Source organism: Coregonus clupeaformis, unplaced genomic scaffold, assembly GCF_020615455.1.
Source record: "Coregonus clupeaformis isolate EN_2021a unplaced genomic scaffold, ASM2061545v1 scaf1598, whole genome shotgun sequence".
NCBI classification, from domain to species: domain Eukaryota; kingdom Metazoa; phylum Chordata; class Actinopteri; order Salmoniformes; family Salmonidae; genus Coregonus; species Coregonus clupeaformis.
The window spans coordinates 1-124,997 of record NW_025535052.1 but is presented as its reverse complement, the minus strand read 5'-3'; the positions used below and the strand labels follow the sequence as shown (position 1 = coordinate 124,997).

The following is a 124,997-nucleotide window of genomic DNA, read 5'->3' as shown; positions in this document are numbered from 1 at the left end:
GTGGATCAATCAATCAATCAATTTTTATTTTATATAGCCCATACGTTCCATCAGCTAATATCTCGAAGTGCTGGGTACAGAAACCCAGCCTAAAACCCCAAACAGCTAGTAATCTAGGTGGAAGCACGGTGGCTAGAAAACTCCCTAGAAAGGCCAAAACCTGGAAGAAACCTGGGAGAGAACCAGGCTATGAGGGTGGCCAGTCCTCTTCTGGCTGGGTGCCGGGTGGAGATTATAACAAACCATGCCAGATGTTCAAAATGTTCTGGTGATAAGCATGGTCAAATAATAATCAGGAATAAATCTCAGTTGGCTTTTCATTAGCTTGATCATTAAGAGTTGAAAACAGCGGAGGTCCTGGGGACAGGTAGGGGTTCCATAACACGCAGGCAAGAAGTTGAAACTGGAATACTTGTAAGGCCAGGCGGACTCAGGGACCAGCAAGGAGTCACCACGGCCGGTAGTCCCGACGTATGGTCCTAGGGCTCAGGTCTCTCAGTTGGCTTTTCAGGCCGATCATTAAGGTGTTGAAAACAGCAGGTCTGGGACAGGTAGGGGTTTAATCCCGCAGGCAAACAGTTGGAAACTGGAATAGCACAACGGCCAGGCGGGACTGGGGACAGCAAGGTGTCAGCATGCCCGGTAGTCCTGACGATGGTCCAGGACTCAGGTTCTCAGAGAGAAAGAGAGACCGAGAGAACATGAGAGGAGCTACTTAATTCGCACAGGACACTGGATAAGACAGAGAAGTACTCCAGATAACTAACCCCCCAGCGCCTCGACTGCCGAGCAAAACTACTGCAGCATAATACTGGAGGCTGAGACGGAGCGGTCGGAGACACTGTGGCCCCATCGTATGAAACCCCGGACAGGGCCGCCAAACAGGAAAGGATACTAACTTACCCACTTTTGCCAAAGCACCCAGCCCCCTTTCCACCAGAGGGATATCCTCAACTCACCAACTTACAGGTCCTGGACAAGGGCCGAGTGGTTATAGCCCACAGAGGTCTCCACCACACACTGCCCAAGGGGGCGCCAACCCAGACAGGAAGATCAGCGTCCAGTAACTCAACCCACTCAAGTGACGCACCCCTCCTAGGGACCCGGCTGAAAGAGCACCAGCAAAGCCAGTGACTCAGCCCTGTGGCAATAGGTTAGAGGCAGAACCCCAGTGGAGAGAGGGGAACCGGCCAGGAGACAGCAAGGGCTGTTCGTTGCTTCAGGCCTTCCGTTTTCACCGCACACTCCTGGGCCAGACTACACTCAATCATATGACCTACTGAAGAGATAAGTCTTCAGTGAAGACTTTAAGGGTGAGACCGAGTCTCATCTCTCTCAGCATGGGTAGGCAGACTGTTCCATAAAAATGGAGATCTATAGGAGAAAGCCCTGCCTCCCGCTGTTTTGTAGAAATTCTAGGGACAATTAGGAGGCCTCGTCTTGTGACCGTAAGCAATGCACTTATTGGTAATGTCTGTGAGGATCAACTCGGAAAGATAGTAGGAGCAAGCCCATGTGGCAACGTTTTATAGGTTAACAGTAGAAACCTTGAAATCAGCCCTTGCCTTAACAGGGAAGCCAGTGTAGGGAAGCTAGCACTGGAGTCAATATCAGTCAAATTCTTGGTTCTAGTCAGGATTCTCAGCGAGCCGTATTTAGCACTTTAACTGAGTTTATTTGAGTCTTTATCCGGCAGTGGCGAAAGTAGAGCATTTGCAGTAGTCTAACTTTCGAAGTGACAAATGCATGGATTAATTTTTTCTGCATCATTTTTGGAGAAAATTTCTGATTTTTGCAATGTTCAATTAGATGGCAAAGCTTGTCCTTGAAACAGTCTTGTTATATTCGTCAAAAAGAGAGACTCAAGGTCAAGAGTTACGGCGAGGTCCTTCACAGTTTTATTTGAGACAACTTTTTTATACAACCATCCAAGATGAATTTGTCCAGATTCCAACAAGAAAGATCTCTTCGTTTCTTGGGACCTAGGAACAAGCATCTCTTTGTTTATCCGAGTTAAAGCAGTGAAAGTTTTCAGCCATCCACTTATGTCTGAAACACAGGCTTCTAAGGAGGTGATTTTCGGTGCTTCACCATGTTTCATTGAAATGTACAAAGCAATATCGTCCGTATAGCAGTGAAAGTTAACATTATGTTTTCGAATAACATCCCCAAGAGTTAAAATACATATAGTGAAAACAATAGTGAGGTCCTGAAAACGGAACCTTGAGGAACACTTGAAATGTACAGTTGATTTGTCGGATGACAGACCATTCACAGAGACAAACTGATATCTTTCCGACCAGGTAAGATCTAAACCAGCCAGAACTCTGTCCGTGTAGATCAATTTGGGTTTCCAGTCTCTCCGGGCAAGAATGTGGTGATCGATGGTGTCAAGGCAGCACTAAGTTCTAGTAGCACTTGAGGACAGATGCGAGCCCTGGTCTGACGCCATTAAAGGTCATTTACCACCTTCACAAGTGCAGTCTCAGTGCTATGATGGGGTCCTAAAAAACCAGACTGAAGCGATTTCATAATCATTGTTTGTCTTCGAAAGGCTGAGTTGCTTTCTTGCCAAACAGCTTTTTCTAAAATTTTTAGTGAGAATGGAAAAGATTGATATGGGCCGATAGTTTTTTATATTTTCCGGGGTCAGGTTTGGCTTGGGAATGGCAAGGAGACAATGGGCCTCAGGATCTTGTCAGTACCCTCTCTGTGCAATCAAAGCTGCCATCGATAAATGCACTTGTGTTAGTTATCTGTAGCATGGCATCCCCTTCTACCATAACCCCATGATACCATGAAGCACTCTGTTCAACAAACACATCCAGTAACCGCACGACCACACGCCATACCGGTGGTCGGGCAGTTGTGAGGCTGGATGGGCATACTGCAAGATTCTCCTGGAGGCAGCTAATGGTAGAGAAATTAACCTAACATTCTCTGGCAACAGCTCTGGTGGATATTCCTGCAGTCGCATACAATTGCATGCTCCCTCCAAACTGGACATCTTTTTGGTTTGTTTTGTGTGGAAAACTACACATTTTAGAGTGGCATTTTTGTATTTGTTAGGGATCCCCATTAGATGCTGCATAGCACCTACTCAGCTACTCTTGTCTCCGACACAAGGTGCACTTGTAATGATAATCATGCTGGTTTAATCAGCTTCTTTCAAATCAAATTTCAAATCAAATCAAATTTTATTGGTCACATGCGCCGAATACAACAAGTGCACATTACAGTGAAATCACTACTTACAGCCCTTAACCAACTAGATGCGTTTATTTTAAACAAAAGTAAGAATAAAACAACAACAAAAAAGTGTTGAGAAAAAACAAGAGCAGAAGTAAAATAGTGACAGTAGGGAGCTATATATACAGGGGGTACCGGTCTGCAGAGTCTAGTAATGTAGCGGGGCACCGGCAATATTTGAGGTAGTTGAGGTAATATGTGCCGTGGGTACAGTTAAAGTGACTGATGCATAAATACGTAACAGAGTAGCAGCCGCGGATGGGGTGGGGCAGTGCCAAATAGTCCGGGTAGCCATGATTAGCTGTTCAGGAGTCTTGCATGCTGGGTAGCTGTTGAGAAGTCTTTTGGACCTAGACTTGGCACTCCGATCCGCTTCCAGCGGTAGCAGAGAGAACAGTCTCTATGACTAGGGTGGCTGGAGTCTTTGGCAATTCTTTGAGGGCCTTCCTCTGACACCGCTTCGTATAGAGGTCTTGGATGGCGGGGCTTTGCCCACATGATGTACTGGGCCGTACGCACTCGCCACCCTCCTGCTAGTGCCTTGCGGTCGAGGCCAAGCAGATTGCCATACCATAGGCGGTGATGCAACCAGTCAGGATGCTCTCGATGGTGCAGCTGTAGAATTTTTTGAGGATCTGAGGACTCATGCCAAATCTTTTAGTCTCCTGAGGGGGAATAGGCTTTGTGTGCCTCTTCACGACTGTCTTGGTGTGCTTGGACCATGATAGTTCGTTGTTGATGAACACCAAGGAACAAGCTCTCAACCTGTTCCCTCCCAGCCCCAAGTCGATGAGAATGGGGCGTGCTCTGTCTCTTTTTTTTCTGTAGTCCACAATCATCCTTTGTCTTGGTACGTGAGGGAGAGGTTGTTGTCCTGGCACCACTACTGGCCAGATCTCTGACCTCCTCTAGGCTGTCTCTGTATCGTTGTCGGTGTCAGGCCTACCACTGTTGTGTCGTCTCGGCAAACGCAGCGATGGTGTTGGAGCTCGAGCCTTTGCAGTCATGGGGTGAAACAGATCGGAGGGGGATGAGCATCGCACCCCTGAGGTGACCCCGTGTGAGGATCAGTGTGGCAGATGTGTTTGACCTTACCCTTACCACCTGGGGGGTCGGGCCGGGAAGTCCAGGATCCAGTTGCAGAGGGAGGTAAGTTTAGTCCCAGGATCCTTGGGGCTTAGTGATGAGCTTAGAGGACACTGCAATGTTTGAATGCTGTGAGCTGTAGTCAATGAATAGCATTCTCACGTGGAGGTGTTCCTCTTGGTCCAGGTAAAGGGCAGTATGGAGTGCTGGAGATTGCATCATCTGTGGATCTGTTGGGGCGATATGCAAATTCGGAGTGGGTCTAGGGTTTCAGGTTGTGCTGTTGATGCCGCCTTGTAACCAGTCTTTCAAAAACACTTCGCTAACAAGACGTCATGCTCACGGTCAGTGTCATTTAGGCAGGTTATCTTAGAGTTCTTGGGCAAGATTCATGGTGGTCTGCTTGAAACATGTTGGTTATTATACAGACCTCGGGCTGTGGATACACATATTGAAAATGTCAGTGAACCTTACCGTTGGTCACACATAGCTACTTTCGGAGTACACATCCCTGGTAATCCGATCTAAGTGGTGGCACTTGTGAATGTTGACTTGCGTAGTCTACCTCACCTCGGCTACGGAGAGCGTGGATCACATGGTCGTCCGAACAGCTGGTGCTCTCATGCATGCTTCAGTGTTGCTTGCCTCAAGGCGGCATAGAAGTGGTTTAGCTCGTCTGGTAAGCTTGTGTGTCCCTGGGCAGCTACGTGGCTGTGCTTCCCTTTGTAGTCTGTAATAGTTTTCCAAACCCCTCCAAGCACATCCGGACGAAGGTCAGAGTCAGTCTAGTATGATTCAATCTTAGACCTGTATTGACTCTTTGCCTGTTTGATGGTTCAAATCTCAGGGCGGGATTTCTTATAAGCTTCGGTGCGGAAGTCCCGTTCAAGCGAAGCAGCTCTGCCCTTTAGCTCATTGCGGATGTTGCCTGTAATCCATGGCTTCTGGTTCGGGTATGACGTACGTGTCACTGTGGGGACGACATCATCGTGCACTTATTGGTTGGCCAGTGACTGATGTGGTGTACTCCTCAATGCTGTCTGAAGAATCCCCCAGAACATGTTCCAATTGCTAGCAGCAAAACAGTCCTGTAGCTTGGCATCTGCGTCATCTGACCACTTTTTATTAACCGTCACTGGTAGCTTTGCTTCAGTTTTTGCTTATAAGCAGGAATCAGGAGGATAGAGTTATGGTCAGATTTGCCAAATGGAGGGCGAGGAGAGCTTTGTATGGCGTCTCTGTGTGTGGATAAGGTGGTCTAGAGTTTTTTCCCTCTGGTTCGCACATTTTGACATGCTGGTAGAAATTAGGTAGAACCGATTTAAGTTTCCCTGCATTAAAGTCCCCAGACACTAGGAGCGCTGCACCTGGATGAAGCTGTTTTCCTGTTGATGAATGGCCTTGTACAACTCATTCAGTTACCCAATCTTAATGCCAGCATTGGTTTGTGGTGGTAAATAGACAGCTATGAAAAATATAGCTGAAAACTCTTTGGTAAATAGTGTGGTCTCGTCTTATCTTAAGATACTCTACCTCAGGCGAGCAAAACCTCGAGACTTCCTTAGTATTTGATTTTGTACCCAGCTGTTGTTTACAAATATACAGAGACCGCCTACCCTTTGTCTTCCGGAGCCAGCCCGTTCTGTCCTGCCGATGTAGCGTGTAGCCTGCTAGCTGAATGGTATCATTGTTTATTCGTTCAGCCACGACTCCGTGAAACTATAAAGATATTACAGTTTTTAATGTGTCCGTTGGTAGGCTAACCGTAATCTTAAATCGTCCAATTTTATTCTCAAAAAGATTGAACGCTTGGCTAATAGTATTGATGGGGAGAGGCAGTTTACTCGCTGCTCTTGCCGGATCTACAAGAGCACCCCCGACCTAAGTCCCGATATCTCCGTCTCTTCCTCAAGTGCGAATGACGGGATGCAAGCTATGCCCGAGGGTGTCTGTAGAATATCCGGTCCGATTCGTTGAAGAAAAAGTCTTCGTTCAATGCGAGGTGAGTAATCGCTGTCCTGATATCCAGAAGCTCTTTTTGGTTATAAGAGACGATGGCATAAACATTATGTACAAAAATAAATTACAAATAACAGCGGAAAAACACACATAATAGTACAATTGGTTAGAGCTTAAAACGGCCATCTTCTCCGGCGCTGTTTTTGAAGGCCACACCTGTCAGGTGGATGGATTATCTTGGCAAAGGAGAAATGCTCACTAACTGGGATGTAAACAAATTTTTGCCCACAACATTTTAGATATAAGTTTGTGTCTGGAACATTTCTCAGGATCTTTTTAATTCACCTCATGAAACATGGGACCAACACTTTACATGTTGCATTTATATGTTTTGTTCAGTGTATACAGTATTCCAAAAAAATCACTACAAACTATCAATAACGAATTTAAATTGAACTAAATCAGCCTGCTTTTCTGTTCTAATCAGGTCCCTACACAGGCTCAGAAGAGGATCCTGTGAGGCCGGAACATTTTCTGGCAACAGAATCCTTGCAGGGCTTCTGCCGTGAAGTCTTGGAGGCCCAAAAACGTCTCAGCTGCAGAGATATAATGATGTCTAGCTTCTTGGACTTGTGCAGTACAATTAATAACTGTGGCTATAAATACTAAAAAAATCCACCTTCAAAATAAGTGTATCCAGATCACTTGATTGACGTTTATACAACATTTGCAACTGGTTGCAGTGCATCCACCGCATATCTCTTCAAACGTTGTGGCCTCTTGCTACTATAACTCTCTTCACCGCCCTATCACATAGGAGATTGGCTGTACAGCCCTGATCCCAGGACCTCAACCTCTTTCCTTTACAGGGGCACTCTGGGAATTCAGAAATGACCCCCACCACAGTTAACAACATTTTAAATTCACATGCTCTTCAATAACATATTCCTTCCGTCTGCAAACACTATGACATGTGGCCAAATTTTTAATTTCTTGCATTGCATCAGGTTTTACACAAACTCTCCTTATGGGGTATATTATATATCCCAGCTTTACATAGGGTGGTAGATACTCTTCATCCAACACTCAATAATAAAGATAAACTTTGCTCCTTTTTCACATTCTCCATACGGGTCAAGCGACTGTGCGATTTGCATCACTCATTAACTTCTTTGGGATTTGGTTGGTGGAGTGCATCCAACTTTTAGGAGCAACATCTGCCGCCACCTACTGTTGTGGTGTGTAGGCCATTCACAGACTACATACATTAAATTCATTGATACGTTAATTAATACAAAATTGCCCTGCCAAGTATTAGCCCACTCTAAAAAATGTGAGGGGAAAATGTTATTGGTTTGAGCAGGTGACTTGACCTTCCAGACCAATTACGAGTACGCCCAGAACATTGTTCTGGGAACCAAAAGGGGATATCTCAGTTTCAAGGTCTCAGCTTGGAGAGAAGAAGCCTTGTGAGGTATTGGTCGGTCACATGCAGGAACCAAATGTTAATGATGAATTAATTATTAAAAAGCTAAAATCATGCAAATATAACTTGTCTGTGCAAGCAGTATATAGGACAACTAACGGGACTGCCCCGACAGAGCTCCCGACCGACGTGTACTATGGTAGCTTTTAAGTTTGTTGGAACCTCTCCAGCTTGCTGCTAAAAATTATTATTCATTTAAGTTTGACTTTTTCAGTCCTCTTCTGTGGCGATTTTCCACGACAAAACCGACCACCCCATTCCACTATTTAACCCCAAATCTAGTCCTCGCCAGACCACTACCATCAACACCCCCTGCAGCTGTTCTGCTGTAAATCCGCAATCCCAAGTAGTTCTCTGCCGCTGCCACCACTGCCTCTATTTTCTGTGACTTTAGATCGATTTCTGCAGTACAATTGACAACCATTGCTATAAATGCTAAAAACTTCCCACCTTACTGGAAAGCACACATATTCTTCCCATCACTCTCTCTTGGTCTCTGCCTACTCACAGGAATCCTCTCAAGATCCCTCACCCTGTACCCATCTTCCCTCTACCACTCTCTTCACTGCATCCATACAACACTTTCTGTAATACTGTAACCCTGGCAACCTCAATCTGCGCCTCTTTCACCTGATACCTCAGATCTCCAGCCCGTTAGCACCCCCACAACTACACACAGAACTTTCTCCACCGATACCACATTTCTCTTCATCTCTGTCCTCCTGCAGACTTGTCACATCTAGGCATCTCAAGCCTACACACTGCTGCAACAGGCCCATAAACTTCACACCTAAAACACAGTATTTACAGAACAGAATCGCTCACGGGATAACGACACTTCCTACCATTACCTTATCTGGCAGAGACTATGTCAGAATCCAGCATGACAGATAATGTACTTCTCTGTTTCCCCACGCTCTACACGGGATCTACGTCTCACCAAACGTGAAGGCCACAGACTCCTGAATCTTCCACTTGAACTGCACATCCTAAACACTTAAACCTAACCCCCGTTATCACTCCTTTCAATGCCACCCTGTTCCGGAGAGCAATTCAAGTCAGATTCCTGTCTCTAATCACGTAATCCGTGCGCCCCTCCCACTGGGCCGAGAATCATCCTTATCATCCTTGGAAACGAGGCCCGAACTTCCGAGTTCCTCACCGCAGGAATGTCATCCCTCACTCACCAGGTTCCATCTCTGAGTTACGGAGGACGTCATCCTCTCTTTTTTGGCATTTGAGATAATCTTCCTCCCCTCACCACACTGCTTCCCTCAACACTCAGCTCCTTCTCAGTGGTCATCCTGCACCTGCCACCACAGTTAATTCATCCTCACTCCGTCACGTTCACTTTCCTCCTGTAGCCTCTTCTAAAAAGTTCTCAGGTGTGATCTTCCATTCCATATTCACTCAAAACATATTCCACTTTTCTCCCCTTTTCCTTGTCCACCATCTTCCTCCTTCATCAGATCTTCCAGAAGGTTTGTTGCATCCCCCACTGCAATCCCCCATTCCACTTTTTTTTTTGTCCGCCATCTTACCACGTGTCTCAGCTCATCCACACCCCCACTAGCTTCGGTAGCTGCACACCAATCATTTTTCCCATAGGGGATTTTAGAAACACTTAAAAGGAAGGGCTGTGTTTCGGTGTAGGCTTACCCTGGTGTTGGCGTTTTGATAACCGTGGAATCTCTCTAGGACAAGGTGACTTTTTATCAATATATTGGCCTGTAATTTTACCCCCTACAAAAATGAAATGGTAATTAGCTGCTAATGTAGCTATCATAAAAAGAACTACAAATGCCATGATGATCTGGACAAAATTGCCGAATCGAGTCAAAGGTAAGGATCTCTGGGTTAACTATCTAATGTTAGCTAAATTTAGTAATGAATAAATAGGATACATTTATTTAAATGGTCAATTCTGTGAACTGTCTTGCTGTAAGTTTTAAATTGACACAATACCTGTTAGCAAAAGGTGTCAGCTAGAGATGACGTGCAGGAGCTTGCAGTGATTTGTTGTTTTGGATGATGTCTACTTTGACGATAATTAGAGTTTTATAATCTGGAGAGGAAATAGAGCCAAATATATTGATAAAGTCACTAGGTAAGCCTACACGAAAACACAGCCCCTTATTTTAAGTGTTTCTAAAATGAATAAAAAAGGAACAATTATTGGAACGAAACATTTCCTGTTTGACCGCTAGGTTTTATAACACCTAAGGACAAACTTCTAGGTCCACTTTTTGGATATGTACAGTGCATTCGAAAAATATTCAGACCCCTTGACTGTTCCCACAATTTGTTACGCGCTTACAGACTTACTCTGAAATGGATTAAAGAAAAAAAAATCCTCATCAATCTACACACAATACCCCATAATGACAAAGTGAAAACAGGTCCTTAGAGATTTTCGCAAATGTATTAAAAATGAAACCGCTAGAAATATCTCTTGTTTACATAAGTATTCACACCCATTTGCTATGAGACTTTCGAAATTGAGCTCAGGTGGATCCTGTCCATTGATCATCCTTGAGATGTTTCTAAAACTTAAGTGGTCCAACTGTGGTAAATTAAATTGATTGGAGATGATTTGTAAAGTCACACAACTGTCTATATAGGTGACCAAGAACACTGATGGTCACTCTGACAGATCTCCAGAGTTCCTCTATGGAAATGTGAGAACCTTCCAGAAGGACAACCATCTCTGCATCACTCCGACCAATCGGGCCTTTATGGTAGAGTGGCCAGACGGAAGCCACTCCTCAGCAAAAGGCACATGACAGCCCGCGAGTTTGCCAAAAGGCACCTAAAGGACTCGGACCATGAGAAACAAGATTCTCTGGTCTGGATGAAACCAAGATTGAACTTCTTGGCCTGAAGACAAGCATTACGTCTGGAGGAAACCTGGCACCATCCTTATGGTGGTAAGCATGGTGGGGAAGCATTATGCTGCAAAGATGTTGTTCAGCAGCAGGGACTGGGAGCCTAGTCAGGATCAAGGGAAAGATGATTGGAGCAAAAGTACAGAGAGATCCTTGATGAAAACCTGCTCCAGTGCATTCAGGACCTCAAAACCGGGTCGAATGTTCACCTTCCAACAGGACAACGACCCTAAGCACACAGCCAAGACAACGCAGGAGTGGCTTCGGGACAAGTCTCTGAATCTCCTTGAGTGGCCCAGCCAGAGCCGGGACTTAAACCCAATCGAACATCTCGGAGACCTGAAAATAGCTGTGCAGCGACGCGCCCTTCATCCAACCTGACAGAGCTTGAGTGGATCTGCAGAGAGGAATGGGAGAAACTCTCTAAATACAGGTGTGCCAAGGTTATAGCCGTCATACACATTAAGACTTTGGCTGTAATCACTACAAAAGTTGCTTAAACAAAGTACTGAGTAAAGGGGTCTGAATACTTATGTAAATGTGGATTGTTCAGTTGTTGTTGTTTTTGCAACAACTGTCTATAAACAAAAACTGACAAAGTCAAAACTGGTTTTGTGTGTAGATTGATGAGGAAAAAAACAATTTAATCAATTTTACAACAAGGCTGTAAAGTAACAGAAATGTCGAAAAAGTCAAGGGGGTCTGAATACTTTTCGAATGCACTGTATATAGACAGGTGTGTGCTTTTCCAAATCATGTCCAACAAACTTAGTTAGATAGAACCTACTCTTCACAGTGAGAAACAGATTTCCCAATCTTCTTCTCCTCTTCTTCATCTTCAATGTTGACATTTAGCTCCAGTGTTTGACTGCAGTCTTCCAGCTTCACTGATGCCATCTCTGGATCCTGCAGTAAACTGGGCTCCACTGTAACAATCCAGGACCCAGTGACTGAGTTTTGGACTCAGTGTGGAAGGAGAGAGGCAGGCTGGGTTTGGCTCCTCACCTGTTGATGTTACCGACCTCAGACTTACCTGAATCGGCCAGTAGTAATAAAGAGAGAAACGGACACAAGTTATTGTCTTGACACAGTTCTGGCACTTTCTTTATTCTCTAAAAATAAAAAAGTATTGTTCAATTATCTAATTCAGTGCTTGTCTTGGACTGAAATAGGTGCTCGTTATGATGAGTTTCTCGGGTGTTCAAAGAATCAAGGATGCAAGGCTATACTGAGACACTTTGCTTAGAAAGTTAATACAATTATTTAATGATCGGTACCGGGTTCGAAGACAGCAATGACCAGAGCTTTGCCCTTGATGCTATGAACTAACTAACAAAGAAGACAATTACCTTATATAGCCTTCATTACCCTTCTGCTGGCATACATCTGGCAAGTCTCCATGGGAACTCCCTGTCTTTGATGTTCATCACTTTTACCCCAAGTCACTATCCGCCCATCACTCATGCTATTCTAAACATCTCTAATCTGCACCTTGACATAAGGAATGTAGACTTTATGGCCCCAAACCACTCATCTCTTAACTCTTTCCCTGTCCTCACAATCCCATGACATGACACATGCTACCGTGCTAATACTCATTTTGGGTGCTTAACTGTTTATATTAAGGTTCAGGAGCTCCACAATACTTTTGCGCTAATACCTAACCTATAGTAGATAAACGCATAAATGACTCCAAAAACCATTCTTAGTACAAAGGTTACAAGATTGTTTTAGACAGCACTATGTGCTAATTTCCTGAATAACCTTGTCTTCACTGGGTATTACTTCAATCAAAAACCAATTGTATTTCCTGTTCAACACCATAGTAACATTTATTGATAAAGACAGAAAAAAAACAGAATGTGTCTGAATATTAGTACACATGTAGAAAACTGATAATCATTACACATTCAGCTTCAAAACAGTAGTGCGACCGTGAAATGTCTCGATGCACCCGCACTGTCCGCACTGAAGTCCGTTGACGCTGACCGGAGAGGCGCCGCCATTTTATCAACTTGGGAATTTTACACAAAACCAATAACATGCAAAACGAACTCAAAATCTCAAATAAATTCATTATTTATTAAACTAACATGAGAAAATTATGTACATCCACTCAGACAAACCCAACAATCTCTAGCTATGTGACTTGTAAAATAGTTTTTATCACGATCTTTCACTCACTCGGTTTGACACAAAAAATAACACATCAAACCTTTAACTAAACGTGATAATACCTTAACGGATTTGTTACCTAGCATGGTATGTTCTTTCGACATAAGAAAGTTTAAACGTGCATACATACCTCTAGTAATAAATAGAAACGGACACAAAGGTTATCTTCTTGACTGCACAGTTCAGACGCTTTCTTTATTGTGAAGAATGGTGCGCCTGCCCGGAACCTGTTCCCCCACTACTAACGGTCCGTGCATTCCGAGATCAGATTACAACATTTCATTAAATTACTAAAAAAGTGTAAACTGTAGCAATTTATTTCCCTTTATATTTTATTAGCCTAAGCATGACCTTCATCCATCATTTCTCTCGTAGATTGGAACCGGTTCAGGAAAGAACCGGAAAAAGTGTTCTATACTTTTAGGAACAGCACGTTATTTTATAAAGCATGTAATCCAGGTAATAACCTTATTTTCCTTTCCGGGTATTTTTTCTCCAGTCCCACAAAATCGCAACAAAGCTCACTCTAGAAACGTACTCCAGTTTCTGCCTGCCAGCTGGAATGGAAATCCTTGCCAGTGGGTGTGCGTGTGGAAACTACCTGCTCCTCCCCTCTGAAGCATAGGTTACTGTATCCTACTGACAACGTTACAAGCATGATTCAGAAATTAGGGAGATATGTTTAATTTGAGAACAATGGATGAACTTTTTCCAATGCTAGTTAAGGATACTATAGTCACCACGTTTCACATTGGATTTATTAACGACAAAAAGGTACGACCTCTTTTTAATTATAGTGCTGCACTGCACTTTACAAACAAGGTTGTTAGCTAGCTAGCTAACATTAGCTCTGTTCCAACGTTAAACCAACTCTGTAGTTCCGATAAGCCGACAGAGAAGCAGACGGCCTGACCGATAAGCCGACAAGAGAAGCAGACGGCCTGACCGATAAGCCGACAAGAGAAGCAGACGGCCTGACCGTTAAGCTGACAGAGAAGCAGACGGCCTGACCGATAAGCCGACAGAGAAGCAGACGGCCTGACCGTTAAGCTGACAGAGAAGCAGACGGCCTGACAGATAAGCCGACAGAGAAGCAGACGGCCTGACCGTTAAGCTGACAGAGAAGCAGACGGCCTGACAGATAAGCCGACAAGAGAAGCAGACGGCCTGACCGTTAAGCTGACAGAGAAGCAGACGGCCTGACAGATAAGCCGACAGAGAAGCAGACGGCCTGACAGATAAGCAGACAGAGAAGCAGACGGCCTGACTGATAAGCAGACAGAGAAGCAGACAGAGGCAGACAGAGAAGCAGACAGAGAAGCAGACGGCCTGACTGATAAGCAGACCGATAGGCAGACAGAGAAGCAGACAGAGAAGCAGACACTCCATGTAGGAGACTTTATGTAAAACGCATAGGGCGACAGAAAGACAAGTCACACAGCATGATGTTAAAGTAGAAGCAGCCCATTCACTCAGACATAAAACCCCCTACCAATCATAAGAATACAATACAATGTTTCACACAAGTTATATGTGCCTATATGTTACAAACATGTTGCTTCTCTTGTATTGTCAACATCAATTCCAAATTGTTTGGCTGTCAGCAGATACATGGTTATCAATACTACTAATATATATGAAGGGTGGATATTTTGATCGAGGTATTTCACATGGCCTTGATCCATGTCCTGCCTGGTACTCATGGCTTGTATTGTCACACTACTTGCAGCAAAACTGTTGAGTCTTTTATTATTTTGCAGATCTTCCAAGCAGTGGAGATGAGGATAATTGGTGAAACTGGGAGATGATCCGTACAGAGTTCAGGACTGCTCTGAACCAAGTTATGGAGGCCATAGAGGATAATGGTGGAACTGGAGATGATCCGTACAGAGTTCAGGACTGCTCTGAACCAAGTTATGGAGGCCATAGAGGATAATGGTGGAACTGGAGATGATCCGTACAGAGTTCAGGACTGCTCTGAACCAAGTTATGGAGGCCATAGAGGATAATGGTGGAACTGGAGATGATCCGTACAGAGTTCAGGACTGCTCTGAACCAAGTTATGGAGGCCATAGAGGATAATGGTGGAACTGGAGATGATCCGTACAGAGTTCAGGACTGCTCTGAACCAAGTTATGGAGGCCATAGAGGATAATGGTGAAACTGGAGATGATCCGTACAGAGTTCAGGACTGCTCTGAACCAAGTTATGGAGGCCATAGAGGATAATGGTGGAACTGGAGATGATCCGTACAGAGTTCAGGACTGCTCTGAACCAAGTTATGGAGGCCATAGAGGATAATGGCCTTTTTACTTCACTTTAATCCAGTCGGTCAATATAGCTAAATGATTGTGCTAGTAAAAGGAATGTAGTAGGGGAGTCGACGTTAAACCGGCATTTTGATCATTTGTTTAAGGAGAAATAATGACCAGTTTGTGTTATTTTGACTTCCAGGAGCGGGTCGAGGGAAGAGACTGTGGATGAGGATGGAGCAGCAGCACCTGAATAAACATAACATAGTTATTCACTTTTAGCTTTAAGCAGTTTTACAGTTCTTGATTGGAGTGCAGTGTTCATGTTTTTACTGACTTGTTATTTTGTGAGCTTATTGCTGTGATTTTGTTTACGAATCTATTGTGATACAGTCTATGTAAAAAAAGTAATTTTTTTGTGGCATTTTGCATATTTCGTCAGTGGACACCTACCGACAGGACACTGTGTATATGTTCAGGGTAGATTAAATGACGTGTCTTAAGGGTCCTCCCGAGTGGCACAGTGGTCTAAGACACTGCATCGCAGCTGCGTTGCTACAGATGCTGGTTCGATACCTGTCTGTGTCGCAGCCAGCCACGACCGGGAGACCCATGAGGTGATGCACAATTGTCCGGGTTAGGGGAGGGTTTGGCCAGCCGGAATGTCCTTGTCCCCATCACACTGTTACGTACGAAAGTTACGTTCCCAGTGGTTACCAGAAACTACATTTTCTGGGGTTCTCAACGTACTTTTTGACGTTTAGCAACATTATGAGGTTGACTTAAAAATACACATATTTAACGGTTTAAAATTCCCCACATTTATACGTCCTGAAAAGACTTGGGACATAAGCGGACACCACAGCTACGTAGAAGGAACATTTCACAATAACGTTATCATGACTTATGTAGGGACTAAAATAACTTTGGTGACATCCTGGAATGTAATTTTGTTAGCTGGGAAAGCTCACTCTAGAAACGTATTCCAGTTTCTGCCTTCCAGCTGGAATGGAAATCTTTGCCAGTGGGTGTGCGTGTGGAAACTACCTGCTCCTCCCCTCTGAAGCATAGGTTACTGTATCCTACTGACAACGTTACAAGCATGATTCAGACATTAGGGAGATATGTTTAATTTGAGAAGAATGGATGAACTTTTTCAATGCTAGTTAAGGATACTATAGTCACCACGTTTCACATTGAATTTATTAACAACAAATAGTTACGACCTGTTTTTAATTCTAGTGCTGCACTGCACAAACAAGGTTGTTAGCTAGCTAGCTAACATCTGCTCTGTTCCAACGTTAAACCAACTCTGAAGTTCAAAGACATTCAAAGTACCTCCATAGAAGCCGCTCCTCCGTAGGTATAATTCTGTGGGCCTAATTCAGATAATGCAGGTCATAACACGATGCCCAGCTCTTCAATGCAAGCTTTCTCTATCCTCTAACGAGCTCTCCACACCCGCAAAATGTCGCACCTTACACTGTGATTGGCAGCACAGTGTGCTCTGAATTATTTCATATACAGATACTCTGTGGTGTGCTAGTGTATTTATTCTCCCACTTGGATGTCACTTCCACAAGCTTTAAATTGAGGGCCAGGTTGTCAGGATGGGTAATGTACAGTACACATTAATTACAAGTACTCCTAAAGATACACTTCATTTTAACTAGCTAAATCCTGTGTAACAACTAGTAATTACATTGTACTTGGCTAACATTACATGTACTATGCTTTGAAATAGTGTCTTATTCTTCATCTGGGATTTGGATTTGTAAAATGTATTATAAAATGTATTTAATATATGTCTGATCAGGCTCAGGTAGCATCAGGTTTGTATTTTCATGCTGATCAAAGCTCTAATCAAATCCAGACATTTATAAGCATTATAATGCTTTTGAATGACAATTCCGGTTTTGGCGGAAAATACCGGGTTACCCGGGAGAAGAGTGATTTATTCTCGGGATGGAACATTTGTAAAACACCGGGGAAATATTAAACCCTGACCAGTTGATTCACAAGACACCAACTAAGTAACTTACATATACGGTATCTTCATTAGGCCTAATGGCATTTCATGTCCATGATAGGAAGTTTGTTGTAGTGACTCAGTAAGGCTAATTGTAAAAGTAACCCTCTAAAGTGCCATGTTTGTACAGTTTATTATGTGGAGGAAACATTTAGGCAGCCAGGACCATACACCAGGACCGCTCCGTAGGCCGCACTGTAGGCCTAGCTCTTACTGCAGTCCAGTGCCATGGACATCTTTGAAGTTTGGCCTCTAGTAATTTAGGACGGCAACTTTATGAAGGCCTCTTCACCCTGGTCTTATAGTACAAGGCTCTACAGACATGTAAAATAAAAACAGGCTATTTTTATTGTTCATATTATTTGCGTTGATGATGTATGGAAGTCAAGTGGTTCAACATTCAAATGCGATGGTCAGTGGAACACTTGCGCCACCAAGTGGACAATTGCTCAGTTCCCTTGTGGCATCAACGCTACCAGAGATATTTGATATAAGATCAAATGTTATGTCAATATTATTATCTCCAAATTGATTCCCCCACCCGTATTTCATATATTATTATTCCGATTTAGCTGTTAATCTGGATTTAATTTATAAACGCTTTCTGTCATTTCCGATTGGAGGGCAGATGACCACGTGACTTACGAACCTACAAATGTGTTACTTTGTAACAGTCAAAAGTGGTTATTCCCAACGTTGATAAACTCCCAATCTATGCCAAGATTTTTTTAAAGCATTATCTTTAAAGCATTATCACTGTACCATTTACACCCTGTATCCTGTGCATGTGACGAATAAACATTGATTTGATTACAGGGGCGGTGTGTTCATTAGGGCGATATGGGCGACGCACTGCCAAACGGGAAAAGGAAGGGATTTTTTTTCTAATCAATTATATCACGGCAACAGTAGTTATCAGTGTTCTAATCTAGACGTCTGATCTGCCACTAAATGTCCAATCAGGCTAAAGTCGTGCTTCAAATGTCCCCGCCCGTTTTGGGGCGATTTCAGTCAGGTTGAAAATCGCCCAGAAGTCTCTCATAGCCTCTAATGTAAAATAAATTTTTTTCAAATATCAGAGCTTTCAATACAATCTCTATGGGTTTCTGAGGGCTTGCACTTACGCGCTTTCGTCATACGTAACATAACCATGAACGTAACTAAGAAAAGAGCGGGTAGCCTCATCAATCAATTCACTACTACTGTCAAAATGGCTAGCCTTCAGTGCAACTCGATTGTCTCTTTGAAAGAAGTTCCTTTTTGTCGGCGAACAAATCAAGATAAATTGGCAACGAAACAATTAGGACCTCCCAGACCAAATTTAATAATTCAACAGGTTTCTACTAAGCAGAATCGTGAACACTGTCTACGAGAATCGAGACGACCTCATAGAATGTTTTGAAGCCATTCGGACGGGTTCATTGGGTTTATTTGACCAGCCCACCGTGAGAGAGGCATCTGGCTACGTGAGGATGCTACATGATGAAGATTTTATTTTTTTCCTGCGGCTTTTTCACAAAATCATGCCCCACGTCGACATTCTGTACCAGAAGCTACAGAAGAAGGACATCGATGCTGTCTTTATCAAACGTGCCCTCGACAGCTTCACAAGCAGTGTGCAGGCCATAAGGTAAGATTAAACAATATCATTCGAATATCATTTGAAAATGTGCATGAAAGGAGACTGCATTTGTGTTTGAAATTACATTATTGTCATTATATATGGCCAGTGGTGTAATCTAGCTTATTTTATATACTATGTGTACTGTACAGTGGTGCTCATAAGTGTATGAACACATTAAAGTTGACTAAAAGAGGAATAAAAAAATAAAAAATCATCTTTTGAAATTGATCTTAATGACTTAATTAAAAAAGTTGGAAAATCCAACCTTTAAGGACACCAATTTTATTTTATTTTTATTCCTCTTTTTAGTCAACTTTAGCATGGGATCATAAGCTATGAGCACCACTGTATACTGTGCTGAACATCCAGGCTATGTGAGACACAAAGGCTAACTTAAACACTAAAGACTTTATGCATCCCTGCCCATTTTAAGTGGAACTGAAGTATTTGTACTATACATGGATACATTGCATATACCTGTGCATCACATAGACAACAATACTGTACAAAGCCAACAAACACATTGGTCTGTTTGCCTTCAGGGACTCCTCTCAACAGCAGCTGCAAGAAGCAACAGGAGCCAAAAGACCCAGAACAGCTTTGAGAGAAGAGGAGAAGCAGAGGCTGTCTGAAGAGGTCTGCAACACCATCCTGGATCACACCAAAGAAAGGTTCTCTTTCTCTGGCCACCTTGTGAGTGCTACCTTACTGCAAGCAGACATGTTTGAAAAGGTACTGCCATTCATTTCCTGGATGAGGCTCTGAATGCCACTGTGAATGCATACCCCATGCTGAGCAAGGCAAAGCTCAAGACAGAACTATCTCTGATCTATGAGAATCCTGAATTCAAGGGATGCTGTGGTGCACTGGCACTGTACCAGGTTCTCATGAGCTACAACCTCCAGGAGACGTTCTCTGAGACTGTGACTCTGTTGAACATCCTCACAACTACTCCCATGACAACAGCTGAAGCTGAGAGATGTTTCTCAACTTTGACACGAGTTAAGACATTCCTGCGAAATTCAATGGGCCAGGAACGTCTGAATGCACTGGCCATGCTTTCCATGGAGAGGGAACTAGTCCTCAGCATGCCTGATTTCAATGAGAAAGTCATTGAACGCTTTGCTGTATTGAAACAGAGAAGAGAACAGTTTCAGTACAAGTAATGTAGCCTCTCTCTCTCTTTGTCCCTCCCTGTCTGTCTCTTTAACACACACACGCCCAAATCAGTTCACAGTTGATGTTGTTTAAAATAGTTATTTTTCATTAAAAAAAATAAAAAAAAATCTGTTCATGTTCATTTTTACAAATCTATACAATTGGCCAGAATATGGTTGTTCATATTTACAAATCTATACAATTGGCCAGAATATGGTTGTTAATTTTTACAAAGCCATACAGATAGCTGTGTTTACCTTTTCTAGAAATTACTTTCAAATTCTGTTTTCAGGCAAAATGTCTATCACTGTTCATTTTCACAAATCTATACAAGAGGGCAGAATATGGAAGTCTATAAAAATGTCTTATTACCAATAACTTGCATCAATGTTTTCAGTAGCCTCTATCAAAAGCTCCTGCTTGCTTGTTGTGAATTATGCTCAGGTGCACATATTTCCAATTCAACCATGAGGCAAAAATGTGGTAAAAGCTCTTGTTGATCCTGCAATCTGAACAAATACCAAGATGCTGTATTTTCAGCTGATATTTCATTTGTTTATGGAAATGCATATTGTTTATGCAGTGTTGAGGAATGTGAAAGAACACCCTTGATTATTTTTACTGTGATAACTTATTTTGATTTTGTAAGCCAACACTTTTGAGATCAGTCAATAAATGCTTCTGGTATTGACTTATATGCTGCCCCTGTCTTCATGTTGTTGCTGGACATATCTTTTTAAAAATGTGTGTAGGTCACCTAAATCATCAGAAAAATTGCCACCCCTGAGAATTTTTTCAGGAGCCGCCACTGTTTGATTAGATGATTAACGCACCATTCACATCAGCTATCATAGTCAATATAACAGTGACTGACTTGACCATCACTTTCTAGCCATCATTGACATTGAGATGAAGATGGTCAAACGTGAAAATATAAAATACATCGTGATCCTAATGGAATATAACAAAGCAATTCTGTTGTCTTTGCCTGCTTTATCTTTACAATGACAGGGGGTGCACCGTTCCTGGAGGTACTGCAATACCAGGTCGATGCGTGGAGTGGACGGAGCAAGCCCCTATTCCATCTCCCTGTTCCAAAAATCAATTTAATATATGGTCCCCAGATAGGGGACGTATCAGATATTAAACTGATAAGAACAGATTTTTTTTTTTTTTTTTTTTTGTGGAAAAATAATGTTTATTTTCATTTCACATTCAAATACAAGTACAAATTCAGTGCATAACGTTGTACATAACATGGATTTACAAAAACAGTACCTTAACCGTATAAAAATAGCAAAACTCCTAAAAAAAGTGCTGTTCTGAGGAACCTGACCAGCTAAAAGGCCTACATTCAAGAGAAGCATGTAAACAATTGCCTCTAACAATCTCCCAAAGCTGATCTTTCAAAGGAATAAAAACTATTATAGAAATAAAATCATACACATATACCAAAGGGAACTCTGAATAAACCTCAGTGTATATCAAATATTTACAAAGGCTTAGCCTACATTTCAATTTACATGACAGAATACAGTTATACATAGGCCTATATATAGGCTATAAAAAACGTTTACAAAGAAGGGTATATCCCTTTCCATCTATGTTTAACAGATGTGATGCCCCACTTATCTATTTCGAATTGTATTTTTTCCAAATTTCTTGTTTTATAAATTTAACCAATCCCGTCGGTGACCACTTGAGGGTGTCATTGACCGCACCACATCTGGCCTCCCAAAGTTTAGTCTTGATAAGGGACACCAGAGTCACTAATTTAATAATTGCACCTTTTCCACATTTTTAGTTCAAATTTGGCTACCCCTTCATAATCAATGTTTTTTTTAATATTAAAATCTATTTTAATTTTCTTCCAAACTATTTGGGCAAAAGAGCATTCCCATAAAACATGGGGAATTGTTTCAATTGCGAAACAGTTGTCCCTGGGACAAAATTTATTCAGGGTCAAATTATGATCATATAATGTTGAACGGACCGGAAGACGTCTGTGTAAAACAAGCCAATTAAAATCTTTCAGTCTGTTGTCTAAACCTTTTAATTGTGCCCGTTGCCAGGTGGAAGGTGATATTGGTAATCGGTCTCTAGGACGACAATTTTCTATCAATTTCACATATAGCAGTCTGTGGTTGATTACATTTTCTTTTACTTTGCAGACAGGGTTTTTCCTTGCCCATTCAACTATTTTCTTAAAATGTAATGGGATAATTTCAGCTTTTGGCTTACTGTTATCCCACTCCACCATAAACCTTAACGGTATGGACAGCCAGAATTTGATTAATATATTACATTTGTGTACAGAAGACGACAAAAGACAACAAACGTTTGAGTAGAACAACGCATCTAGTTTGAGAGGAATATGAGGGAAATCCCTTCCACCAGCCTCTATAGGCTGGTACATCCGATCTCTTCGGATGTACTCATATCCCCCCCAAAAGAAATTAAACAGTACACGTATGAACATTTTCCTTAGAGACACCGGCATGGGAAACACATATGCAAGGTGGAGTAATGAAGGCAGAATGTCCGCCTTCAGCACTAACACCTTGCCACTAAAAGATAGTCGCCTCACTTTCCACAGTCCCAATCTTTTATTAAGCGAAAGTAGTTTTTCTTTCCAATTAACCATGTCATCTTTAATTTGATTTCCGAAAGATATCCCGAGCACTACCATTGGTCCTGTGCACACAGTCAAACCACATAACTGATCAGATCTCCATTTCCACTGTCCCATATATTTTATTTCTGTTTTATTCTTGTTAATCCTAGACCCGGAGGCAACAGAGAACTCATCAATGACTTTGATAACCTCTTTCAAGCTCAGGTCGTCTTGTAAATATAAAATGGTGTCGTCTGCGTATTGTGAAATTTTTTAGAATATCCCCTCCAGGTAATATAATGCCTTTGATGTTGTAATTTGTCCTAATTGCACATGCGAAAGGTTCAATATATAAAACATACAATAGCGCAGAGAGAGGGTCCCCCTGTCTGACACCTCGTAATTGCTTGATTACATTTCCAATATTCCCATTAATATTTACTCTGCTTCCACATTACTATAAAGAATTTTTACCCATTTCATAAAATTATTTCCAAAACCACATTTTTTCAGAACTCTAAACAAAAACTCATGGTTTACCATGTCAAAGGCTTTTTCCTGGTCCAAATTTACAGTAATAGCTGGCAGGTGCCTTTCCTCTAAATATGCTTGAACGTCTCTGTGCAATTGCAAGTTCCAGGTTAACTTTCTCCCTACCACACCACATGTTTGGTCTAAAACCAACAACATATGCCATGGCAGAAGACAGACGATTAGTTATGGCTTTTACTTAATACTTTATAGTCTACACACAACATTGTTAAAGGTCTCCAATTTGCTAGTGTCTTGGGGTCTCCCTTTTTTGTAAAGTAGCGAGATTACCCCCTCGCACATTGAACCTCCCATATGCTCCAAACCAAAAATAACTCTAAATACTTCCAAAAGATGACATCCAATTAAATCCCAAAAAACTATGTAAAACTCTTTAGAGAGCCCATCCACTCCTGGTACTTTGTTATCTTTCATGCTCTTCAGTGCCATATATATTTCATCTAAATTCAATTCCCCTTCTAATTGGTCTCTAATATCTAAAGGTATCTGCACATCCACACATTTTAAAAAAGTAGTCCCCTTCTCATAATTAATTGTTTGCTTTTGGAATAGCTGAGAAAAGTGCTGGGTAGCGACACCAAGCATGCCATCTCCATCCTCAACCGTCTCCCCGTCTTGATTCAATAAAGCCGAAATGGTCCTCCCTCTTTCCCCGTGACTTAATTTGTTTGAAAAAATATGCAGAGCACTTCTCATCATTATCCCATTTATCTTGTTGACTTTTAAACATGAAATCTCGAGCTTTCTTTTCAAAAAAGGCCTGCTGCTTTTTCTGCAGGTTACACAATGTGTCTTTATCTAAACCACCACCATTCAAATTACCTTGGATGTGCAGATCTTCTAGTTTGTTCTGCAACTTATAAAAATCTTTGTATTTATTACGTGCTTTATCTTTGCAATAATTCTGAATAAAAATCTTGATTCGTAATTTTGTGCTCTCCCACCAGTCTATGACAGTAGAATAAAATGATTTCATGGTTACACAGCCCTGGAAAAATACCTAAATCTAGTCTCAAATGTTTTGTCATGTAAAATACCATTATTAATTTTCCAATATCCTTTTCCAAATTCAATTGTTTTTAATTCTACTGTTACAGACAGGCAACTGTGGTCAGAATAAAAAACCGGAGTGACGCGTGCAGAGGACACACCGAGTCCACGCGGAACAAACACATAATCTATGCGGCTCCTCGCGCCCCTGCTGTTTCCCCAGGTGAAACCGGGATCATTTGCATGCGCCTACTCTATAAGTATCCACCAAATTATATTTCTCTATTAGATTTTTTTACAAGATGCCCTCCCAGATTACCCCGGTCATATGATACATTAAAATCTCCCCCCCATAATAACCTGTCTGTTTGTCATAAAAATAGCGTCTAGGTTGTTCAGCATTTCCCTCCTTTCCTTGGGTGTCGATGGTGCATATACATTAATTAACCGAAGACATTTGCCCCTCCAATCAATATCTACTATTAAAACCCTCCCGTGTACTGCCGAAAAACTTCCCACTATTTTTAAATCCCTATTTCCACATAGAACACCAACCCCTGTAGAATGCACCCCGCCAACACTCCACCTTGACTCTCCCTGAACCCATTCCCTCGTAAATCTCTCCACATCATTTTGATCTTTTAAATGTACTTCTTGTAAAAAACACACAGAGAAGCAAATGGAGGACAAATGGGAAAAAACAGTCGCCCTTTTAACGGGGTTCCTAAGCCCTCTAGCGTTTATGCTAGCTATGTTCAAAAGGGACGACATGGGGAAAGGAGGGAAGCAGACAACTATCTAAATATGACATGAATTTCCAGACTCACTTTAAGTACAGTTCCTCGTTAGGAGGCCTGTCTGGGAAACGGTGGTCCCCAGGGGAGGACTGTCCACAAAGATAGGGGTCGGGAAAACACTTTCCTCCTCAGTCAGTGTGGGTGCTGGAACACCGCTGGGTGCGAGACCGCTGCTGTCGGTTGAGCTCGCGCCTGACAGGGAAAGCAGAGTCTCCTCTGCGCTGCCCGGGTTTCCCGCGCTTTTCTCCTCAGACTCCCCGCTTGCAAAACAACTGAAACGATTTCCCCCCAGGGCGGACTCCTCCGTCGCCTCCATGCGGATGAGTGGGGAAACAGGGCTCATCTGCTTCCTCTTGACAGAGCACTTCCTCCTCTCTCCCACCGTGGTCCAGCTCTCCGGAGCAGAGGGCGCGGTGGGCTCTCCCGTAGCCTCCTCCATTTGCTTGCTCCAGCTCCTGTCTCCCCGCTCCGCTCTCCTCATGAGGTGATGATGGCGCCTCACTCCCGCTCTCCTCAGACTCTCGCAGTTCTCTCTCCATCACTAGCTCCTTCACGACCTCCTCAATAGTGCGTAGCTCTATAACTTTTCCCTCATCTGCTCTTTTCCCGCTCACCGCTCTGGCGTAGGAGGGGGCTGCCTTTGGGCAGTGACGGAACAGGTGCTCCTCTGAGCTGCACAGACTGCAGCGCTTAGGCACGGTGCAATCCCTCATTACATGGCCGAGGGCCCCACAGTTTCTGCACCTTGTCTGGGTGCAGGCATCAGCGAGGTGCCCGTACGTGCTGCACTTCCTGCAAAAACGAGGCTGCCCAGCATACATGAGGTAACCCCTGTCTGCACCGATAGAAAAGACGCGGGAGGATGGAGGTAGCCATCATGGCCGCTCTCGTCTTCCTTTAGCAGCACGCGAAACTGCCTCTTCCCTGTCCAGATGCCTAGGGCGTCCTTAATATCTCTCACTCCTGGCAAGATGGTCACATACCGGCTGAGGTAGCACACTAGCGTTTCTTCTGTGACCCAGGGGTTGAACATGTGCACCGTTAGCACCCTCAGATTGTGCCTGCACAGGGACTCAACTGAAAGCTACTGAGGGCGGGTGCTGTCGAGTTCGCTCGGAAGAGCCCTCTCACCTCCTCCAGCCTGGTGATGGTGTAGAACGACACATCATAAAACTTCTCCGGTGTGTTTTGTTGCAGACAGTGCACATCGTCTGCTGTCAGGCGTAGAGGTCCAAAAAGAACGTCCTTTCCAAAATTAACTCTTTCCATCAACTTTTCTTTTCCAGTCCATTGAAAACGCAGCGTGTTCTTCAGTCCGGCGGCTGCCGACTGTGACGTGGACGATGACGACATCGCTCCACCTTCAGGATCTCCTTGGTACTGCAACTTGATCTTGATCTTAGCCAAAAGGCCGAGAAGCGATACCGCAATGCTTTCGGGAGGAAGGTGCCGTTCTCGGGCACGTCATATTCGATGACGTTTACACAAAACGTAGCTCTGTAAACTGTCCGCCAAATATCAAAGATAATGATTTAAAGAAAATCGTGTCATAGATTGGGGAGTTGATCAACGTTGGGAATAACCACTTTTGACTGTTACAAAGTAACAAATTGGTAGGATCGAAGTCACGTGGTCATCTGACCTCCAATCGGAAATGACAGAAAGTGTTTATAAATTAAATCCAGATTAACAGCTAAATCGGAATAATAATATATGAAATACGGGTGGGGGAATCAATTTAGAGATAATAATATTGACATAACATTTGATCTTATATCACATATCTCTGGTAGCGTTGATGCCACAAGGGGAACTGAAGCAATTGTCCACTTAGTGGCGCAAGTGTTCCACCGACCGTCGCGTTTTCCAAGCAGTCCTGTGTGGTCCATCCAACTACATTTGAATGTTGAACCACTTGACTTCAATACATCATCAACGCAAATAATATGAACAATAAAAATAGCCTGTCTTTATTTTATATGTCGGTAGAGCCTTGTACGATAAGACCACGGTGAAGAGGCCTTCATAAAGTTGCCCTCCTAAATTACTAGAGGCCAAACTTCAAAGATGTCCATGGCACTGGACTGCAGTAAGAGCTATGCCTACAGTGCGGCCTACGGAGCGGTCCTGGTGTATGGTCCTGGCTGCCTAAATGTTTCCTCCACATAATAAACTGTACAAACATGGCACTTTAGAGGGTTACTTTTACAATTAGCCTTACTGAGTCACTATATCCATAGAAGGTACCCTTAATAGATTAGTCTAAGAGCGTCTCATAAGGTACGTCGAGACTGGTAACTCGCAACAAATTGAAAAAACTCAACAAACTTCCTATCATGGACATGAAATGCCATTAGGCCTAATGAAGATACCGTATAGGTAAGTTACTTAGTTGGTGTCTTGTGAATCAACTGGTATGCGCAATAGGGTTTCATATTTCCCCTGTGTTTTACAAATGTTCCATCCCGAGAATAAATCACTTTTCTCCTGCTGTGTGAGACTGCTGTCTCCTGGCTATCAGCCCTGTCTCTGTGTTTGACCAAAACTGGCTCTCCTTCAGCGCCATGGAGTGCACAGGTATTACGGTTGCTGTCCTTTCAGCACAACAAGCCTTTCACATCTGATGTGACACTGTTGTTGTCTCTATTGGTGATAGTGTGATAGTGGTGCTGGCTACCATTAGCTGTGCAAACAGTGCATTATGTTCAAATCAAATTGTATTGGTCAAATATACATATTTAGCAGATGCTATTGCGGGTGTAGCGAAATGCTTGTGTTTCTAGCACCAACAGTGAAGTAGTATCTAACAATTCACAACAATACACACAATACACTCAAATCTAAAAGTAAAAGAATGGATTGAAGAAATATATAAATATTAGGATGAGCAACGTCGGAGTGGCATAAAATAAAATACAGTAGAATAGAATACAGTATATACATATGAGATGAGTAAAGCAAAAATATGTAAACATTATTAAAGTGACTAGTGTTTCATTATTAAAGTGGCCATTGATTCCAAGTCTATATATGTAGGGCAGTAGCCTCTAAGCTGCAGGGTTGCGTAACCGGGTGGAAGCCGGCTAGTGATGGCAGGTGAGTTCCTGCCGCTCTGATATCCCTAAGTTATTTCCGGCTGTAATGTCATAACACCAAAAAAATTCTGGCCAAATAATGTAAGAAATACTGCAAAGTTGCTTAGGAGCTAGAAGCAGAGCTGCCATATCTGTCGGCGCCATCTTCAAAATTCTATGTGTCATGTTGTGTCCATGCGGGTTCTGTCTGTGTGCGCGGCAGCCCGAAGCGCGGCCTGTTTGATTCATTCATAATGTCATCAAAAAGCATTGCTCCTCCTTCACTAGAACGTTCCGACTACAGAATATATAATGTCTGGCGTATTAAGTGATGCTATGTTTTCTGTTATTTTCATTATATATTTTTTGATACAACTTATTGTTAGAATTTTGATCCCTCTGAAGGCCTAGGTCCTATAGTCACAGTTCGCTACTGGATCTAAGTGAAGGCTTAAATTAAACCTGGCCAGAGGCAGGTTTAACTTCAGATGAATGGATGTTGGCCCCCAGGTTGACCTTGGCAATGAGAGAAAATGGATTACCTGGACTATTTCAATGATCTCAGAACAACTAGTGTTTTATCTGCTATCTACTTCTTTTGATTATTTCTCAAGTGGATGTAAATTCTGGTGTAGGCAATCATTTGGAAAGGTGGAATTATTTAATATGATGTTATATTAGTAATACAAATAATAACAATGTATCAAAAGGAACAATGTATTTATACCTCTAGATTTTATATTTTATTATGAATTCGTTTTACTAGCCATTTACCAAACTTATTACTGTGTTGATAATTTATTTTAAATATTGATAATGCTTTTAATATATATACAGTACCAGTCAAAAGTTTGGACACACCTACTAATTCCAGGGTATACAGAAGATAGCCTTATTTGGTAAAAGACCAAGTCCATATTATGGCAAGAACAGCTCAAATAATCAAAGAGAAACAACAGTCCATCATTACTTTAAGACATGAAGGTCAGTCAACCCTGAAAATATGAAGAACTTTGAAAGTTTCTTCAAGTGCAGTCGCAAAAACCATCAAGCGATATGTTGAAACTGGCTCTCATGAGTACCGCCACAGGAAAGGAAGACCCAGAGTTACCTCTGCTGCAGAGGATAACTTCATTAGAGTTCCCAGCCTCAGAAATTGCAGCCCCAATAAGTGCTTCACAGAGTTCAAGTAACAGACACATCTCAACATCAACTGTGCAGAGGAGAGTGCGTGAATCAGGCTGAGGAAGCTATTGCAGTGGATGCCCCTCAGCCTGTTGAGACACAACATGTTGTTCGCTATTTTAGGGATACTGATCCACTGATTGTAAAGAAGGTGGATTTTGTGACATTTATTGCGCAAGATAGTATTTGTACTGCCCAAACGAACAAGAAGTCTAAGAAACTGGACATACTGTAATTGTATGTGCGGCTGAATGTTTTTTTGAGTCTTCAGGAATTAACAGCCGAAGCGTTGCAGGGAATCCTGCCTGAAGATGTTACCCCCTCCCAGGCCCCTGAGTCGGGATGTGATTTGGATTGGACTGGGACTGAAGGAGTCAGTTGTTTTTTTGTTGATCTGTTTTTGTATTTTGTGTTTTTGATGACGTGAGTCCCCCCTTGTATTTTTTCTCCAGTTTACTAACCATACAGTAGGTTGTGGCAGACAGATGATGAATGATAAGAGGCCGTATGAGCTCTTATAAGGTCCATACTACTGAATAGTGTCAGTTCACATTACATTTGTGTGAACGTCATTATACCAGAGAATAATAATTAATTAGTTCATCAGTCCCAATAGATGTTGCTGTGGTTACAGGTGCAAAGCTTATGGGCATGTGGCAGCAGTGTGTTGGAGGGATATTCGTCCGTGTAGCTCAGTTGGTAGAGCATTTGCAACGCCAGGGTTGTGGGTTCGATTCCCACGGGGGACCAGTATGAAAAAACATATGCACTCACTAACTAAGTCGTTCTGGATAAGAGCGTCTGCTAAAATGACTTAAATGTAAATATTCCTAGGTGTGAGAAGTGTGCAGAAGGGGCATGAGACAAATAACTGTGTCGTTTAGTAGTATCAGGAGAATAAGTGTTTTATTTGTACGGGTGCCCATGGTGGTCTCCAGGTTCCCTTGGAGAGTTCATCAATGAGCTTGACAAGTTCCTTTCCTGAGGATGGCTCACCCTCACAGTTCTGGGGGATTTCAACCTCCCCTACGTCTACATTTGACTCATTTCTCTCTGCCTCCTTCTTTCCACTCCTCTCCTCTTTTGACCTCACCCTCTCACCGTCCCCCTACTCACAAGGCAGGCAATACGCTTGACCTCATCTTTACTAGATGCTGTTCTTCTACTAATCTCACTGCAACTCCCTCCAAGTCTCCGACCACTACTTTGTATCCTTTTCTCTCTCCCTCTCCTCCAACACTACTCACTCTGCCCCTACACAGATGGTAATGCGCCGTCGCAACCTTCGCTCTCTCTCTCCCGCTACTCTCTCCTCTTCCATCCTATCATCTCTTCCCTCTGCTCAATCCTTCTCCCTCCAATCTCCTGATTCTGCCTCCTCAACCCTCCTCTCCTCCCCTTTCTGCATCCTTTGACTCTCTATGTCCCCTATCCTCCCAGCCGGCTCGGGTCCTCCCCTCCAGCTCCGTGGCTTGATGACTCATTGCGAGCTCACAGAACAGAGCTCCGGGCAGCTGAGCGGAAATGGAAGAAAACTAGACTCCCTGCAGACCTGGCATCTTTTCACTCCCTCCTCTCTAAATTTTCTTCATCTGTTTCTGCTGCTAAGGCCACTTTCTACCACTCTAAATTCCAAGCATCCGCCTCTAACCCTAGGAAGCTCTTTTGCCACATTCTCCTCCCTGCTGAATCCCCCTCCTCCCTCTCTGTGGATGACTTCGTCAACCATTTTGAAAAGAAGGTTGACGACATCCGATCCTCGTTTGTTAAGTCAAATGACACTGCTGGTCCTGCTCACACTGCCCTACCCTATGCTTTGACTTCTTTCTCCCCTCTCTCTCCAGATAAAATCTTGCGACTTGTGACGGCAGGCCGCCCAACAACCTGCCCGCTTGACCCTATCCCCTCCTCTCTTCTCCAGACCATCTCCGGTGACCTTCTCCCTTACCTCACCTCGCTGATCAACTCATCCTTGACCGCTGGCTATGTCCCTTCCGTCTTCAAGAGAGCGAGAGTTGCACCCCTTCTCAAAAACCAACACTGATCCCTCTGATGTCAACAACTACAGACCAGTTTCCCTTCTTTCTTTCTCTCCAAAACTATTGAGCGTACCGTCTTTAGCCAACTCTCTTGCTATCTCTCTCAGAATGACCTTCTTGATCCAAACCAGTCAGGTTTCAAGACTGGTCATTCAACTGAGACTGCTCTTCTCTGTGTCACAGGAGGCTCTCCGCACTGCTAAAGCTAACTCTCTCCCTCTGCTATTGTCCTTCTAGACCTGTTTGCTGCCTTTGATACTGTGAACCATCAGATCCTCCTCTCCACCCTCTCCGAGCTGGGCATCTCCGGCGCGGCTCACTCTTGGATTGCGTCCTACCTGACCGGTCGCTCCTACCAAGTGGCGTGGCGAGAAGCTGTCTCCGCACCACGTGCTCCTCACCACTGTGTCCCCAGGGCTCAGTTCTAGGCCCTCTCCTATTCTCGCTATACACCAAGTCACTTGGCTCTGTCATATCCTCACATGGCCTCTCCTATCATTGCTACGCTGACGACACACAACTAATCTTCTCCTTTTCCCCCTTCTGATAACCAGGTGGCGAATCGCATCTCTGCATGTCTGGCAGACATATCAGTATGGATGACGGATCACCACCTCAAGCTGAACCTCGCAAGACGGAGCTGCTCTTCCTCCCGGGAAGGACTGCCCGTTCCATGATCTCGCCATCACGGTTGACAACTCCGTTGTGTCCTCCTCCCAGAGTGCGAAGAGCCTTGGCGTGACCCTGGACAACACCCTGTCGTTCTCCGCTAACATCAAGGCGGTGACCCGATCCTGTAGGTTCATGCTCTACAACATTCGGAGAGTACGACCCTGCCTTACACAGGAAGCGGCACAGGTCCTAATCCAGGCACTTGTCATCTCCCGTCTGGATTACTGCAACTCGCTGTTGGCTGGGCTCCCTGCCTGTGCCATTAAACCCCTACAACTCATCCAGAATGCCGCAGCCCGTCTGGTGTTCAACCTTCCCAAGTTCTCTCACGTCACCCCGCTCCTCCGCACACTCCACTGGCTTCCAGTTGAAGCTCAAATCTGCTATTTACAGAAAAATAAGTCCTGGATGCTTAGACAGGAAATCCACAGGGGGCGACCAATTGGATCCCTGTCTGCTTACATGTGCAGCGCCCATCATTGTTGGCTCAATAACCCACATGTTTTATTTAACATTGTTATCAGGAAATATTCAAAAAGTATGGAAATCAGCTAGTAGTGATCTCAATATTTATCGCCCCAGTTCAAAGGCTTCCTTGTCTAGATAAGATGATTGAATCCTTGGTAAATGTACAACTTTTTTTTCTTTCTGAGAAATGCATTTTGAATTTAAACCAATCAGGGCCTGGGCATAGCAATATTAAAGCAACCACTTTAGTTGTTAATGATCTTGTCAATGCTTTAGACACAAATTAAATGTGCTGCTTTGTTTGTGGACCTGTCAAAAGCTTTCGATACTGTTGATCATGCTATTTTGTTGAATAAATTGTCCTCGATAGGCCTGAGCTCTGACGCCTGCTCATGGTTTCCTGATTGTCTTAGTGACAGAACTCAGGCCATCGAGATTGATGGGGTTAAGTTATTTTCTTGAAGTACCACAGCGATCGATTTCGGGACCTGTTCTCGTCACTCTTTATATAAACACCATTGGTCAATCTGTAAAAAAAAAGTTAACTTCATCTATACTACTATGTATGTTATCGCCCCAACTGTTGATCTGGCTGTATCCAAACTACAGTCAGATTTTATAGCTCTGCAGGAATCCCTTGAGGATTTAAAACTTGTGCTTAATATTGAATTTACCACAGCTCCAACAAGTTGTAGAAACATCAAGGATGATCAATGGAAACAGGATGCACCTGAGCTCAATTTCAAGTCTCATAGCAAAGGGTCTGAATACTTATGTAAATAAGGTATGTTTTTTTTATTTTTAAGCAATTTCCAAAAATGTCTAAAAACCTGTTTTCTCTTTGTCATTATGGGCAGATTGATGAGGGGGAAATTTAAAAAAAAATCAATTTTAGAGTAAGGCTGTAACGTAACAAAATGTGCAAAAAGTGAAGTGGTCTGAAAACTTTCCGAATGAACTGTAGTATTTTAATGAAAGGAAGTCAGGCTAGCGAGCAAGCATTTTAGCCAGGTAGCCTAGGACAACAAAAACTAAAACCCTCATAGACCGTTTAGGCAACATGAAAGAGGAGGATGGCCTTGGCGTTTCTCTACCAGTAGGGGGAGACATGATTGTTCTACTTGCACGCATCCACACACAAACAGAAATCAGTGCCATGGACAGCCACATCATATTTAGCTTATGTTGATTGCACTAAATAGTTGTTGGTATCTTTTAGTTGTCGCTGTATTAGACCAAGCATAGATTATTAGATGATGTTATTGAAATGGGGCTGGAATAGTGGAGGCAGCTCCTGTTTTCTTTGTGACTTGTACTAACTCTCCATGGTTCTAAATCAATAGTTGTTTAGTAGTCTGAAAATGTGGGAAACATGACCTTGCTTGACCCCTGCTGTAGGTCATGGAACTGTTTGTTACATGTAATATGCTTTGTAGACTTCACCTGACAGATGTTGCTCTCCGGTTTGGTAATGAAACAAATGTGTGGTTGAATTGATTCTGCCACTGTGTCTTCTTATTGTCTCGGCCTTCAGCCTATATCCCGGTGGCAAGGCATATGAACTAACAGGTTATAGCTCAAACAACCCAATTATCACAACACATAGGTTGTAATATGTTTTGGCTTCCCCAGTGATGTTACCCATGCACCGCTACTGGTAAGAGGTATTTATATTCCCGGGACCACCCATACGTTAAAAAATTAAATAATAATGTATGCACGCATCACTGTAAGTCCCTTTGGATAAAAGCGTCTGCTAAATGGCATACTTACATCTTTCAAAAAGACAAACCCCAAATCTCTAGCTATGTGACTTGTAAAATATTTGTTCGCGTTCTTCAATCACTCGGTTTGACACAAAAACAACACATAGCACCTTTATCAAACGTGTTATCTTGACCGGATTTTTAACCCTAGCACGTTATGACATGTTCTTTCGATATTATAAAGTGTAAACGTGCTATTACATACCTCTAGTAATAAATACAAACAGACACAAAGGTTATCCTCTTGACAGCACAGTTCTGGCGCTTTCTACATTCTGAAGAATGGTGTGCGCCTGCCCGGAACTACTTCTTCTTCTCCTTTGGAGTTTAACTGCGGTTGGCATCAAATATGTTGCATTACCGCCCCCAGCTGGACTATAATATAAATCAATTATACTTTGTAATACAAAATGAAAAAAATGACTACACAAAAATGAAAATATACACCCATCCCCCAAAAAAAAAAAAATACTTTCCAACTAACTCTACACTAATTAAAAACCCACTAACCCATTCCACTACTTTGACCCTATCTGCTCCTGTACCATGCCAACGGAATGGGAAGGCGGGACACCACCCCTCAACACACCCTGTAGCTCTTCTGAAATCAGATCTCGTATACCCAAATACTTCTCTGCAGCTGCCACCACAACATTTATATTCTGTGATTTACGTTCCATCTCTGCAGTACAGTTGATAACCATTGCTATGAACGTTAAGAAGCCAACCTCATCACTCGTTGGCCTATCCCTCTGTGCTGGCACAGACCTCACACGAGATCCTCTCAGGATCCCTCCCCTTGACCCGTCCTCCTCTACTTTCTTCACTGTTTCAGCATACTACACCCCCTGCACTCCTCTAACCCTAACCTGCCTCTACCATGGGCACCCGTACAAATAAAACACTTATTCTCCTGATACTACACAGTTATTTGTCTCATGCCCCTTCTGCACACTTCTCACACCTAGGAATATTTACATTTAAGTCATTTAGCAGACGCTCTTATCCAGGGCGACTTAGTTAGTGAGTGCATATATTTTTTCATACTGGTCCCCCGTGGGAATCGAACCCACAACCCTGGCGTTGCAAGCGCCATGCTCTACCAACTGAGCTACACGGGACGAATATCCCTCCAACACACTGCTGCCACACGCCCATAAGCTTTGCACCTGTAACCATAGCAACACCTATTGGGACTGATTAACTAATTAATTATTATTCTCTGGTATAATGACGTTCACACAAATGTCATGTGAACTGACACTATTCAGTAGTAAGGACCTTATAAGAGCTCATACGGTCATTAATCATTCATCATCTGTCTGCCACAACCTACTGTATGGTTAGTTAACTGGAGAAAAAATACAAGGGGGGGATTCACGTCATCACACAAAATACAAAAACAGATCAACAAAAAAACAACCGACTCCTTCAGTCCCAGTCCAATCCAAATCACATCCCGACTCAGGGGCCTGGGAGGGGGAACATCTTCAGTCAGGATTCCCTGCAACGCTTCGGCTGTTAATTCCTGAAGACTCAAAAAAAACATTCAGCCGCACATACAATTACAGTATGTCCAGTTTCTTAGACTTCTTGTTCGTTTGGGCAGTATAAATACTCACTTGCGCAATAAATGTCACAAAATCCACCTTCTTTACAATCAGTGGATCAGTATCCCTAAAATAGCGAACAACATTTTGTATCTCAACAGGCTGAGGGGCATCCACTGCAATAGCTTCCTCAGCCTGGATTCACGCACCTCTCCTCTGAACAGTTGATGTTGAGGTGTGTCTGTTACTTGAACTCTGTGAAGCACTTATTTGGGCTGCAATTTCTGAGGCTGGGAACTCTAATGAACTTATCCTCTGCAGCAGAGGTAACTCTGGGTCTTCCCTTTCCTGTGGCGGTACTCATGAGGAGCCAGTTTCAACATATCGCTTGATGGTTTTTCGACTGCACTTGAAGAAACTTTCAAAGTTCTTCATATTTTCAGGATTGACTGACCTTCATGTCTTAAAGTAATGATGGACTGTCGTTTCTCTTTGATTATTTGAGCTGTTCTTGCCATAATATGGACTTGGTCTTTTACCAAATAAGGCTATCTTCTGTATACCCTGGAATTAGTAGGTGTGTCCATACTTTTGACTGGTACTGTATATATATTAAAAGCATTATCAATATTTAAAATAAATTATCAACACAGTAATACGTTTGGTAAATGGCTAGTAAAACGAATTCATAATAAAATATAAAATCTAGAGGTATAAATACATTGTTCCTTTTGATACATTGTTATTATTTGTATTACTAATATAACATAATATTAAATAATTCCACCTTTCCAAATGATTGCCTACACCAGAATTTACATCCACTTGAGAAATAATCAAAAGAAGTAGATAGCAGATAAAACACTAATTGTTCTGAGATCATTGAAATAGTCCAGGTAATCCATTTTCTCTCATTGCCAAGGTCAACCTGGGGGCCAACATCCATTAATCTGAAGTTAAACCTGCCTCTGGCCAGGTTTAATTTAAGCCTTCACTTAGATCCAGTGGCGAACCGTGACTATAGGACCAAGGCCTTCAGAGGGACCAAAAATCTACCAATACGTTGAATCAAAAAAAATGTCATGAAAATAACAGAAAACATAGCATCACTTAATACGCCAGACATTATATATTCTGTAGTCGGGACATTCTAGTTCTCGTGAAGGAGGAGCAATGCTTTTTGATGACATTATGAATGAATGAAACAGGTCGCGCTTCGGGCTGCCGCGGACACAGACAGAACCCGCATGGGACACAACATGACACATAGAATTTTGAAGATGGCGCCGACAGATATGGCAGCTCTGCTTCTAGCTCCTAAGCAACTTTGCAGTATTTTGTTTTTTTTGTGTTATTTCTTACATTATTTGGCCTGAATTTTTTGTGTGTTATGACATACAGCCGGAAATAACTTTTGGATATCAGAGCGGCGTGTAACTCACCTGCCATCACTAGCCGGCTTCCACCCGGTTACGCAACCCCTGCAGCTTAGAGGCTACTGCCCTACATATATAGACTTGGAATCAATGGCCACTTTAATAATGAAACACTAGTCACTTTAATAATGTTTACATATTTTTGCTTTACTCATCTCATATGTATATATACTGTATTCCTATTCTACTGTATTTTATTTTATGCCACTCCGACCTTGCTCATCCTAATATTTATATATTTCTTCAATCCATTCTTTTACTTTTAGATTTGAGTGTATTGTGTGTATTGTTGTGAATTGTTAGATACTACTGCACTGTTGGTGCTAGAAACACAAGCATTTCGCTACACCCGCAATAGCATCTGCTAAATATGTATATGTGACCAATACAATTTGATTTGAATTGAACATATTGCACTGTTTGCACAGCTTATGGTAGCCAGCACCACTATCACACTATCACCAATAGAGACAACAACAGTGTCACATCAGATGTGAAAGGCTTGTGGTGCTGAAAGGACAGCAACCGTAATACCTGTGCACTCCATGGCGCTGAAGGAGAGCCAGTTTTGGTCAAACACAGAGACAGGGCTGATAGCCAGAGACAGCAGACTCACACAGCATCAAATAATGTTAGAGAATAAGCAGCCCATTCACTCCAGTAGGCCCCATGAAGTCAGAACAATACAATAGCACAACCATTTCATTTCCAAAATGAAATTAACAAACCAGCTATTACTTCCCATTGCAAATATATTTTATCACGTTCATCACACTAACTGGTGATACAAAGTTTAAATGCAACAATGTTTTCCAGTCATTGTAAGTGAGGACCTGGTGGACCTATTGGGAAACCACACAATCATTTGGCCTTTTTTTGGGGCTTGGGCTCATTAAATGTTGTTAATGTAGGGCTCATAAAATGCATTTAATATATGTCTGATCAGGCTCAGGTAGCATCAGGTTTGTATTTTCATGCTGATCAAAGCTCTAATTAAATCCAGACATTTATAAGCGTTATAATGCTTTTGAATGACACTTCCGGTTTTGGCGGAAAATACCGGGTTACCCGGGAGAAGAGTGATTTATTCTCGGGATGGAACATTTGTAAAACACCGGGAAATATTAAACCCTATTGGCATACCAGTTGATTCACAAGACACCCACTAAGTAACTTACATATCGGCATTATTAATAAAGACAGGCTATTTTTATTGTTCATATTATTTTGCGTTGATGATGTATTGAAGTCAAGTGGTTCAACATTCAAATGTAGTTGGATGGACCACACAGGACTGCTTGGAAAACGCGACGGTCGTTGGAACACTTGCGCCACCAAGTGGACAATTGCTTCAGTTCCCCTTGTGGCATCAACGCTACCAGAGATATGTGATATAAGATCAAATGTTATGCTCAATATTATTATCTCTAAATTGATTCCCCCACCCGTATTTCATATATTATTATTCCGATTTAGCTGTTAATCTGGATTTAATTTATAAACACTTTCTGTCATTTCCGATTGGAGGTCAGATGACCACTTGACTTCCGATCCTACCAATTTGTTACTTTGTAACAGTCAAAAGTGGTTATTCCCAACGTTGATCAACTCCCAATCTATGACACGATTTTCTTTAAATCATTATCAAGATCAAGTTGCAGTACCAAGGAGATCCTGAAGGTGGAGCGATGTCGTCATCGTCCACGTCACAGTCGGCAGCCGCCGGACTGAAGAACACGCTGCGTTTTCAATGGACTGGAAAAGAAAAGTTGATGGAAAGAGTTAATTTTGGAAAGGACGTTCTTTTTGGACCTCTACGCCTGACAGCAGATGATGTGCACTGTCTGCAACAAAACACACCGGAGAAATGTTATGATGTGTCGTTCTACACCATCACCAGGCTGGAGGAGGTGAGAGGGCTCTTCCGAGCGAACTCGACAGCACCCGCCCTCAGTAGCTTTCAAGTTGAGTCCCTGTGCAGGCACAATCTGAGGGTGCTAACGGTGCACATGTTCAACCCCTGGGTCACTGAAGAAACGCTAGTGTGCTACCTCAGCCGGTATGTGACCATCTTGCCAGGAGTGAGAGACATTAAGGACGCCTAGGCATCTGGACAGGGAAGAGGCAGTTTCGCGTGCTGCTAAAGGAAGACGAGAGCGGCCATGATGGCTACCTCCATCCTCCCGCGTCTTTTTCTATCGGTGCAGACAGGGGTTACCTCATGTATGCTGGGCAGCCTCGTTTTTGCAGGAAGTGCAGCACGTACGGGCACCTCGCTGATGCCTGCACCCAGACAAGGTGCAGAAACTGTGGGGCCCTCGGCCATGTAATGAGGGATTGCACCGTGCCTAAGCGCTGCAGTCTGTGCAGCTCAGAGGAGCACCTGTTCCGTCACTTCCCAAAGGCAGCCCCCTCCTACGCCAGAGCGGTGAGCGGGAAAAGAGCAAATGAGGGAAAAGTTAAGAGCTACGCGCTACTGAGGAGGTCGTGAAGGAGCTAGTGATGGAGAGAGAATTGCGAGTGTCTGAGGAGAGCGGGAGTGAGGCGCCATCATCACCTCATGAGGAGAGAGCCGGAGCGGGGGACAGGAGCTGGAGCAAGCAAATGGAGGAGGCTACGGGAGAGCCCACCGCGCCCTCTGCTCCGGAGAGCTGGACCACGGTGGGAGAGAGGAGGAAGTGCTCTGTCAAGAGGAAGCAGATGAGCCCTGTTTCCCCACTCATCCGCATGGAGGCGACGGAGGAGTCCGCCCTGGGGGGGAATCGTTTCAGTTGTTTTGCAAGCGGGGAGTCTGAGGAGAAAAGCGCGGGAAACCCGGGCAGCGCAGAGGAGACTCTGCTTTCCCTGTCAGGCGCGAGCTCTACCGACAGCAGCGGTCTCGCACCCAGCGGTGTTCCAGCACCCACACTGACTGAGGAGGAAAGGGTTTTCCCGACCCCTATCTTTGTGGACAGTCCTCCCCCGGGGACCACCGTTTCCCAGACAGGCCTCCTAACGAGGAACTGTACTTAAAGTGAGTCTGGAAATTCATGTCATATTTAGATAGTTGTCTGCTTCCCTCCTTTCCCCATGTCGTCCCTTTTTAACATAGCTAGCATAAACGCTAGAGGGCTTAGGAACCCCATTAAAAGGCCACTGTTTTTTCCCATTTGTCTCCATTTGCTTCTCTGTGTGTTTTTTACAAGAAGTACATTTAAAAGATCAAAATGATGTGGAGAGATTTACGAGGGAATGGGTTCAGGGAGAGTCAAGGTGGAGTGTTGGCGGGGTGCATTCTACAGGGGTTGGTGTTCTATGTGGAAATAGGGATTTAAAAATAGTGGGAAGTTTTTCGGCAGTACACGGGAGGGTTTTAATAGTAGATATTGATTGGAGGGGTAAATGTCTTCGGTTAATTAATGTATGCACCATCGACACCCAAGGAAAGGAGGGAAATGCTGAACAACCTAGACGCTATTTTTATGACAAACAGACAGGTTTTATGGGGGGAGATTTTAATGTATCATATGACCGAGGTAATCTGGGGAGGGCATCTTGTAAAAAACCTAATAGAGAAATATAATTTGGTTGATACTTATAGAGTGGCGCATGCAAATGATCCCGGTTTCACCTGGGGAAACAGCAGGGGCGCGAGGAGCCGCATAGATTATGTGTTTGTTCCGCGTGGACTCGGTGTGTCCTCTGCACGCGTCACTCCGGTTTTTTTATTCTGACCACAGTTGCCTGTCTGTGACAGTAGAATTAAAAACAATTGAATTTGGAAAAGGATATTGGAAAATTAATAATGGTATTTTACATGACAAAACATTTGAGACTAGATTTAGGTATTTTTTTCCAGGGCTGTGTAACCATGAAATCATTTTATTCTACTGTCATAGACTGGTGGGAGAGCACAAAATTACGAATCAAGATTTTTATTCAGAATTATTGCAAAGATAAAGCACATAATAAATACAAAGATTTTTATGAGTTGCAGAACGAACTAGAAGATCTGCACATCCAAGGTAATTTGAATGGTTGTGGTTTAGATAAAGACACATTGTGTAACCTGCAGAAAAAGCAGCAGGCCTTTTTTGAAAAGAAAGCTCGAGATTTCATGTTTAAAAGTTAACAAGATAAATGGGATAATGATGAGAAGTGCTCTGCATATTTTTTCAAACAAATTAAGTCACGGGGAAAGAGGAGGACCATTTCGGCTTTATTGAATCAAGACGGGGAGACGGTTGAGGATGGAGATGGCATGCTTGGTGTCGCTACCCAGCACTTTTCTCAGCTATTCCAAAAGCAAACAATTAATTATGAGAAGGGGACTACTTTTTTTTAAAATGTGTGGATGTGCAGATACCTTTAGATATTAGAGACCAATTAGAAGGGGAATTGAATTTAGATGAAATATATATGGCACTGAAGAGCATGAAAGATAACAAAGTACCAAGAGTGGATGGGCTCTCTAAAGAGTTTTACATAGTTTTTTGGGATTTAATTGGATGTCATCTTTTGGAAGTATTTAGAGTTATTTTTGGTTTGGAGCATATGGGAGGTTCAATGTGCGAGGGGGTAATCTCGCTACTTTACAAAAAGGGAGACCCCAAGACACTAGCAAATTGGAGACCTTTAACAATGTTGTGTGTAGACTATAAATTATTAAGTAAAGCCATAACTAATCGTCTGTCTTCTGCCATGGCATATGTTGTTGGTTTAGACCAAACATGTGGTGTGGTAGGGAGAAAGTTAACCTGGAACTTGCAATTGCACAGAGACGTTCAAGCATATTTAGAGGAAAGGCACCTGCCAGCTATTACTGTAAATTTGGACCAGGAAAAAGCCTTTGACATGGTAAACCATGAGTTTTTGTTTAGAGTTCTGAAAAAATGTGGTTTTGGAAATAATTTTTATGAAATGGGTAAAAATTCTTTATAGTAATGTGGGAAGCAGAGTAAATATTAATGGGAATATTGGAAATGTAATCAAGCAATTACGAGGTGTCAGACAGGGGACCCTCTCTCTGCGCTATTGTATGTTTTATATATTGAACCTTTCGCATGTGCAATTAGGACAAATTACAACATCAAAGGCATTATATTACCTGGAGGGGATATTCTAAAAATTTCACAATACGCGGACGACACCATTTTATATTTACAAGACGACCTGAGCTTGAAAGAGGTTATCAAAGTCATTGATGAGTTCTCTGTTGCCTCCGGGTCTAGGATTAACAAGAATAAAACAGAAATAAAATATATGGGACAGTGGAAATGGAGATCTGATCAGTTATGTGGTTTGACTGTGTGCACAGGACCAATGGTAGTACTCGGGATATCTTTCGAAATGAAATTAAAGATGACATGGTTAATTGGAAAGAAAAACTACTTTCGCTTAATAAAAGATTGGGACTGTGGAAAGTGAGGCGACTATCTTTTAGTGGCAAGGTGTTAGTGCTGAAGGCGGACATTCTGCCTTCATTACTCCACCTTGCATATGTGTTTCCCATGCCGGTGTCTCTAAGGAAAATGTTCATCGTGTACTGTTTAATTTCTTTTGGGGGATATGAGTACATCCGGAGAGATCGGATGTACCAGCCTATAGAGGCTGGTGGAAGGGATTTCCCTCATATTCCTCTCAAACTAGATGCGTTGTTCTACTCAAACGTTTGTTGTCTTTTGTCGTCTTCTGTACACAAATGTAATATATTAATCAAATTCTGGTTGTCCATACCGTTAAGGTTTATGGTGGAGTGGGATAATAGTAAGCCAAAAGCTGAAATTATCCCATTACATTTTAAGAAAATAGTTGAATGGGCAAGGAAAAACCCTGTCTGCAAAGTAAAAGAAAATGTAATCAACCACAGACTGCTATATGTGAAATTGATAGAAAATTGTTGTCCTAGAGACCGATTACCTATATCACCTTCCACCTGGCTACGGGCACAATTAAAAGGTTTAGACAACAGACTGAAAGATTTTAATTGGCTTGTTTTACACAGACGTCTTCCGGTCCGTTCAACATTATATGATCATAATTTGACCCTGAATAAATTTTGTCCCAGGGACAACTGTTTCGTAATTGAAACAATTCCCCATGTTTTATGGGAATGCTCTTTGCCCAAATAGTTTGGAAGAAAATTAAAATGGATTTTAATATTTTAAAAAACATTGATTATGAAGGGGTAGCCAAATTTGAACTAAAACATGTGGAAAAGGTGCAATTATTAGAATTAGTGACTCTGGTGTCCCTTATCAAGACCAAACTTTGGGAGGCCAGATGTGGTGCGGTCAATGACACCCTCAAGTGGTCACCGACGGGATTGGTTAAATTTATAAAACAAGAAATTTGGAAAAAATACAATTCGAAATAGATAAGTGGGGCATCACATCTGTTAAACATAGATGGAAAGGGATATACCCTTCTTTGTAAACGTTTTTTATAGCCTATAGGCCTATGTATAACTGTATTCTGTCATGTAAATTGAAATGTAGGCTTTGTAAATATTCGATATACACTGAGGTTTATTCAGAGTTCCCTTTGGTATATGTGTATGATTTTATTTCTATAATAGTTTTTATTCCTTTGAAAGATCAGCTTTGGGAGATTGTTAGAGGCAATTGTTTACATGCTTCTCTTGAATGTAGGCCTTTTAGCTGGTCAGGTTCCTCAGAACAGCACTTTTTTTAGGAGTTTTGCTATTTTTATACGGTTAAGGTACTGTTTTGTAAATCCATGTTATGTACAACGTTATGCACTGAATTTGTGCTTGTATTTGAATGTGAAATGAAAATAAACATTATTTTTCCAAAAAAAAAAAAAAAAATTCTGTTCTTATCAGTTTAATATCTGATACGTCCCCTATCTGGGGACCATATATTAAATTGATTTTGGAATAGGGGAGATGGAATAGGGCTTGCTCCGTCCACTCCACGCATCGACCTGGTATTGCAGTATCTCCAGGAACGGTGCACCCCCTCTCATTGTGAAAATAAATCATGCAGAGTTAACGCAGTTGCTTAGTTTTAATTAGTTAGGATCGTGATGTATATTGTATTTGAGCAGTGGCGGCTGGCCGATAGAGGGCGCTAGGGCGCCGCCCCCTTAAATAAAATTATTTTTTTTAAAAAATAAAAAAATAAAAATAATAATAATAATAATAAAAACATCAGTATGTCAATATTTGTGTGTTTGAAATATGGAATGCACACAGTAATATGTGTAAGATATGATAGAAAATCATATTCGCAACCTTTCCTCTGCCTGTCAAACGCCTCGTCAGCTCTGGGCGATACAGAAAGTGCCCCGAGGAGGCGGGTCTACGTAGCAGTTAAGCCAATTGCTAATTTAAGATATGAATGTATGACATAAAATGTAGCTAATCAGCGATTTTAATTCGAATCCAAGGAGGGCGATTATTTTATCGCCCCAAGCTCGCCCCTGATAAAATAAGGACCGGGCTCCAGTGGCGCCATTTTTACTAGGCGACAATGGCGACGCAAACGTTACTCCTCCAAGACCCAACCCTAACTCGGTGAAATCTCTCCTCCAAGATCCGTTTGAGAGGAGAACTTTGTCAGAGAAAGTTCGGGTGAAAGAGCTGGGCCCAGATCAACCTGACCTCTCAATCAGACAGCAGGCTAGCGAGAAAGGGAAGAAGTATATGCGCGCCTTCTCCGTAGCTGGTACACCAGGAAGGCTTGGCTAGCTGGGTGCACTGATGCTAATGCTTTATTTTGCTTTCCGTGCTTGCTTTTAAAACGACGGGGTCAGATTCAGCATGGACAGGTACCGGAGTGAGGGATATGAAGCACCTGTCAGAGAAGGTAAAGAAACATGAGAACACCAGGGCACACATGGACAACTCTGTAAAGCTAGCTGTATTAGGAAGGGTGAACATTGCTACGCAGCTGGATGACGGCCACAGGATTGCGGTGAGGAAACACAATGAGGAGGTGGATAAAAACAGGCACATTCTATCCAAAATTATCGATTGTGTGAAGTTCTGTGGGGCTTTTGAGTTGGCCTTGCGTGGGCACGAGGAGACTCCCAGAGCCTCTACAACACGGTGGAACTTCCACAGTCGCGCTGTAAACACTGTGTACGAGTACAGGGATGACCTCCTAACGTGTTTCCAGACCATCAGAGACTCTGGGAACTTTGATGCCCGACTGTCAGAGAGGCGGGGGGCTTTGTGAGGATGCTCGAAGACGAGGCTTTCTGTTTTTTCCTGGCACTGTTCCACAAGATCATGCCAAATGTGGACATGCTTTTCAGCCAGCTGCAGAAGAGGAACATCGACCCTGTCTTCATTAAAGCACTTGTCCAGAGGTTCACAGAAAGCATGCTAACAATCAGGTAAATAACTATATTTACTATTGGCTGATAAAGATGCTGTTAGAAAGATGAATAGTTCACTTACAACAGTTTAAAAGCCTAAATGTGTCTGGTCATCAAAGTGAGTGATTATCATAGAGCCGTCACAATTATATTTGTTTTAGTATTTTAAAAGGAAAGAGAAGACATTTACATTACATTTTAGTCATTTAGCAGACGCTCTTATCCAGAGCGACTTACAGTTAAGAGTGCATACATTTTCTCATACTGGCCCCCGTGGGAAACGAACCCACAACCCTGGCGTTGCAAGCGCCATGCTCTACCAACTGAGCTACACGGGACCACATTAGTTTTGGCAAGATCTGAAAAAGAAGTTGGTGGAGTGCAACCTCAAACATTGAAGAATTACAGCAGTTTGCTGCTGAAGAATGGGCCAAATTGCCAGCAGAAAAGGTGCAGCAAGCTCATTGATGTCTACAATAAGCATATGTTGGCAGCTATCTTGGCCAAAAGCTGTGCAACCAAGTACTAGCTCCAGGGTGCCAATAATTTAGTCCATGACATTTGTCTATATTTTCTAAATTACAATTGTAAACTTAAGTTTACAGAAATATAATTAAAGGTGTGGAGACCCATTTTTCCTCTCAAATTTCAACTGATTTTAGAAGAAATAGGAATTATTTAAGAAAAGCCCAAGGGTGCCAATATATTTGGACACAACTGTATGCCTTCAGTCTAATTGGAATGTATGGCAGTAGAGTTGTTTGTATTTCTCCTAACCAAAATGGCTGCCATTAGGATACCATTCAGGATTTTTTTTCACCTGTGTTACCCACGACAATCACGCCAAATGAGCATTGCATTTGTGTGCTCCTTCAGTGTGAATGCGCAAATTTGATATGGGTCACATGTAAAACTGATACATAATTGATACAGATTTACTGTATGTTGCCTATATATTACTATATACCGGTATTGATGCACAGACCAGTTTGGGTTTTTACTTTACCTTCTATAACGGTATTTCAATGTTTGGTTTGTTAAATGTGGTAATGCCACTCCGCCATATGTAACGTCCGTTTTTCTAGTTTACTCCCGCAATTTGGGTCGTCTCTCTCTCCTCTCTCACCAAGTACCACCCCGTCACTCAAGGAGCGCAGTTGTTGTTACTCGACCACGAGAACAAGTGTTTGTCCAAAAAGACACAATCAGACGTTGATAATAATGCAGGAAAGTACTACACAGTTTGTAATAATTATTCAGGTGTCCACCAGGTCAATTTCTAGAAGAGGCCTAGTTGTTATTGAAGATTAACTTTATTGCTAAGTGCACAGCAGAACAAAATTATGTTGCATCCCTCTCACAAATGTAATAGAAAAAGGCTTTAAAACGTAATAACATCAGTTAATTATGTACATCACAGGTTAAAAGCAGTTACTAGACATAGTTTGTGTGTATATGCACACTATCTGTCTGTCTGTCTGTCTGTCTGTCTGTCTGTCTGTCTGTCTGTCTGTCTGTCTGTCTGTCTGTCTATATATATATATATATATATATATATATATATATATATATATATATATATATATATATATATATAAGTCACTGGTTGTGTGTTGAGGGGGAATTACAGTGAGCTAAGAAGTCTGATTGCAAGTTATCAAATTAAACTTTATTTTTTTGACCCAGGGCCTCAATTCCCTCTTTGTGTGGGGACAGCGCATCTGACGAGCAGCAACAGCCCATCAAGCGACGGAGGATGCTGGGACCAGGAGAACAACAGAGGTTGGCTATAGAGGTAAGTTGTGATGTAATTGTCAGTGTTTCCCCATATAACTTTTTTTCAGGCCTGGTAGTATGTAGCCAAAACCCTGAACAATCAGCACCTTGGTAATCATATACTTGAGTTGGACATAGGCATGTGTCAGTCAGGATCACTTGCATCAAAATAGCTTAATTGCAAATTAAAGCTGATGATGTATCTTTTACAGGTATGTGATACCATCCTGAGTCATGCCAAAGAGAGGTTCTCCCTTCACCCAGCACCTCATCAGCGCAACACTATTGCACGGAGAGTTGTTCCCACAACACAGTGTGAAGTTCCCCGATACAGCGCTTGAAACAACCGTGGAGGCGTACCCCATGTTGAACAAGGCCAAGCTCAAAACCGAACTGTCCCTCATCTATGAGAACAGTGAGTTCAAGGCTTGTAGTGGTGCAGTGCCCCTGTACCAGTTCTTCATGGAGAACAACCTTCAGAGCACTTTCACAGAGACTGCCAGCCTCCTCAAGATCCTCATCACCACACCCATGACAACTGCTGAGTCAGAAAGGTGCTTCTCTACACTGAAAAGGATCAAGACCTTCCTGAGAAACAGCATGACACAGGATCGCCTGAACGCTCTGGCCATGCTCTCCATGGAGAAGAAACTTGTCAGGGACATTCCTGACTTTAATCAAAGGGTCATTGAGAGGTTTGCCACTCAGAAGGACAGACGGGCAAAATTCCTGTACAAATAAGATGACAGACACACACACACAGAGCAGCTCTGGCCGCATGTTTCTTTGTATATAGTTGACCTTAGCATAAAAATCCAGTTATATATGGTACTCTAGAAAGTCTTAATAGTGTCTTTGCTAATATTACTGTATATATGTTGTTTTGTATCAATTAATTGTTGCAGTTCTGGGAGCACATTAACAATTAGTCACATTTAGTATGATCATAAAATACTGTATGCTATTCTTCCAGTCAAAGGTTTGAGTTCATCCACTTGATATCCATTTCTATATTATACATCCTTTTATACAGTGTAAGATTTCCTATAAACTTTATAATAATTTCATGTTATTGTCCACTTTCCACTCTGTTCTGACAGCATGCCTGTTGCGTTGCCTGTTTACTACCAATGGTAAAAAGTTCACTTTAAATGCAAATGAAAGGCTTGGGTTTGTGTAATATGTTTTTGTGTAAGAATGCCTCAACTTTTTAATATTGGCATTAAATAATTACTGAATGTTTCACTGAGCACTGCTGTCCTGCAGTTTGTGTTAAAATATATCGCGATGGTTACAGGAAAAAAAAAGTATGGCACAGCCCCACCGAGAATATTTTTCACCAGCCGCCACTGTATTTGAGCAAGTTCATCTCAATGTCAATGATGGCTAGAGAGTGCTGGTCAGGTCAGTCACCGTTATCTTGACTATGATAGCTGATATCAATGGTGCATTAATCTTCTAATCAAAGTTTATTCGTCACCTCCACAGGATACAGGGTGTAAATGGTACAGTGAAATGCTTACTTGCAAGCTCTCCTCAACAGTGCAATACACATGATCAAAAATATACTCAAATAGCTAAGTAATAAAGTAGTTTAACAAAAAGAAGACAATTGTTATGATTGGAAATATTTACACTGGATGACTATACAGTATAAACTATTAAATGTGCTAAAGTCATGTACTGGTAACATGAACTGCCTCACATACCGGTAACGTTATCTGATGTATTTGTCTGAAGTCATTATTTGATAGGCCTGCTATTTCACAAGACTCAAATATATGCAGTTGACATGTACAGTGGGGAGAACAAGTATTTGATACACTGCCGATTTTGCAGGTTTTCCTACTTACAAAGCATGTAGAGGTCTGTAATTTATATCATAGTTACACTTCAACTGTGAGGACGGAATCTAAAACAAAATTGTGGTGATGGCACCAGAGCCTCTCGCATAGACTATCTGTGGTCAATAAAACTTGTACTCCAGATACTTCATTGATCTTAGCCAAGAAGCGAAACCGCAATGCTTTCGGGAGATAGGTGCCATTCTCGGACACGTCAAATTCGATGACGGTTACACAAAACGTAGCTCTGTAAACTGTCCGCCAAATATCAAAGATAATGCTTTTAAAAAATCTTGCCATAGATTGGGAGTTGATCAACGTTGGGAATAACCACTTTTGACTGTTACAAAGTAACACATTGGTAGGTTCGGAAGTCACGTGGTTATCTGACCTCCAATCGGAAATGACAGAAAGCGTTTATAAATTAAATCCAGATGAACAGCTAAATCTGAATAATAATATATGAAATACGGGTGGCGGAATCAATTTAGAGATAATAATATTGACATAACATTTGATCTTATATCACATATCTCTGGTAGCGTTGATGCCACAAGAGAACTGAGGCAATTGTCCACTTGGTGGCGGAAGTGTTCCACCGACCGTCGCATTTTCCAAGCAGTCCTGTGTGATCCATCCAACTATATTTTAATGTTGAACCACTTGACTTCAATACATATTCAACGCAAATAACGTGAACAATAAAAATTGCCTGTCTTTATTTTACGTCTGTAGAGCCTTGTACTATAAGACCAGGGTGAGGAGGCCTTCATAAAGTTGCCCTCCTAAATTACTAGAGGCCAAACTTCAAAGATGTCCATGGCACTGGACTGCAGTAAGAGCTAGGCCTACAGTGCGGCCTATGGAGCGGTCCTGGTGTATGGTCCTGGCTGCCTAAATGTTTCCTCCACATAATAAACTGTACAAACATGGCACTTTAGAGGGTTACTTTTACAATTAGCCTTACTGAGTCACTACAACAAACTTCCTATCATGGACATGAAATGCCATTAGGCCTAATGAAGATACCGTATATGTAAGTTACTTAGTTGGTGTCTTGTGAATCAACTGGTTTGCGCATCAGGGTTTAATATTTCCTCGGAATTATACAAATGTTCCATCCCGAGAATAAATCACTCTTCTCCCGGGTAACCCGGTATTTTCCGCCAAAAACCGGTGTCATCTCAAAAGCATTATAACGCTTATAAATGTCCGGATTTGATTAGAGCTTTGATCAGCATGAAAATACAAACCTGATGCTACCTGAGCCTGATCAGACATATATTAAATACGTTTTATAATACATTTTACAAATCCAAATCCCAGATGAAGAATAAGACACTATTTCAAAGCATAGTACATGTCATGTTAGCCAAGTACAATGTAATTACTAGTTGTTACACAGGATTTAGCTAGTTAAAATGAAGTGTATCTTTAGGAGTACTTGTAATTAATGTGTACAGTACATTACCCATCCTGACAACCTGGCCCTCAATTTAAAGCTTGTGGAAGTGACATCCAAGTGGGAGAATTAATACACTAGCACACCACAGAGTATCTGTATAAGAAAATCATTCAGAGCACACTGTGCTGCCAATCACAGTGTAAGGTGCGACATTTTGCGGGTGTGGAGAGCTCGTTAGAGGATAGAGAAAGCTTGTATTGAAGAGCTGGGCATCGTGTTATGACCTGCATTATCTGAATTAGGCCACAGAATTATACCTACAGAGGAGCGGCTTATGGAGGAACTTTGAATGTCTTTGAACTTCAGAGTTGGTTTAACGTTGGAACAGAGCAGATGTTCGCTAGCTAGCTAACAACCTTGTTTGTGCAGCGCAGTGTAGCACTAGAATTAAAAACAGGTCTTACCTTTTTGTCGTTAATAAATCCAATGTGAAACGTGCTGACTATAGTATCCTTAACTAGCATTGAAAAAGTTCATCCATTCTTCTCAAATTAAACATATCTCCCTAATTTCTGAATCATGCTTGTAACGTTGTCAGTAGGATACAGTAACCTATGCTTCAGAGGGAGGAGCAGGTAGTTTCCACACGCACACCCACTGGCAAAGGTTTCCATTCCAGCTGGAAGGCAGAAACTGGAATACGTTTCTAGAGTGAGCTTTCCCAGCTAACAAAATTACATTCCAGGACGTGACCAAAGTTATTTTAGTCCCTACATAAGTCATGATAACGTTATTGTGAAACGTTCCTTCTACGTAGCTGTGGTGTCCGCTGACAAAACTTACGTCCCAAGTCTTTTCAGGACGTAGAAATGTGGGGGATTTTAAACCGTTAAATATGTGTATTTTTTAAGTCAACCTCATAACGTTGCTAAACGTCAGAAAGTACGTTGAGAGCCCCATAAAATGCAGTTTCTGGTAACGTAACTTTCTTCAGTGGGTACCTATAGTACCAATAAGGCACGTAACAGTGTGATGGGGACAAGGACATTCCGGCTGGCCAAACCCTCCACTAACCTGGACGACGCTGGGCCAATTGGGCATCACCTCATGGGTCTCCCGGTCGTGGCTGGCTGCGACACAGACAGGTATCGAACCAGCATCTGTAGCAACGCAGCTGCGATGCAGTGTCTTAGACCACTGTGCCACTCGGGAGGACCCTTAAGACACGTCATTTAATCTACCCTGAACATATACACAGTGTCCTGTCGGTAGGTGTCCACTGACGAAATATGCAAAATGCCAGAAAATAAGTGTTTTTTTTACTTAAACTGTATCACAATAGATTCATAAACAAAATCACAGCAATAAGCTCACAAAATAACAAGTCAGTAAAAACATGAACACTGCACTCCAATCAAGAACTGTAAAACTGCTTAAAGCTAAAAGTGAATAACTATGTTATGTTTATTCAGGTGCTGCTGCTCCATCCTCATCCACAGTCTCTTCCTCAAAATAACACAAACTGGTCATTATTTTCCGTAAACAAATGATCAAAAAACCGGTTTAACGTCGACTCCCTACTACATTCCTTTTTTACTAGCACAGTCATTTAGCTATATTGACCGACTGGATTAAAGTGAAGTAAAAAAAATCTAAACAATCATAAAGTGTTATTTTTAATCATACCTTTCTCTTACTCTTGAGACGAGCTGGTGCATGTTTGAGAGCGTCTGCTATTTTGTCATCTACCTCTTGGTAGGTAGCCTTGGGGTGTGCTTTCAGGGAGGCTCCTATGTTGTGAAAAAGAATTGTAAATGGTACATTCCATGTCATATCATTCCTTTTCCACCTATAATGGCTGAGACAGAGATTGGGTATTGTCCCTCTCGTCCCCCATAGGCAGTTTTGGCCATGAGACCTCTCTCCTTCACCTTTCCTTTGTCCTCTCTCTCCGATCTTAACAGGTGGTAGGATTTCACATTCATTTGTAACTGCCTTGTTACTGATTTAATTCATTTGAAATGTTAATAAAACACATTTGACTTACCATCACTTGACCACTAATACTATCTACTAAATAATAATAAATAAGGATCTAAACTTGTGCATTTACTTACTTGTGACAGCATCATAGATTGATAGCTCATTAAAGGCCCTCTTCCCCTTCCTGCCCTTCAAGGAGTAGCCTGTCCACAGCTCCTCTGTTCTAATTTTTCTCATCATTCGTCTGATTCCTGAGCCCAGGTCCAGGCCACAGCAGAGGGTCAGGTATCGGATCTGATAAAAAAATAAAATAAATCCCACTAATTTGTGTGTTCCTCAGCTAAAACAGCTGGCCATACAGTTCTGATTGATAGTAATGAGAAATCATTTTTGTAGTGTATCATGTAATCATGGGCTAAAACTTGTGTAAACAGGCAGAGGGCTGATCGTTTCTTCTTAAGATAAGTTAAGTGTTAATTGGGAAATCAATCCAAACACTAAATAGGCATATGGCATATATGACAACTGCATTTCGTTGACATTAAGATATTTGGATTCAATAATATTGCAGGTTGCAATTTTCTCTCAAATCTGGACGCATTCAAGGGGCTCTTGATAAACAGCTAACTTATTTTTGTCAATTGCTTTCAAAATACTTGATATAGATTTCCCATTTTTTACAAACAGATACATTTTAAATGTCCATCCCTACCATTTCCCTTCGATAGTGGGAGTCTTTAAGTGTTTCACAGATATCCTTTAGTTCCTCATTTGTTTCTGCAGGGTTTTGCAGCATTTCAAGTTGCCCCAAGGACTCTGACTCCTTTGGCTGACGGGCCTCTATGGCCTCCATAACTTGGTTCAGAGCAGTCCTGAACTCTGTATGGATCATCTCCAGTTTCACCATTATCCTCTATGGCCTCCATAACTTGGTTCAGAGCAGTCCTGAACTCTGTACGGATCATATCCAGTTTCACCATTATCCTCTATGGCCTCCATAACTTGGTTCAGAGCAGTCCTGAACTCTGTACGGATCATCTCCAGTTCCACCATTATCCTCATCTCCACTGCTTGAAGATCTGCAAAATAATAAAGAATCAACCGTTTTGCTGCAAGTAGCGTGACAATACAAGCCATGAGTACCAGGCAGGACATGGATCAAGGCCATGTGAAATACCTCGATCAAAATATCCACCCTTCATATATATTAGTAGTATTGATAACCATGTATCTGCTGACAGGCAAACAATTTGGAATTGATGTTGACAATACAAGAGAAGCAACATGTTGTAACATATAGGCTAGCATAATATACCTTTAATGTATCCAGCAGGCATCTCAGAAGCCACAGGCTCATCAAGCAGGGATGGCAGCTCTTGGTCTAAAATATAAGAACAAATCATGCTGTTATTTAAACTTTCTACATTTACGATTTCGAGATCAATATCTTGATGGCTAAAGAAACCTGGTTCTGATGATCTGTCTTGGCCAGCTTCTTCCTGGCTGCCACTTGGACTAACTGAGAAAACAGAAGGAAAAACATGAAGACATACTTTGCTTTTGAAACTGGCACAGAACCAAACGTGAAGGGATGTCAGTCAGGAGCTCAGTGGGAAGGTTAATGAATCCCAACAAAAATAAATGCTAAGCATATTTTATTTATTTATTATGCTTTTAGTTTGATGGCAAATACATAGATATTTACAAACATGGCATCACACTTGTGTTTTACCCCAGAAGAATAGGGTGATTTCACTACTGTTGTAAATACAAGCTTCACCCATACACAGCACCACAACTATTTGGAAAGTTCTAACAGTATGCACAAAGTAGTAATATGACTTTAAATAACCTAATATGCAAAAATATGATGGTAATTGTATTCTATTGAGTGGCTTTGAAAGGTTTGTAAAGCTATAATACTTCATACAATTCAATTGTTTACCTTAAAACTAATTGTTTACCCTAAAACTACAACCAGACACTTACTGTCGCTCTGGCTTGAGGTGGCACATGGCCTCAAGTCCTCTGCATCTGCAACTTCAGAGAATATCACAGATGTCAAACTGTTACCACATTTATAGTACACACTTAACAGATTTTCCTGTTCATCCCATACAGTTGGTAGGAACAGAACTTTGAGAAAGTAGGCTTGTTTATCAGACTTCAAACATGATGTACCTTGTTGTAGGGTCTTTTCAAAGACACTGGCTCTTGAAGTTACTAAAAAAATAAAAAATAAAGAACTGTTACTCTTTTGGTCACTAAATAATCAAGTGTGTCAAGATCAGATGGGTGTGGTTATTTCTTGTCATATCAACTGTCATTAGGTCATGATTTCATCCCGTCTCAATTTAAGACTAGTACTTGCATTAACTGTAAGCTTTTCTTCACCCACATACTTGAATGTGTGTAAAACTTACCATCAACTTGCTGATTATACATTCAATGACCTAGTAGCCTAATGCAGGATCTTACCACTAGGGGCTGGTGGAAGCTGTGGCACTGTACGCTGGGCTTGTCTGGGTTCATTTGTCTTTTTCTGGAGTGCTTCACTTCCATCATCATCTTACGAAGGACAATACAAAAAAAATACTAATTTATTTCATCTACTTCCTGATGCATGTAATACACACAATGGAATAAGAGCAGTTAAGAAATCCTCACCAGGTGGCTCTACACGGAATCTCGATTGGTTTAGTCACCGCCCTCTTCGCTGGTTCCTCGTCAGATTCAACATTGGAGTGTCAATCCCCCCGTTTGGCTCGTTGCTCTGCCACAGAGTAATTGTCTGTACGTGCAATAAACATTGTCATAAATAGTTTCCTATTAACACTGGCAAACCGGCTATTGAGTATTTGTAATTCACATAGTAATACTTTCAGCCAATACATATAGTACTTAAGAGGGGGAAGTTCCTGACTCTACTGACCAGGAGTGGGTTGCACCAGTTAGACGATAAGGTGGAAGAGATAAGTTGGACCTACCTACGCCCGACGTAATGATTTAGAAAATTCAACAAGATGCGACATGACTAGTCATGAAACACTTACCTTGGAAACTAGTTATAGATATATACTATACGTGTACCCCACATTACACTTAGTTTTTACACCCTGGCGTAGCAAAAGCTATTACTTCCAACCAGGTGGTGACACAGGTTTACGCCTGGCTTAGAACATATTCTACGTTGGAACTAGCCTTACGTGTAGGAGTATGTTCAACTGATGCAACCTGCTCCAGAGCCACACAACCAAGCATACATGGCAATATAAACGGGAGTGGATGGACAGTCAAATATTATTTTACCAGTTGATGAAAAGATGGAAATTCTGTACTACTCCCATAATATTTTGTCAGGCCGGTCTCCTCTATTAATGGCATTTCTTGGCCAGTAGCAACACAGGACCTGCAAGATATGAGACACTTTTTAAAGTGAACTATTTATCCATCTCTTTGCCTAAAAAGGGTAAACCATTTAACTGATCAACTCACCCCATCTCTCTTCTCCACCCACTGCTCTGGTACAACTTCAACATTGTTCTCTTTGACAAAATGTACAACATAATAATGCTGTATGCCCTGTGAAGAAAAACTAAACACCAATTCCACACTGTTCAGTCTCTTGATTTACCAGCCAAGATAGTTTGCATAACTAATACAGCTTGTGAACTTGGCTGTAGCTAAATGGGGCTTGCTACAGGCTGTGCAAGATGGTAAGCACAACACGAGTGCACCTGTCACAGCCATAGTAGCCAGAATACATCATTATGCATTTTACCATGGCTTTTGCAGGGGCATCACGTTACAGAACAAACTTTCACTTGCAGTGTTGTGTCTCCCCACTTCAAGCCAGTCTGCATCAACTCTTTAAGCTCCAGCAAAGTGTCATTGAGGAATTCCAGGGAGCTTTGTTTCCATGATGCCATTGCAAGTGACAGAGGAAACACTGTGGGTGGTGATAGATTGATAGAGCACAAAAGTGGCCATAACGACATATTGGTACTTTTGAACAAAGGGAGACCATCCAGATTAAGGGATATTTCTAAAAGATTCAAATCTCCAACCCCAGATTTAGGATAGATGCTTAGATGTTTCACTAACTCCACCTTCACTTTAAATCTGACAAACTCCACATTAGACTTGACTTCAACAAAAACATTGGTGGTTTCTAGGAGTGTTCTAGCAGTGGAAGGCAAATCTGGGTGACCATTAGACTGCAGCATCTTCAGAAGTGCATCAACAGCATTGTGTTTCACTTGGAAATCACTTATCCAGGTTGCCAGGTCCTCTCTGAAGGTAGAATCTTTTTCAACATCATCATTGTCAGAGTCAGTTCTCTCCTGAATTGCACAACCAGCATTGGCTTCAGTCTCTGAATCTATGTCACTGTGTGATGGCAGTCTTGGCTTAGTACCACCTACTGTCTGGAGATCACCATCTGACTCTTCCTCAGCGTGTGTTGGCAGTCTTGGAGGAGTACCACCTACTGTCTGGAGTTCACCATCTGACTCTTCCTCAGCGTGTGTTGGCAGTCTTGGAGGAGTACCTTCCACTGCCTCAACTTCACTGTCTGACTCAATTTTGCTGTCAGATTCAGTAGAACTGGTATCTTCACTCTTGGTGTCAGACTGGCTGATGAGACTAGATCCACTTTCATTGTCATTGACTTCCTTCTCTACCCTTTTTTTCTTAAGGTTGGTTTTCTCCAGTGATAAAGCTGCGTATATTGAAAAAGCTTGTTAGTGCATAGGTCAAATGTATCTTTGTGATGCTCATTTCAAGTCTTTTTTCCAGCTTCAAACACTAAATATTTCACTTAAAACATTGTTTTGTTGTATTTAATGATAGAGAAGAGAAGAGTTTGACCAACACAGATTCATGTCCAATCTTTGAGGACGTGTCTACATTGTTAGAGTGGTCACATGCCAATCTGTTCCATATAATAGACAGTCTTTGGAACAGTGGAAAGCTGCATGGCCCCTTGGTTGTTGCTAAGCATGCATTCTTCTTCTTCTATGGTGTTTATTGGTGGTGTTCAGACCAACGTTAAAGGTGCATCACTGCCACCTTCTGGGCTGGAGTGTGATAGAGACGTGTGGATCTGTCCTGGTGAGATCACAGGGTCAAAGAAAACTTGGTATGACTGTAGTCACTCCAGGCACTCAGCCCATAAGAACCATTAATACGTCATTATGTTCCCTGTCAGATCTAATATGGAAGAACTGAATACAACCATAAGAAATCTCTGTCAGATCTAATATGAAAACTTACAACCATAAGAACCATTCATACTGTCAGATCTAATATGGAAGAACTGAATACAACCAAGAACCATTCATACTGTCAGATCTAATATGGAACACCTTATATTGTCTCTAAGAAGAACTGAATACAAAAGAGAAGGAGAGGTTGACCAGTACATGTTCATGTACAAACGTTATTTTTCATTGGCAGATCAATGCAGTTTTCCAAACATATTCATCATAGTTTTTTTGTAAGATTTTAACTAACTGAACAAAAATATAAACACAACATTCAACAATTTTACTAGGGTACAGTTCATATAAGGAAATCAGTCAATTGAAATACATTCATTAGGCCCTAATCTATGGATTTCACATGAATGGGCAGGGGAGCAGCCATGGGTGGGCCTGGGAAGGCATAGGCCCAACCATTTGGGAGCCAGGCCCACCCATCAGCCAATAAGAACGATTTCCCCCACTAAAGGGCTTTATTACAGATAGAAATACTCCTCAGTTTCATCAGCTGTCCGGGTGGCTGATCTCAGATGATCCTGCAGGTGAAGAAGCCAGATGTGGAGGTCCTGGGCTTGCACGGTTACACGTGGTCTGTGGCTGTGAAGCCAGTTGGACGTTCTGCCAAATTCTCACTAGAGAAATTTACATTACATTCTCTGGCAACAGCTCTGGTGAACATTCCTGCAGTCAGCATGCCAATTACGCACTCCCTCAAAATGTAGACATCTGTGGCATTGTGTTGTGTGACAAAACTTCTCATTTCAGAGTGGCCTTTTATTGTACAAGGTGCACCTGTGTAATGATCATGCTGTTTAATCAGCTTCTTGATATGCCACACCTGTCAGGTGGATGGATTATCTTGGCAAAGGGGAAATCCTCACTAACAGAAATGGAAAAAAATGTGTGCACAACATTTGAGATTATTAAGCTTTTTATGCATTTGGAAATTTTCTGGGATCTTTTATTTCAGCTCATGAAACATGGGACCAACACTTCACATGTCAAGGTTATATTTTTGTTTAGAAGACAATTTACTAAACACGTAGTCATTTCATTTTAATTGTCACATGCTTGGTAAACAACAGGTGTAGACTAACAGTGAAATGTTGACCAACAATGGAGAACACAATACAACAATTATAATAATAGGAAAAAGATTGTAGCACGAGGAATTAATACACGATGAGCAATGGTAGCTTGGCTATATACATGGGGTGCCAATACCTAGTCAATGGTAGGTTGGCTATATACATGGGGCTGCCAATACCTAGTCAATGATAGCTTGGCTATATATAGATGGGGTGCCAATACCTAGTCAATGATAGCTTGGCTATGCCTTCTGAAAGTATTCAGACCCCTTGACTTTTTCCACATTTTATTACGTTACAGCCATATTCTAAAATTGATTTAACCGTTTTTTCCCCTCATCAACCTACATACAGTACCCCATAATGTCAAAGCAAAAGACAGGTTTTTAGTTGTTTTTCCTAATTTATTAATAAAAAACGGAAATATCAAATTTACATAAGTATTCGGACCCTTTACTCAGTACTTTCTTGAAGCACCTTTGGCAGTGATTATAGCATCGAGTCGTCTTGGGTATGACGCTACAAGCTTGGCACACCTGTATTTGGGGAGTTTCTTCAATTCTTCTCTGCAGATCCTCTCAAGCTCTGTCAGGTTGGATGGGGAGCGTTGCTGCACAGCTCTTTTCTGGTCTCTCCAGAGATATTAAATTGTGTTCAAGTCTGGGCTCTGGCTGGGCCAGGTGAACCTTCGTCCCAGTCTGAAGTCCTGAGCGCTCTCGAGTAGGTTTTCATCAAGGATCTCTCTGTACTTTGCTCCGTTCATTATTCCCTCGATCCTGACTAGTCTCCCTGCCTCTGAAAAACATCTGCACAGCATGATACTGCCACGATCATGCTTCACCGTAGGCATGGTGCCTGGTTTCCTCCAGACGTGACGCTTGACATTCAGGCCAAAGAGTTCAATCTTGGTAACATCAGACCAGAGAATCTTGTTTGTCATGGTCAGAGTCCTTTAGGTGCCTCTTGGCAAACTCCAAGCGGGCTGAACTCTGGAGCTCTGTCAAAGTGATCATCGGGTTCTTGGTCACCTTCCTGACCAAGGCCCTTCTCCCCCGATTGCTCAGGTTGGCCGGGCGGACAGCTCTAGGAAGAGTCTTGGTGGTTCCAAACTTCTTCCATTTAAGAATTATGGAGGCCACGGTTCTCTTGGGGACCTTCAATGCTGCAGAAATGTTTTGGTACCCTTCCCCAGATCTGTGCCTCGATACAATCCTGTCTCTGAGATTTACGGTCAATTCCTTCGACCTCATGGCTTGGTTTTTGCTCTGACATGCACTGTCAACTGTGGGATGTTATATAGACAGGTGTGTGCCTTTTCAAACCATGTCCAATCAATTGAATTTATCTCAGGTGGACTCCAATCAAGTTGTAGAAACATCTAAAGGAAGATGAATGGAAACAGGATGCACCTGAGCTAAATTTTGAGATTCATTTATTTCTAATAAATTTGCAAAAATGTCTAAACCTGTTTTCGCTTTGTCATTATGGGGTATTGTGTGTAGATTAATGAGGGATTTTTTTTTTTTTTTAATCAATTTTACAATAAGGCTGTAACGTATTTTCTTGTTGAAAAAGTCAAGGGGTCTGAATACTTTCAGAATGCACTGTATAGACACTAACTATTTCACTTTAAACAGTTTGTTATATTTATGCACAAGAGAAGAAGAGGTTGCCCAGCACAAACTCATGTACAAACATGAATTTTCATTACATATTTGTAATTTAGCAGATGCTCTTATCCAGAGCGACTTATAGGACCAATTGGGGTTAATTGCCTTGCACAAGGCCACAATGACAGATTTTGGACCTAATTGGCACGGGATTCAAACCAGGGACCTTTTAGTTACTGGCCCAACACTCTTAACCGCTAGGCTACCTCCAGCCAGATCAATTAACTTCTATACAGTTATTCAAATATATTCATCATCAATTACTAAAATAATTAATCTGGTATTAAAAGACAATTTCATAAACACAAGTAGTCGATTCATAGCCTGTTTATCATTAAACAAAATATGTTTAGTAATAAAAAATAATCCACCCAAACTAATGCTAAAAACTGATCATCACAGTCTTTATCTGATATACACTGAGTGCACAAAACATTAGGAACACCTTCCTAATATTGAGTTGCAACCCCCTTTGAGTTTGAGTTGATTTATTCTTGCTCACCGATAAAACGGAATAAATGCAGAATTTACATGACTAATAACTACAAAACACTCGTTTTAAAATACATAACACAATACGTGACATAAGTAGAATACAGAACGCTTGATGGAAATTGAAATATTAAAATGTGATTTAAAAAAAAGATTTTGGGAGTTATTATGCAGTCTGATATCAGTGGGTAGAGTGGCGTTTCGCAGGCGGTTTGTACGGGCAGTTAGACAGGACAGTTTGTGGCTGTTTCTCAGGAGCCTGGTGGTGCAGTTACCTCTTCTTGGAGGGAGCAGGTCATTCAGTGGATGGTCAAGAGTGTGCATGTCCTTCACCAGGTGAACTGCAGCCTGTTCTCGCCTGCTCTGCAGTGACGGGAGCTGTGGTTGGACTGCTCCACCTCTGGAGATGATCCTCAAGGCCCTCCTCTGCACCCTGTCTAGTTGCTGCTCAACTAACAGCACTCCACCGTATTCCAGACAAGGCCTGGCCAGTGTAGTATAGACTGTGACCAGATCTTCAGTAGGACATTACTGGCAAGAAATGTCAAAAAGGCGTTTTGAGGCCTTTCTCACTGACTGCTCCACGTGTCACCACTGAGGTTAGAGTCTAGATGAAAACCAAGATACTTGGTTGTTGTTACCACTGGTACTTCCTGTCCTCCTAGGATTAGTGGTGCAGGTTGTGGATGGTCTTTATAAAAACATAAATGAATTTCCACAGACTTTTTCCCATTCAGGACCATGTTGTTGGACATGGCCCACTCTTCCAGCTGCTGTATCTCCAAGCCCATGGAAGTGTCCTCTTGGATGCTGGTTAATGGTATGGCTCGGGACAGCCCTACATCGTCTGCATACCCAGTGTCCAGAGTGTCACTGAAGACAACTTTTCGGGTGGACATGTGAAGGAGAAACAGATATGGTGAAACCACGTCACCTTGTGGCACACCAGAGGTGACCTCTGACTAGGGGCTAAATGTGCCAGTTGCCATCACCCTCTGCCCTCTTTCAGTGGTGTAGCTGTGGAGCCAGGCTAGTAACCTTGGAGACAGTTCAATGTCAGACAGATGTTGCAGGAACTTTGCGTGATCTACTCGATCAAAGGCTTTGGACACATCAACCAGTAACACCCTCACCATTGTTAGTTTTATGAAGTCTGTAGCTGTCAGCCAGGAGTGTGTGGCTTTCACAAGGGCGGTAGTAGTGCTGGACTTTGGGAGGTAGTCATACTGATTTGTGCACTCAGATAAAACTGTCCCCTGCCAGTAGGAGGTGTTAACAATGTGTTTGATGACAGGGGCTAGATCTTCTGCATGCTCTTTTAGTAGCCAGGCTGGAATGCCATCAGGCCCACATGCTTTACGTGGGCTGAGTCTGGTCAGAGCTTGCTTTAACTGGCCAATGCTGCACAGCTCAACCTGCCTTGTAGACATGGGCAGGGGGAAGATGGCAAGAGGTGTGGTGCTTGTCCATGCCTCAGCAAAGAAGCCATTCAAAACATCAGCCACGTTGTCGTCTTCAATTCCCTCGACCTGTATTCTCCCTCCTGATGTTTTCTTTGGTCCCAGTCCTTTGTTAATGAAGTCCCACCATTCCTTAGGGTTTTTCTTCTTTAGGTCCTGGATTTCAATTTTGTAGTAGCTTGTCTTTGCTTCCTTGATAAGCATTTGCACTGTGTTTCTGTTTTTCTCTCCATGTCATTGTTTCTCCCCATCTGTTGAAAATATTCTGTATTTTCCTGAAGGCAGCCTTTATTCTTTCAGCCATCCAGGGCTTGTCCAGTGCTGTTGTTTTTAGATCAGTGGTAAGACTTCTCTCATTTTATGTTTACCTTGGTGTCTTTTTAAATGGCCTATTTGAGAGAAACTTTTTCCACAGTCAGAGCAGGAGTAAGAATTCTCTCCTGTATGCATACGTTCATGTTGTTTTAACTTGCCAGGTCGAGAGAAACTTGCCCCACATTCAGAGCAGGAGTAAGGCTTCTCTCCTGTGTGTGTTCTCCGATGAAGTTTTAGGTCAGTTGATGTTGTGAAGCATTTTACACAGTCAGAGCAGGAGTAAGGCTTCTCTCCTGTATGTATACGTTCATGTATTTTTAATTTGCACCGTTGAGCGAAACCTGCCCCACAGCCAGAGCAGGAGTAAGGCTTCTCTCCTGTGTGTGTTCTCCGATGAAGTTTTAGGTCAGTTGATGTTGTGAAGCATTTTACACAGTCAGAGCAGGAGTAAGGCTTCTCTCCTGTATGTATACGTTCATGTGTTTTTAAGTTGCCCAGTCGAGAGAAACTTGCCCCACATTCAGAGCAGGAGTAAGGCTTCTCTCCTGTGTGCATCCTTTGGTGCAATGTTAAGCTTTCCTGTCGAGAGAAATTCTTCCCACAGTCAGAGCAGGAGTAAGGCTTCTCTCCTGTATGTATACGTTCATGCATTTTAAAGAGGCACAGTCGAAAGAAACTCTTCCCACAGTCAGAGCAGGAGTAAGGCTTCTCTCCTGTGTGTGTTCTCTGATGACGTTTTAGCTCAGTTGATGTTATGAAGCATTTTACACAGTCTGAGCAGGAATAAGGCTTCTCTCCTGTATGTATACGTTCATGTGTTTTTAAGTTGGACAGTAGAGAGAAACTTGCCCCACAGTCAGAGCAGGAGTAAGGCTTCTCTCCTGTGTGTGTTCTCTGATGACGTTTTAGCTCAGTTGATGTTATGAAGCATTTGACACAGTCAGAGCAGGAGTAAGGTTTCTCTCCTGTGTGTGTTCTCTGATGACGTTTTAGCTCAGTTGATGTTATGAAGCATTTTACACAGTCTGAGCAGGAATAAGGCTTCTCTCCTGTATGTATACGTTCATGTGTTTTTAAGTTGGACAGTTGAGAGAAACTTGCCCCACAGTCAGAGCAGTAGTAAGGCTTCTCTCCTGTGTGTGTTCTCTGATGACGTTTTAGCTCAGTTGATGTTATGAAGCATTTGACACAGTCAGAGCAGGAGTAAGGTTTCTCTCCTGTGTGTATACGTTCATGTTCTTTTAAGTTGCCAGGTTGAGAGAAACTTGCCCCACAGTCAGAGCAGGAGTAAGGCTTTTCTCCTGTATGTATACGTTCATGTTGTTTTAAGTGGCCCCGTTGAGAGAAACTCTTCCCACAGTCAGAGCAGGAGTAAGGCTTCTCTCCTGTGTGTATACGTTCATGTTGTTTTAAGTTGCCAGGTTGAGAGAAACTTACCCCACAGTCAGGGCAGGAGTAAGGCTTCTCTCCTATGTGCACTCTCTGATAAACTGTCAGAGCCTTTGATGTTGTGAAATTCTTCCCAAAGTCAGTACAGGAATTCAGATTCTCTCCTGTGTGTATTTGTAGGTGTATTTTTAACTTTGATAGAATTGGGAAAATCTCCTCACAATGTGGGCAGTGGTGAGACCTCTTAGCTCTGTGATCTTCCTGCTGTTGCTCTCTGGATGTAGAGAATGTCTCAACATGGTCTCCTGTGTGAACAACATCAGAAGAACCAGTCAGTTGGTGTGATATACATGTCAATCAAATGTATTTTATGAAGCCCTTTTTACATCAGAAGTTGTCACAAAGTGCTTTATCATCATAACACATAACTATAGTAATAAAAAGAAACGGACACAAAGGTTATCTTCTTGACATCACAGTTCTGGCGCTTTCTTTATACTGAGGAATGGTGCGTGCCTGCCTGGAACTTCCTGTTCCCCCACTACCACAGTGCAGCCACAGATAGAACAATGAGACAGATATTTCACTGGATGTATAATTGTCAAGTTTTGTGGATTTACCTGTTGCAAAAAAAAAAAAGTATCACGTTATTTAGAAGGAACGCAAAGGCGAATTGAGTTATTGCACACGAGCGCTTCACAGAGGAGGTATTCCCTAACAGAAATATGCAGATGTATGCTAGAACACGGCAATAGGATCTCGCTAGCTCGTGCTTGGCTCTGCCCACTATGACTCATCTGTTCCCATTGGAAACGACCAGCTGTGGTCTATCTTGGTTTAGTTATAAAAAATCATTGGTGCAACCGTCCGTGCGTTCAGGGATCCTTGAGATGGCCCTACCCCATTATATGAGAAGGGCGGTGCTTAATTTGAGATGGATCCTCCAGTACCTCTCAGTTTTGTAGTCTATGGTTCCGGAACCCATTTGCCAGAATCAGGTAGCCTACCTCTTGTGGCAAGAAAAAATAATTCCACTGTTTGCAATGTAAAAATCCTAATAAAAGCAATCAGAGTAATTACATTTCGATTCATCTGTAATTGTCATGCCCCCTAAAAAAACGTAATGTGAAAACGTGCATGATATTCTAAGAATTGGTTCATGTTGGGCCGTCTTGGGTTTATGGTTTGCACAACATTGTAGCCTAGACCAAGGCGTGGCCATTGCTGTGGTGAGAGAGAGAAGCACACCTGTATCTCTCACAGAAATACAATGTCATTCACTTTCTATGATCTCTCTCCCTCTCTGTGCTGTTATAGACATAAGCCGGCAACTCTCTTCTCTCCAGCATTGCACTTCATCATTTATCTCCTAATAGAATAATAGCTGTGGGAAGTGTGCTGGAGGTGCTGCAGCACTCTGCAGTCTGTTTAGAAAGAAATTAAATAATTTCCAATACTACACCACGAGGAAGCCTAGAATTTCGCCACAGAGGATCCATAGCTAATTTTAAAAATAGCCTAGCTGTGGATTGTGTGTAGCCAAATCACAAGGCATGCCTAACGTGTGGCAAATCTGTCAGTTAACAGCATGCAGCCAAAACAGGCCTTTCGCAAATATTTCTAATACAATCGCTGGAAAACAGAGGTTGTAAAGCAAATGGATCCTGCTGAAAATAAAATACTAATGTCTGTATGTTACCAAGTTAACAACTTCCAAATAGGCCTATTGAGCGAACAGCATTGTTTAAAAAAGTAAAGCAAGAGAGAGATAAGCTTTTGGCCGGTGAGTGAGCTGCACATCATTGGGTGAGTCAGTGAAACTGGAAAGCTTTTTTAGGACTATATCTTCCTCCTCATATTGTACAATGTGTTTCTCTGCACACTTAGGGGCCTCGGCTATTGATGGATTCAAGACAAGGTCGTTTTTATTGATCTCAGATTCTCAGTGTCAAAGTAGCCTGTCATTTTGGTCATTTGTGAGGTATTCAAAAAGATTCTGCAAAAGTGTCATCATCAAAACTGATGTAGAATTGCATGAAATCCATTTATAAAAAGAACACATTTTTCCCGGACTCTAGGCTACAAAAAATTTACTCCATGTGTGTAAATTCTGCAAGCAGCTCCACACCACTGCTCTATGCCTGTACACGAAAGCTATGATAATGCATGCAATGCTTTGTTATAAAGGTTGTTTGTTTTTATCCGTTCTGGTACTTGCAGGGCTTCTGCCGTGAAGTCTTGGAGGCCCAAAAACTCATCAGCTACAGATATAATGATGTCCAGCTTCTTGGACTTATTGTGCAGTAAAATTAATAACTGTGGCTATAAATACTAAAAAATCCACCTTCAAAATAAGTGTATCCAGATCACTTGATTGACGTACAACCTTTGCAACTGGTTGCAGTGCATCCACCGCCATATCTTCTTCAGAACTGTGGCCTCTTGCTACGATAACTCTCTTCACCGCCTCCACATAGGAGATTTGCTGTACAGCCCTGATCCTTGACACCTCAACCTCTTTCACCCTAACATGGCACTCTGGGAATTCAGGAATATGACCCCCACCACAGTTACAACATTTTACATTCACATGCTCTTCAATAACATATTCCTTCCATCTGCAAACACTTGACATGTGGCCAAACTTTTTACATTTCTTGCATTGCATCAGGTTTTACACAAACTCTCTTATGGGGTATATTATATATCCCAGCTTTACATAGGGTGGTAGATACTCTTCATCAAACATCAATAATAAAGATGAACTTTGTCCTTTTTCACATTCTCGATACGGGTCAAGCGACGTGCATTTGCATCCTTCTTCGGGAATCCCAAGTACTTCTCTGCCGCTGCCACCACAGCCTCTATTTTCTGGTATTTTTGATCCATTTCTGCAGTACAATTGACAACCATTGCTATAAATGCTAAAAAGCCCACCTTACTGAAGCAATATTTTTCCCATCACTCTCTCTTGGTCTCTGCGAACTCACAGGAATCCTCTCAAGATCCCTCACCCTGTACCCATCTTCCTCTACCACTATCTTCACTGTTTCGGCATACAACACTTTCTGTACTACTGTAACCCTGGCAACCTCAATCTGCCTTTCTCTCACCTGACACCTCAGATATCCAGCCCGTTAGCAACCCCACAACTAACACACAGAACTTTCTCCACTGATACCACACATTTCTTCATCTCATGCCCTCCTGCACACTTGTCACATCTAGGCATCTCACGCCTACACACTGCTGCAACAGGCCCATAAACTTCACACCTAAAACACTGTAGTATTTACGGAACAAAATCGCTCACGGGATAACTGACACTTCCTACCTTGATCTTATCTGGCAGTGACTATGCATCAAAATCCAGCATGACAGATAATGTATTCTCTGTTTCCCCACGCTCTAAACCGGATCTACGTCTCACCAAACGGAGGGTGTCACAGACACCTGGAATCTTCCATTTCAACTGCTCATCCTCAACACTTAAACCTAACCCTGTTACCACTCCTTTCAATGCCACACTGTTCCGGAGAGCAATTCAAGTCACAATTCCTGTCCCTAATCACGTAATCCGGAGCGCCCGCTCCCTCTGGGCAGAGGAGAAACAATAAATCATCACGAGTCCACTCAGTTACCTTCACCAACTCAACAGTCCCCAACCTCTTCTCCACCTAACCTGACACCACATATGGATCCATTCCCTCTACAAATCTCACTCCCATTGGGCCAGAATCATCCTTATCATCCTCGGAACGAGGCCCGAACTCGGAGTTGCCACCACAGTTAATTCATCCTCACTCTCGTCACGTTCACTCTCCTCCTGTAGCTCTTCTAAAGGTTCTGTGTGATCTTCCATTCCATATTCACTCAAAACATATCCCACTTTTCTCCTTTGTCCTTGTCCACCATCTTCTCCTTCATCAGATCTTCCAGAAGGTTTGTGCATCCCCCACTGCAATCCCCATTCCACCTTTTTTCTTGTCCGCCATCTTACCACGTGTCTCAGCTCATCCACATCCCACTAGCTTCAGGTAGCTGCACACCAATGGAGTACCACAGTATAAATGATAATACCCATAAAACCTTGCAGTCAAACAGGGAAATGGTTCCAATCATTTTTACACCATTCATTTTTACCATAGGGGATTTTAGAAACACTTAAAATAAGGGCTGTGTTACGTGTAGGCTTACCCTGACGTGGCGTTTTGATAACCATGTAAATCTCTCTAGGACAAGGTTACTTTTATATATTTGCATGTATTTACCCCTACAAAAATGAAATGGTAATTAACTGCTAATGTGGCTATCATAAAGAACCACAAATGCCATGATGATCTCGACAAAATTGCCGAATAGAGTCAAAGGTAAGGATCTCTGGGTTAACTATCTAATGTTAGCTACATTTTGTAATGAATAAATAGGCTACATTTATTTAAATGGACAATTCTGTTAACTGACTTGTGCAAGTTTAAAATTGACACAATACCTGTTAGCAAAGGTGTCAGCTAGAGATGACGTGCAGGAGATTGCAGTGATTTGTTGTTTTGCATGATGTCTACTTTGATGATAATTAGAGTTTTATAATCTGAGAGGATATAGAGCCAAATATATTGCTAAAAGTCACGCCAGGGTAAGCCTACACGAAACAGCCCTTATTTTAAGTGTTTCTAAAATGAATGAAAAGAAAAATGATTGGTTCTATGACACCATTTTTGCAAAAATAACAATAATAAAAAAACTGTATTCAGACTTTACTCAGTACTTTGTTGAAGCACCTTTGGCAGTGATTACAGCTTCGAGTCTTCTTGGGTATGACGCTACAAGCTTGGCATATCCGTATTTGGGGAGTTTCTCTGCAGATCCTCTCAAGCTTGTCAGGTTAGATGGGGAGTGTCGCCAAACAGCTATTTCCAGGTGTCTCTATACTTTGCTCTGTTCATCTTTCCCTCGATCCTGACTAGTCTCCCAGTCCCTGCCACTGAAAAACATCCCCACAGCATGATGCTGCCACCACCATGCTTCACCGTTGGGATGGTGCCAGGATTCCTCCAGACGTGACGTTTGGCATTCAGGCCAAAGAGTTCAATCTTGGTTTCATCAGACCAGAGAATCTTGTTTCTCATGGTCTGAGAGTCCTTTAGGTGTCTTTTGCCAAACTCCTAGCGGGCTGTCATGTGCCTTTTCATGAGGAGTGGCTTTCATCTAGCCACTCTACCTTAAAGGCCTGATTGGTGGAGTTCTGCAGAGATAGCTGTCCTTCTGGAAGGTTCTCCCATCGCCAGAGGAACTCTAGAGCTCTGTCAGTGACCATCGTGTTCTTGGTCACCTCCTTGACCAAGGCCCTTCTCCCCCTATCACTTAGTTTATCCGGGCAGCCAGCTCTTGAAAAAGTATTGGTGGTTCCACACTTCTGCCATTTAAGAACGGAGGCCTTTTGATCATATCCTTGGAATAAAATGATTGACACTCAGGTACAAGCCTAACATCATGTGCAAAGGGCCTTTGGGTAACGTAGCACATATTCAATGATATCTCTTTTTCTCACGTAGGCTGTTCATTTCTGATCTTTGATACTTTTTCTGGTTTATAAACGTATCATGGTATACTACGTTAACGCTATACGTATGGGCCATATTGTTACTTGGTAGCTACTAGCAACAGACCCTGTGTTGTGGATCATCTACCACTATTTTGGACGGTCCATACTGTAACGTTAACGTTAGTCTCAGGCTTCACTAACTAGCGTTACTGTTTTAGGTGGAGCTATTCTTTGCTACTTTTCAAACAAATACTACGTGATATTTCACATATCATCTTGCTAGAGAGGCCTTTTGTTGTGATATTTAGGCTACTATATAGGCTACTAGCAAAAGACCCTGTGTTGTTAGGATAGATTTATGTTTGTTTCTTCCAACAGATCTTTACATATTTTCATCACTACAAAATATTCCTGCGGTCCTTGTGGTTACTAAACATATTTTAGATATGCCTTTATGCTATAGCTTATTCCATGTTTACATCTTTGGTTAAATGACTTCAAATGCAAAACTTAAATTTATTTTGTGGAATGTCTGTGGAGTTTGTAAACTATCCAAGCTTAAACAGGTTATTACTAGGCTTAAACAACTTCATTCATCTATTGTGTTCCTACAAGAAACTCACTTGTTGAAGGATGAGCTACTAAAAGTATGCAGGAGATGACAAGGGCCAGTAATAGCATCCTGTTTCTCCTCTAATTCTCATGGTGTTATGGTTTTAATTCACTCATCTGTTCCGTTTCAAGTGGATACTATTATAACTGATACAGCTGGTAGATACATTTTGATACAGGGAACTCTTTTGAATGAGCATATTAATCTGGTTAATGTTTATGGTCCTAATGATGATCATCCCAAATTCTTTGAGAATGTATTTCTATTGATAGCCTCCATTCCTGGTAAAGTCCTAATGGCAGGGGACTTTAATTGCACTCTTGATCCTCATCTAGATCGCTCCTCTGGTTTAGACACTTCCCACTCGCAGAGTAGAAAGAAATTACAGCATTTAATTCAGGACTTAAATCTATGTGAACCTTGGAGGACTCAGAACCCGAGTAAAAGGGAGAATTCATGTTACTCGTCAACATTTAAATCATATTCTCATGTAGACTACTTTTTAGTTTCTTGCTCATTGCTTCCCAATGTAGCAGGAAGTGGATATGATACTATTGTTTTGAATGACCATTCCCCTGTGTGATTATTCTATAGGGATACAAAACTAGTAAAAGGATCCTCTAGATCAGGGGTATTCAACAAAATTTAAAAAAGGTCCAGTTAGAGAAAATGTTTTGAAGCAAAGGTCCAGAAGATCATAATGTCTAACAATTTAGTGGTATATATATTTAAGTAGCCTAGTAGTTCTGAATGTAATCAATAACTGACCGTCTAATCAAATTAATTCAGTACAATTCAAAAACTTGTTGACAATATTTATTATCACGAAACATAGAACTGAACATTAGGGTTGTCCTCGACTAAAGAAATTCTTAGTCGACTAACACTTATATGAGTTTGTCGACTAATCGATTAGTTGATTTAATCGACAGAGCTGTGCAAGACTAGAAAAGCGCAATATAAATGTAGTTAATTAACCATCTGTAAAACTGAGTTTCTCCGAAATTAATCCTGCAAAAGCACCACTTTAAATCTCGTGTTCACCAGAAATGTTCTCATAAGTTACTTGGAAATGAGTAATTAAGCATGAATAAGCATAAGAAATGACTTATCGACTAAAGAAATCTTAGTCGACTAAGACCAAAACGACCGATTAGTCGACTAATCGACTAAGAGGGGCAGCCCTACTGAACATATATGTATGACTGTAGATATGTACAATGTGCTCTCATTAATTAACTAAATAAAACTAGGGCTGCATGTCAAAATAAGAGAAAATAAATAAAATGTGAAAATTTTGCATTTTCAAAAAAAGTGCTTAACTTCAGAAAAATAATATAAAGGAAGGAAAAGTTTGAATTTCCCCTTTTCTGTTTCACATCTTGACTCAACAGTCTCAACCAATTTTACAAATAATAAATCTCAACAGATCTTAACAATTGAACAGTTTTAGAGTATCACTTTCTTCCCCTCATATCCCACTCCACCATGTTTTTGCTCAGTGAGAGAATTGAGCTTTAGCCTGTCTTGCCAGAATTTTAAACCTGGGCTTGAATGGAGTCAGGGCCATTCTCATACACATGTGAAGGTGCTCATTGGTGAGCCTGGAACGATATTTAGTTTTAATTATGTTCATTGTGGAGAAAGCTGCCTCGCAGTTGTATGTGGAGCCAAACATGGTCAAGATGTATAGGGCTACTTTCCTCAGACCCGGGAAAGCAGTCTCAGGGACCATTTGGAACCAGAAAGTGGAAGGGTCAGTTCTTACAAACTGCTCTTTCAGGGCCACATCTGCTTGGAGATCAACCAATTGCATCTGGAGAGACCCAGCATTTACCCATTTAAAGTGCTGTGTGACTTCCTTTGAGAACCCCCTGACATCTGTGATCAGAAATGGGTTCTGAATGAACATGGTGAGCTGCTCTCCAAAGCTGAAGCTGTCAAAACGGTTGCTGAAGTTTACAATCAGCTTATCAATAAAATCAACAAAAGAAGACAAATCTCTCTGTCCCTGAACCTGTTCCTGCACTGCTGGGAAGTGTACACAGTCTCCCTGCAGGTCTTCCTTGAACACTTCAAGTTTCCTCTGAAAGGAGCGAACAGCTGTCATCAGTTCACAAATTGAATTGTCCTTGCCCTGTAGCCTCAAATTCAGTTCATTCAGATGTGACGTGATGTCAACCAAAAACGCCACATTATCCATCCATTTCTCATTTTCTAAAAAGAGAGAAAACTGTGTTGCCTTCTGACTGCTTAGCTCTGCCAAAAAAGATGCTAATTCCCTCCTGATGGACCAAAAGCGCTCTAGCACCCTGCCTTTGCTGAGCCATCTCACATTGTTGTGCAGCAAAAGATCATCAGCATTGGCATCAACTTCTCTGAGGAATTCCCTAAGCATGCGATGCTGGTAGGAAGAGGATGCCCTGAGAAAATTTATCATTTTCATCATTGTATTCATCACCTCAGCATGCTCATCTGACAGGGAGGCACAGAGGACAGATTGATGAATGATGCAATGGTAAGATAAAAGCTCAGGATTGTCCCCTTTCAGTCTTGCTACAGCTCCTTTTTCTTTCCCTATCATAGAAGGGGCTCCATCTGTGGTTATTGAAACCACTTGTTTTGGCTCTATTCCTCTTTTTGTTAACATCTCCTTAATGGCCAGGTAGATATCCTCTCCTCTTGTACTGGTCTGAAGGGGAGTGACACCTAACATGTCTTCACAGAATGTTTTCTGGGCTGTGTTGAAAAACCTGGCAAACACTAACAGCTGAGCATTGTCACATATGTCAGTGGACTCATCCACAGCTAAGCCTACACATGGTGCCTTATGCATGGCTTCATCTAGCTGGGTTAGCACATCCTGAGTTAATATTTCACTTTTCTTTGTGGCAGATGATGCTGACATGGGAATTTGCTTTATTTTATCACAAAGCTAATTTTTTTGTTTACCCTCAAGTAGTGTTTCAGCTACTGCACTCATGCATTCTTTGACAACCCCTCCATCTGTAAATGGCTTTTTGTGTTTACCCAAAATCCAAGAAACTCTGAGGGAACACTCAAGAGCACGTTGTTGGGCAGTGAATGTGTTGCTCAGGATCCTGGTGGAGTCTGTCCATTCTGGATTAAATGCTCTGTTTTCATTGTCCACTTTTCTTTTTTTGGAGAGTGCCATTTGTTCCTTATTTTCTCTAACTGTTACCCTTTTTCTGCCTCACTCGTCTGTTTCGCTCCCTTTCTCCGTCTCACTCATATTTTCGTCAACTTTCTCCGTCTCACTCGTATTTTCCTCAGCTTTCTCCGGCACACTCGTCTGTACCTCTCCCTTTCTCCGTCTCATTCGTCTGTTTCTCACTCGTCTGTTTCGTTCCCTTTCTCCGTCTCATTCGTCTGTTTTCGCTCCCTTTGTTTTCTACATATATCGCTATCTTTTTAATCCGACTTTCTTTTCCTTGGTAACTTGCCTCTAAAACTCTCATCTGTCTGCACTGTAGAGTCCCAATGTTTACCGCCAGGAATGCAAAGACTTCATTGGCTGAGTGGTATCACGTGGGATCGCTTAACTCACATGCAATTGGTCGGTGAGTTTCCTCATTCACAAAACGAGTACCGTAAAGACTACAAAAGCTGTGCATATTAAAATAGAAGCGCCCCGTCAGGTTTTAATTCATAATCTTTTGTTTTGGTCCGGGTCCGTATGGGACGGCTTCTGGGTCCGGATCCGGACCGCGGTCCGCCTGTTAGTGACCTATGGTCTAGAACATGCCAGTGTTCCCTCCCTGTATGCCCGGTGCATTGTGATAGATGGACGCCTACAAATTACTTGATAGCAAATTTGACCATTACTACCCAAAAATAGGCATTTAGGCAACGAACCCAACACAAGGGAACATAACTGAACATGATCTATTCATTTTATACTAGAGTGAATTCATAGTGGTTTAAAATGAATTGAAAGCTATATGTGCTTCTTTAAACCATTAGCTATATGAAAACGTTGTGTGCAATGGTTTATGGAGGTATATAGCGGTCAAAATTAATTTAAACTATTGGATTTGTAGGTAAAGCTCAAAATTAACATAACAGTTCAAGAGGTATATCCTTGAAAGCATCAGCTCTAGCCTTTAGCTCAGTGCAGATGTTGCCTGTAATCCATGTTTTCTGGTTGGGATATGTATGTACGGTCACTGTCAGGGCGTGCTGTAGGTGCAATGGTGGAATCAAACGCAGGACTCAGAACGATATTCCAAAGGCTTGTATAACTGCCCAAACTAAGGCAAAAGGACAACTTTGCCCGAAGGCGAAAAATACGCACGAAGGCGAAAAGTAACAGCGCACAAACAGGTGCGACAAATGGTAACTGCGCACAAACAGGTGCGAAAATACTCCAGCGCAGTGGAGAGAAGCTCAACCGAGCAATACACACAACTGACGGAAATTAATTACACACAACACTAGACAAACACAACGAGAAACTTATAGGACACTAATTACGCCAAAACAGAAACAGGTGTGGAAACAAACAGACAAAAGCAAACGAACATGAAACATACAGCGGTGGCAGCTAGAATTCCGGAGACGACGAACGCCGAAACCTGCCCGAACAAGGGAGAGAGGCAGCCTCGGCCGAAACCGTGACAGTACCCCCCCCTTGACGCGCGGCTCCAGACGTGCGCCGACTCCGGCCTCGGGGACGACCAGGAGGACGCGGAGCAGGGCGCGTCGGATGCCCCCGATGGAATTCCGTCAGGAGCGACGGGTCCAAAATGTCTCTCCTCGGCACCCAGCACCGCTCCTCCGGACCGTACCCCTCCCACTCCACTAGATACTGGAGACCCCCCATCCGACGTCTCGAATCCAAAATGGACCTCACGGAGTACGCTGGTACCCCCTCGATGTCTAATGGGGGCGGAGGAGTCTCCAAGATCTCATTTTCTTGGAGTGGGCCCGCTACCACCGGCCTGAGAAGGGACACATGGAACGAGGGGTTAATACACTTATACTCCACAGGTAGCTGTAATCTATAACATACCTCGTTCAACCTTCTCAGGACTTTAAACGGCCCCCACAAACCGCCGACCCAGTTTCCGACAGGGCAGGCGGAGGGGCAGGTTTCTGGTAGAGAGCCAGACTCGATCACCAGGTGCGTACACCGGTCCCTCACTGCGGTGGAGATCAGCGCTCGCCTTCTGACGTCGGAGGGCCCGCTGCAGGTGGACGTGTGCAGTGTTCCACGTCTCCTCCGAGCGACGCGCCCACTCATCCACCGCAGGAGCCTCGATCTGGCTCTGCTGCCAGGGTGCCAGAACCGGCTGGTAACCCAACACACATTGAAATGGAGTTAGGTTAGTGGAGGAATGGCGTAGGGAATTCTGGGCCATCTCGGCCCAGGGAACGTACCTTGACCACTCCTCCGGCCGGTCCTGGCAGTATGTTCTGAGAAACCTACCCACATCCTGGTTTACGCGTTCCACCTGCCCATTACTCTCCGGGTGGTAACCCGAGGTGAGGCTCACGAGACCCCCAACCGCTCCATAAACGCTCTCCAGACTCTGGAGGTGAATTGGGGACCCCTATCAGCCACAATGTCCTCGGGTACCCCGTAGTGCCGGAACACATGGGTAAACAGTGCCTCGGCAGTTTGTAGGGCAGTAGGAAGACCCGGCATGGGGAGCAAACGACAGGCCTTGGAGAACCGGTCCACAACGACCAGGATGGTAGTATTCCCTTGGGAGAGGGGAAGGTCTGTTATAAAGTCCACAGAGAGGTGGGACCATGGTCGTTGTGGAACGGGCAGGGGTAGCAACTTACCCCTAGGTAGATGTCTAGGCGCCTTACACTGGGCGCACACCGAGCAGGAGGAAACATAAACCCTCACATCCCTTGCCAACGTGGGCCACCAGTACTTGGCACTAAGACAGTGCACTGTCCGGCCGATACCCGGATGTCCAGAGGAGGGTGACGTGTGAGCCCAATGGATCAATCGATCCCGAACCTCGAGCGGAACGTACTTCCGACCCTCCGGGCACTGTGGTGGACTAGGGTCGGTGCGTAACGCCCGCTCGAGTTCAGCATCGACCTCCCACACTACCGGTGCCACCAGACACGACTCAGGCAGTATGGGAGTGGGCTCCACGGACCTCTCCTCCGTGTCATACCGCCGAGACAGCGCATCTGCCTTGCCATTCTGTGACCCAGGGATGTACGTGATCTTAAAAGTAAACCTGGTCAAGAACATACTCCATCTTGCCTGGCGAGGGTTCAGCCTCCTCGCCGCCCGGATGTACTCCAGGTTACGGTGGTCCGTCAAAATGAGGAAAGGGTGTTGAGCCCCCTCAAGCCAGTGCCTCCACACCTTTAGAGCCTGTACCACGGCTAACAGCTCCCTGTCCCCTACGTCATAGTTCCGCTCCGCCGGACTGAGCTTCTTAGAATAAAAAGCACAGGGGCGGAGTTTAGGTGGCGCGCCAGACCGTTGTGAAAGCACGGCTCCTAAACCGGCCTCCGACGCGTCCACCTCTACCTGGAACGGCAAAGAGGGATCCGGATGTGCCAGCACCGGGGCCGAGGTAAACAGGTCCTTCAGCCTCCCAAACGCCCTGTCCGCCTCGGCCGACCACTGCAGACGCACCGGACCCCCTTCAACAGAGACGTGATGGGAGCTGCCACCTGTCCAAAACCCCGGATAAACCTCCTGTAGTAATTTGCAAACCCCAAAAACTGCTGCACCTCCTTCACAGTGGTTGGTGTTTGCCAATTACGCACGGCCGACACCCGGTCTACCTCCATCTTCACCCCTGACGCAGACAACTGATAACCCAAAAAGGAGACCGACTCCTGGAAAAACAGACACTTCTCTGCCTTCACATACAGGTCGTGCTCCACCAGCCTCCGCAACACTCTACGCACCAGGGCCACATGCTCGACACGGGTAGGCGAGTACACGAGAATGTCATCAATGTACACCACCACCCCCCTGCCCCTGCATGTCCCTGAAGATCTCATCCACGAATGATTGGAAAACTGACGGAGCGTTCATCAACCCGTATGGCATGACCAGATACTCGTAATGGCCCGAGGTGGTACTAAAGGCTGTTTTCCATTCATCACCCTCCCTGATGCGCACCAAGTTGTACGCGCTCCTGAGATCTAATTTCGTGAAGAAACGCGCCCCATGCAACGACTCAGTCATGGTCGCAATCAGCGGGAGTGGATAACTATACTTCACCATAATCTGATTGAGACCACGGTAATCGATGCACGGGCGCAAACCACCATCCTTTTTCTTCACAAAAAAGAAACTCGAGGACGCAGGGGAAGTGGAAGGCCGTATGTATCCTTGTCTCAGAGATTCGTCTATGTAAATCTCCATAGCTTTCTTCTCCTCCTGAGACAGAGGATACACATGGCTCCGTGGGAGCGCAGCTCCTGCCTGGAGGTCTATCGCACAATCCCCCTGCCTATGGGGTGGCAACCGCGTCGCCCTCGCCTTACTAAACGCAATAGCCAAATCCCCATACTCAGGTGGAACGTGCAATGCGGGCACCTGGTTTGGACTCTCCACCGAGGTAGCCCCTACGGAAACGCCCAAACATCTACCCACACACTGAGCAGACCACTCCATCAGAGCCCTCTCCTGCCACGAAATAGCTGGGTTATGGGTACTCAACCAGGGCATGCCCAGCACCACCGGATACGCAGGAGAGTCAATCAGGAACAGCTGAATCATCTCCTGATGATCCCCCTGCGCACACATCCTAAGTGGCGCCGTGACTTCCCTGATTAAGCCCGTACCCAACGGACGACTATCTAGGGCATGAACGGGGAAAGGAACATCAACAGGAATAAGGGGAATCCCTAACGCTAAACAAAACTTTTTATCAATAAAATTCCCAGCCGCGCCTGAATCTACCAGCGCCTTATGCTGGGAATGAGGTGCTACCTGTGGAAAACTTACAGGCATACAAAAATGGGCAACAGTGAGCTCTGGGTGAGTGGGGCGCCTACTCACCTGGAGGGAATCCCCAGTGCGGGACCTGTCGTCATCTCCCCTAGGAGGCCATCCCCAGCACCTAGCCGCGGTGTGTCCTCCCCGACCACAGTTGGTGCAGTGGATGGACCCCCTAGCCTGCCGACTCCTCCTCTCTCTAGCGCCAGCGCCCCGAGCTCCATAGGACACGGCTCGGAGGCGCTGGAGGGTGAAATGGACGGACCCTCCGCAGGACGTCCCGCGGGTAGCCAGTAGGTTATCCAGCCTGATGGACATGTCGACCAGCTGGTCGAAAGAGAGGCTGGTGTCCCTACAAGCCAGCTCCCGACGGACGTCCTCTCGTAGGCTACATCTGTATAGATCGATGAGGGCCCGATCATTCCACCCTGCATCTGCCGCTAGAGTACGGAATTCGAGAGCGAATTCCTGGGCACTCCTCCTCCCCTGCCGGAGGAAGACCAGACGCTCCCCCGCCGCTTTCCCCTCCGGGGATGGTCAAACACCGCCCTGAAGCGGCGGGAGAACTCGTCGTAGGTAATCGTCGTGGCGTCGATCTTCCTCCACTCCGCGTTGGCCCACTCCAACGCTTTTCCCGGCCAGGCAGGAGATCAGGGCGGACACGCTCTCATGCCCCGAAGGTGCCGGGTGCACTGTGGCCAGGTATAGCTCCACCTGGAGTAGGAATCCCTGACACCCAGCCGCGGTTCCGTCGTAGGCCCTCGGGAGAGATAGTCGGACTCCTCGAGGTTCCGGCGCTGGAATGGGCGGGCTGGCCGATGGTGCTGGCAGGGAGGGAGGCGGTGGAGGCGTAACCCCAGCCTCGGAGGGTGGAAATCACCTCCTGCAGGGCGGTCCCCATCTGCAGGATCTGATCTCGTTGGTCCCGAAACTGGGCCTCCAGTCTCGTCTGGGCTGCTTCGGCTCCTGCTGATTCCATTGATGGTGTGTAATTCTGTCAGGGCGTGCTGTAGGTGCAATGGTGGAATCAAACGCAGGACTCAGAACGATATTCCAAAGGCTTGTATAACTGCCCAAACTAAGGCAAAAGGACAACTTTGCCCGAAGGCGAAAAATACGCACGAAGGCGAAAAGTAACAGCGCACAAACAGGTGCGACAAATGGTAACTGCGCACAAACAGGTGCGAAAATACTCCAGCGCAGTGGAGAGAAGCTCAACCGAGCAATACACACAACTGACGGAAATTAATTACACACAACACTAGACAAACACAACGAGAAACTTATAGGACACTAATTACGCCAAAACAGAAACAGGTGTGGAAACAAACAGACAAAAGCAAACGAACATGAAACATACAGCGGTGGCAGCTAGAATTCCGGAGACGACGAACGCCGAAACCTGCCCGAACAAGGGAGAGAGGCAGCCTCGGCCGAAACCGTGACAGTCACCTTGGGGACGACATTTTCGATGCACTTATTAATGAAGCAGGTGACTGATGTGGTAAACTCCTCAATCCCATCGGATGAATCCCGGAACATATTGTAGCGACCCGCACAGACAGCTGTGTGTTATGTGTTAGGCTAGTAGATGGTTGTGTTGTACCTACCAGTACCCAGTGTTCGCAGGGTCCGACATGTCAATCAACCTGCTATCTGCCAATCACGGGAATGCCTGGAATGTTCTGATGCCGGGCATCCTGGCGGTTGGCGGAGTGGCGTGGAGGGGGGTTGGGCAGGGGGGATGGAGCATTGGAAGTTAAGACCAGGTTTAGCCTTTGTTCTCTCTCTTTTTACGTCTGGGCTTCACAAGAGAAGGTCACGATTGGCTTGTGGGTTATCTTTCATTTATTTGGCGTGGGCTACGGCCAAACAGTAGCCTGTGTAAAGTTGGTTTAATAAACCGTCCATTCGTAAACTCAATCCTCTGTCTGGACAGTTGTTCTTTTATGATCTAGTCAGGTCATTACAATATTCCAGTCTGTGCTAGCGAAACAGTCCTGTAGCTTAGCATCGCTTCATTGGACCACTTCCTTATTGAGCGCTTCACTGGTACTTCCTGTTTGAGTTTTTGCTTGTGTTAAGTTGCGTCAATTCAAATCTGGTATAGGAACAAAACGAGGTCAATACACGTCTTCTAAAATAGACTAGTATTTTAATTAATGCAAACACTTGAATGGTAAATATGATGTTCGTATATACGGGCCCACTGAAAAACCACGCAGGGCAGTCAGATAACTAACTGTCCCAACCCAAAATTATTATTTTAATACTCTGACAGAGATAGTTCCTGCTCCAAGCAGGCCTATCAGAGTAGAGACTGAGCGTGGTTTAGACTTACTCAGCCTATCATCAGCAAACAGTAGACATTTGACTTCAGATTCTAGTAGGGTGAGGCCGGGTGCTGCAGACTGTTCTAGTGCCCTCGCCAATTCGTTGATATATATGTTGAAGAGGGTGGGGCTTAAGCTGCATCCCTGTCTCACACCCCCGGTTCTGTGGAAAGAAATGTTTGCGTTTTTTGCCAATTTTAACCGCACACTTGTTGTTTGTGTACTTGGATTCTATAATATCGTATGTTTTCCCCCCAACACCACTTTCCATCCATTTGTATAGCAGGCCCTCATGCCAAATTTGGTTTGTTTGTTTGTCAATTAGGGTGTGCAGGATGAATATGTGGTCTGTCGTACGGTAATTTGGTAAAAAGCCAATTTGACATTTGCTCAGTACATTGTTTTCGCTGAGGAAATGTACGAGTCTGCTGTTAATGATAACACAGAGGATTTTCCCAAGGTTGCTGTTGACGCATATCCCACGGTAGTTATTGGGGTCAAATTTGTCTCCACTTTTGTGGATTGGGGTGATCAGTCCTTGGTTCCAAATATTGGGGAATATGCCCGAGCTGATGATGATGTTGAAGAGTTTAAGTATAGCCAATTGAAATTTGTGGTCTGTATATTTTCTCATTTCATTTAGGATACCATCAACACCACAGGCCTTTTTGGGTTGGAGGGTTTGTATTTTGTCCTGTAGTTCTTTAAATGTAATTGGAGAATCCAGTGGGTTCTGATAGTCTTTAATAGTTGATTCTAAGATTTTTATTCGATCATCTATATGTTTTTGCTGTTTGTTCTTTGTTTACATTTACATTTTAGTAATTTAGCAGACGCTCTTATCCAGAGCGACTTACATTTTTAGTGAGTGCATACATTTTTCATACTTTGTTATAGGGCCAAAAAGATTGGAGAAGTGGTTTACCCATACATCTCCGTTTTGGATAGATAGCTCTTCGTGTTGTTGTTTGTTTAGTGTTTTCCGATTTTCCCAGAAGTGGTTAGAGTCTATGGATTCTTCAATTACATTGAGCTGATTTCTGACATGCTGTTCCTTCTTTTTCCGTAGTGTATTTCTATATTGTTTTAGTGATTCACCATAGTGAAGGCGTAGGCTCAGGTTTTCTGGGTCTCTATGTTTTTGGTTGGATAGGTTTCTCAATTTCTTTCTTAGGTTTTTGCATTCTTCATCAAACCATTTATCACTGTTATTACTTTTCTTTGGTTTTCTGTTAGAGATTTTTAGATTTGATAGGGAAGCTGAGAGGTCAAATATACTGTTTAGGTTTTCTACTGCCAAGTTTACACCTTCACTATTACAGTGGAACGTTTTGTCCAGGAAGTTGTCTAGAATGGATTGAATTTGTTGTTTCTTAATTGTTCTTTGGTAGGTTTCAACACTACTTTCCTTCCATCTATAGCATTTCTTAATATTATTCAGTTCCTTTGGCTTTGATGCCTCATGATTGAGTATTGCTCTGTTCAAGTAGACTGTGATTTTGCTGTGGTCTGATAGGGGTGTCAGTGGGCTGACTGTGAACGCTCTGAGAGACTCTGGGTTGAGGTCAGTGATAAAGTAGTCTACAGTACTACTGCCAAGAGATGAGCTATAGGTGTACCTACCATAGGAGTCCCCTCGAAGCCTACCATTGACTATGTACATACCCAGTGTGCGACAGAGCTGCAGGAGTCGTGACCCGTTTTTGTTGGTTATGTTGTCGTAGTTGTGCCTAGGGGGGCATATGGGGGAGGGAATGCTGTCACCTCCTGGTAGGTGTTTGTCCCCCTGTGTGCTGAGGGTGTCAGGTTCTTGTCCAGTTCTGGCATTTAGGTCGCCACAGACTAGTACATGTCCCTGGGTCTGGAAATGATTGATTTCCCCCTCCAGGATGGAGAAACTGTCTTCATTAAAGTATGGGGATTCTAGTGGGGGGATATAGGTAGCACACAGGAGGACATTTTTCTCAGTTGAGATAATTTCCTTTTGAATTTCTAACCAAATGTAAAATGTTCCTGTTTTGATTAATTTAATAGATTTAGTTAGGTCTGCTCTATACCAAATTAGCATACCCCCTGAGTCCCTTCCCTGTTTCACACCTGGTAGTTCACACCTGGACCCTCTGAAGACAACTACCTTCTTAACAACATCTCTATAAACAAACAAGTATCTTTAGTGACATACTACTACTAATAATAATAATAATATTCATCATCATCATCATCATCATCATCATCATCATCATCATCAAACCTTTTCCCTTCCTCTTTCTCTCTCTTTCTCTCCTCTCTATTTCCCTCTATTGTCTCTCTGTCTTCCCTGTGTCTTCCCTCTCTATCTGTCTTCCCTGTCTCTCTGTCTTCCCTGTCTCTGTGTCTTCCCTGTCTCTCTGTGTCTTCCCTGTCTCTCTGTCTTCCCTGTCTCTCTGTCTTCCCTGTCTCTCTGTCGTCCCTGTCTCTCTGTCGTCCCTGTCTCTCTGTTCTTCCTCCTCTTCCTCTCTCTCTCTCTCTCTCTCCCCCTTCAGAGGAGCGAGGGTGATGGGCTGCCCCATGCCACGCGGGTGAAGGAGGGCTCCAGCGGGCTGGTACTGGCGCTGGTGTCCATGGCGTGTGTGGGCGGGGTGGTGGTGGTGGCGCTGACCATCGCCTGTCTCAGACACCACACTCAGCAGCTGGCCTCAGGGAAACTGGGCCTCGGACCCGAGGGAGGACCAGAGACACACTTTGACTACCAGGTAAGAGAGGAGACACATTGTGTGTGTGTGTGTCCCAAATGACAGCTTTATCCCCATATAGTGCACTTCTTTTAAACCAGAGCGTTATGGGCCCATGTCAAAAGTAGTGCAATATATAGGGAACTGGTCTAAAGTAGTGCACTATATAGAGAACTGGTCTAAAGTAGTGCACTATATAGGGAACTGGTCTAAAGTAGTGCACTATATAGGGAACTGGTATAAAGTACTGCACTATATAGGGAACTGGTCTAAAGTAGTGCACTATATATGGAACTGGTGTAAAGTAGTGCACTATATAGAGAACTGGTGTAAAGTAGTGCAGTAGATAGGGAACTGGTCTAAAGTAGTGCACTATATAGGGAACTGGTCTAAAGTAGTGCACTATATAGGGAACTGGTCTAAAGTAGTGCACTATATAGGGAACTGGTGTAAAGTAGTGCACTATATAGAGAACTGGTGTAAAGTAGTGCACTAGATAGGGAACTTGTCTAAAGTAGTGCACTATATAGGGAACTGGTCTAAAGTAGTGCACTATATCGGGAACTGGTATAAAGTAGTGCACTATATAGGGAACTGGTATAAAGTAGTGCACTATATAGGGAACTGGTATAAAGTAGTGCACTATATAGGGAACTGGTCTAAAGTAGTGCACTATATATGGAACTGGTGTAAAGTAGTGCACTATATAGAGAACTGGTGTAAAGTAGTGCAGTAGATAGGGAACTGGTCTAAAGTAGTGCACTATATAGGGAACTGGTCTAAAGTAGTGCACTATATAGGGAACTGGTCTAAAGTAGTGCACTATATAGGGAACTGGTGTAAAGTAGTGCACTATATAGAGAACTGGTGTAAAGTAGTGCACTAGATAGGGAACTTGTCTAAAGTAGTGCACTATATAGGGAACTGGTCTAAAGTAGTGCACTATATCGGGAACTGGTCTAAAGTAGTGCACTATATAGAGAACTGGTGTAAAGTAGTGCACTAGATAGGGAACTGGTGTAAAGTAGTGCACTAGATAGGGAACTGGTCTAAAGTAGTGCACTAGATAGGGAACTGGTATAAAGTAGTGCACTATATAGGGAACTTGTCTAAAGTAGTGCACTATATAGGGAACTGGTCTAAAGTAGTGCACTATATAGGGAACTGTTCTAAAGTAGTGCACTATATAGGGAACTGGTCTAAAGTAGTGCACTATATAGGGAACTGGTGTAAAGTAGTGCACTATATAGGGAACTGGGGTAAAGTAGTGCACTATATAGGGAACTTGTCTAAAGTAGTGCACTATATAGGGAACTGGTCTAAAGTAGTGCACTATATAGGGAATAGGGTGCCATTTGGAACCTGAGACACACTTTGGCTACCAGGTAGGAGAGGTTAGAGCCTTCTATGTGGCCTTCAATATTAGACTCGGGGACAGGCTAGGCCTCAGTTAACAGGAAAGACTGCGGGGTCTCAATCGTGGTGATGACGATCATGATGACGCTTTCCTGCTTCTCGTGGGCCCGTGAAAGGCCAGTGTGTCTATGTGTGCGGATGACAACACTACACACGTCAGCTTTTACAGCGAGCGAAATCACTGCAACACTTAACAAAGAGCTGCAGTTAGTTTCAGAATGGGTGGCAAGGAAGAAGTTATTCCTAAATATTTCAAAAACTAAAAGCATTGTATTTGGGACAAATCATTCACTAAACCCTAAACCTCAACTACATCTTGTAATAAATAATGTGGAAATTGAGCAAGTTGAGGTGACTAAACTGCTTGGAGTAACCCTGGATTGTAAACTTTCATGGTCAAAACATGTTGATACAACGGTAGCTAAGATGGGGAGAAGTCTGTCCATAATAAAGCGCTGCTCTGCCTTCTTAACAGCACTATCAACAAGGCAGGTCCTACAGGCCCAAGTTTTGTCACACCTGGACTACTGTTTAGTCGTGTGGTAAGGTGCCACAAAGAGGGACCTTGGAAAATTACAATTGGCTCAGAACAGGGCAGCACGGCTGGCCCTTAAATGTACACGGAGAGCTAACATTAATAATATGCATGTCAATCTCTCCTGGCTCAAAGTGGAGGAGAGATTGACTTCATCACTACTTCTTTTTGTAAGAAGTGTTGACATGCTGAATGCACCGAGCTGTCTGTTTAAACGACTAGCACACAGCTCGGACACCCATGCATACCCCACAAGACATGCCACCAGAGGTCTCTTCACAGTCCCCAAGTCCAGAACAGACTATGGGAGGAGCACAGTACTACATAGAGCCATGACTACATGGAACTCTATTCCACATCAGGTAACTGACGCAAGCAGTATAATAATATTTTAAAAAACAGATAAAAATACACCTTATGGAACAGCGGGGACAGTGAAGAGACACACACACACACATGATAAGACACACACTCTACACACATGGATGTCGTATTGTAAATATGTGATAGTGGAGTAGTGCTATGAGGGAACACTCTCAATGTGTTCTGAAAAGTGTTATGAAATGTAATGTCATGTAATATTTTAAATTGTATATAACTGCCTTAATGTTGCTGCTGCCTTGGCAGGAACTAATGAGGATCCGTAATAAACCCCCAGGAAGAGTAGCTGCTGCCTTGGCAGGAACTAATGGGGATCCGTAATAAACCCCAGGAAGAGTAGCTGCTGCCTTGGCAGGAACTAATGGGGATCCATAATAAACCCCAGGAAGAGTAGCTGCTGCCTTGGCAGGAACTAATGGGGATCCATAATAAACCCCAGGAAGAGTAGCTGCTGCCTTAGCAGGAACTAATGGGGATCTATATTAAACCCCAGGAAGAGTAGCTGCTGCCTTGGCAGGAACTAATGGGGATCCATAATAAACCCCAGGAAGAGTAGCTGCTGCCTTGGCAGGAACTAATGGGGATCTATATTAAACCACAGGAAGAGTAGCTGCTGCCTTGGCAGGAACTAATGGGGATCTATATTAAACCACAGGAAGAGTAGCATCGTGACTAAGAACAGCCCTTAGCCGTGGTATGTTGGCCATATACCACACCTCCTCGGGCCGTATTGCTTTAATTCTACCACGGCTTTCAGACAATCAGCATTCAGGAGTCTAATCACCCAGTTTATAATAACATTTTTCTATTTCCTTTTAGAATACATCCCTCCTTTTACTATGATGTCTGACGAGGGCCCTGGACCTCCCTATTTGTAATATTTCTACCAATATTGCCCTAAAAATAAATACTTTACCCAAGAGAATAATGATATTTCCCATTGACTGATTGTGGTTTTTCAGATCCCCCAACAATACAGTTTGCAGGTCCATCTGAACCCTGATGTTATGACATAACAACCATTCCTGGACCTGACTCCAAAAGCGAGCCACCGATGGACAGTGCCAGAAAATATGTTCTATTGATTCTGTTTCGTCGTGGCAGTGTCTGCACAGGGCTGACTGTTCAATGCCCCATGTATTGAGCATTCCTTTTATAGCATGTATTTTGATATAATAGCTTAAATTGAAATGAAACTATTTATGTGTCAGTTCCAGTGGCGGCTCCTGAAAAAATTCTCAGGAGGGGCAATTTTTCTGATGATTTAGGTGACCTACACACATTTAAAAAAAGATATGTCCAGCAACAACATGAAGACAGGGGCAGCATATAAGTCAATACCAGAAGCATTTATTGACTGATCTCAAAAGTGTTGGCTTACCAGGGTTGGTGGAGCCCTCAGTTTCATCTTTGCCTCGCAAAGCTAACTCAAACACTCCGCAAAACTTCACACACTGGATTAGCCGGCTGAGGATGTGGCGGTTCTTGCTAATGTCGTAGTAAATATATTTGTTATAGTGAATATGGAATATGATATGTTGAGTAAAATGTTGTGCTAAGATCTATTTAGGTCAGGAGCTGGTTATAAGTTCTGTTCCTATCCAATAACAATGGACAAAAGGGTCCTATCTTGTCAGCCTTGTCAGCAGGTGGCCAAGGACAACACCCACGCCATAGGCCTCTCAGTTCTTCCAACTCACGAGTTCTTGCTCTGAGGACACACACACACACAAACACACACACACACACATCATCACTGTTAAACACACACACACACACACATCATCACTGTTAAACACACACACACACACACACAAAAATCCCCTCTCTTAGGCTGAACATTTGAAGACAGAGAACCCGACTCAGAGCCAATGCAACAGTGACAGTAGCCTGGAGGTGACCTCGCCCAACTCATCAGGACCAATCAGAAGATCAGAACTACTAGATTGAACCTACTTCATTTATTGCATAAAATGTCTGCACACAATGTTTCGGGGCTCTCTTCAGATAATAATAATAATAATAATAATAATAATATGCCATTTAGCAGACGCTTTTATCCAAAGCGACTTACAGTCATGCGTGCATACATTTTTGTGTATGGGTGGTCCCGGGGATCGAACCCACTACCTTGGCGTTACAAGCACCATGCTCTACCAGCTGAGCTACAGAAAGTGGATACTCATGGATGCGCATTGCAATTGTAAAATGTCAACACAATTGGAGACACCACGTCATTTTTGGAGACATGTTATTGACAGTAAACTATTGTAGATGCGACTGCTAACTAAATAAAACATTTTAGCTGGCTAGCTAATCATCTTAGCTAAATGTGGGGCAAACAATTCAGTTATTTACCGTTAATTTGAGGGATTGGGGTGAAAGAAATCGAGTTACATAGTGATACTTTACGATATACTGTATTGACAATATCGCAATATTTTAGCGCTAGTTGGCTGTACCTGCACCAAAACACCATTATTGTTCCTTCATAGCTTGTTCTCAATCTTTTCACATTGGGAGCCAATTAGTTTTCAGCACTTTTATTTCCATGACTGATCAAAACTCGTTCTCATGGCTTTCTGATCCCTCTGCAACAGACATATGGTGCGCAATAAAATCACAGTATCGAATCGCAATATGTATAGAATCATGAGACTCGCAATGCTGATGCATATATCTTATCGTGAGGTTCCTGGCAATTCCCAGCCCAAGTTCATTTGCCACAACAAATCTCTTCGCTAGCAAACGCGATGTCTTCTCCAAAACGACAATGTGTCTCCAGCAATGTTTACTTTTTTGACGTTCTATGGCATCTCCACTTTCCAAGCATATATGACCACATGTAATATTTTGGTAAGTGATGCAAATAGTGAACTATGTAGGGCCAGGATGTAAAATATATGTAGCTGCAGCAATTTCTCTTATCTGATATGGTAAGTAATGGGGCTTAATTTATAGCTCCCTAAGAGTTTGACGAACGGGTCCGTGAACGCGATTCCAGATATATTTACCTCTGAATAAACTGCCTTTATTACACCATATCCACATCCAGTAAACTTGTGATTATCAACACTAACCTCATCGTTGTGGCGGCGGACAGCTAGCCTGTATCCCTCGTCATCCAGTTGAGTGAGTGGCAATGTCTTTTTTCGTTCGTACCAATTTTTGGAAAATCCTCGGGTGTAGGACTTTCCGCCTTTAGTAGAAACCTGTTGAATTATTAAATTTGGTCTGGGAGGTCCTAATTGTTTCGTTGCCAATTTATCTTAATTTGTTCGCCGACAAAAAGGAACTTCTTTCAAAGACACAATCGAGTTGGACTGAAGCCTAGCCATTTTGATAGTAGTAGTGAATTGATTGAGGCTGCTACCTGGTCTTTTCTTAGTTACGTTCATTCGTGGTTACGTTATGTATGACGAAAGCGCGTAAGTGCAAGCCCACAGACACCCATAGAGAATGTATTGAAAGCTTTGAAATGTGAAACAAATAGATTTTACATGACAGGCTATGAGAGACTTCTGGGCGATTTTCAACCTGACTGAAATCGCCCAAAAAACGGGCGGGGCCATTTGAAGCACGACTTTAGCCTGATTTGACATTTAGTGGCTGGCAGATCAGACGTGAACACTGATAACTGCTGTTGCCGTGATATAATTTTTTATAAATTTATTTAAAAAAATTATATATATATATATTTTTTTTATATATAATTGATTAGAAAAAAAATCCCTTCCTTTTCCCGTTTGGCAGTGCGTCGCCCATATCGCCCTATTGAACAAGCCGTCCCTGGTCAGTTCATAGACCCGATGCGTAAGTAATGGGACATCAAAGCCCTGTTCCCAACTGACTTGAATTTTATGCTGCATTGCTGTCAAAACTTTTGACTTGAAGTGATACATTTTTCGATTTATACTAATCGTTTTAAGCCATTTATGTTTTTTTTTACGGGTGGCAGGCAGACTAATTCTTTAATTTATTTTTTAAGTAATTGCCTCTTCCAATATTGTGGCAAAGCCACGATGAGTTGGTTATCATTTTGTATTGAGCATACATCTCCATACTCAGGGAGAAAAAGGTGTAGAGTCACGCGCAGAGCGCGGCACGTGTTTATTTCACCTTTGCAGAAGGCAGGAATCGTGGTCACGGGCAGGCAATGGTCATACACAGGTAGGCAAACAGGCAGGTGAAACAAAACTAGGACTGAAGGCTATAACTGGTTCTCACAAACGAGCTAGGAAAAGGCTTAGTAGAGTCAAACCGAATATTACCTCACAAGGTACAAACAGAAAGAACTGAACTAAATAAGGAGCTGATGAGACCAGGTGAGTAACTAACACAGGTGAAATCAATGAACAAAAATGAAAGACAGGGCTACATTCAAGAACACAAAGAAACAGGGCTACGTTCAAGAACACAAAGAAACAGGGCTACGTTCAAGAACACAAAGAAACAGGGCTACGTTCAAGAACACAAAGAAACAGGGCTACGTTCAAGAACACAAAGAAAAGGGCTACGTTCAAGAACACATACAAACAGGGCTACGTTCAAGAACACAAAGAAACAGGGCTACGTTCAAGAACACAAAGAAACAGGGCTACGATCAAGAACACAAAGAAACAGGGCTACGTTCAAGAACACAAAGAGACAGGGCTACGTTCAAGAACACAAAGAAACAGGGCTACGTTCAAGAACACAAAGAAACAGGGCTACGATCAAGAACACAAAGAAACAGGGCTACGTTCAAGAACACAAAGAGACAGGGCTACGTTCAAGAACACAAAGAAACAGGGCTACGTTCAAGAACACAAAGAAACAGGGCTATGTTCAAGAACACAAAGAAACAGGGCTACGATCAAGAACACAAAGAAACAGGGCTACGATCAAGAACACAAAGAGACAGGGCTACGTTCAAGAACACAAAGAAACAGGGCTACGATCAAGAACACAAAGAGACAGGGCTACGTTCAAGAACACAAAGAAACAGGGCTACGTTCAACAACACAAAGAGACAGGGCTACGTTCAACAACACAAAGAAACAGGGCTACGTTCAAGAACACAAAGAGACAGGGCTACGTTCAAGAACACAAAGAAACAGGGCTACGTTCAAGAACACAAAGAGACAGGGCTACGTTCAACAACACAAAGAAACAGGGCTATGTTCAAGAACACAAAGAAACAGGGCTACGTTCAAGAACACAAGGTGAACTAAGAAAACAAATACAGAACCTTACACATACACCGTTGTTAGTTGCTTGTATTACATTTTACCGTAACATGTCTCTATTTATTTTCTCACAAGTTGTGATGATAAATCATAATTATTGCTGATGAAAGTGATTAGCTTCTCATTTGCGTTTTGTTTAACGGAATCTCTTTCTGTTGACTTTCCCAGGAGCTCTGCAGGCAGCACATGGCAGCCAAGACGTCGTTCAGTCGTCAGGAGGCGGTGGGTGTGGGAGCGGGGGGCCGGAGGGGGACGGACACGTCCAGGGTGAGCAGTGTGTCGTCCCAGTTCAGCGACGGACCCCAACACAGCCCCTCCTCACACAGCAGTACACCCTCCTGGAGCGAAGAGCCCGCCCAGTCAAACATGGACATCTCTACTGGTCACATGATACTGGTCAGTATCAGGGTATGGGGTCATTATATTTACTACTGGTCAGTATCAGAGGGTATGGGGTCATTATATTTCCTACTGGTTTGTATCAGAGGGTATGGGGTCAATTATATTACTACTGGTAAGTTTCAGAGGGTATGGGGTCATTATATTTCCTACTGGTCAGTATCAGAGGGTATGGGGTCATTATATTTCCTACTGGTCGGTTTCAGAGGGTATAGGGTCATTATATTTCCTACTGTTCAGTATCAGAGGGTATGGGGTCATTATATTTCCTACTGGTCAGTTTCAGAGGGTATGGGGTCATTATATTTCCTACTGGTCGGTATCAGAGGCTTTATCTGTGTCCAGGAAACGGGCCCTCATTGTTTAACTATTGATCATGGAGCTTTAAACAGCTGGTATAATATGGGGAGGAGAACTCTGTTCTTAACGTTAGTGTTCCTCTCTGTCTCCTTCTCCCCCCCTCCCCAGGCCTATATGGAGGACCATCTGAAGAATAAGGACCGTCTGCTGAAGGAGTGGGAGGCTCTGTGCTCCTACCAGGCTGAACCCAGTGCTGCTACAGTAGCACAGAGTGAACCCCACCTGGAGAAGAACCGCTGCCCTGACTCTCTGCCCTGTGAGTCTTATATACCTCTCCTCTGGTTTATCCTCCAGTCTTGAGCTGGGATTTTAACAAGCACATATTAACCTGTGCACTGTGTTTGACTTAAAGTGGATTTCTGCTTGAGCTGGCATCTGCACAGCGTTCAGAGCAAGCGTGGTCTCCGCAAACGTCAGGGAAATTGCCTTCAGAAGCCTATTGCTGTGCGCAGGCCGTTAATCTGCGTTAGATTGAATCCAGGCCTACATAATTATATCTGCGATCCTCTTCTAGAGCTCGGTTAGTTACTACCTGTTCTGTTCCAGATGATCACTCCCGTGTAAAACTGAAGGCAGAGAGCAACTCCACCAAGGAAGACTACATTAACGCCAGCACCATAGTAAGATCTCTTGCTAGTCTCATCACTGCTCTTACGGTGCTGATGGTATAGACTTTGTCCTGTGGTTGGCACAGACGTCACTCATATCCTCTCTCTGTAAAACCCAGATTGACCACGACCCTCGACTGCCTGCTTACATCGCCACCCAGGGACCACTGGCACACACCATCGCTGACTTCTGGCAGGTCAGTGGTACACACCATCGCTGAATTCTGGCAGGTCAGTGGCACACACCATCGCTGACTTCTGGCAGGTCAGTGGCACACACCATCGCTGACTTCTGGCAGGTCAGTGGCACACACCATCGCTGACATCTGGCAGGTCAGTGGCACACACCATCGCTGACTTCTGGCAGGTCAGTGGCACACACCATCGCTGACTTCTGGCAGGTCAGTGGCACACGCCATCGCTGACTTCTGGCAGGTCAGTGGCACACACCATCGCTGACTTCTGGCAGGTCAGTGGCACACGCCATCGCTGACTTCTGGCAGGTCAGTGGCACACACCATCGCTGACTTCTGGCAGGTCAGTGGCACACACCATCGCTGACTTCTGGCAGGTCAGTGGCACACGCCATCGCTGACTTCTGGCAGGTCAGTGGCACACGCCATCGCTGACTTCTGGCAGGTCAGTGGCACACACCATCGCTGACTTCTGGCAGGTCAGTGGCACACACCATCGCTGACTTCTGGGAGGTCAGTGGCACACACCATCGCTGACTTCTGGCAGGTCAGTGGCACACACCATCGCTGACTTCTGGCAGGTCAGTGGCACACACCATCGCTGACTTCTGGCAGGTCAGTGGCACACGCCATCGCTGACTTCTGGCAGGTCAGTGGCACACACCATCGCTGACTTCTGGCAGGTCAGTGGCACACGCCATCGCTGACTTCTGGCAGGTCAGTGGCACACACCATCGCTGACTTCTGGCAGGTCAGTGGCACACACAGTACTCTGAGGAATTTTCAGCTTGAGTCAGCTGACCCAAAACGTTGAAGGAAAGCACTTTAATAGCACATGAATAAACTGAAACTTGCAAAAGATCAGAACTGGGCTTCCTGTGTAAACGCAGCTATGGCGACACGGTTGATTTAGAAGGAAAATGGGGCAGTAACTATGGCCCTAGTCTGGCATGTCAATCACAGTGTATACCAGTACAGTCCGGTGTGTGACAGTGGGTCGTTGTACCATAGATGGTGTGGGAGAATGGATGCACAGTGATAGTGGTGATGACTGCCCTGGTTGAGGACGGAGACACTCAGTGTGTTCGCTACTGGCCTGACGAGGGATCCTCCCTCTACCACATCTACGAGGTGAGTGGTTTATATATCTATAGCTATAGATGATTTAATATCACTCGGTGGCCTCTTTAACACAGTAGTACTACAGTATTATTAGAACGACTGCAGTAGAATGGTGGGTGGATCGGCCGCGGCTATGTGTACCCATGACTGTGCCAGTCAATTACCATGGTTTGAGAGGTATTTTCCTTCTAGAAATCATCTGTACGTACCACATTGAGTAGTGCTGTTACCGTAATTATAGAGACACGCTATAGATTAGTGGGTCTCAGTCCTGGTCCTTTGTTTTTGCCCTAGCGCTACACACCTGATTCAAATCATTCAAAATCTGATGACGAGTTGATGATTTGAATCAGGTGTGTGGTGCTGGGGACAAAACTAAGGACCAGGACTGAGAACCACTGATCTAGAAGCGTATCTCTGAATTAACACCACTACTCAATGTGGTACATGCAGATTTTGTAAGTCGCTCTGGATAAGAGCGTCTGCTAAATGAAGTAAATGTAAATGTACAGATGATTGCCGATCCACCCACCATTCTACCGCAGTCGTTCTAATTATATTGTGGTACTACTGTGTTAAAGGGCCACTGAGTGATATTAAATAATCTTTGTTCCCTACCAAGGTGAACTTGGTCTCTGAACACATCTGGTGTAAGGACTTCCTGGTTCGTAGTTTCTACCTGAAGAACGTGCAGACCCAGGAGACTCGTACCCTGACACAGTTCCACCTGCTCAGCTGGCCCGCCAATGGAATCCCCACCTCCACACGCCCTCTGCTGGACTTCCGCAGGTACTGCAGATGTTGTCTGTTGGTGCATCTTGACATAAACCACTGGGGAGCATCACTTATTTCACTGCAACTTAACTGCTCTTGATAGAATAACTGCTCTTGCTAGTATCACTGCTCTTGCTAGTATCACTGCTCTTGCTAGTATCACTGCTCTTTAATAAGCTTCGTATCGGCTCTGACGAAGGCCTTGAGGCCGATATGTAAAGCTTATTAAAGAGCAGTGATACTATCAAGAGCAGTGATACTAGCAAGAGCAGTTATTCTATCAAGAGCAGTGATACTATCAAGAGCAGTGATACTATCAAGAGCAGTGATACTATCAAGAGCAGTGATATTCAAGAGCAGTGATACCATCAAGAGCAGTGATACCATCAAGAGCAGTGTGTGGGTTTCTTCTTCTTTCTCATATTATTCAGCTGTTACCATGGCACCTGCAACAAAGACAGCTCAGATGTGGGAGTGCCTTTTGAATTTTGAACTGCAACTGAACTACCATGACCCTGCCCTGCCGGTTTTGCTGTGTATGTAGCTGGCTGTTGATGACTGTGTGGCCAGGCCAAGTACTGCCCTATGTAATGACTGTGTGGCCAGGCCAAATACTGTCCTATGTAATGACTGTGTGGCCAGGCCAAATACTGTCCTATGTAATGACTGTGTGGCCAAATACTGTCCTATGTAATGACTGTGTGGCCAGGCCAAATACTGTCCTATGTAATGACTGTGTGGCCAAATACTGTCCTATGTAATGACTGTGTGGCCAGGCCAAATACTGTCCTATGTAATGACTGTGTGGCCAGGCCAAATACTGTCCTATGTAATGACTGTGTGGCCAAATACTGTCCTATGTAATGACTGTGTGGCCAAATACTGTCCTATGTAATGACTGTGTGGTCAAATACTGTCCTATGTAATGACTGTGTGGCCAGGCCAAATACTGTCCTATGTAATGACTGTGTGGCCAGGCCAAATACTGTCCTATGTAATGACTGTGTGGCCAGGCCAAATACTGTCCTCTGTAATGACTGTGTGGCCAGGCCAAATACTGTCCTATGTAATGACTGTGTGGCCAGGCCAAATACTGTCCTATGTAATGACTGTGTGGCCAAATACTGTCCTATGTAATGACTGTGTGGCCAAATACTGTCCTATGTAATGACTGTGTGGCCAAATACTGTCCTATGTAATGACTGTGTGGCCAGGCCAAATACTGTCCTATGTAATGACTGTGTGGCCAGGCCAAATACTGTCCTATGTAATGACTGTGTGGCCAGGCCAAATACTGTCCTATGTAATGACTGTGTGGCCAAATACTGTCCTATGTAATGACTGTGTGGCCAAATACTGTCCTATGTAATGACTGTGTGGCCAGGCCAAATACTGTCCTATGTAATGACTGTGTGGCCAGGCCAAATACTGTCCTATGTAATGACTGTGTGGCCAAATACTGTCCTATGTAATGACTGTGTGGCCAAATACTGTCCTATGTAATGACTGTGTGGCCAAATACTGTCCTATGTAATGACTGTGTGGCCAGATACTGTCCTATGTAATGACTGTGTGGCCAGATATTGTCCTATGTAATGACTGTGTGGCCAGGCCAAATACTGTCCTATGTAATGACTGTGTGGCCAGGCCAAATACTGTCCTATGTAATGACTGTGTGGCCAAATACTGTCCTTTGTAATGACTGTGTGGCCAGGCCAAATACTGTCCTATGTAATGACTGTGTGGCCAGGCCAAATACTGTCCTATGTAATGACTGTGTGGCCAGGCCAAATACTGTCCTCTGTAATGACTGTGTGGCCAGGCCAAATACTGTCCTATGTAATGACTGTGTGGTCAGGCCAAATACTGTCCTATGTCATGACTGTGTGGCCAAATACTGTCCTATGTAATGACTGTGTGGCCAAATACTGTCCTATGTAATGACTGTGTGGCCAAAATACTGTCCTATGTAATGACTGTGTGGCCAGGCCAAGTACTGTCCTATGTAATGACTGTGTGGCCAAGTACTGTCCTATGTAATGACTGTGTGGCCAAATACTGTCCTATGTAATGACTGTGTGGCCAGGCCAAATACTGTCCTATGTAATGACTGTGTGGCCAGGCCAAATACTGTCCTATGTAATGACTGTGTGGCCAGGCCAAATACTGTCCTATGTAATGACTGTCTGGCCAAATACTGTCCTATGTAATGACTGTCTGGCCAAATACTGTCCTATGTAATGACTGTGTGGCCAAATACTGTCCTATGTAATGACTGTGTGGCCAGGCCAAATACTGTCCTATGTAATGACTGTGTGGCCAGGCCAAATACTGTCCTATGTAATGACTGTGTGGCCAGGCCAAATACTGCCCTATGTAATGACTGTCTGGCCAAATACTGTCCTATGTAATGACTGTCTGGCCAAATACTGTCCTATGTAATGACTGTGTGGCCAAATACTGTCCTATGTAATGACTGTGTGGCCAGGCCAAATACTGTCCTATGTAATGACTGTGTGGCCAGGCCAAATACTGTCCTATGTAATGACTGTGTGGCCAAATACTGTCCTATGTAATGACTGTGTGGCCAAAATACTGTCCTATGTAATGACTGTGTGGCCAGGCCAAGTACTGTCCTATGTAATGACTGTGTGGCCAAGTACTGTCCTATGTAATGACTGTGTGGCCAAATACTGTCCTATGTAATGACTGTGTGGCCAGGCCAAATACTGTCCTATGTAATGACTGTGTGGCCAGGCCAAATACTGTCCTATGTAATGACTGTGTGGCCAGGCCAAATACTGTCCTATGTAATGACTGTCTGGCCAAATACTGTCCTATGTAATGACTGTCTGGCCAAATACTGTCCTATGTAATGACTGTGTGGCCAAATACTGTCCTATGTAATGACTGTGTGGCCAGGCCAAATACTGTCCTATGTAATGACTGTGTGGCCAGGCCAAATACTGTCCTATGTAATGACTGTGTGGCCAGGCCAAATACTGTCCTATGTAATGACTGTCTGGCCAAATACTGTCCTATGTAATGACTGTCTGGCCAAATACTGTCCTATGTAATGACTGTGTGGCCAAATACTGTCCTATGTAATGACTGTGTGGCCAGGCCAAATACTGTCCTATGTAATGACTGTGTGGCCAGGCCAAATACTGTCCTATGTAATGACTGTGTGGCCAAATACTGTCCTATGTAATGACTGTCTGGCCAAATACTGTCCTATGTAATGACTGTGTGGCCAGGCCAAATACTGTCCTATGTAATGACTGTGTGGCCAGGCCAAATACTGTCCTATGTAATGACTGTGTGGCCAGGCCAAATACTGTCCTATGTAATGACTGTGTGGCCAGGCCAAATACTGTCCTATGTAATGACTGTGTGGCCAGGCCAAATACTGTCCTATGTAATGACTGTGTGGCCAGGCCAAATACTGTCCTATGTAATGACTGTGTGGCCAGGCCAAATACTGTCCTATGTAATGACTGTGTGGCCAGATACTGTTCTATGTAATGACTGTGTGGTCAAAAACTGTCCTTTGTAATGACTGTGTGGCCAGATACTGTCCTATGTAATGACTGTGTGGTCAAAAACTGTCCTTTGTAATGACTGTGTGGTCAGATACTGTCCTATGTACTATGGGGTGCTGTTTGAGCCTTGCAAGATTAATGAAGCAACTGTGTATATTTGCCTTCATTTTTAGTTTGAGCTCATGTTTTTCCACTTCTTTGTCCTTCCCTGATTGCCTCCTTTAATCTAGCCATTTCTCTTTCCTAGTAAATCCTTACCAACCTCCCTCACTACCTTTCTCTTTCTCTCAGTCCTCTCTCTAGCTCCTTCTCTGGTTATTCCTCTCTTTCTCCCAGTGATAGTGGTCAGCTATTGGTCCTTGGGGTTCCCACGTCTTCCAGTGATAGTGGTCAGCTATTGGCCCTTGGGGTTCCTACGTCTCCCAGTGATAGTGGTCAGCTATTGGCCCTTGGGGTTCCCACATCTTCCAGTGATAGTGGTCAGCTATTGGCCCTTGGGGTTCCCACATCTCCCAGTGTCATTTTTGTGATTTGCAGCTAGTAGTCTGGGTCCAGTTGCATAGTCACAAAAATGATCATTGGCAGGTGTGACTGCAGCAGGAGTCGACACTGGCCGGATAGTCCATCCGTCGCCCTTGGGGTTCGGATAAGAATTCAAGTTAGTTACAACACATTAGTCTTTGAGGTTGAGGTTAGAGAAACTCCCTTCCTTTCTTTCTTTCTTTCTTTCTTTCTTTCTTTCTTTCTTTCTTTCTTTCTTTCTTTCTTTCTTTCTTTCTTTCTTTCTTTCTTTCTTTCTTTCTTTCCCACTGATGGGTTGAGTTTCTCTAACCTCAACCTCAAAGACTAATGTGCTGTAACTAACTTGAATTATTATCCAGGCCTCCAGGCAGGCAGAGATGGGAACCTTGTTTCTCTGTGTATATTTTAAGATCAGTAAAGCAGTAACAGTACTTGTATGCAGCATCCGATCTAGACTTGTCAGTTAAAATGACATGTTGTGATATTGTTCTCCTCCCTCCCTCCCTCCCTCCCTCCCTCCCTCCCTCCCTCCCTCCCTCCCTCCCTCCTACCACCCCCTCCCTCCCTCTCTCTCAACCACCCACCAACCCTCCCTCCCTCTCTCCCACCCACCCACCACCCTCCGTCACTCCCTCCCACCCCCCCTCTCTCTCTCTCTCTCTCTCTCTCTCCCTCCCTCCCTCTCCCCCCACCCCCCTCCCTCCCACTCCTCTGACTCCCTCTAACAGGAAGGTGAATAGGTGTTACAGAGGTCGATCCTGCCCCATCATCGTCCACTGCAGGTAAACCTACAGCTCTAACCTAGTTTCTCTATACATAGGAAAATACTTAGCCTGGTCCCAGATCTGTTTGTACTGTCTTACTAAACTTCTATGGTCATTTTCATTGACAATGAACCATAGGAGTTGGCTGTACAGCCCATAAAGATGTGGGACCAGGCTAGAAGAGACAACCTGTGCTTTATATTCGGTCTGTCAAATCAAACTCCTCTACAATGTACCATTGCTACTGTGTGTCTCTATTGTGTCTCTAAGGAATATAATTATAGAAAGTGCTTGGAACCTCTGGCAATTTGACTGGTAAACTCATCATTGACTTGAATGGGTAGGCCTGTTCTATAGATTCTATATCTGTGGTCTTTATGACATGCTGTGTGATCTGATGAGGTATTTCTCTGTCTCATACAGTGACGGCACTGGCAGAACTGGAACCTACATCCTTATTGACATGGTCCTCAATCGCATGGCTAAGGGTGAGTCAGACATCTTGATCTTGTCAGACATCTTTGATAGTTTGGCCTTGTAGTTTATATCACTAGATATATACTTTATATAGTATTGTGAATCATTGACTCCATGTTGGTGAATATGATTTTTCACGTCATAATGCGCATTGTGTGTTTCCAGGTGTGAAGGAGATTGACATTGCTGCGACATTGGAACACATTCGGGACCAGAGACCGAGCTTAGTGCACACCAAGGTATGGCCTTCTCAACTACACTGAGTGTACAAAACATTATGAACACCTGCTGTTTCCATGACATAGACTGACCGGGTGAATCTAGGTGAAAGCTATGATCCCTTATTGATGTCACTTGTTAAATCCACTTCAATCAGTGTAGATGAAGGGGAGGAGACAGGTTAAAGAAGGATTTTTAAGCCTTGAGACAATTGAGACGTGGATTGTTTATGTGTGCCATTCAGAGGGTGAATGGGCAAGACAAAATATTTAAGTGACTTTGAACGGGGTATGGTAGTAGGTGCCAGGCAAACCAGTTTGTGTCAAGAACTGCAACGCTGCTGGGCTTTTCACGCTCTACATTTTTCCATGTGTATCAAGAATGGTCCACCACCCGAAGGACATCCAGCCAACTTGACACAACTGTGGGAAGCATTAGAGTCAACATGGGCCAGCATCCCTGTGGAACGCTTTTGACATCCTGTAGAGTCTATGTCCTGACGAATTGATGCTGTTCTGAGGGAAAAAGGGGGCGCAACTCAATATTGTTGTTTTTTGTAAGATTTGATGAGATTTTTTTAAACAATAGAAAACATACACAAACATCCACAACACACAAACATCCACAACATCACACAAACATCCGCAACATCACACAAACATCCGCAACATCACGCAAACATCCGCAACATCACACAAACATCCGCAACATCACACAAACATCCACAACATCACACCTGCCCAGACCCACTAGCACACACCCCCCATCTCCAGCGCCCACATCACTCTCCGCCACATGGCCTCAGACTGCACCATCTCTCCGTCGCCCACACACACTTTCAACATTTAGATAATAAAGCACTTTGACCTTTCGATTGTGTTAACGGCGGAGGATCGGTTGATTTCTCTCTGTATATCTGACAGTCTCCCTCCCTCTCTGTCTCCCTCTCAGGACCAGTTTGAGTTTGCCCTGACCGCCGTGGCTGAAGAGGTCAATGCCATCCTGAAGGCTCTGCCACAGTGAACCCTGCTATATCTACCACCTCAACCACCGGTGCCACCTGTGCCAACAACCAGGGAGGAACTACATTTCCCAGAGTGTATTGCTATTACTGAAGCCTGGTTTGTGCTGTCTCGCCAACTCCTGTAGTCATTGTCACACCAAGACCAGCACAAACAGATCTGGGACCAGGCTTCTGTTATTATGCTTTCATAACTAAATTAAATGTGGTTTCAAAGAATTCTGTAGATTATTCAGATCAGACAAGAACACTTCAAATGTACGGTAAGGACCCCTTTACAGTGTCTTGTCATTGGATTGTATGTTGAGATCTGCCTCTTGAAATACTGTGACTTGATACTGTAACATTTCTCCTTTCTCACTCTGATCCTCAGTCTCAGACATGTCTCACTACAATTACCATCTGCTGTCATTGAGATGTTGTATTACCATGTTCCCTCCTGATCTGCTGTCATTGAGATGTTGTATTACCATGTTCCCTCCTGATCTGCTGTCATGGAGATGTTGTATTACCATGTTCCCTCCTGATCTGCTGTCGTGGAGATGTTGTATTACCATGTTCCCTCCTAATCTGCTGTCATGGAGATGTTGCATTACCATGTTCCCTCCTAATCTGCTGTCATGGAGATGTTGTATTACCATGTTCCCTCCTGATCTGCTGTCATGGAGATGTTGTATTACCATGTTCCCTCCTGATCTGCTGTCATGGAGATGTTGTATTACCATGTTCCCTCCTGATCTGCTGTCATGGAGATGTTGTATTACCATGTTCCCTCCTGATCTGCTGTCGTGGTGATGTTGTAAAACCAGTCATTGTACTCTAGTAGGTATCCATCCACATGGCATAACAGCATGAGGCCCATGGCTCATACACTTTTTTAATGCAAGAAGACAGAGACCCTGACTATGGCGAGGGTGAAGTGAGTGACATTCTAGTGTATCATACGATCCACCAGTTTCTCTAAGGGGCTGGTGTTTGCCTCTAACATGATTGTCTGTTATTCAACTGGAACTATAAACCCATTGCTTTATTTCTATTCATTTTGTAATGGGATTATTACTGTATACTGACTACCTGAATCATATATATATATATATTAGTGTCTTCAGTGTTACTGTAAAACCTCTGTTATTTTTGTAAATAATTCACCTCATTATTTCTTAAATGTTTATTAATGTAGCAAACGTAGAAAACAAATATAAAAATATTTTTAACTCAATGTATGTAATTAAATCTCTATTGTGATGTGGTGCAACAGCATAGAGTTGTCTGACTGTGTTATTTCCTATTCACATCCCACAGTACTGACTAGTAACCATTAGGAACCAATGTCTACATCCCATAATACTGACTAGTAACCATTAGGAACCAATGTCTACATCCCATAATACTGACTAGTAACCATTAGGAACCAATGTCTACATCCCATAATACTGACTAGTAACCATTAGGAACCAATGTCTACAGCTACACTGAACACAAATATAAACACAACATGTAAAATGTTGGTCCCATGTTTCATGAGCTGAAATAAAGATCCCCACATTTTTCCATATGGACAAAAAGCTTATTTCTCTCAAATGTTGTGCACAAATTTGTTTACATCCCTGTTAGTGAGAATTCCTATTTTGCCAAGATAATCAATCCACGTGTTGTGACACGTGTGGCATATCAAGAAGCTGATTAAACAACATGATCATTACACAGGTGCACCTTGTGCTGGAGACAATAAAAGCCCATTCTAAAATGTGCAGTTTTGTCACACAACACAATGCCACAGATGTCTCAAGTTTTGAGGGAGAGTACAATTGGCATGCTGACTGCAGGAATGTCCACCAGAGCTGTTGCCAGAGAATGTTATGTTCATTTCTCTACCATAAGCCGCCTCCAACGTCATTTTAGAGAATTTGGCAGTACGTCCAACCGGCCACACAACCGCAAACTATGTGTAACCACACCAGCCCAGGACCACCACATCTGGCTTCTTCACCTGCGGGATCGTCTGAGACCAGCCACCCGCACAGCTGATAAAACTGTGGGTTTGCACAACCAAAGAATTTCTGCACAAACTGTCAGAAACCGTCTCAGGGAAGCTCTTCTACGTGCTCGTCGTTCTCACCAGGGTCTTGACCTGACTGTAGTTTGGCATCGTAACCGACTCCAGTGGGCAAATGCTAACCTTCGATGGCCACTGGCACGCTGGAGAAGTGTGCTCTTCACGGATGAATCCCGGTTTCAACTGTACCGGGCATATGGCAGACAGCGTGAATGGCGTCATGTGGGGGAGCGGTTTGCTGATGTCAACGTTGTGAACAGAGTGCCTCATGGTGGCGGTGGGGTTATGGTATGGGCAGGCATAAGCTACAGACAACGAACACAAATGCATTTTATTGATGGCAATTTGAATGCACATACCGTGACGAGATCCTGAGGCCCATTGTCGTGCCATTCATCCACCTCCATCACCTCATGTTTCAGCATGATAATGCACGGCCCCATTTCGCAAGGATCTGTACACAATTCCTGGAAGTTGAATATTTGCCAGTTCTTCCATGGCGTGCATACTCACCAGACGTTATCTATTGAGCATGTTTGGGATGCTCTGGATTGACGTGTACGACAGCCTAGGGCCTAATGAATTTATTTCAATTGACTTGATTTCCTTATATGAACTGTAACTCAGTAAAATCTTTGAAATTGTTGCATGTTGCGTTTATATTTATGTTCAATGTAGATTACGTTCAGTTGACCTGGTTAAACCAGTGTAAATGCTGTCCCACTGGACACAGACGTCAGTTCAACGTCTAGTTTTGATTGACATTTGGTTGAGTTATCAACTAACGTGAATTCAAAGTGAAATCGACAAACATTTTAGCCATGTCATTGGATTTAGGTAAAAGGTGAAAAAACACAAACATTTCCAAAAATTCCTGTACGTTGATGACTTTTTCCAAATCCACAAAGTTTACCATGTTTATTCAATTGAATTCACATTAAATCACATTTGTTGTTGAAATGACGTGGAAACAATGTTGATTCTACCAGTTTGTGCCCAGTTGGGTGCTTAGCATAGTCTGGTATAACCAGGCTTACATTCAGTGTAGAGTTTCAGTCTGGTATAACCAGGCTTACATTCAGTGTAGAGTTTCAGTCTGGTATAACCAGGCTTACATTCAGTGTGTGTGGAGGATTCGTTACATAATGGAATTCCACACACATGTAAATATTTGAGTTGCAAATTTATCAGCTTTCAATGAATATAGATTACTCTAGTATCACACCTTTCCATGGTATTGAAACATGTAGTCATGATTTAAAATGCTTTCCAGGACACATTCTCCTATAAGACAGTTTAAAATGCAAATGATTTAATGTAGATGAGTTGTTTGTGATTCAAAATACTTTACAAAGAAACTTTTCATTTAGCTATACAGTGATCCCTCGCCACTTCGCGGTTCACTTATCGCGGATTCGCTATTTCGCGGATTTTCATAATGCATTTTTTTTTTTTTGGTGCATTGTGCTCTGCATTCTGATTCGCTAAAAACTCACTCCCGCTTCTTGTATCAAAACATGCTACGAATTGTGCTATCATTTTGTCGTCTCGTGCAGTTATGTGTACGTACATAAAACAGCTTGGAGGAGGGCGGTTTAATGACATGAGTCCGGATGACATAAACGCCCTGATTGATGGAGACGCACAGCCGCTGACCGATGCAGAGCTGGCAGAAATGACAAAGCCACAAAGCGACGATGAAAGAGAAGAGGGAGAAGAGGACACGAGAGATGAGGAGGAAGGACTAACGCTTGGTCGGTTAGCAACCATGGTGCGAATGGCCACTGAACTTAAGCGAGTAGCTGAGGAATGGGACCCTTTGATGAGCCGTTCGTTACAGTTCTCCAACGTAATCGATGGTGGCATGTCGGTGTACAAGGATCTTTTTGCAAAGAAGAAAAAAGAGCGACAACAGCTGCCTATCACTATGTTCTTCTCCCGAACAAACACACCTGCACCGCGGGCTTCAGAAGAAGAGAACACTGCAGAGCGCAGTCAGGATGCAGCGGCCCAGTCTGAAGAGCAGTGAAACGGCCTACACGTGAGTCACTGTATTTGTATACATGTAATAGTTGCTAATTGTAAAAAAAAAAAGTTTTCTATTTCGCGGATTTCACTTATCGCGGGTCATTTTCGGAACGTAACCCCCGCGATAAACGAGGGATTACTGTATACACACTCACACATAGAAGTACATACATTTGTATTTGTCAGTTTAATTTTCTTTTTCAAATAAAACTTTGAAAAGTGTTGATCAGCTGGTACAGTAAGTCGCGGGGCGGGGCTGAGAGACAAGGTGCACCATGGGAGATTTGACCTTTGACCTGTTGGGAGCAAATGGATCAGACGCAACGTTAGAACCACAGCAAAGGCTGCTTGGAGCTACAGCATACCTCTCTCTAGTCTACATCTATACCTATCTATCCCAATCTGTTAATCCTGGGTTAACTAGCTACTAGCTATCCTGTTAACTAGTAGAATACCTGAGTAGTGGAATACCTGAGTAGTAGAAGACCTGAATAGTAGTGTTAACTACCTACTAGTTATCCTGAAATTACATTTTACATTTTTGTCATTTAGCAGACGCTCTTATCCAGAGCGACTTACAGGAGCAATTAGGGTTAAGTGCCTTGCTCAAGGGCACATTTACGTCATTTAGCAGACGCTCTTATCCAGAGCGACTCACAAATTGGTGCATTCACCCTATAGCCAGTGGGATAACCACTTTACAAATCAGGTTGTAGGTTGTACTCCTCAGGTCATCTACTCCTCAGGTCTTCTACTACTCAGGTCTTCTACTACTCAGGTCTTCTACTACTCAGGTCATCTACTACTCAGGTCATCTACTACTCAGGTCTTCTACTACTCAGGTCATCTACTACTCAGGTCTTCTACTACTCAGGTCTTCTACTACTCAGGTCATCTACTACTCAGGTCTTCTACTACTCAGGTCTTCTACTACTCAGGTCATCTACTACTCAGGTCTTCTACTACTCAGGTCTTCTACTACTCAGGTCTTCTACTACTCAGGTCATCTACTACTCAGGTCTTCTACTACTCAGGTCTTCTACTACTCAGGTCTTCTACTACTCAGGTCTTCTACTACTCAGGTCATCTACTACTCAGGTCATCTACTACTCAGGTCTTCTACTACTCAGGTCTTCTACTACTCAGGTCTTCTACTACTCAGGTCATCTACTACTCAGGTCTTCTACTACTCAGGTCTTCTACTACTCAGGTCATCTACTACTCAGGTCTTCTACTACTCAGGTCATCTACTACTCAGGTCATCTACTACTCAGGTCTTCTACTACTCAGGTCTTCTACTACTCAGGTCATCTACTACTCAGGTCATCTACTACTCAGGTCTTCTACTACTCAGGTCTTCTACTACTCAGGTCATCTACTACTCAGGTCATCTACTACTCAGGTCATCTACTACTCAGGTCTTCTACTACTCAGGTCATCTACTACTCAGGTCTTCTACTACTCAGGTCTTCTACTACTCAGGTCATCTACTACTCAGGTCTTCTACTACTCAGGTCTTCTACTACTCAGGTCATCTACTACTCAGGTCTTCTACTACTCAGGTCTTCTACTACTCAGGTCATCTACTACTCAGGTCTTCTACTACTCAGGTCATCTACTACTCAGGTCATCTACTACTCAGGTCTTCTACTACTCAGGTCTTCTACTACTCAGGTCTTCTACTACTCAGGTCTTCTACTACTCAGGTCATCTACTACTCAGGTCATCTACTACTCAGGTCTTCTACTACTCAGGTCATCTACTACTCAGGTCATCTACTACTCAGGTCTTCTACTACTCAGGTCTTCTACTACTCAGGTCATCTACTACTCAGGTCTTCTACTACTCAGGTCTTCTACTACTCAGGTCATCTACTACTCAGGTCTTCTACTACTCAGGTCTTCTACTACTCAGGTCTTCTACTACTCAGGTCTTCTACTACTCAGGTCATCTACTACTCAGGTCTTCTACTACTCAGGTCTTCTACTACTCAGGTCATCTACTACTCAGGTCTTCTACTACTCAGGTCTTCTACTACTCAGGTCTTCTACTACTCAGGTCTTCTACTACTCAGGTCTTCTACTACTCAGGTCTTCTACTACTCAGGTCTTCTACTACTCAGGTCATCTACTACTCAGGTCTTCTACTACTCAGGTCTTCTACTACTCAGGTCTTCTACTACTCAGGTCTTCTACTACTCAGGTCTTCTACTACTCAGGTCTTCTACTACTCAGGTCTTCTACTACTCAGGTCATCTACTACTCAGGTCATCTACTACTCAGGTCTTCTACTACTCAGGTCTTCTACTACTCAGGTCATCTACTACTCAGGTCATCTACTACTCAGGTCTTCTACTACTCAGGTCTTCTACTACTCAGGTCATCTACTACTCAGGTCATCTACTACTCAGGTCTTCTACTATTCAGGTCTTCTACTACTCAGGTATTCTACTACTCAGGTCTTCTACTACTCAGGTAATCTACTACTCAGGTCATCTACTAATCAGGTCTTATACTACTCAGGTCTTCTACTACTCAGGTCATCTACTACTCAGGTCATCTACTACTCAGGTCTTCTACTATTCAAGTCTTCTACTACTCAGGTCATCTACTACTCAGGTCTTCTACTACTCAGGTCATCTACTACTCAGGTCTTCTACTACTCAGGTCATCTACTACTCAGGTCTTCTACTACTACTACTACTCAGGTCTTCTACTACTCAGGTCTTCTACTACTCAGGTCTTCTACTACTCAGGTCTTCTACTATTCAGGTCATCTACTACTCAGGTCATCTACTACTCAGGTCTTCTACTACTCAGGTCATCTACTACTCAGGTCATCTACTACTCAGGTCTTCTACTACTCAGGTCTTCTAAAACTCAGGTCTTCTACTACTCAGGTCTTCTACTACTCAGGTCATCTACTACTCAGGTCTTCTACTACTCAGGTCATCTACTACTCAGGTCATCTACTACTCAGGTCTTATACTACTCAGGTCTTCTACTACTCAGGTCTTCTACTACTCAGGTCTTCTACTACTCAGGTCTTCTACTATTCAGGTCTTATACTACTAAGGTCTTCTACTACTCGGGTCATCTACTACTCGGCGGGTCATCTACTACTCGGGTCATCTACTACTCGGGTCATCTACTACTCGGGTCTTCTACTACTCGGGTCTTCTACTACTCGGGTCTTCTACTACTCGGGTCTTATACTACTCGGGTCTTCTACTATTCGGGTCTTCTACTACTAAGGTCTTCTACTACTCAGGTCATCTACTACTCAGGTCTTCTACTACTCAGGTCTTCTACTACTCAGGTCTTCTACTACTCAGGTCTTCTACTACTCAGGTCTTCTACTACTCAGGTCATCTACTACTCAGGTCTTCTACTACTCAGGTCTTCTACTACTCAGGTCTTCTACTACTCAGGTCTTCTACTACTCAGGTCATCTACTACTCAGGTATTCTACTACTCAGGTCTTCTACTACTCAGGTCATCTACTACTCAGGTCTTATACTACTCAGGTCATCTACTACTCAGGTCATCTACTACTCAGGTCATCTACTACTCAGGTCTTCTACTACTCAGGTCTTCTACTACTCAGGTCTTCTACTACTCAGGTCATCTACTACTCAGGTCATCTACTACTCAGGTCATCTGCTACTCAGGTCTTCTACTACTCAGGTCTTCTACTACTCAGGTCTTATACTACTCAGGTCATCTACTACTCAGGTCTTCTACTACTCAGGTCATCTACTACTCAGGTCTTCTACTACTCAGGTCTTCTACTACTCAGGTATTCTACTACTAAGGTCATCTACTACTCAGGTCATCTACTACTCAGGTCTTCTACTACTCAGGTCATCTACTACTCAGGTCTTCTACTACTCAGGTCTTCTACTACTCAGGTCTTCTACTTCTACTACTCAGGTCTTCTACTACTCAGGTCTTCTACTACTCAGGTCTTCTACTACTCAGGTCATCTACTACTCAGGTCTTCTACTACTCAGGTCTTCTACTACTCAGGTCATCTACTACTCAGGTCTTCTACTACTCAGGTAATCTACTACTCAGGTCTTCTACTACTCAGGTCTTCTACTACTCAGGTCTTCTACTACTCAGGTCTTCTACTACTCAGGTCTTCTACTACTAAGGTCATCTACTACTCAGGTCTTCTACTACTCAGGTCTTCTACTACTCAGGTCTTCTACTACTCAGGTCTTCTACTACTCAGGTCTTCTACTACTCAGGTCATCTACTACTCAGGTCATCTACTACTCAGGTCATCTACTACTCAGGTCTTCTACTACTCAGGTCTTTTACTACTCAGGTCATCTACTACTCAGGTCTTCTACTACTCAGGTCATCTACTACTCAGGTCTTCTACTACTCAGGTCTTCTACTACTCAGGTCATCTACTACTCAGGTCTTCTACTACTCAGGTCATCTACTACTCAGGTATTCTACTACTCAGGTCTTATACTACTCAGGTCTTCTACTACTCAGGTCTTCTACTACTCAGGTCTTCTACTACTCAGGTCATCTACTACTCAGGTCATCTACTACTCAGGTCATCTACTACTCAGGTCTTCTACTACTCAGGTCATCTACTACTCAGGTCTTATACTACTCAGGTCATCTACTACTCAGGTCTTCTACTACTCAGGTCTTCTACTACTCATCTACTACTCAGGTCATCTACTACTCAGGTCTTCTACTACTCAGGTCTTCTACTACTCAGGTCTTCTACTACTCAGGTCATCTACTACTCAGGTCTTCTACTACTCAGGTCATCTACTACTCAGGTCATCTACTACTCAGGTCTACTACTCAGGTCATCTACTACTCAGGTCTTCTACTACTCAGGTCATCTACTACTCAGGTCTTATACTACTCAGGTCTTCTACTACTCAGGTCTTCTACTACTCAGGTCTTCTACTACTCATCTACTACTCAGGTCTTCTACTACTCAGGTCTTCTACTACTCAGGTCTTCTACTACTCAGGTCATCTACTACTCAGGTCTTCTATTACTCAGGTCATCTACTACTCAGGTCTTCTACTACTCAGGTCATCTACTACTCAGGTCTTCTACTACTCAGGTCTTCTACTACTCAGGTCTTCTACTACTCAGGTCTTCTACTACTCAGGTCTTCTACTACTCAGGTCATCTACTACTCAGGTAATCTACTACTCAGGTCTTCTACTACTCATCTACTACTCAGGTCATCTACTACTCAGGTCTTCTACTACTCAGGTCTTCTACTACTCAGGTCTTCTACTACTCAGGTCATCTACTACTCAGGTCTTCTACTACTCAGGTCATCTACTACTCAGGTCTTCTACTACTCAGGTCTTCTACTACTCAGGTCTTCTACTACTCAGGTCTTCTACTACTCAGGTCATCTACTACTCAGGTCATCTACTACTCAGGTCATCTACTACTCAGGTCTTCTACTACTCAGGTCATCTACTACTCAGGTCTTCTACTACTCAGGTCTTCTACTACTCAGGTCTTCTACTACTCAGGTCATCTACTACTCAGGTCATCTACTACTCAGGTCATCTACTACTCAGGTCATCTACTACTCAGGTCTTCTACTACTCAGGTCTTCTACTACTCAGGTCATCTACTACTCAGGTCATCTACTACTCAGGTCATCTACTACTCAGGTCTTCTACTACTCAGGTCTTCAACTACAGGGAGTATTGGAGTGGAGAACACAGGACAGGTTGTGGTGTGGAAAGTAGACAGAGTGGTGAGATAGAGTGACGTAAGGTGCTCAGAGTCTAGGGTGATGGTGGTGGGGTCCTCTAGGGGTGACAGGGAGGAGGATGCCACAGTGAAGGTGGGAGGAGCTGGTGATATTTTGTTTGGGATTTACCTCAGGCTCAGAGGTCAGGGGTCAGATGGGCAACGGCCAATCAGATCAGCCTGTGAAGGCCTGGAAGTCTGAGTCTGAAACAGGAAGCAGGAAGAGTGACACAGGAAGTAAGAAGAGTGACACATATACAAGAGACCAGAATAAAAGATAAATAAATAAATAAAACAATTTAGGAGCTCGGAAGATCCGCCTCATAGAGTGATTGAAATGTAAAGGTAATTTCCAATTTATCCATACGTCGCTTTTACCTGCGAATGCAGTCTCTGCGAACGCAGAAACATTGCCTTAAAATTTCAATTGCGCTTTAGCGCAGATTTTCCATGCTCCGGATTGAATCTAGGTCTTAATCAGGGCCTGTATGGTGCTGATCTAGAATCAGGTCTACCCTTTAATATCATAATGAATAACAGGGGGGGACCTGACGCTTTGTGAATACCGGAACCAGAAGTGATAAAAACAAAAACTAATGATCCCTGAGAAGATGGCAAAATAATATATATATATATGATCCCTTGCTGAGAAGATGGCAAAATAATATATATATATATATATTATCCCTTGCTGAGAAGATGGCAAAATAATTATATATATATATATATTATCCTTGATTTGCTGAAATATTATTATATTAATATATTATCCCTTGCTGAGAAGATGGCAAAATAATATATATATATATTATCCCTTGCTGAGAAGATGGCAAAATAATATATATATATATTATCCCTTGCTGAGAAGATGGCTGAAAAAACCGAACAAAACTCCAGCAAACACACTGTGACTTGATATGGCTAGCCTCCATAGACATCAGAACATGAATATGGACGGTACCATATGGTTGATGCTAGGTGGGATTGGGCCACCCCAAGGATTCTAACCTAGCATTAACCCTGGTTATGGATGAACTGTGAATGGAGAATACTGTATAGGGTGACTAGTCAAAGAGCGGTGAGCCCATAGAGATGTAAATAGTTTGATCTCTATGGGCGAGCAGATAGAATGACAGGCGTATGCCAAGAAAGTGAGGTTGTGTTGGTAAGCTTTAGGACAGGGCAGCATCTTAAAAAAGCAAGAAGCAATGTACCATCTAATGTAAGCAAGACTCTCCCTTTCTTTTACCATCAAATGAAGCCCGAGAAAGTTATATACCGTAGCATTTCCATTGATTGTGCAACATAGTATTTCTGCCACAATTTGTTTTGTTTTTCTCAAAAATAGATAAATATCCTGTTCTTTTTGGTTGGCTGCATGACTTTTATTTTTTGTTTCCTGCAGTGGTTGACAAAGTGTAAAGAAACAAGAAGGCAGCGAAGTCATTTTTTCCATTTCCTCTAGCACCTTACAGTCCTGGTCTCTCTCCTCTCTATATTGACATTGTGTAGATACAGCATATAGAAAGGAGGAGGAGACAGAGGTGCACTTGAAAGAACAACACTCTTCTAGCTGTCTGGATTACATTGTTAATCTACATTACAAATCTTTTGGCTTCACTCACTCCTACTTTATTAACTCCACAGGAAAAACACAACACCATATATAGATTCAAAATAAATCCATGACATAATAACACTGTTATCTCCTCTGTGGAGAGGAGGGGGAGGAAACTATTTGGGCTGTTTCCAGCGGCACCAGGGGTGGTGGTGATATCAGTCTGGCACAGCACCACACACACACACACACACACCACCAACACACACAGACACACACAGACACAGACACACACACAGACACAGACACAGACACAGACACAGACACAGACACAGACACACACAGACACACACAGACACACACAGACACACACACACACACACACACACACACACACACACACACACACACACACACACACACACACACACACACACACACACACACACACACACACACACACACACACACACACACACACACACACACACACACACATACACAAGGTTGTTGAGTTTACTATTACATAAATAAACTCTTCCATGGCCTCCCGTCCCGTTACCGAGGAAGCTGTTTTCCTTTTAAAACATGTCATAGAAGCAAGAAAGAAGGTCTGCACTTATCGGTTCACGTTAAATTAATGAGTGAAGACCTCCCTTCCTTCCTTTACTGTTTAATAATAATAAGCCATTTAGCAGACGCTTTTATCCAAAGCGACTTACAGTCACGTGCGCATACATTTTTACGTATGGGTGGTCCCGGGGATCGAACCCGCTACCCTGGCGTTACAAGCGCCGTGCTCTTACCAATTGAGCTACAGAGGACCACAGGACCAGCATTTATAAGAACACAATCTGCAATGCCCTCCTGTCTTGTCACTGAGCGCGTTGCTTTCCCTTCAAACATTCCCTTTGACGTTTAAAATGAAAGGTCACTGGGGTGGATCGTATGATTGATTGAGAGCTTTCTAATAATCACTTGGCACATTTAAAATGGCAGGAACACACACTCCATGCATCGGGCACACACACAAAAGGCACTAAACATACATTCACTTTGGTGATTCTGTGTTAATAATATTCAATTATAGTCAAATAAATGTTTCAGAAGGACATTTAAAAACATGTAGGGTATTTGAGGTGTAAAAAGGGTTCTGAAGTTTGTAATTTTCACAAAAATGTCTCAGCCCTACAAAAATGTTCATTAACTATAATCCACATAATAATTAGTATTTCCTGTTGCTGCTGTAGCAAACTGGCTCAAATTAAGATCCTACATCTGTATTGTCCTTATTCTAAAAAGTGCTGTTTTGGACCTCGTTTAAACCTATTTTCTAGAGCCAAAGAATAAGAGCCATCGTAGGTATACTTTATACTTGTATAGTTTAAAAGCCACATAATATAATTTTATTCATTTAACATTCGAAATGTTTGTTAACAATTCATATTTCGCTGCAGTACTATAGAAATGGAGAGAAGCTGTCAAGCCGTAAAATCTTGTGTCGAGGTTCTGACAAATTCCCTTGGCCTTGAAAAGAAGTCTGTGTCAGAGGCACATTTCATTTCATACTGGTGTCTGAAACCCCTTCAAAACACACACGGCACTGAGCAGACGGGACACACAGAGAACATATGTGAAAGGCTGAAGCACCTCTGATAGACAGCAATCCAAAGCTAGCCAAACAGATGCAACAGTCAGTGAGGATGTAACGTGAGGCACACTTGAGTTCCTGGTGAATGCTATCCAACTCCTAGAAGTGGAATGACCAGAAAGGGGAAAAGCCCCTCTGACCAGGGTATTTTGACTGGTAAACTAGTTATATGCTCCAACTCCATCCTCTTAGAAAAAGAGACCGTGTACTTGGCACATGAAATAAATGATGTTGATTGTAATCCCCAGCCTTGAAATACAGACATACTGTCAACAGGGACCATTGTAGATGTATTAGCTTGTTAGTTACAGTGGCCATCTGAGAACCCAACCAGACAACAGAGGCAGCCGCAACACAAGGATAATGAATGTGCCCTCGGACAACTTTATAGAAATCTACCAGTCAAGGCACTGCACAAACATGAACAGGAACAGAAACATCATATCATTAAGAAATAAGGCCAGTCACTCACTCACTCACTCACTCACTCGCTCACTCACTCGCTCGCTCGCTCACTCACTCACTCACTCACTCACTCACTCACTCACTCACTCACACAAACACACACACCATACACTCAACACACACACACCATACACTCAACACACCACACAGCCACACTTATTTTTCTTTTTTACAGTGTTTCTGCTGGTGGCTTTAGCTGCAGGATCCCCAGTGCCTCTCTGCTCCTGGAGGTGGTTGAGGAGGTGTGTAGGAGGCTCTGGGACCCCCTCTGGTAGCGCCCTGTGGTCCAGCGGCGAGGGGCTGCTGTGTGGTGACATGTCCCCTGATCTCTCCTCTGATGCTCTGGGCTGGCCTGGGTCTAGGTCTAGGACCACCCTCCCCACCCCAACCCCCGCCTCGCCCCCCAACCTCACTCTGAGGCTTCCCCACCTCTTCCACCACCACACCCCCAGCACCTGAGATGACGTCTGCTGCTGAAGCCGCGACGGACACTCTCTGCTGGGAGTCCATCTCAGACAGGCTGTAGGCCAGGGCCATCTGGAGATCTTCCTCCTCCTCTTCCTCGCTGGGGACGTCAGGGCAGTGGAAGTAGGGGGCTGAGCTGAAGGAGCGCTGGGCCATAGACCGGGGGCCAGAGCCGGGGCTGGGTCGGTGTGGATGGGTCTGGGTCTGGAGCTCCACTGGTACCATCCCCTCTGCCTGCTTCTGGAGGTGTTGCCTGGGTGTGTGTGAGGGCTGGCCAGAGCCGGGGCTGGGTCGGTGTGGATGGGTCTGGGTCTGGAGCTCCACTGGTACCATCCCCTCTGCCTGCTTCTGGAGGTGTTGCCTGGGTGTGTGTGAGGGCTGGCCAGAGCCGGGGCTGGGTCGGTGTGGATGGGTCTGGGTCTGGAGCTCCACTGGTACCATCCCCTCTGCCTGCTTCTGGAGGTGTTGCCTGGGTGTGTGTGAGGGCTGGCCAGAGCCGGGGCTGGGTCGGTGTGGATGGGTCTGGGTCTGGAGCTCCACTGGTACCATCCTCTCTGCCTGCTTCTGGAGGTGTTGCCTGGGTGTGTGTGAGGGCTGGCCAGAGCCGGGGCTGGGTCGGTGTGGATGGGTCTGGGTCTGGAGCTCCACTGGTACCATCCCCTCTGCCTGCTTCTGGAGGTGTTGCCTGGGTGTGTGTGAGGGCTGGCCAGAGCCGGGGCTGGGTCGGTGTGGATGGGTCTGGGTCTGGAGCTCCACTGGTACCATCCTCTCTGCCTGCTTCTGGAGGTGTTGCCTGGGTGTGTGTGAGGGCTGGCTGGGGGGCAGCTGGTCTCTCTTGCTGAGCTCCAGAGCCAAGGCCAACTCATCCTCCACACCTGGGGGGACAGGAGGGGGACAGGAGGGGGGACAGGAGGGGGACAGGAGGGGGGACAGGAGGGGAGACAGGAGGGGGGACAGGAGGGGGACAGGAGGGGGGACAGGAGGGGGACAGGAGGGAGACAGGAGGGGGGACAGGAGGGGGACAGGAGGGGGGACAGGAGGGGAGACAGGAGGGGGGGGGACAGGAGGGGGACGAGGGGGACAGGAGGGGAGACAGGAGGGGGATGGGGCGGGACAGGAGGGGGACAGGAGGGAGACAGGAGGGGAGACAGGAGGGGGGATGGGGCGGGACAGGAGGGGGACAGGAGGGAGACAGGAGGGGGACAGGAGGGGGGACAGGAGGGGGGACAGGAGGGGGACAGGAGGGGGGATGGGGGCGGGACAGGAGGGGGACAGGAGGGGAGACAGGAGGGAGACAGGAGGGGGGATGGGGGCGGGACAGGAGGGGGACAGGAGGGAGACAGGAGGGAGACAGGAGGGGGACAGGAGGGGGACATGAGGGGGGATGGGGGTGGGACAGGAGGGGGACAGGGGGGGATGGGGCGGGACAGGAGGGGCACAGGAGGGAGACAGGAGGGAGACAGGAGGGGGATGGGGGCGGGACAGGAGGGGCACAGGAGGGAGACAGGAGGGAGACAGGAGGGGGGATGGGGTGGGACAGGAGGGGGGACAGGAGGGAGACAGGAGGGAGACAGGAGGGGGATGGGGTGGGACAGGAGGGAGACAGGAGGGAGACAGGAGGGAGACAGGAGGGGGATGGGGCGGGATATGAGGGAGACAGGAGGGGGATGGGGCGGGGGACAGGAGGGGGACAGGAGGGAGACAGGAGGGAGACAGGAGGGGGATGGGGCGGGACAGGAGGAAGAAGAACACAGACACATTCCTGTAAGAACAGTTGAAAGGGGACTGGATGAGGGAAGGATGGACACAGAGTGGATGATTTACCATTGATGAGCACTGTCTTCAAGACCCCGTCTTCCTCGATCTCTGTTCTCTCCTGACCGTTTTCTTTGATCCTGTCGGATCAAGAACAGGAAGTAAGTAAAGAGAAGATTCCCTAAAACACACTTCAGTGGCCATACAGAAAACCGAGAACAGAGAGAGAACAGAGAACAGTGAACTGACTTCTTGGTGGTAGTGCGTTTGCCATTGATGACGCGCGTAGAAGTGGAGACAGACTTGAAATTCCCCATCCCTCCTCCCATGCTGTTCACCCCATCCATTCCTCCCATGGAGGACGAGAAAGAGGTGAAGTCATGCACTGTGAAAGAGGAGTGAGGAGGACAAGTCAGATCAACTAAACAGTGAATGGAGCTGATATAAATGTGTTATTACCGTATTATTATCGGTTGTGACCCAAATGGCACCCTATTCCCTATATAGTGTACTATTTTTGACCAGAGCCCTATGTGCCCTGGTTGAAAGTAGTGCACTACATAGGGAATAGGGTTCCATTTTGGGACACAGACATTGTGTTATTACTGACCTCCAGCCGAGGGGAAGGAGAAGAATCGGCTGGGGCCGAGCCTGGAAGCACCAGGATGTCCATGGAAGCCACTCTGCATCCCTCTTCCGAACGCAAAGTCATCTGGGAGAGCAGTCAGAACAAGGAGGTAATGAGACACAGGAAGAGGTAGGATAAGTAGTCTTCATGTAGCTTTGTATGAACTGCTGAGACTCCCAGACGGACTGGTTTACCGGTCAGATTTAGCCTTGACTAAGAAGCAGCACATGAAGACACAGGATACTTTTTAAGGACCATAGGATATTGGTCAGCCCCACCGAAGAAATTGGCGAAAGGATCCTGGCCTCCGAAGAATTCCCGAAACACTTCCTCTGGACTGCGGAATGTGAAGGTGAACCCTGGGAAATCTTCCGGAGCGGGATGTCTACTGGAGCCTGGAGGGAGGGAGGGAGGGAGAGGAGGGAGGGAGGGAGGGAGGGAGGGAGGGATAAATACATAATATACATTTTGATTGATAAATATGGACACTACCAACATGGCTGATCAAAAACAGAGTAGAAAATAAAAAGCACAAAACCACGAAAGATAAAACAGGTTGATTCCTTCCACCTGCGTTGTTGGGCATTCTGTCTTCACCATAGGTATCATACACCTCTCGCTTGCTTCCTGTAAAGACAAGGAGACATTATCTGACTGTTATTAAACACCAATTCCACAGAAGAGTAGAGCAAGGGGTAATAATTACGTTAATAACAGGTTTAACAGGTTGTGGTATCTCTTACGGTCTGACAGAACTTCGTAGGCCTCAGCCAGCTCCTTAAACTTCCCCTCTGCCTCCTCCTTGTTGTCTGGGTTCTTGTCCGGGTGCCATCTCAGAGCCTGCTTCCTGTAGCTTCACATTAGACAAGATACAGGTTATTATTCCATCGCAGAGCCTGCTTCACAATATCCGGTGCCGGAGACTAAATCTGAGCACTGAGCTAAAAGATTGAATCGTCGGTATCTCAATGCCCCCTCCAGAAGGGAGGAGGGAGGTAGGAAGGGAGAGAGAGAGAGAGAGAGAGAGAGAGAGAGAGAGAGAGAGAGAGAGAGAGAGAGAGAGAGAGAGAGAGAGAGAGAGAGAGAGGAGATAGAGATAGAGATAGAGATAGAGAGAGAGAGAGAGAGAGAGAGAGACAGAGAGAGAGAAAGAGAGAGAGAAAGAGAGAGAGAGAGTCCCAATGGACATCAAGCCAACTTGACACAACTATGGGATACATTGGAGTCAACATGGGCCAGCATCCCTGTGGAACGCTTTCGACACCTTGTAGAGTCCATGCGCCGACGAATTGAGGCTGTTCTGAGGGCAAAAAAAGGGGTTGCAACTCAATATTAGGAAAGTGTTCTTAATGTTTTGTACACTCAGTGTAAATCCACTTAACTCTATCAGATAAATCATACTAGTATTAGCCTAAAGATGATATCTCATGTAGCCTATATAGGCCTATTTTGGAGTGCAAAGAGACAGATTCTACAGTAGGATGAGTCCTTGAATGAGTCATTTACTTACGCCTTCTTGATGTCCTCCGGAGAGGCATTTCTTGACACTCCCAGAATGTCATAATAATCCACCATGTCTTCTTCACTCACCTCACTGCAACTGTTGACAACAACAACAATCTCATCAGAGGAAGATAACACTGCAACATTTCTCAAAGACCACATGGATGGATCTTTTAAAGCCTCATGTCATCTTATCTTGTAGCATATTGAATAGCCAATCAAACTGCTTTATTAGATTAGTAGACCTGTATTACCCTGTCATCACCCAGGATGTGTGGTTCTATAATCATACTGTTTATGTACTTATTGGCATTTTTGTCTTTATAAACAAATAGCTTCAAACCATGTTTAAAACTATCATGATGATCTCATGGACTGTCAGTCATAGCTAAAAGTTGATAGTGGAAACAATTCCCATTCGTCAGTTTACCAAAACAAAAGTGATATGGTCAGGCTGTTGAAATTACAAATTGGGCCTTTAACAGGTGGGCTATATGACTTGTGAGCTCATTGATAACAATATGATAACAACAACATGATAACATAGGGCTGGGCGATATATCGAATTAATTAGGTTAAATCAAATGTATGTTTTCGCGCAATATTACAAATACCTGAATCAAGGTTAAAATTTTTGGTTTGTTTTCATGTCTTTTGGTCTCATGTCCTTCACTCCTTATGTGCTGTGACACCAAGCCCCTCCTCCTTATGTGCTGTGACACCAAGCCCCTCCTCCTTATGTGCTGTGACACCAAGCCCCTCCTCCTTATGTGCTGTGACACCAAGCCCCTCCTCCTTATGTTCTGTGACACCAAGCCCCTCCTCCTTATGTTCTGTGACACCAAGCCCCTCCTCCTTATGTTCTGTGACACCAAGCCCCTCCTCCTTATGTTCTGTGACACCAAGCCCCTCCTCCTCCTTCTGTGCTGTGACACCAAGCCCCTCCTCCTCCTTCTGTTCTGTGACACCAAGCCCCTCCTCCTTATGTTCTGTGACACCAAGCCCCTCCCCCTTCTGTGCTGTGACACCAAGCCCCTCCTCCTTATGTTCTGTGACACCAAGGCCCTCCTCCTTCTGTGCTGTGACACCAAGCCCCTCCTCCTTATGTTCTGTGACACCAAGCCCCTCCTCCTTATGTTCTGTGACACCAAGGCCCTCCTCCTTATGTGCTGTGACACCAAGCCCCTCCTCCTTATGTTCTGTGACACCAAGCCCCTCCTCCTTATGTTCTGTGACACCAAGCCCCTCCTCCTTATGTTCTGTGACACCAAGCCCCTCCTCCTCCTTCTGTGCTGTGACACCAAGCCCCTCCTCCTCCTTCTGTTCTGTGACACCAAGCCCCTCCTCCTTATGTTCTGTGACACCAAGCCCCTCCTCCTTATGTGCTGTGACACCAAGCCCCTCCTCCTTATGTTCTGTGACACCAAGCCCCTCCTCCTTATGTTCTGTGACACCAAGCCCCTCCTCCTTATGTTCTGTGACACCAAGCCCCTCCTCCTTATGTTCTGTGACACCAAGCCCCTCCTCCTCCTTCTGTGCTGTGACACCAAGCCCCTCCTCCTTATGTTCTGTGACACCAAGCCCCTCCTCCTTATGTTCTGTGACACCAAGCCCCTCCTCCTTATGTTCTGTGACACCAAGCCCCTCCTCCTCCTTCTGTGCTGTGACACCAAGCCCCTCCTCCTCCTTCTGTTCTGTGACACCAAGCCCCTCCTCCTTATGTTCTGTGACACCAAGCCCCTCCCCCTTCTGTGCTGTGACACCAAGCCCCTCCTCCTTATGTTCTGTGACACCAAGCCCCTCCCCCTTATGTTCTGTGACACCAAGCCCCTCCCCCTTCTGTTCTGTGACACCAAGCCCCTCCCCCTTCTGTGCTGTGACACCAAGCCCCTCCCCCTTCTGTGCTGTGTGCACTGTGCACCTTCCCACTCGCACACAGACACCAAGCCCCTCCCCCTGCCACTCACAACAAAGACGAAAGATCACTTCTTCCTCTCTGACAATAAGCAGTTTAAAGTCGCTATTTGCATTTGAGGTTTGGTCCAACAGAATCGGCTGAAACGCTTAGTTACATTATTTTACTGTAATAGACGAAAACTTAACCTTTGTAATGATACCCTTTTTATGTCTCAACTCCCAACATGTAGAACAGAGCAGACCCTACTAAAACCAGAGCATCAATGAACGTGTGTGGGAAATTAATGCTCAGTTTGTCATTGCAATACCACGTACTGCTAGCAGCATTTTAGTCACAGACTGTTATGTGCCTGCTGTCAAGTCTGTGTTTTATAAAGGTGCAATGACCATAAAAAATACGCATTTAAATAAGTAATTGACAACTCGTTCTCATTCTGAAATAAGCATCTTCTTATCCAGGTAGGCCACTTGTTTTCAATATAAAAAAAAACTGTTCTACCTTGTTAGCAAGCAAATACAGGGGTATAGAAAGTCACCACCCCCTTTCAAAATGTTCACCTTCTGTTTCCTTACAGCCTGAAGTGAAAACACATCAAATCAGACTTTTTCCGGCTTTATTTATACACAGTAACCCACAATATCCAAGTGATTTTTATTTGATTTTTTTACTCTGAAAATTTATTACAATTAAAACTGTAAAATACCCTATTTGGATAAGTGAATACAAACATTTGTAAAATATAGAAAATGATTCATTTGAAAATCCCCAATAAAAACATAACCATTCAATTTAAGATCTTTCAGCACCCTGACGGAGTTGATGTTAGACAAAAATCTGACAGAGTTTATGTTTAAAAAAAAATATTTTTCTTCTCATTCAAGTGGTATACAAAGTTGCAATTTAGTTTTTCCTCAGTTGCTTCATTAATCTAAACCATAATTAAAATAAACATATTTCAACCAAAGTTCATATCCTATTTTAATCTATCAGGGAGATGGAGTTGACAGTTCATGGTTGTGACCAATGGTGATTTCTATATTGTTTGTTTAAATCTATCAAAAGTAGAGAATTTTACAGTGTTCTTCTTTCGCTGCATGTAATGAGGACATGAATAAGGGGTCCTTACGGTATAGGTGACCCTGCTCATTCCTGATTGATTTAGGATTTTAGACAAATCTGATGGAGTTGACCAAATCTCCTGATTTAATTTTTTTTAGGAATCACAGTTTTGAGAGAAATATTATTTAAAATCAGAGAGGGCTATTGCAAGAAACGACATAACATATTTTTTCGGTTAATATTCATTATTGCCCGTTTTTTTTTTTTTTACACTTTTTTGGAGGGTTTGAAATTAAGATCCTTTGCTGTGGAGAAGGTCATTTCCGGGCATTGAGCTGACATGGAAATTAATAATATACAAAATATTTAAAATTTTTTAAAAGCTAATCTTTCCCTTAAATAAAAGTCCCCTAAATGTCATTTTTAAGGTCACATTTGTTTTCACTATGCATTTGGGAAGCATTCTCCTAGCATCCGGCAAACCCAGATTTGTCCGTGGGACTGCCAGATGGTGAAGCGTGATTCAGCACTCCAGAGAACGCGTTTCCACTGCTCCAGAGTCCAATGGCGGCGAGCTTTACACCACTCCAGCTGACGCTTGGCATTGCGCATGGTGATCTTAGGCCATGGAAACCCATTTCCCGACGAACAGGTACTGTGCTGACGTTACTTCCAGAGGCAGTTTGGAACTCGGTAGTGAGTGTTGCAACCGAGGACAGACAATTTTTATGCACTACGCGCTTCAGCACTCGGTTGTCCCGTTCTGTGAGCTTGTGTGGCCTACCACTTCGCAGCTGAGCCATTGTTGCTCCTTGACATTTCCACTTCACAATAACAGCACTTAGAGTTGACCAGGGCAGCTCTAGCAGGGCAGAAATTTGACAAACTGACTTGTTGGAAAGGTGGCATCCTATGACGGTGCCACGTTGAAAGTCACTGAGCTCTTCAGTACAGGCCATTCTACTGCCAATGTTTGTCTATGGAGATTGCATGGCTGTCTTGTCTCCCGAGTGGCGCAGTGGTCTAAGGCACTGCATCGCAGTGCTAGCTGTGCCACTAGAGATCCTGGTTCGAATCCAGGCTCTGCTGTAGCCGGCCGCAACCGGGAGACCAATGGGGCGGCGCACAATTGGCCCAGCGTCGTCCAGGGTAGGGGAGGGAATGGCCGGCAGGGAGGTAGCTCAGTTGGTAGAGCATGGCGTTTGCAACGCCTAGGGTTGTGGGTTTGATTCCCATGGGGTATGAAAATAAAATAAAAAAATAATGTATGCACTAACTGTAAGTCGCTCTGGATAAGAGCGTCTGCTAAATGATGACGTAAATGTCTGCTCGATTTTATACACCTGTCAGCAACGGGTGTGGTTGAAATAGCCGAATACACTCATTTGAAGGGGTGTCCACATACTTTTGGCCATGTAGTGTATAATAGGATAACTTGTTAATCTGTGATAATTATTGCTGTTCAATGGTCATTCCAATTCCACCATTAGATTCTTGATTTATTTTTATTTTTACAATGCCTTATGAGCTTAGTTGGCTGCAATCTAGTTGGATTACTGTATTAATACACTGTTAGTGGGCTATTAGCCTAGTTGGATTACTGTATTAATACACTGTTAGTGGGCTATTAGCCTAGTTGGATTACTGTATTAATACACTGTTAGTGGGCTATTAGCCTAGTTGGATTACTGTATTAATACACTGTTAGTGGGCTATTAGCCTAGTTGGATTACTGTATTAATACACTGTTAGTGGGCTATTAGCCTAGTTGGATTACTGTATTAATACACTGTTAGTGGGCTATTAGCCTAGTTGGATTACTGTTTTAATACACTGTTAGTGGGCTATTAGCCTAGTTGGATTACTGTTTTAATACACTGTTAGTGGGCTATTAGCCTAGTTGGATTACTGTATTAATACACTGTTAGTGGGCTATTAGCCTAGTTGGATTACTGTATTAATACACTGTTAGTGGGCTATTAGCCTAGTTGGATTACTGTATTAATACACTGTTAGTGGGCTATTAGCCTAGTTGGATTACTGTATTTAATACACTGTTAGTGGGCTATTAGCCTAGTTGGATTACTGTATTAATACACTGTTAGTGGGCTATTAGCCTAGTTGGATTACTGTATTAATACACTGTTAGTGGGCTATTAGCCTAGTTGGATTACTGTATTAATACACTGTTAGTGGGCTATTAGCCTAGTTGGATTACTGTATTAATACACTGTTAGTGGGCTATTAGCCTAGTTGGATTACTGTTTAATACACTGTTAGTGGGCTATTAGCCTAGTTGGATTACTGTATTAATACACTGTTAGTGGGCTATTAGCCTAGTTGGATTACTGTATTAATACACTGTTAGTGGGCTATTAGCCTAGTTGGATTACTGTATTAATACACTGTTAGTGGGCTATCAGCCTAGTCGGATTACTGTTTAATACACGGTCTATGTTTTAGCCTTCAACCGGTGGGATATGACTCATGAAGTCATGGATTAATTGACAATGACTAATGCTATCATTCAGAATGGAGCGTTCTGTAGCCCGTATCAATCTATTCCGCACCAACACAATAAACCGCTGACCGTGCGGCCTGTCAGGTAAACTCATGTTGGACCGTCCACGGGTATTCCCCATTGATGTTAGCCATACGCTTTCTCTGGAAGCCCGACACAATATTATTTGGCTATTTCCAACTCGATCTCCCGAGACGTGACATCCGACAGCTGCCACCAACTAACAGACACACACGCGCGTCGGCAGCCACTCGGAGGGTGTTAGATTGAAATGATACACCTTCAAATTGGTCTTTCAGACTAGACACAATGTTTCAATTTTAAGACGTGGACACATTGTAACTAAATATTGCCTAATATGGTAAGCATGTAGGCTACGGGCTACGGTAACATTGGAATGACAATGTATTGGTTTGGACTGAACTGAAAGACAAAGACAACTGCTGGTGGTAACGTTAGTCAATATAATTTGGCGGAAAGTCCAAAGCAACAAAATAGGCCTAGCATAAATGGATAATGTTTATTAATAAACTACTGTACCTTTTTAGGAGTACCAGCGAATTCTTTCGGTCTCCGTCTCTCTCTTCTTAAAATGGAAATGAATGATTGTGTAGAGCTTCTGGAATGCACTTCGTGACAGGCGCACACAAGCGGGTCCACCGGTCCACGGAATAACACAATATCGGTATACCTAAAGGATATTATATATTTAACGTTATGAGTTGCCCGTATTCCTCCGTAGCCTGCCTCGCACCATAACTCCGAAGTCCCTCTTACTTCTACCGCTCGCACTTCTCTCGCCTTACCTCCCCGTGTTACGTCACAATCAGCTGAGGCAGAGAGCGCCGTGACGTGAACAAAATAGAACGTC

At 43.6% G+C, this 124,997-nt stretch overlaps 2 protein-coding genes, 1 long non-coding RNA gene, 1 other non-coding gene and 1 pseudogene across 5 annotated transcripts; 2 read left to right on the top strand and 3 right to left on the bottom strand.

Moving 5' to 3' along the window:
- Nucleotides 1-20,912: 20,912 nt before the first annotated feature.
- LOC121566148 lies at nucleotides 20,913-21,099 on the bottom strand. The gene has a single exon (XR_006000807.2). It is a non-coding gene; the product is annotated as a U2 spliceosomal RNA (small nuclear RNA).
- A 22,727-nt stretch (nucleotides 21,100-43,826) lies between these two features.
- Nucleotides 43,827-44,007, top strand: LOC121560507 (annotated as a pseudogene).
- A 9,850-nt stretch (nucleotides 44,008-53,857) lies between these two features.
- Nucleotides 53,858-55,065, bottom strand: LOC123487282. 2 transcript variants are annotated; one of them, XR_006659708.1, is made up of 5 exons: nucleotides 55,044-55,065; nucleotides 54,855-54,944; nucleotides 54,558-54,599; nucleotides 54,366-54,416; nucleotides 53,858-53,895 (listed from the first exon to the last, which is right to left on the bottom strand). It is a non-coding gene; the product is annotated as an uncharacterized LOC123487282 (long non-coding RNA). The 2 variants fall into 2 exon arrangements; XR_006659707.1 differs by lacking the exon at nucleotides 53,858-53,895 and having other exon boundaries at nucleotides 54,096-54,416.
- Nucleotides 55,066-61,628: 6,563 nt separating this feature from the next.
- LOC123481178 (receptor-type tyrosine-protein phosphatase-like N) lies at nucleotides 61,629-101,961 on the top strand. Its single transcript, XM_045218466.1, has 12 exons — nucleotides 61,629-61,778; nucleotides 83,013-83,222; nucleotides 90,930-91,157; nucleotides 91,629-91,776; nucleotides 92,067-92,140; nucleotides 92,248-92,325; nucleotides 93,334-93,453; nucleotides 94,067-94,233; nucleotides 99,011-99,064; nucleotides 99,470-99,534; nucleotides 99,689-99,762; nucleotides 100,694-101,961. Exons 1-12 carry the CDS (start codon nucleotides 61,629-61,631, stop codon nucleotides 100,763-100,765), a joined length of 1,440 nt encoding a protein of 479 aa, XP_045074401.1. The 3' UTR covers nucleotides 100,766-101,961.
- Nucleotides 101,962-104,974: 3,013 nt separating this feature from the next.
- On the bottom strand, nucleotides 104,975-124,909 carry LOC121562707 (dnaJ homolog subfamily B member 2-like). The gene is made up of 11 exons (XM_045218465.1): nucleotides 124,667-124,909; nucleotides 118,636-118,725; nucleotides 117,869-117,978; nucleotides 117,696-117,752; nucleotides 117,404-117,520; nucleotides 117,108-117,209; nucleotides 116,747-116,882; nucleotides 116,567-116,637; nucleotides 114,733-115,617; nucleotides 110,734-110,807; nucleotides 104,975-105,143 (listed from the first exon to the last, which is right to left on the bottom strand). The coding sequence occupies exons 2-10, from the start codon at nucleotides 118,698-118,700 to the stop codon at nucleotides 110,779-110,781; spliced, it is 1,572 nt and encodes a 523-aa protein (XP_045074400.1). The 5' UTR covers nucleotides 118,701-118,725; nucleotides 124,667-124,909; the 3' UTR covers nucleotides 104,975-105,143; nucleotides 110,734-110,778.
- Nucleotides 124,910-124,997: the final 88 nt, after the last annotated feature.

Excerpts from the sequence above, each read along its gene's own strand:
- LOC123481178 (XM_045218466.1), top strand. The coding sequence starts at position 61,629 with ATGTTGTTGGACATGGCCCACTCTTCCAGCTGCTGTATCTCCAAGCCC. Across the intron at positions 91,777-92,066 it reads CTGCCCTGACTCTCTGCCCT|ATGATCACTCCCGTGTAAAA; the intron begins GTGAGTCTTATA and ends GTTCTGTTCCAG. Across the intron at positions 94,234-99,010 it reads CCTCTGCTGGACTTCCGCAG|GAAGGTGAATAGGTGTTACA; the intron begins GTACTGCAGATG and ends TCCCTCTAACAG.
- LOC121562707 (XM_045218465.1), bottom strand. The coding sequence starts at position 118,700 with ATGGTGGATTATTATGACATTCTGGGAGTGTCAAGAAATGCCTCTCCG. Across the intron at positions 117,753-117,868 it reads CTACGAAGTTCTGTCAGACC|GAAGCAAGCGAGAGGTGTAT; the intron begins GTAAGAGATACC and ends TTGTCTTTACAG. Across the intron at positions 116,638-116,746 it reads AAACGCACTACCACCAAGAA|GATCAAAGAAAACGGTCAGG; the intron begins GTCAGTTCACTG and ends TTGATCCGACAG.